General features: G+C 39.3%; 10 protein-coding genes and 1 pseudogene across 11 annotated transcripts; 2 read left to right on the forward strand and 9 right to left on the reverse strand.

The window, feature by feature from the left end:
- Window positions 1-3,448: 3,448 nt before the first annotated feature.
- On the reverse strand, window positions 3,449-10,313 carry LOC135679102 (putative wall-associated receptor kinase-like 16). The gene is made up of 4 exons (XM_065192522.1): window positions 9,993-10,313; window positions 8,100-8,124; window positions 6,548-6,580; window positions 3,449-4,653 (listed from the first exon to the last, which is right to left on the reverse strand). Exons 1-4 carry the CDS (start codon window positions 10,311-10,313, stop codon window positions 3,449-3,451), a joined length of 1,584 nt encoding a protein of 527 aa, XP_065048594.1.
- A 1,006-nt stretch (window positions 10,314-11,319) lies between these two features.
- On the reverse strand, window positions 11,320-14,948 carry LOC135680536 (putative wall-associated receptor kinase-like 16). Its single transcript, XM_065194530.1, has 3 exons — window positions 14,030-14,948; window positions 13,773-13,937; window positions 11,320-12,656 (listed from the first exon to the last, which is right to left on the reverse strand). The coding sequence occupies exons 1-3, from the start codon at window positions 14,922-14,924 to the stop codon at window positions 11,455-11,457; spliced, it is 2,262 nt and encodes a 753-aa protein (XP_065050602.1). The 5' UTR covers window positions 14,925-14,948; the 3' UTR covers window positions 11,320-11,454.
- An 8,864-nt stretch (window positions 14,949-23,812) lies between these two features.
- LOC135680543 (probable methyltransferase At1g29790) lies at window positions 23,813-25,426 on the forward strand. The gene has a single exon (XM_065194538.1). The coding sequence runs from the start codon at window positions 23,968-23,970 to the stop codon at window positions 25,246-25,248; it is 1,281 nt and encodes a 426-aa protein (XP_065050610.1). The 5' UTR covers window positions 23,813-23,967; the 3' UTR covers window positions 25,249-25,426.
- A 299-nt stretch (window positions 25,427-25,725) lies between these two features.
- LOC135672327 (auxin response factor 11-like) lies at window positions 25,726-39,635 on the reverse strand. The gene is made up of 15 exons (XM_065180788.1): window positions 39,216-39,635; window positions 36,225-39,076; window positions 35,953-36,065; window positions 35,312-35,410; window positions 35,165-35,221; window positions 34,429-34,581; window positions 34,275-34,359; window positions 33,928-34,018; window positions 31,619-31,783; window positions 31,400-31,519; window positions 29,587-29,662; window positions 29,355-29,490; window positions 27,603-28,498; window positions 27,317-27,507; window positions 25,726-26,042 (listed from the first exon to the last, which is right to left on the reverse strand). Exons 2-15 carry the CDS (start codon window positions 36,325-36,327, stop codon window positions 25,931-25,933), a joined length of 2,397 nt encoding a protein of 798 aa, XP_065036860.1. The 5' UTR covers window positions 36,328-39,076; window positions 39,216-39,635; the 3' UTR covers window positions 25,726-25,930.
- Window positions 39,636-42,193: 2,558 nt separating this feature from the next.
- On the forward strand, window positions 42,194-62,233 carry LOC103995277 (auxin response factor 11-like; annotated as a pseudogene).
- Window positions 62,234-68,131: 5,898 nt separating this feature from the next.
- LOC135672313 (pentatricopeptide repeat-containing protein At5g57250, mitochondrial-like) lies at window positions 68,132-71,793 on the reverse strand. Its single transcript, XM_065180774.1, has one exon. The coding sequence runs from the start codon at window positions 71,661-71,663 to the stop codon at window positions 68,415-68,417; it is 3,249 nt and encodes a 1,082-aa protein (XP_065036846.1). The 5' UTR covers window positions 71,664-71,793; the 3' UTR covers window positions 68,132-68,414.
- A 744-nt stretch (window positions 71,794-72,537) lies between these two features.
- On the reverse strand, window positions 72,538-86,684 carry LOC135586871 (auxin response factor 11-like). The gene is made up of 14 exons (XM_065180780.1): window positions 83,694-86,684; window positions 83,422-83,534; window positions 82,740-82,838; window positions 82,591-82,647; window positions 81,850-82,002; window positions 81,696-81,780; window positions 81,345-81,435; window positions 79,640-79,804; window positions 79,420-79,539; window positions 77,524-77,599; window positions 77,291-77,426; window positions 74,778-76,435; window positions 74,493-74,683; window positions 72,538-73,183 (listed from the first exon to the last, which is right to left on the reverse strand). Exons 1-14 carry the CDS (start codon window positions 83,791-83,793, stop codon window positions 73,084-73,086), a joined length of 3,144 nt encoding a protein of 1,047 aa, XP_065036852.1. The 5' UTR covers window positions 83,794-86,684; the 3' UTR covers window positions 72,538-73,083.
- Window positions 86,685-87,317: 633 nt separating this feature from the next.
- LOC135584541 (metacaspase-1-like) lies at window positions 87,318-107,452 on the reverse strand. The gene is made up of 8 exons (XM_065180811.1): window positions 106,098-107,452; window positions 102,267-102,341; window positions 99,504-100,715; window positions 98,070-98,400; window positions 95,900-96,020; window positions 94,956-95,162; window positions 91,028-94,844; window positions 87,318-88,699 (listed from the first exon to the last, which is right to left on the reverse strand). Exons 3-7 carry the CDS (start codon window positions 99,847-99,849, stop codon window positions 94,785-94,787), a joined length of 1,065 nt encoding a protein of 354 aa, XP_065036883.1. The 5' UTR covers window positions 99,850-100,715; window positions 102,267-102,341; window positions 106,098-107,452; the 3' UTR covers window positions 87,318-88,699; window positions 91,028-94,784.
- LOC135679108 (pentatricopeptide repeat-containing protein At5g57250, mitochondrial-like) lies at window positions 102,972-106,983 on the reverse strand. The gene is made up of 5 exons (XM_065192531.1): window positions 106,457-106,983; window positions 106,098-106,410; window positions 103,678-104,005; window positions 103,557-103,574; window positions 102,972-103,456 (listed from the first exon to the last, which is right to left on the reverse strand). The coding sequence occupies exons 1-5, from the start codon at window positions 106,981-106,983 to the stop codon at window positions 102,972-102,974; spliced, it is 1,671 nt and encodes a 556-aa protein (XP_065048603.1).
- A 1,147-nt stretch (window positions 107,453-108,599) lies between the features above and the next one.
- Window positions 108,600-113,620, reverse strand: LOC135672340 (metacaspase-1-like). The gene is made up of 5 exons (XM_065180801.1): window positions 113,089-113,620; window positions 112,193-112,523; window positions 109,852-109,972; window positions 108,879-109,085; window positions 108,600-108,780 (listed from the first exon to the last, which is right to left on the reverse strand). The coding sequence occupies exons 1-5, from the start codon at window positions 113,471-113,473 to the stop codon at window positions 108,721-108,723; spliced, it is 1,104 nt and encodes a 367-aa protein (XP_065036873.1). The 5' UTR covers window positions 113,474-113,620; the 3' UTR covers window positions 108,600-108,720.
- A 3,841-nt stretch (window positions 113,621-117,461) lies between these two features.
- LOC103993010 (tubulin-folding cofactor A) lies at window positions 117,462-121,643 on the reverse strand. 2 transcript variants are annotated; one of them, XM_009412954.3, is made up of 4 exons: window positions 121,454-121,643; window positions 120,083-120,241; window positions 117,851-117,937; window positions 117,462-117,777 (listed from the first exon to the last, which is right to left on the reverse strand). In XM_009412954.3, the coding sequence occupies exons 2-4, from the start codon at window positions 120,233-120,235 to the stop codon at window positions 117,679-117,681; spliced, it is 339 nt and encodes a 112-aa protein (XP_009411229.1). In that variant the 5' UTR covers window positions 120,236-120,241; window positions 121,454-121,643; the 3' UTR covers window positions 117,462-117,678. The 2 variants fall into 2 exon arrangements, with proteins under 2 accessions (XP_009411229.1, XP_009411221.1); XM_009412946.3 differs by having other exon boundaries at window positions 121,459-121,621.
- Between the last annotated feature and the right edge of the window lie 3,366 nt (window positions 121,644-125,009).

A 125,009-nucleotide genomic window follows, 5' to 3' on the forward strand; every position in this document is an offset into this window, starting at 1 on the left:
GATTTATGTGAAAAATCACTCCAACGTGAAGGATAAAAATCATGAGGCAAACTAGAGAAAATTTATTATAAAAATAATGAATATATAAATCTCAAAGTCTCTTGCCCAAAGGTCAAGCAACAATCATAAGAGAATAATTGAGATATGAGATTATGTCACTTTGCATAATATCCAAAATCTCCTCAAGTAATCACAATAAGAATTTACTGCATATCTGATATAACTTGAGAAGAGAACACTACTTGATGATTGAGAATAGTCTCTCTACGTTGTCATTGTCTTCTTCCCTTTTCTTCTCTTGTTTTTCTATCATTTTCTCCTTTTATTGAATTACGTTACTACTGTAATTTTCTGCCCCTATTGCTATAGTTTTCTCTCTCTGTTGCTATAGTTTTCTATCTCCTTTTCATAATCATCACACCCCTCTTATTAGATCTAGGTTTACGTTAAAAGAGAAGTGGACTATGGGCTATTAAAGCCCACTATAGGCTAAGCTCATAGGATGTTAGTCCAATAACCTCTCCTTTGAGCTCATAAGGGAGATTGTCTCATGACTCCTCAACGTAAAATCATGTCGATCAACCGTCGACACATCTCCTGCCTTTTTTTCGATAAGGTCTTTGTCAACATGTTTGCTCCATTATCATCTGTATGAATTTTCTGAAGTTGCAACTACTTCTCTTCAAGTACATTTCGAATCTAGATATCTATATGCTTTGACTTACAAATAAATGGCGCTTTGGCTGTCACAATATACCACATAGTTTTTCTGTTTCAGCCCCAATTCTTGTAAAAATTATTTCATCCATAACATTTCTTTGTAAACCTCTATAGCAGCAATGTATTCTGCCTCTGTGGTGAAGAGACCAATACACCTTTGTAATTTGGATTGTCATGACATAGATCCCCCTATAAAAGTAAATACAAAACTTGATGTGGATTTCCTTGTATCTATATCTCTTGCATAACTGCATTTGTGTAACATGTTAACATAGATCGTCCACCTTCAAAGCTTAAACAAACTTTATAGTATCTATATCTCTTGCCATAATTATATTTGTGTAACATGTTAACATAGGTCGTCCACCTCCAAAACTTAAACAAACTTTATAGCACCTTATGAGATATCTAAAGATCCACTTCACTATTGCCCAGTGCTCATTGTTTAGATTTACAAGAAATCTGCTAGTAACACTACTGCATATGCGATGTCCGACCTCGTACATACCATTGCGTACATTAAACTTCCAACTGCTAAAGCTTAAGAAACATTTTGCATATTCTCCTTCTCCTCATCACTTGACGGACTCTGTTCTTAGCACAACTTGAAGTGACCTGAAAGAGGAGAACCAATTGGCTTTGCATTGCTCATACTAAACCTTTCTAATATCTTCTCAATATATTTCTCGATAACCAAATCTTCTTATTTTTTCTATCACGGGAAATTTGCATGCCTAGAATTTGCTTTGCTGACTCCATATCTTTCATTGCAAAAGATTTACTCGGTTTCATCTTTAACCTGTCAATTATAGATATATATTTTCCAAGGATAAATATGTTATCAATATAAAGTAAGAGAATAATAAAATCCTCACAAAACCATTTGATGTACACACAATGATCTGAAGCCGTTCTTTAATGAAGGAAAGCTATCCTCACATCCAACTACTCAACCTCCAAGTCTATACTAGCAGCAATACCAAAAGTAACACGAATAGAAGACATTTTAACAACAGGAGAAAAAATCTCTTCAAAGTCAATACATTTCCTTTAATCAAAGTATTTCACAACAAATTTAGCTTTGTACCTTATCTTTCACATCCATCTCTTCCTGCATAGTAATTAACTATTTTTTCTGTTCACTTTCAACTGCTTTATGATAACTCTCTGATTCACTTACATCAGTAAGCATCATATACTCATTTGTATAGTATCTTTTGGAATGTTGACGTTATCTAAACTGTGGTTCCGTGAGAAGTTGCTCTCTAGCTTCTTCTTGCTCAATATGTCCTACAGGTATATTAACATCGGACTCTCCACTATCTTCCTGCACATCTCTCCCATCACCCTGATATATTGGAGCAGTAATTGGGTCAAAATATGCTAATCCTTCTACATAAGTCTTGGTTGGTGCCTCATTCAAATCCTCTAGGGTTTGATTCTCAAAGAAGACTACATCTCTGCTTCAAATCACTTTCTGCTTTTCTGGATACTAAAACCTGTAACCAAACTGATCATGTGAGTAACAAAAAAAAATATATTATTTTATCTTACCATCTAACTTAGACCTCTCATTGTTTATAACGTGTGCAAATGCACGACAACCAAACACTCTCAAATGCTTGTAGGAAATATCTTTTCCTAACCATATATGCTCTGCAACATCATCATCTAGGGTTGCACAAGGTGACAAGTTGATCGCATCAACTGTAGTCCTCAAAGCCTCATCCCAAAGCCTCTGATATTTTTCATGATGTTGCAATTCATCATCTCTGCAACAACATTATGCTGAGGTGTATCATGAACTGTCATTTTATTGTGGATGTCATGCGACCTGTAATAATCATTAAACAATTCAGTGTACTCACCACCATTATCTGATCTTGTACATTTCAATTACCTTTTTATCTTCCTTTCAACTTTAGCATGAAACTCTTTGATGACATTAATAGTTATTTATACCTGATATTTGGTTTTTATAGCATAGGCCCAAACTTTTCTAGAATAGTTATTTATAAAAGTAGCAAAATAAAGTGCACCACTGATACCAAGAACATTAATAGATCAATAATGGGTTTTTATCCTCAAATGATCATATATATCTATGTAAACAAGGTCTAAAACATGCATTTTTCTAGATAAAGCATGACTAAAAAAGGAAACTCTATGTTGTTTACCAACCAAACAATCAATACAAAGGTTTAAACGTGTACCTCTGAGGCCTAACAATATCTCTCTCAGAAAGAGCTTACAGCCCCTTCTCGCTCATGTGTTCTAGTCACTTATGCCACAACTCAATGCTGAAGTCATATTAAACGGGTGGCAATTAATGTATATTTGTTCATACTAATGCTTAAATAGATCAGATTGACATAGATAAAGAACATGGACCGTATATACCATTTTAATCTCAATTATTAGACTAGATAATGATATCTCATGGCGACAACAAGGTCAGCCGATCATGTAACATTTCCTGAATGATAAAAGCTCCACAATCAATGCAAAATGTTTGAAATGATAATATTTATTTGGATAATCTTATTCTTACACACAACATATTCCAGCAAGGAAATGGCAGAGATTACCTGTAGTTATTAATAAATATTCTTCGCCATTATACACTGGCACAAACACAGACGATCACAAGTATACATAACAGCAGCATCAATTCAAGATTGCATCAAGAAGCCTCAAAAACCAGAGAATTTGGGCATGCACCAGATCATCATCTTCCATGTTCGATGTCCAATGCCAATCTTTTCTCTGGATTATAGCTAGTAGTGGTTTCAATTCCATGACAATATGTCTCATGGTCAACCAATGGTTGACTGAGCAAGCTCTCACTCTCCTCAGTATTCTGCGGCACCCACGGGTGCTGCTTGAGTTTTCTCAACCTGTCAAGCTCTTCCGTCACTTGCTTCATCGTTGGCCTTTCTTCTCCCAAGAACTTCAAGCATTGCTTTGCGAGCTCGCTCATTTCTTGAATCAATTCCGTATCCCCTTCATTTCTCACCTGATCATCCAAGATCTCCATAAGTCGGTTCTCCTTCGTCGCCATAATAAAACATGATGCGAGGCTCCTCTCATCTTCAGATGCTTCAAAACAAACTGGCTTCTTGCGAGTCATCAGCTCCAGAAGCACTATGCTGAAGCTATAAACATCACTTTTCTCTGTCAACTGGCAGGTTTGGAGGTACTCTGGGTCCAAGTAACCACAAGTCCCTTGCACCAAGGTAGCAAACTGATCCTCATCTTTTGGAACCAGCTTCGAAGCTCCAAAATCAGAAACTTTTGCTGTATAGTTTTCATCTAAAAGGATGTTGGAAGACTTCACGTCGCCATGAATGATGGGAGGCGAAGCTGATGAATGCAAGTAGGCCAGAGCTTCGGCAGACTCATGAGCGATCCTCAAGCGAGTGGCCAAGGAAAAGGGAGATGCCCTGTTGTTGTCGTGAATCAGCTGGAACAAGGTCCCGTTCGACACAAACTCATAAACCAGCATGGGAACCTCCACTTCCAAGCAACAACCCAAGAGCTTAACTATGTTCTTGTGGTTGATCTGCGACAGAATAAGCAGCTCTTTTCCAAATTCATTCTTTTGGCTCTCATCAATGATCTTGGGTTTCTTGATGGCAACGACACGACTGTCTTCCGAGTCTCCTTTGTAAACGGTACCATGTCCTCCTCTGCCAAGGACTCGATTCTTATCATACTTCTCCGTAGCTTTTTCTAATTCTTCTTCGACAAATATCTTAAATGCAAGTCCTTGTTCTCTAAAATATCTTTCTTTAGCCTTGATCTCTTCCAATAATATCCAACCTCCATGTTCTCTAAAATATCTTTCCTTAATCTTGATGAATTTTCTTCTTTGAAGAATCACATAGATACACATGCCGGATATTAGTAGGAAGATCAAGCCACCGCCAGTACCTGTATCACAGATTCAGGCCAATTAAAACCAGGAAGAGAAACAAAAATTACCTTTTATGCACATTATCTGGTTTAATGGTGCTTATTATTATTGCTTTTCTTCTGCGCAAGCATTATGCTAAGCTACAAAACTAGAATACTTGAAGTCCATGCAGATACAAGAATCACAGACCTGCAACTTTTAGCAGGTATAAACACACAAGTTGGATTTCCCTGGGGGAGAAGAAACACATGAAGTCTTCAAGACTTTCTTGCTTTCTCAATCACGATGATGCCAAAGGTCTGAACTCATTGTTGAAGTTGAAAAATAAAAAATAAAAATTAAGGAACTTCAAGAAGAGGGATAAATAAGGAGATTTATTAATCACAAAAGTTCTTTGAGGTTCTGCAACCGGAGTCGGTTCCATCTATGCTGATAAAAGCAGTACTGGCAAATCTGAATTTAACATATTATTGATCTTTCGCAAGTAAATACGATCAAAAATTCATCAGCTACTTGGAGATGATACAAGACAACAGAATATAAGATTGAACCAGGCTATTCTTTTTAGTCCTCTCTATAACATACACCTAGTCTATAGTGCAGACAGATTAAAAGGATTCGAAGCAATAAATAAAATTCATGACGTTTTGACCGTCACAATGTACCACATAGTTTTTCTGTTTCAGTCCTAATTCTTGTAAGAATTCTTTCATCCATAACATTTCTTTGCAAACCTCTGTAGCAACAATATATTCTGCCTCTATGGTAGAGAGAGCAATATATCTTTGTAATTTGGATTGCCATGATACAGCTTCCCCTGCAAAAATAAGTATAAAACCTAATGTAGATTTCTTTGTATCTATATATTTTGCTATAACTACATTTGTGTAACTTGTCAACACAGATGGTCCACCTCTAAAGCTTAAACAAACTTCATAGCTCATTCTGAGATATCTAAAGATCCACTTCACTACAGCCCAATGCTCTTTGTTTGGATTTGCAAGAAATCTGCTAGTAACACCCACTGCATATGTGATGTCCAACCTTATATATATCATCGCGTATATTAAACTTCCAACTGCTAAAGCATAAGTAACATTTTGCATATTCTCCTTCTCCTCATCACTTGACGGACTCTATTCTAAGCACAACTTAAAATGACCTGAAAGAGGAGAACCAATTGACTTTGCATTGCTTATACTGAACCTTTCTAATACATTCTCGATGTATTTCTTCTGTGATAACCAAATATTCTTATTTTTTCTGTCATGGGAAATTTGTATACCCAGTATTTCATCTTCAACTTGTCAATTATAGATATATCTTTCCCAAGGATAAGCATGTCATCAACATAAAGCAAGAGAATAATAAAATCCTCACAAAACTATTTGATGTACACACAATAATCCGAATCAGTTCTTTTATATCAATTTTCAGTCATAAATGATTTAAACTTTATGTACAGTTGTCTTGGAGCTTGCTTCAACACATACAAGCTCCTTTTCAACTTGTAGACAAAATTTTCTTTACCTTTGACTTTGAAGCATTCTGGTTTCTCCATATAAATTTCCTCTAAATCACCAAGAAGGAAAGTTATCTTCACATCCAACTACTCAATCTCCAAGTCTAGGCTAGCAGCAAAACCAAGAGCAACATGAATAGAAGACATTTTAACAACATGAGAAAAAATCTCTTCAAAGTCAATACGTTTCCTTTGATCAAAGTCATTCACAATCAATCTAGCTTTATACCTTGGTTGAGAACAATACTCTTGAGTTTTTAACTTGAAAACTCACTTATTCTTCAAGGCCTTCATTCCCTTTGGTAGTTGCACCAAATCATAAGTGTGGTTCTTTTGCAGAGCATCCATATCTTCTTGCATATCAACTAACTACTTTTTTTTTTACTTACTTTCAACTGCTTTCTGGTAATTCTCTGGTTCACCTGTATCAGTAAGCATCACACACTCACACACTCACACACTCATTTGTAGAGTATCTTCTGGAAGGTTAATGTTATCTAGAAGATCTTCTCAACTATGGTTCCACGGGAAGTTGCTCTCTAGCTTCTTCTTGCTCAACATGTTTTACAAGTAGATCAACATCGGGCTTTCCACTATCTTTCTGCACATCTCCCCCATCACCCTGAGGTATTGGAGGAGTAATTGGGTTAAAATATGCTAATCCTCCTACATAAGTCTTGGCTGGTACTTCCTTCAAATCCTCTAGGGTTTGATCCTCAAAGAAGATCACATCTCTGCTTCTAAACAATTTTTGCTTTTCTGGATCTCAAAACCTATAATCAAACTAATCATGTAAGTAGCTAAGAAAAATATATTATTTTGTTTTACCATCTAGCTTGGACCTCTCATTATTTAGAATGTGTGCAAATACACGATAACAAAACACTCTCGAATGCATTTAGGAAACATCTTTCCCTAACCATACATGCTTTGCATCATCACCATCTAGGGTAGTACAATGTGACAAGTTGATCGCATCAACTGTAATCCTCAAAGCCTCATCCCAAAAATTTTTAGGTAGCTTGACCTATAAAAGTATACATATGATATTTTCCATGATGTTGCGATTCATCCTCTCTGTAATAGCATTATGCTGAGGTGTACCAGGAACTGTCATCTCATGTTGGATGTCATGTGACATGCAATAATCATTAAACAATTCTATGTACTCACCACCATTATCTGATCTTATGCATTTCAATTGTCTTTTTGTCTCCCTTTCAACTCTAGCATGAAACTTTTGAAGACATTAATAACATGATCTTTGGTCTTCATAATATAGGTACAAACTTTCCTAGAATAGTTATCTATAAATGTAACAAAATAAAGTGCACCATTGATGCCAGGAACATTAATAGATCCACCATGAGTTTTTATCCTCAAAGGATCATATACATCTTTGTAAACACGGTCTAAGACATGTATTTTTCTAGACAAAGCAGAACTAGCAAAGGAAACTCTATGTTATTTACCAACGAAATAATTAATACAAGGGTTCAAACGTGTACTTCTGAGGTCTGATAATACCTCTCTCTTAGAAAGAGTTTGCAGCCCCTTCTCGCTCATGTGACCTAGTCGCCTATGGCATAACTCCATGCTGAAGTCTTTCTCTGTAGCATTTAACTACTTACTATAAGCTTTGGCCTACAATTTATACAAAGGATGATATTTCTTCCCACTAGCCACAATAAGAGAACCCTTATTGAGCTTCTATTGTCCTTTATGAAATCTACTATCATAGTCTTCATCATCTAGTCTTCCAACTAAAATTAAATTCAGCCTTAAGTCAACCACATGCCTCGCATGGTTGGTCTTTATGTAGATATCACCCATGTCAATGATGTCTGTCGTGTCATAGTTGCTCATCTTTGATAACACTAAAATTTTCAGACCTGTAGGTAGCAAAAAACTCCCTCCGTGGTGTAGCATAATAAGAAGCACCTATGTCAATCACCCACTCAAGATCCTGACACACATAAGAAAAAACATCATCAGAAAGAGACAAAATCAAATAATCACCACCATATACTGTAGCTATAGTATTATCTTTTGACTCTATATACTTCACTTCTTTTTCCTTTTTTCTTGCTCTTTTTAGGTTGCTTGTATTGGTTCTTGTAATATCCTTTCTCGCTACAGTTATAGCAAACAATATATTTTCTTAATCTTGACTTGCTTCTACCCATGCGTGAACTGCTTCTATCCTTGGACTTTGATCTTCCTCTATTATCTGAGATAAGTGCCTCTGAATCATTCTGAGATGTTGCTGAATTCTTTCTTCTCAACTCCTCATTCAGCAAACTATTTGTTACTTGACTTATGGTGACAACACCATCTAACGTAGAATTACTAAGGGAAACCACTAGCGTCTCCCAACTTTCTGGTAAAGAACTGAGAAGTAACAATGCTTGCAACTTATAATCAAGATATATTTTTATAGATGATAACTAGTTAGTGATACTCGTATTTCAATCAAATGCTCAGCATTTGATTTATATTTTAGGTTTACAAGTTTTCTGATCAAGAAAGCTTTGTTACTAGTTGTTTTTCTATCATAAAGACCTTCCAACATTTTTCAAAGAGAGTATGCAGAACTTTCGGTAGAAACATGATAAAAGACACTGTCATCGAGCCACTATAGAATAAACCCGATTGTTTTTCAGTCTAACCTCTTCCACTCATCATCTATCATAGTTGTGGGTTTTGCACTATCCCCTTGCAAATGTCTATACAAATCTTTACAATACAAGAGATCTTTCATTCTTGGTTTCTATATCATCCAATTGTTTCCATTCAAGCTAATCATACGAGAAACATTACCGGCCTCCATATTCGAACACAAAAAATAAATCACCAAAACCCTACTCTAATACAAGTTGATGGGATAGAAAGAAAACTTTGTATACGAATAAATACAAGCAGGCCGTAACATGCAGCGAAATTAAATAGAATCACAATCAAATAAGACAGCAAGATTTACGTAGAAAACCCCTCTAACGTGAAGGGTAAAAATCACGGGCAAACCAAAGAAAATTAGTATAAAAATAATGAATGTACAAATCTCAAAGTCTCTTGCCGAAAACTCAAGCAACAATCATAAAAAAATAACTAAGATACAAGGATTATGTCACTTTGCATAATATTCAAAATCTTCCCAAGTAATCATAGCAATAGCAAGAATATACTACAGATCTAATCTAACATGAGATGATAACACTGTCTGGATGATTGAGAACAATATTTGTATCTTGTCCTTGTCTTTTTTTTTCTTTCGCTCAATCATTTTTCTATCTTTCTCTTTTTAAATCATGTTGTCGCTGTAGTATTCAGAGACCAGGAATTGCAATCCACGGAATTGTTGCTTACGTTGCAACACTGCCACTATATTTCGTTGAGCATGCGTGTCTGGCCTAGTGGTAATGAGATATCGGTGATCTCGACGTTGAACACAAAAAGTTTCTCGAGTCCAATCATCCTTTGTGCTGCAATTTAGTGAGAAGTCTTCCCTTAAACAGTTAGGACCGATACCAAAAGGGTAGGGGACGCCAATCTCGCCGCATCACGTTGGGCAGCCAGGCAGTGGACCTGCTGCAGATGCCACTGCACCGACCAGCGGTAGCATCAACAGCTGGAACAAGTTATTTTCACAACTGCTTATTTAACAGCAACCTGACAATTGAAGCAATTCTTCCATCCAACAATGTACTAACACTTCCATCGAACAACGGCAGCAAGAACTTGCACGTCCAGGGAGAGCGCTTCCTACACGCATAAGAGGGGAGAATCGAGGGTCAGTTGTCACATGGGTTGTGGATCGGTGGGCAGTAGCAGTACCTGGAAGGAAGCGAGGGGGACGGAAGAGGAGGAGGGCGGCGAGAGGCTGGAGAAGGCATTTCGAAGGGAGGGGAGGAAGCCAGTGGTGGCGGCTAAGTTTTCCTCCTCTTCCTGCCCTCCGTGGTCGGCGGAAGAGGACGCGCCCATCTCCTGTTTGTTCGTTAGCCTGTCTGTCTGTCGTGTTCTCGCTTGATCGGTGGAGAGGAGGAGACCAGCAGACCTCACAAGGCGTTGTTGGACTCTTGAAGCTCCCAAGGGACGGGCGGGCACAAACGAACGCAAGGATGCAGAGGCCGATGTTGTCGTCCTCGAGATGCCCATGCGATGCCTCTACACGCGTCATGAAGCGGGATTCGACCGCGGCGACGAACCCACCATTGCAACAACCAACGCTACCCGGGAATTAAACCGGCTCCATCGTGGGGTTCAGTAAACCTCGAATGGAGTCGGACCGGCTCAATCTCTCCCACACCTCCCTTAATTTACATCTATTTGTTGCTGTAAAAATTGAGACGGTATTTATTTTACTTATTATGAAAAGTATAAAAAATAATGATTGGTTAATCAACCCAAAAATAAACTAATATATATCATAAAGATATTATTATTTAGTCGGATGTGTGTGTGATAACGATAAAAATTATTGGAGACTATCGTTATTATAATAAAAAAAAATTTTAAACCAAAAATAATTTGTAAAATAATTTATTAATGCTCAGAATAGGATATTATCGACTATAAAAGAGGATCTGATGATATGGGTTTCATATTTTAGTTTTTATTTTATTTTTATTTATTTATATATTCATCATATTCCATCTTATATAATTTAGTCATCAAAGGAAACAAAGTAAAAAAATATTTCTAATATTAATCTTTGTTATAGGAATGAGACTATGGAAAGAGGTTTACATCTTCGAAATTTCATATGGATGATCAAAAGCTACCAACTATAATAAAAATAAATTAATTATTTTTTTATGCTGATGGACTTCTATAAACTTATGAAAGCATGTCTAAGAGCCGATCACAAAATAATATAGTATTTTCATATTAAATGGATGAAAATTAATGTATGTTTGTCCGTGCAAATACTTAAATAGATCTGGTTGACATAGATATAGAACATAGACTGTTTATACCATTCTACTCTCAATTATTAGGTGAGATAATAATGTCTCAGACATTGTGACAACAAGGTCATCCAATCATCCAACATTTCCTGAATGATAAAAGCTCCACAATCAATGCAAAATGTTTGAAATAATATTTATTTAGATAACCCTGTTCTTACATACAACATAATCCAGCAAGGAAATGGGCAGAGATTACCTGTAGTTATTAATCACCATTATACACAGGCACAAACACACACGATCACAAGTATACATAGCAGCAGTATCAATTCAAGATTGCATCAAGAAGCCCCGAAAACCAGAGAGTTTGGGCATGCACCAGATCATCATCTTCCATGTTCGATGTCCAATGCCAATCTTTTCTCTGGATTATAGCTAGTAGTGGTTTCAATTCCATGACAATATGTCTCATGGTCAACCAATGGTTGACTGAGCAAGCTCTCACTCTCCTCAGTATTCTGCGGCACCCACGGGTGCTGCTTGAGTTTTCTCAACCTGTCAAGCTCTTCCGTCACTTGCTTCATCGTTGGCCTTTCTTCTCCCAAGAACTTCAAGCATTGCTTTGCGAGCTCGCTCATTTCTTGAATCAATTCCGTATCCCCTTCATTTCTCACCTGATCATCCAAGATCTCCATAAGTCGGTTCTCCTTCGTCGCCATAATAAAACATGATGCGAGGCTCCTCTCATCTTCAGATGCTTCAAAACAAACTGGCTTCTTGCGAGTCATCAGCTCCAGAAGCACTATGCTGAAGCTATAAACATCACTTTTCTCTGTCAACTGGCAGGTTTGGAGGTACTCTGGGTCCAAGTAACCACAAGTCCCTTGCACCAAGGTAGCAAACTGATCCTCATCTTTTGGAACCAGCTTCGAAGCTCCAAAATCAGAAACTTTTGCTGTATAGTTTTCATCTAAAAGGATGTTGGAAGACTTCACGTCGCCATGAATGATGGGAGGCGAAGCTGATGAATGCAAGTAGGCCAGAGCTTCGGCAGACTCATGAGCGATCCTCAAGCGAGTGGCCAAGGAAAAGGGAGATGCCCTGTTGTTGTCGTGAATCAGCTGGAACAAGGTCCCGTTCGACACAAACTCATAAACCAGCATGGGAACCTCCACTTCCAAGCAACAACCCAAGAGCTTAACTATGTTCTTGTGGTTGATCTGCGACAGAATAAGCAGCTCTTTTCCAAATTCATTCTTTTGGCTCTCATCAATGATCTTGGGTTTCTTGATGGCAACGACACGACTGTCTTCCGAGTCTCCTTTGTAAACGGTACCATGTCCTCCTCTGCCAAGGACTCGATTCTTATCATACTTCTCCGTAGCTTTTTCTAATTCTTCTTCGACAAATATCTTAAATGCAAGTCCTTGTTCTCTAAAATATCTTTCTTTAGCCTTGATCTCTTCCAATAATATCCAACCTCCATGTTCTCTAAAATATCTTTCCTTAATCTTGATGAATTTTCTTCTTTGAAGAATCACATAGATACACATGCCGGATATTAGTAGGAAGATCAAGCCGCTGCAACCTGGATCTCATAAAATTTCAGGTCAGTTAAAACCAGGAAGAAAAACAAAAATTATATTTTTTATGCACATTATTTTGGTTTTATGGTTACCGATAACAATAAGCATTTCTGCATTTCTGCTGCTATTATCCTTGATGTTTTTTTTTCTCTGTTTCGTTTGCAGTTTCTACGGTAATACCATGAAAGGATTATTTTTAATTATATAACTAGAATAAATGCAGTCAATACGAGAACTGTAGATAACTCATCATATTAAATATAATATTAAAGAACATTATTTCCCTTAACTTTTAATAGGTTTAAGCACATACTTACCTAAAGTAGAAAATAACTAATTATATATTATCTCATATAATTAGTTACTTTTAATATTCTAATTCTTATATTTTTAAAAATTATATTTCACTTACAAAAGTGAAATATTTAATTTTATTTCTTCACATATTGTTGACTCTGCTGACATAAATACCACACGTACTTAGTGGTAAACTAAAATTAGACACAGTTAGTATGTATTCAGTATTAAACACTATGATATTTTCGTTAGTAGAGAGTTGATGACATGAGGAGAAACAAAGTTAAATATTTTATTTTCATAAGTATATAAATTCTAATATAATTTTTAAAAGTACAAGTATCAAGATATTAAACATAGCTAATTATAAAAATTAATATGTAATTAGTCCGAAAAAAAGGTACAACCTTCAAGTCTGTACTCATTGTTGAAGTTGAAAAATAAAAAATAAAAATTAAGGACCTTCAAGAAGAAGAGGGATAAATAAGGAGATTTATTAATCACAAAAGTTCTTTGAGGTTCTGCAACCGGAGTCGGTTCCATCTATGCTGATAAAAGCAGTACTGGCAAATCTGAATTTAACATATTATTGATCTTTCGCAAGTAAATACGATCGAAAATTCATCAGCTACTTGGAGATGATACAAGACAACAGAATATAAGATTGAACCAGGCTATTCTTGTTAGTCCTCTCTATAAGATACATCTAGTCTATAGTACAGACAGATTAAAAGGATTTGAAGCAATAAATAAAATTAATGAACAGAAAGGACATTTCTAATACTTGGCATCAAAAGTCACGGTGGAAAAAAGACTCTTACCTATAGCCACCTTCGCTGATGATGGAAGTTTCTGGTGTTGGGTGCATGTTCCATTGAAGGCATCACCATATGTACCTCGCGGGCAGAAACAATTGTAGCTACCGGGCAGGTTCTGGCAGATGCCATGGCAAGGATTTTGATCTTTATCAGAGCATTCGTCGATGTCTGCAATTAAAGCATATTCAGCAGTATCAGAAACAAAATCATGAAAACTTAAAAGGCAAGCAGATCCCAGAACGAGACGAGACTTAACAGACCTTGGCAGCCATGAGCGACATAAGGATTGCCATGGTAGCCACTCGAACAGTTACAAAGATACCCAGGACCATTGGAAGAGTTCAAACACTTGCTGTGCTCGCTGATGCAAGCGTAGGAGGTTATGTTGCGCTGTGCTACCTCGCACGTCTCGTTTCCGATCGCCCAATCCATCACCAAAGGTGCCGTGCCGTTTCTGTTGTGCCAGAATTTGGTCGTTGTGATGTAAGATGTTAGGAACTCAAACTGATTCGCCTCCAACAATACGGCATAGCTGCAGTCACTGAAGTTCCAGGTGCTCGAGCTGTTGAAATTTGAATCAAACCAGACCTCATAGTATGCGAGGTCCTTGGGAATGGAGGTTTGGCAGCAGCCAATGCCGGAGCATGATGAGCTGTTGTCCAAACTCACCTCGTTTTGACACGCAGACACGCAACCGCTCCGGTAGCTGCCGTTCCCTTTCAAACCCCCGAAGTTCAAACCCCCGATGTAGGCGAGGGTGTCGCAGCCGATTACAGTGAACTTGTTGTGGACGTCGGAGAATCTGTATGGTGTGCCGACGAAATTCAGATACCAGAAAGAGGAGTCCATAGACTTGGTGCTATCGTTGTAACACCGCCACGATATTTCATTGAGCATGCGTGCCTGGCCTAGTGGCAATGAGATATTGGTGATCTCGACGTTGGACAAAAACAGTTTCTCGTGGCCATCCATTTTGTTGCAATCTAGTGAGAAGCCTTCCATCGAACAGTTAGGATCGATGCCAAAAGGGTAGGGGACGTCAACCTCGCCGCATCTCCTTCGGCAGCCAGGCGGTGCAGCTGCTGCAGATGCCGCTGCACCCACTAGCGGCAGCATCAACAGCTGGAACAAGCGATACCCCAACAGCACACTCATCTCTCGATTTGCACACTGGCAGAGAGGTACTCTCAGATAAAAGCTTGGACAAATGATATGTTATGGAAACACCAAAGCCTAAAATATGAAGCTTCCTCTTGACTGACCGATGAGGTGCAAGAAAGCTGACCTTTTCCCAGTCAATCGTTTATTTAAAAAAAAAATTATTTGATTGGATCACTGTATAATTTTTCTGCAAAACAATTGACTCACAACTTGGATCCATATAAGGATGAACCTTGATTGCATCATCAACAGGTGGCCTTAGTGACCACACACCCATCTTTCGCTGCGATCGACGTCACATGCTGCAAAGTCGGGAATGCATAGCGACGTCAGACTATTAATAGGATGATTCGACCCTTCAGAACGAGCAAAGAAAAGTCTATGGACTGCTATCGAGCATCTTCCTCCAGTGGATTTTCATGGACCTGTTCAATATTTTATGGGGCAAGAAGAACTAGCGGTTGGTGGATCCGTGGATGACACCGGTTGAGATGGAGATGGTGTAAGCGACTTATCTATCACACCTGTTCATGATCGTTAAACGTTAGCTTCTTTGCCAATTAATTATCCTTTGTTCCAATAAGAATACAGAGAAAAAAAGACATGGATAAGAAATGACGCTCTTTGTCTGGACACAGAGATGTCGCAATTGGAGTTAGTTGGCTGTTCTAGATTATTTATACCATTCTACTCTGAATTATTCGATTAGATAATGATTTCTGAGACATAGTGACCAGAAGATCATCCGATCATCTAACATTTCCTGAATGATAAAAGCTCCACAACCAATGCAAAATGTTTAAAATGATAATATTTAGATAACCATTTTCTTACGTACAACATAACCCAGCAAGGAAATGGCAGAGATTGCCTATAGGCGAGGGCGTCGCAGCCGATTACAGTGAACTTGTCGTGGACGTCGGAGAATCTGTATGGTGTTTTGGCAGATACCATACATAGCTGTCTCTGGAATTGTTGCTTACGTTCTAACGCTACCATGATATTTCATTGACCATGCGGACCTGCCCCAGTGGCAGTGAGATGTTGACGATCTCGACATTGAACACAAAAAGCTTCTCGAGGCCATCATCTGTTGTGCTGCAATCTAGTGGAAAGCCGCATCTTGATCGGCAGCCATGCAGTGAACCTGCAGCAGATGCCGCTGCACCTGTCAGCGACAGCATTAGCAGCAGCTGGTACACTGACAGCGCCTCCATTTTGGTTCTGCCCAAGGCTGTGTCTTGCTTCTGCAAATAGACTAACATAGGTTTCTTCTCGATTTGCACATTAGAAGAGAATGCAGTCTCAGGATAAAGGTCTAAAAATTCTGAAGAAATAATGTCAGAGGAACACCAAACCCTCTTATAAAGCTTCCACTTCAGTGACCGATGAGGTGCAAGGAACATAACTCCTCCCTAGTTGCTCGGTAAAAATTGAGTTTGAATGTTGGGCTTGTGAACGATGGATGACCAATTCCTCTCAAGTATATTTGATTCCCATGTTGCAATTGGTGTTCTTGGTTATTCAACCAATGACTAATCAGCTGATAGGTCTTTTCATGACAACATTCTTTCGTAGTACAAGAAGAACTAGTGATTGATGGATGATGATGCTAGTTGAGATGGACCTGGAGAAGGAAAATTGTGTCTGGCAATCTGTCATTGTTTTCTTCTTCCACAAAGGATTTGTTAGTGATTGATGGCTGATTCGGTCCTTGAAAATAACTGTTAAAGACTTGTGATGGTCAAAGATTTTTTTATTCTCACTTCAATTTAATAATTGTTTTTAAAGTTACGATAGCCATCTATGGCTATTACAAGTGGAGATCATATCATTTGTCAGCTACAGAGCATCCTCTCCCTCGGTATATTTTCAAGGAAACGTTAAATTCCAACATTGTAATTGGCGTTCTTGGTTTTTCTGCACAAACTTCAAAAGAAAAACCAATGATTGATGTATGATGGTCGAGATGGACATGGCGAATGCAAAGTGCAAATTCTTCAAAACCGGATCTTATGCATTCAGCTTCTTTCATAAGTAATGTCAATTGCATATGTTCATCCATGTCGTTTCCACCTTGCATGTTTGTATGGTGATTTGTTACCCTTTTTATTATTATATATATATTGGAGATTTTATATTTGTTATCATAACATACACATCCTTCACATATGTATTTATCCACGTATGTCACTTTAATATGACACAGTACCTTTAATTTGCTTTTGGTCATTCTTACTATTATTGTGAATAAAATAGGATACGCCTTCACTTCTCAAGTATATTTTCCTCACTTGCTATATCCGGATGATGTCCTAATTGTTTGTTCGGTTAAATCTTGTAGAAACCTAATTGATAAGACCCTAAAATCTTATCGTAAAATAAAGGGATGATAATGATCACTTCGAGGGGATCGGCCTCCTTGATCACTTCGAGGGGATCGGCCCTCCTTGATCGCTTTGAGGGGATCGGCCTCCTAGGATTTATCCACATAGTGGAATAACATTTGATTGATTGATTCATTGATTGTAAAAAAAAGGGTTACATCACTATTTATAGAGTTCCACCTAGAGTCCGCCAGGACTTAGACTCTTAATAATAAATAAATATTAAATAAATCTCTACTTGATTCTAACTGGACCAAACCGACTCAATAAACAACTGAACTAAACAGACTCAATAAACATTATTCAAAGGCTCAGAAAAAGGGTCCTAACAGTTCCTCCCTCTTCAAATCAGCCTTGTCCTCAAGACTGAGCAACATCAATCTCGGGGAGCTTCTCTTTCAGCACTTCAGTCATAGGCTATCTGCAACGCATCACAACCCGTTAATCAAGTAACTATAGTCTCCACTTTTTGACAGTGTAAGCAACAGGTTGGTCTTTCAATGTAGTAATCTTTGCAAGAAACTCTTGGCCTTTACTATCACAAGTTAAAATCCATCCATCAGCGATCTTTACTTCGAATATGTCACAGCCTTCAATGTGGTGGGCTAATTGGGCTGCAACTTTCTTGTCCATAAAATTATTAGTGCTACCTGTATCAATCAAAATAGTGTTAGGCTGATACTTCAAAGTTCCTCCGATTTTCATTGGTTGTGGGTTAGTGTAGCCAGCCAATGCATGTACTGTATGTGTGATGGCTTCAATATCTTCATCAGTTTTCACACCTTCATGATCGAAGTCCAACTCTTTTCCTTTCGGTTCCTCTCCAATTGGCTCAATCATCAGAAGTTGCCCTTGTTTACATCGATGCTCCATACTCCACTTTTCATCATAGTACAAACCCTTTGTTGATCTTTCCTTGAGTTCTTCTTGGGTTAGTCTTTGGGCGTCACGGCTTTGGTTGGGAAGAGATGGGGTGTGCTGCTTGTTGATCACCTGTTTATTGACATCTCTGTTTTGACAACATTCCATGCTGATTTTTTCCTCATGCAGGCTTGCAAATGAAATTGCAGCTATCATGGTGCGGGGTTGACGAGCCTTAACTTCATACCGAATCTCCGGATTAAGCCCTTCAATAAATGTATCCAGAAGTTGTCGTTCCGACCAATCTCTAGCTTGATTTGATAATCTTTCAAACCTGCTATGATATTCCAACACTGTAGAAGTCTGATGAATTTTAGTGAGCTGCCCATCAACATTCTCGTATTCAGATGGCCTAAAGTGAATAACAAGTCTTCTCTTAAATTGCTCCCATGAGGAGACTCCGTGGCAAGTTTCATACCAATCATACCATTGGATTGCATCTCCCTCTAGTTGAAGTGAGGCTATTTCTACCTTGGATTCTTCTTGAGTTTTATGAAAACGGAAAAATATTTCTGCCCTAGAGATCCAATTGGTCGGATCTTCATATTCCCATCTTGGAAATTCTACCTTCATGTGTAAGTAGTTTGTGTCACAGTCTTGGGGTCCTTTTCTTGTATTTCCAGATATGTGCAACGTAGAACTTGAGCCCCTATCTTGTTGAAATTTACTAAAGCTCTCCAATAGGCTCTTCTTAAAATCATTAAGTATTTCTTGCAGTCGGTTCTCAATTCTGATTTCCAATGCTTCCATTTGTGCTTTCACCGAGTTATCGGTGGCCATTGCGAAAGACTGCAAATCTGTAATATCAACTCCTGTTCTGTTTCTGGTATCGGGACTAGGGCATCAATCACTGCCCTACTCGGTGCTGCTGTTGTGACGCAATCGGTGGTAGCACTACGGGAATGAAAGGTTGCTGCGAGGATGCGGGGATGTAGCTGTGTTCGTTGCGTGGGAGGCAACGATGCTTGCTGTGGTCGCTGCGTGGAGGGATCGCTACTGCTGGGGACTGGGAGGCAGCAATGGTGGTGCGGTTGGGGGCAGTGTCGCCAAGGGCCTGTCGCTGCGGTGGTTGCGACGGCACGGATGGAAGGTAGTATTGCTCTGTCTCTACTGCACTACGGAAGGAGGCGTTGGTGACGTCGAGGGATTGCGGTTGAGAACACGACGGTGTCGTTGAAGTGGCCGAGGTTGAGAAGAGGAGTCGGTGCGTGCGTTGCCGAGGATGAAGCGGCCGCACAAGAGCTTGCTGCGTGTGCTGTTGGAGTGCGGCTGCGGTGGTGTTGCCGAGGTTCCGAGGTTGAGGCTGCAGTGGAAAATAGGAATGACGGTGGCAGGCTGGGCGGGGAGCGGCGTCGTCGCTGGCTGGGCAGCAGCGGCGACGGTGGTGGCAACCGGCGTGCGGCAACCGGCGGCTGCGGCTGCGACCCAAGGGGGGGGGCACGGCTAGGGTTGCGGCTGGCAGGCGGGCAGCGGTGATCGAGCGGTCGGGAAGCAGCGGCGGCGGTAGAGGCAACCGGCGCATGCAGCAGCAGAGGGACCGGCGGCTGCTCTGTTTCTATCGCACCACAGAAACAGCGACACCGACAGATCGCGCGGCCGAAGCTGCAACCAAGGGAAGGCAGCGATGGCGGTGCGGCTAGGGCAGCGTCGCCGACGGTAGAAGCGGCGATGGGTGGTCCGTTGGCTGGGAAATGGCGGCCGCGGCCCTTCTCGCTCAAGCGAGATGCGGGCAGCGAGGAGGCGAGGTCGCTGGCCGGGGGGGCAGAGGCGGTAGTGGTGGCTGCTGGCTGGTCAGCAGCGGCAGCGGTGGTGGTCCATCGGCCGAGAAGCAGCAGCGGCGGGTGGGCTGGCCGGAAGCAGGGGAGCGTGGCTGCGGCTTCGTCTTCCTCTCTTCTTTTGTTTTTCCTAAAATAAAGGGATGATAATGATCACTTCGAGGGGATCGGCCTCCTTGATCGCTTCAAGGGGATCGATCTCCTAGGGTTTATCCACAGAGTGGAATAACATTTGATTGATTGATTCATTGATTGTCAAAAGAAAGGGTTACATCACTATTTATAAAGTTCCACCTAGAGTTCATCACGACTTAGACTCTTAATAATAAATAAATATTAAATAAATCTCTACTTGATTTTAACTAAATCAAACCGACTCAATAAATAACTGAACTAAACATACTCAATAAATATTATTCAAAGGCTCAGAAAAAGGGTCCTAACACTAATATGATTGTATCATGATTTACATACTTCTATTACTAATCAAAATAGGATGACAGAATCAAAATAGGTTAGAACATTCAGTGGTTGAGAACGATTTCACATACCTTTGAAGGAGATCGAGGAGCTTGGATGCCCTCCCGAACACACTACACTACGGCAGACAATTCGTCAATCCTGGTGTCGTCATCGAGACCCATGCTGAAAGCTTCCGAGCGCAAACACCCTTATTAGGGGGAGACCTGCCCACCAAGCCATTGTCATTGACATCGGAGCACGATCATCGGCTCTAAGGAAGAAACGCCAGATTAGGGCTACGTCGACATTACCCCAAGAAGCGGGGAATTGCACAGATGCAAATGACACATCAGGTTGGGTACTTCTTACACATCATACTAGGGCTATGATTCACGATCGATTCAGTGAGGGATTGTAAGAGCCCTCGATTGGTAAGCAACAGTGATGCCCTGAGGAAAGCAAGGGGGGTAAGGCGGCGTGGAGGAACGGGACATTGCCAGTGGAAGCTCAAGGAAGTGTCTCTTTCTCCCCCTTGTCGGAATCCTAGAAGAGTTGTTGCCAAGCGTTAGGGTTACACATCTCTGACGGAATGAATGACTTCAGGCGAGTGTACCATTCCTGTGTTAGACATCTCAAACTATAAGCATCTGAGGTGCTATATAGAGACATCCAAGTTTGGAAAGTCACAATGTGTTCTATAGGGTCAACACCACCATTGAACACTTCTAGAGTTGGTAGTCAAAAGCTTGTTGGAATAGGTTCTTCCTAGATCTTCTGGATGAAGGGCGATCGACCTACATCTCCTCCAAATATTGGTTCATTTAGTGAAGTTGAGCATGAAGGGAGTTTTCCATTGAGTATGTTGATTGAAACTCAAACTTGAGTATGGTAGACTGGGGGTGGTGTGGCTTACTGAATTCTATAGTTGGGGTTCGAAATGCCCCCTTGGTTGGCAGTTGAACAGGCATCAAGTGCTCTTAGTGTGTCAGCACCACGTGGGTCGAGGAGCCTCGATGGGTTCTAGAGGAACTAAGGACTACAATTGGCTGATGGTGCCACTGGTTGTGCTAGCTAGGGCAAGAGTTGAGCGATGACCTGTATTATCCTCATTAATATTTGTACATGTTATGTAAGATTTAAGAACACCTCGATAGGAATGAGCAAGTCATTCGGGGTCATCTCTAAGGATGATAGACCTAGGTATTAAACAAATGTCAGTACATCATCAGTGTTTCCATCGAGTCCTCCTTATAGTACCAAATGTTAAGAAAAAATGTCATTGACGTCTTAGTCAGCCTGACCTGATTCCATTCTTTATGTGCAAGAAATACCGAAGTGTAATCGAGATACCGCCAAGGTAGAAATATCATGTACCTTAGTTTGCCTCAACGAAGTCCGAGATTGAGAATAAGTTTCTTGACATGATCTCTCTAATGCCCAAGTTAATATCACGAGATGGTAAGTAAGGCCGAAAGAGGTCAAAAGTAATATAAAAAAAACTTGGTAACAACATCGTAATTGAGCTTTTTATACTTGGTGGTGGAATATTCTATAGAGAGGCAAACTTAGTAACCGTCTCTTACAATATTCCTCTAGACTTTTATCTACGTAGGGGCAAAAGGGGGAGTTAGTTTATAATTATCTGTTTTGGATTTATATCTATGTGGGCATGGGTGCAGATCATATCCCCCTTTGTGTCAGTTTGCAATCACACGGAGGCCATGTGTTGGATCAAAATAGGTTAACGATATCTTTCCTATCATATATCCCTATGTAATGAGCGTAAATTAACTCAACTTCTCACTTACTTTTAACAAACTCTTCCAACTCCTTTCATGCAATCTCTTTTTCTTTCTTCCCCTTTTGTTCTCCTATCGTCGACTCATCTTTCATCATCGATGATGGCAAAATAATAAAAAAAAGATAGATAATCAAATGGGACTATTAGAAGATCAAAGATGAGAAAAAAAAAATTTTTGTATGTTTATTAAAATAATTTAATATTTTTAAAACTTAAAACATCGAGAAGATATCATCTTCTAAGTCAATTTGCATCCTAGAAGATATCATATTCTAACCTAATAAGATTGTGCAAAATTGTATTTTATTATTTTTTAATGATTATACAGAGTAACGGGTTGTGAATAGCAATCTCCAATAATTATACTAGAACAAAATTTTCGTTACTTATATATATATATATATATATATATATATATATATATATATATATATATATATATATATATATATATATATATATATATATATATATTCCTCGTCTAAATTGCTTAGACATCTATTAGGGAAAGTTCATGGTAGAAGAAAAGACTTGCCTATAATCACCTTCACTGTCAAGCGAGGTATGTGGTCTGGGGTGCGCGTTCCGTCGAGAGGATCGCCGTGTGTGCCCTCCGGGCAGCAAGAGATGTAGCCACCGAGCGTGTTCCGGCGGATGCATGCCATGGCAGGGATATCGATCTTTATCAGCACACTCGTCGATGTCTGCAATCTAGCAGCATTAGATCCAATCATGAAAAGCCCAAGAGAAGCACTAATCGGAGAAGAGACGACGGGAACGGAGAGCAGACCTTGGCATCCATCAGCGACATAGGGACTGCCTTGACAGCCGGTGGAACACTTACAACGATACCCAGGACCATTGGAAGAGTTCAAAACACTCACAGTGCTCACTGACGCAGGCACAAGACATCGGCAGGTTGCGGTGTACTACTTCGCAGGTCTCGTTTCCGATCTCAGAAAGAGAAGACTGGAGCAGGAACTGCAGCCTGGCTTCCATGAAGAAGAGAGAGAGTGAGAGAGAGAGAGAGAGAGAGAGAGGTTTTACCACAGTACATCTAATGCTGTCAATACAAAGATGAATCGTTGAGAAATGTTCAGATAAAAGGAACCGATTTGATCCGAAGAGAGAAATATATGGGTGTGTGTTGCAGTGCTTCCATGAATCCCAAGGTGATGGTGGTGGCACGCGAACGCACTGCCAACATTAACGGCGCAGTGGACGACAGCTCTCCCCATCGCCCTTGTGATTCCTTTTCCGTAACGTTACGTTCTCTGCTGAGTCAAAAGGCGTCTCCTATTAGCTTTATGAACCCGAACAGTCCCGAACACTGATACGGAGGCATAATCTTCTTTCCGACTTCCAATCACCACACGGGTAAAATAGTGGGTATGTAAAATGAGTGTATGCGTTAAGTTGTTATTTAAAGCGCTCTTAAGGAACACATTAGATTCGGCGGTGTGTATAATATGGTTTATTTTACGTGGTTACTGAAGTTAATGAAACCCAAGAACGAGAGAGAGAGAGAGAGAGAGGGTAACGGAAACCGACAACGATCGCCGCTTCCCCCCTCAAACCCCGCGGCTGAGACAGTGCGGGTAGTGGTGGCTACTGTGTGCGTGTGAACGAGAGAAGAAGCCAACGGCAGCAGCAGCCAGAAGGAGTCGCTGCCTCACCACTGCCTGTCGGCGATGGGCTCCGTCTCGCTCAATATTCGTGACGGCACCGCCCGCTTCCGTCGCGCCACCCTCTGCTCCTCCGCTGTTCACCTTCTGATGCTTGCCTCTGTCCTTACTACGAACCTCTTCGCCCTCTATGCCTTCACCTCCGCCCCCTCCCCCTCCGCCGTCCCTGCTTTCTTCCGCCACCACCCTGGCGTTGGCGGCGGCCGTGGCAACGTCTCCGTCATATCTGATCACGTCTCACTTATCGTCCGCGAGATCGAGGCCTCGGAGCGCCGCCTCCACATGATCGAGCGCGAGCTCGCCGGGTACGACACTCTCGACACCTCCAAGTCCTCCCTCCCCTCCGAGCTCAAGCTCTTCCTCGCCCACCACCCCCTTCCCCTCGGCCGTGACGCCCGCTCTGGAATCACCGACATGGTCGCTTCCGTCGCCGACTCCTGCGCCCGCTCCCCTGCCGCCGAGCTCCTCTCCCGCTACATGTCCTACAGGCCCGCCGCTCCATGCCCCACCGACGACTTCCTCCTTCCCCAGAAACTCGTCGCGAAGGCGTGTGAGCCCCTTCCCCGCCGCCGCTGCCTCTCCCGCCCCGCAGCCTCCTCTGCCGCCATTCCTCGACTCTCCTTCGCCCAGTCCCTCTGGAACCCGGGCGCCAAGATCCCCGGCGCCGGCATTTACGGCATCGACAAGCAAATGTGGGTGAAACCCAGGAGTAAAAACGACTTCTTGATCGACGATGTCCTGGCTCTGTGCAGTGGCGGGATCCGGATCGGGTTCGACATCGGAGGTGGAGCTGCAAACTTCGCCGCCAGGATGGCCGAGAGGAACGTCACCGTGGTGACGTCCACCCTCGAGATAGGCGGAAAGCCGATGAATGAGTTCGTGGCGGCTCGGGGCCTCTTCCCGCTGCTCCTCTCGCCGGCTCAGAGATTTCCCTTCTACGACTCGGTGTTCGATCTGGTGCACGCGATCAACGCGTTGGACGAGGGCGGCGCCCCGTCGCTGGGGCAGGCGAGCCGCACCGAGGCGCTCGAGTTCTTCATGTTCGACATCGATCGGGTTCTCAGGGCCGGCGGCGTGTTCTGGCTCGACAACGACCTCTGCACCGACGACGACAGAAAGCGCACGGTCACAAGACTACTAGAGAGACTTGGGTACAAGAAACTGAAATGGGTGGTGGGCGAGAAGGCCGACGCGAGCTCATCGGGGAAGACGCAGATACGTCTCTCGGCCGTGCTGCAGAAGCCAGCGAGAAGTCGAACTGCGTCGCATTCGCCGGAGAACAGTTGATGGGTCGATTCTTTAGATTCATGCCGACCCAATTCGTCGGCCCGTGATTGCATCCAACAGGTTTGGTCGTTTGCTGTATTCAAAATAAGAGAAACATGGGGCTAATTATGAGTGTAAAGTCACTAATTAGGTTCACTAGGAATGTGATGCAAAGAAAGAAGTAACTATTCTATGCTTACAGGAGCAAATCTGCACTGCATTGTCTTCAATTCAGCTTGTGTATCAATCATTAGTTAATCATTGATTAACCATTTTGCTGGATTTGGAAGACTGTAGCTCAACTTCATATGCTGTAGACATGTCAAAGGGCAGATAGCTGTAGGAGTTGGTAACATCCAGAAACACCAATTTTGAAGCAAACATGGGAATAAATAAACGAATGGAATCCTTAAGTTACATGAACATTCTTACTTGGCAGCATTGTTCCATTTAGTGACTTCCTTTTCTTTTCTTCGGTAAGAAATAACAGTAGGGAACCACTGCTTACGCTAAAACCCACACCAATTAAACCCATTCAATAAGCATAACCTTTTCTCACTTGAACGAAAAAGAGCAAATAATATACAAGATGGATGGGAGAGAAAAAAATACAAATAGTTCATTGGGAAACATTAGATGTCTTTGCTTCATTCTCCGAGTTGCATGGTTATCACGAGCAATGTCTCGAGAGGTGCCTTTCCTTCTACTTGATGGTACATGCAAAACCATCCATCAGCTGCATGCCTTCCTGGCTCATCTGCTGCACTTCATAAGGTGATAGAATTCTGATGCATTTGACACAGTTTATGAACTCCCTACGGGTGCAGAGAAGCAATCAACTGCTAGCAATTAGAGAGACATGATATTGCTTGAACTATATCATTCCTTGAGTGGATATTTTATGAGCAAGACATGGAGTAATGAAAGACTTGACGGTCAACCGATTAAAACACCAATGAGATTATCATTTTCAGATTGGCTTTGGCACCGTATAAAACGATGCTTGAAATGTACTTCTCGGCAATGATACCAAGATACTCAAATTGTGGTATAAAATGGCTGTCCTAATAACACTATCAATAACTATGTTCAGAGAGAGCGACAGACAGAGAGGAAGTAGAAAATTATAATGGCAATGGACTAAAGATGTGCAAGGAACCATTATGACTATGTACCCTAAAGATGCCACTATAATTTTCTCCACTTCCAGTATTTTCCTCCTTTCTTGGTGCATAGACAACAACAAGGATTCTTGGGGCCATCCAAGCAAATGCAGACGCCACTAGCCATGCATCTCTGGCACAACAAGGCTGCACTTACCATAGTTCAGCGCCCTGGAGAGGACCTTTATCCCATCAGAGGACAACCAAGATGGTTTAGGACGCTATCGACCATGACATGGCAGGAAATTTCCTTTCTGTTTTTGCTGAAATCATGCAATCAACCATGACTCCCCAGCTTCATAGCTCGGGGAGGAAGACTAGTTCATTCTGGCAGCTTCACCATACAAGAAGCATGACTTGGTGCAACAAACGCAACCAAATTGAATAGTCGAACTTGCATTGGTGATTCAGTCATCAGCACAATATTCTTGAATTGGCATGCGATGCTTATATAAACAAGGGTCCTTAAGGAACAGAATTTGACATGGCTCGTCAGTGCACACCCTTATTTTTACTCTTAAAATGGAAAGGAATCCAAAGACAAAAAATAACTGTGTAAGTAAATCAATAAGCCAATGTGGGTAGGGTAGCTCAGTCAAATTTGTCTGGGAAGAAAGATAAGTTGATCTAGAAAGCTAACCACTAGGTTGAGTGACCGAGTAAACATTTGAAACCAAAAGCTCTATGATTCACATGATGGTACTCTCAAGTTTCCATAATTGTGGGTTTGCACCACAAGACTAAATTTGGATGGAAAAAAGAATATAGCGAAAACCAAATCACCATTATATACAAATTACAAAGATCTGAAGAAAAATAATAATATTAAAACATATTTCAGAAAAGAAGAATCTTATTGGGCCTATTGGGTTATTAATGAATCAAAGCAATTGCATGGAAAAAAGGAAAGGAAAGTCAACACTTACTCCCAAGGATCATCCCCAACCAGAAGAACATCATTTTCGTAATCTATATAAACAAGCTTCCATTCTAAACCACGTGGATCATCCAGTTGTCCCTCTAATCCAAACATGCAGGCAACTGCAGATCTCAATTCATAATAATTACTAAAGCGTGTTACATCAATTGATCTTCCAACAGATCCTACTTTTTGAACCTGTTCAACAAAGATGTCATCACTTTATTAGTAAAAAAGATAATTTTTTTTGTTTATTCTTGAAGTATTTCCAATATTCGAAACTAGTACTCCACCTTAGTGTATGTTCTTAAAGGTTGTTGACATGCTTGCTTCCGGGAACCTCGGTATAAGCTGCAATCATTCGTAGCGATGATGGCAGATGATGTACCTGCAGAGCTGTCAGGGACGTCTTGTAGCGAGAATACTGAGTCTGTCATTCTTGTTGAAGTAATGTGAAACCTGGAAGATCCTATTGGACTGAGGCCGTCCATGGCTGCACCTGGAACATGGCACATATCCATGCTTTCAATGCTAGGGTCAAAATGGAGATTGCCAATTGTCTTACCCTGGTTGTTACTCTCCTCGAACAAGTCCATTATCCCATATGAGTTAGAGACACCCTGCAACACAGTGCAGTCTCCTTGAACATCTAAGTCGTGAACCTCAGATGAAAGGATGCCTTGGACAAGCAGCTCATCACCTAGGGAGTTTAATTGTGTGCCAAAATATTCTTGAATATCTGTTGTGATGCACTGGGGTGTTCCATAATCCGAAATGCAAGAGAGCTGAAATGTCTCTGTGGGCTCAAAATTGTTGGAATTTGCCATCGAAGATAAATCTGCAGAGGAAGTTGCAGCATTTTCAGCTGTAGAGAAATGTTGTTTCTGCTGCATTGCTGCTGTGGTGACTACTTCCCGCTGAGTAGAACTTCCCATTGTATGCAGTGCTGGCATAATTACTGAGAAACTTCTTGAGAGTTCACAGCTTCTAACATTCTGCAAAATACCGGCATATATGGACTGGTGATGTCCAAGCAGGCCATCACAATCAGGATTATAAGGCTTGTTAAGAAGCCTCGAAAAATTTTCTGACCCAAAACCAGCGAGGAAGTGCTGTGTGTCGACATTTCCATCTTCAGTTGGATTTGTAAATGGGTTCAAATTTACAAACTGATTGTTTATTGCAGGACCTGCAACACATAAGCAAAATAATCAGGATGTTACAAACCGAACAGTATGACATTATGAAAAGAATCACATATTTGACCCATCAAAGCATTAACTTGCACATGTACCCTCGGGAACAATATTTATTTGCAGCTGTCCCCTTGAGGTCATAGTCTACTGACTGCTGTAATCCCAATATAAGTTTAGGCTACTGTCAAACCAATCCTCAGAGCACATACATACCTTTTATTTTGTTGACTTTATCATTAGCTACACAATCTAACTGTGGTTGGTTAATGAAATTTTAGTGGAGTGCATTTTGCATGATAACAACCACATTTTGACATTGTCAGATTCTTTGCTAACCAGAAATGTCACTGGTGCAAATAAATTACACTTCATGATGCAATGATTGTTGAAACGGTACTATAGCGAACGCAGGAAAATTAGGAACATAACTAATCGGAAACATTTCCACGGCACACATCAAACTAGTATCTTCTATTCCAGTAAATCTTAGGGCTAAAGGCTTCCTGGTCCTTTCTAGCTAGGTGTCCGCAGAAAAAGGAAAAGTTATATTGTGCTATATTTTGAAATAAAATATTTGACAAAAATTTTAGTGCATTATTAAACAAAATAAAATTCCTAGGAACCAAAATATGGGCTGGATAGATCACATTATATATCTCAAGGCGAAAAAGTGTTTGCAATGAGAATAGAATTTCACAAACAAGTTCTACATCAATCTTTGGTTCCCACCTGTGCTACGATTAGAAAATCACATAGAAATCAACGTGATAGCAATTTTCTTTGTCACTGAAGGTTACAAACAAGAAAAGCCACAAAGAGTTCTCTTCCAAGCAATATGAAAACACTCACCTACATATCCAGGAAGACATTGTCTTTTTAAACTTGAAGTTACATTAGGAAATGCAAAAATACTTTCTGGGGTTTCAATTTCCCATAAGCTGACCCTATCAGGTCTTTCTCCATAACCATGTTCATACCATTCCACCTGGAAACACAAAATTAGTGCAAAAGGAGAAGTCAATCAATTTCAATCATCAACATTGATCTTTTTTTGTAAATGCATGAGCAAAATCTGACTCACTTGCAGGTTTCGCCACCTTGAATTAGGCCATCTGACAGGATCATAATCACTGATACCTACAATTGTGCCCATGTATCTACAAGAACAAGCAACACATTTCAGGATGTTAATTCCTATTAAAAAAAAGGTCCATAAATGGTACATAATGAGTTTACTGAATTTGTAGAACTTAAGCACCAAAGAAAATAATTATTGTCGAGCACATTTAGGCAGCATGATGAAAACTCGTGTTTATACATACCCATACTTCTAAGCATATAGACATATCACTTGAAATTTTCCCCATGGTCATCGAGGCAAAGCAGTAGGAAAATAGCTAAGCATATCATTACCTATAAGCTTGTTCAGAAAACTATAATTTCCTAATTAAACGAATGTATCAACTTTCCACTAAAGAAAATTATTTAAGATTTCTTCCAAACTTAATCTATAAACTTTCCACCAAACGAAGGGCATCGTCTATAATGGTAAATTAGGTTCTGTTGGGTGGAGAAGTGGCAGCTTTGAAAAGAAGGCATATGCCTCAAAAAGAAGACAGCCTGAGAATGGCCATGTGCTAAAACCAAAGAAGCTATATTTATTTATATCTTGTGCTTCTGCATATTAAGCAAAATTAACTAACGCAATTTGGAAGCAATAATAAAGATAGCATATACAGTTAATTGGATTTCTTGTCCTGGAGAGAATTCTTATGAGTCAAATCAATGGACATATTGCATCATAATAAACTACGTATAGCACTGCAATAGTGATTGACAAATAATGAGCACCTAAGGGCAGTGGAAATAGAAGTTCGATTTTGGTCTACTTAGGTGTGAGTAAAAATATATCACTGGCAGTCTGAACCAATAGGTCAAACTAAGCCTTTTCTGAAGATTTAGAAATTCCTAATTTTCATCATAACAAATTCAGTGGCAAAAGAATAAAAGAGATTCATCAGAGAAAACAATGAACCATGGGATTCATTACAGAAATCATCAAGGCCTAAAATAACAGTCTGGTGCTACTACCAATCAGCAGCCGGACCAGTATGGTTCCGATATGTATCGACATACTGATGCTTGGCATGTGTTTGTCTGACATGGACCAGAGAGAAGTAGGGAGATAAAGAGGGCAGGGAGAAAACGAGGTGAAGAGGAGGGAGGAAGAAAGGTTTGGTTGAAGAGGAAGAGGCTTACCAGAGGTCAAGCAGGAGGCAGCAACCCTTACAAGGTGGAGCAGGTAATGACAATGGGGCAAGATGGAGGAGGCAATGGTGGTGATGCAATGGCAAAAAGGAAGTGGCAAAGGAAGGGAACAGAGAGAGAACATGAAAGAAAGAACATATATGAGGAGGCAAAGAAATGAAGAAAAAAAAAGAAGAAAAAAATATATCTTGAAATTGAACGTAGGTGATCATGGAGTAGGTCTATCACTCAGTACACCCTGTTTTAACTTTAAAATCTGGTTGGTATGCTTGGTATGGTAATTATACCAGGTAGAATGAAACAATACTAAACAATAATATTGGTTCATGATTGAATCAATAAATACTATGCACAGTTTGGTACACCCGCTACAATGGTATGAACTAGAAATGGTTGGTTCCATACCAGTTTATAATTGGACGGGTAATAACTGACCTGTACCAACCATTATGTCTGATTTTAAATAACTTGAAATTATTACATACATGACTATTACGGTTGATACTCGAAATCACAAACTAATGAATATTTATGCTTTGATCCCATAGAACAATTGCTATACTTGAACTGACAACAACAACTACCATATCAACAGCAAGACACCAAAGTGATGATAGGAAAACAACCTGCGTTTACTTGACTCCTCAGTTTCAAACATCATGCCAAATCTCATCCCAATTGATACCTGGGTATATGCAGCTTTATGATACTTGGTCATAGGAATTATAAACTCAGAAGGACATGCTCTGAGGAAAAAACAAAGAAATATTAATAAACAAGAATCAAGAACAAAAATAGCTCAAAGTTTTAAAACATGGTGATCAAACAAGAGCAAAACAATGTACCTAGGATTATAGAGCACAGTGAATGGGCTCTTACTTGCCGCAGCATGAGCTGCTGCAGCAAGGACACCAATATGCATACTGTCAGCGGAAAGTACAGATGATGTTAGGGCTGTTAGTTTACGGTTGGCACATCTAACACCCAAGAGTAGCTGCGAGTTCTCATCCCTGCATGCACTACACATTTCATTAGTTTCTGGTGATGATTTTTTTTTTCCAAAAGTTAAAATGCTCGAACTAGCCCCACACAGCAATTCAAAGTGTGCATGTATATACATCAAGTAAAACCAAAAATCTTCAACTATTAAAATAGCAATTCCTAACATATGACCTTCTACATAAGCATAAACTTCCAATATATTCCAATTAAATGAATTTGCTATACATTATTCATGTGTCAAGCTGCCCAAGGCTTGATTGTGCTCCGACTAGCATAATGACGATAATAAAAAATATCTGATGCCTACATTCTGGTTTCACATAATAACAAGCATCTAATAAAGGAAGCATGGGAATGCCTGCTTCCTTGTTCCCCGTACTTGAGCACTAATAAGAAATTCTGAAAAGAACAGAGTAAATCATTTCGGATTTTTCTTCTCACAAATTGATGACTTTTCGTAGGGGAGACATTTTTTTTCCAACCCATCCAACAGACCTGAACCAACCTAGATGAGGGACAAACAAACAGATCTGAGAACAGCTCCATTGTTTCAGATGTATGTTCCAACAAATACAACCCTCACTCTAAGACCAGATTGGCTCCACCTTCAGGCATTTGATCGAAGCAGATCATAATTGCTTGGTCACTGTTAGATTTGGTTGAATGGATCGAGGTCTCACTCAGATCAAATCTTTGTGCTTTCTTAATTTTATAAAAAATGTGGACCAGTAGGTATGCTTTGCATTCTGAGTCAATAATCAGGATGAGACCAGGTTGGTGCAGATTCATTTAGAAGAGATTAGTACAAAATTGTAAGTTGACTTCATATGATATATAAAATGAAAATCCAAATCAAACCAGGTTTGTGGGAATAAATGAAACTAACAGGAGATGCCGTTGTTATAAAGTTACACAATTTTCAGTAGGTTTCCTTTCTGGTACAACAATTGTTCATAAGACTCCTCTATAATTGTTTGATGGCATGGATTAGCTTATAATGGATCTGCAAACCCTTTATTCCTTAAGTTGTGCATCAAGAATATCAGAAAGCCTTCTATAGGGTATATAACACACTGATTAGAAATGGACATTTTGGAGTTCACATGCACAAGAGACTGGGAAGTGGGAACAACTATAGTAAATTTGCTATCAGCCTAGAAGAGCTAACTGTTGATAAAGAAATCTCTACCAGACTTCAAAGAAGGTTTTGCAACACTATGGATGGATAAACCAGCAAGCCTTATTCTAGAGAAATGCCTCAAATCATTAGGAGACAGGGACCTACATTGCTTGATCTCAAACTTACAATAAGAGTTAGTCAAGATTGGGTGACATGGACACAGAAATCATCTTCAAAAACCTATGCAGTCAGAAAAGTGTTCATAGATCCACCTTAAGCAGGTCGTGCCATCAAATAACTACCAACAAGCCTTACATTAATTATATTAGCAAACTACTAAAACATTTCAAACTAAAACCAGCATCTCAACAGTTCATCTGTTTCCAACAAGGTAAGGTTTGAGTTGACTAAAAGAAGAATATATAAAAAAAATCAGAATTTATTCAACCTACAACACTGACCATGATTCATATCTGGGCTCTTGGATGTGGCAGTTCTATGGTATGTTTGATATTGTCCTGACTAAGGCACATACCTAACTCAAGTTTTGATTTTTTTGCCAACCTGAACTCGTCAATAATTTGTTACTTTCACACTCATAGTAATTGAAATTTCAGCGATACTATTGGAAGGAAGAAAATTTTAACAAGACATCACCAAAACAGCATAATCATAGGAAGTCCTTGGGAAAATATTTTTTGAACCCTCACGTTGTCTTAAAAACCAGCACATATCATGTTAGTTTCCAATTGTTCGTATAAGAATAGAATAGATAAACTTTGAAATGACCAAGATAATTATTCTGTAAGAACTTCGGAGAATAACTCTATATATCTTATGAACCTGGACACTGGCTATGAGAAATCTACACTATATATCTTCTATGATCTTGTAGAATACAACATTTAAAGCACTGAAAGAACAATCATTCAATAATTTCCAAGTTTCTAGGATTTGAAAAGCCAATACCAAGATCATATTGTAATATAATTACAATCAGAAACATATTTTCCTCATGTTCTGCCATTTTACCTGAGAAACAAAACAGAATCACCAGCTTTAAGCTTTTTTGCACCCACAAACAGACTCCATCCAGTGGTCAAAAGATGTCTCTTCGGGTGTCCTGGAAAGAAGAGGAAAGCATTCTGTTACTTACAACATTTGTATCGATATAAATAAATGCAAAATGGTGGAACTCTATATTGGCAGAAAATGCTTATTTGTGAGCACAAGAGTATGGGACATAACAATGCAGGATATTTCTGCTTAAACCATTTGTTGAATTTCCAGGAAATCATCTAAGATGAGAAAGTTGGAACTAGCTAGCAAGTATAAAACCATGGATGTAATGGTAACTCAAAATATGCCTATCCTCCCACCACGATAGATGTGTCGAAATGTCCACAAGTTATCGTGCAAATCCCTGATGATAAGTTCCTGATTTGGAGGTTGCATTGAATAATCCTGGGAAATATAAGCAAGTTTAAAGGCATGTCCAATAGAAAGTCAGCAGAAAATTAATCGACTCCTCACCAAATGTGGAAATAGCTTTTCAGCAGCCCTTCGAGGTACTGAGAATCCACCATGTTTGCTAGTATCACTTACAGTTAAAATCTTACAGAAGAACTCAGTTGGGTGCTTACATCTAGTATGACCTAGATCTGGAATAGGAAAGACATCATTTTCCTGAAAGGAAAAGAGAAAGATAAGAATCACAATACTATTACGAATCCTCCCTTGAACTAATAGCTCAAATAGTACATTTTAATTTTCACTATAATGCCATCATATCTTCATCATAGTGTTGCATGAAGTGGTGCATTGCAAATGCAAGCTTCTAAGTCACTGTGAAGCACTCAGGTCTTATCCACCTAGTAAACATCTTCTCTCAACTCCAAGTCCTGGAGAACAATATTAGGAACCAACAAATGCACACTTTTTTGCTGCACTCTTATAATTTAACCTTCTCAAACTCAAATGAGTGGTAATCGAATTCTCCCACAAGAAAAGAGAAGCGTCATTATAACTAACAAGATTAACTTGCACACAGACGTAGAATTACAATATGTTATGACTCAATCTCCAACATCTAAGGGAAAAACATCAATTCACAAGAAAACTAGCATGACTTTGGTTTCTCTGTCTTTTATAAAGCAACATAAAAGCTGTCTAGGGATGATCAATGATTATTATAAGAGAAATCTGATTCCAAGAATGTAAACATAAGTATCAAAATATGTAATTCAAAGAAGCAAAATGAAAATCTTACAGAAGTTACTGGCTGAAGGGTCATCAGAGCATATATTTCATCCGTCTCCTTGTCAGCCTACGAATATGTGCCAATTAGAAAAAGCAAGTATTCAGAAATATTTTAAATAAAGAAATAGTAGAAACCAACATCACCTACTATACTCACATGTAGTGTAACATTGCGAACTTGGCACATAAATTGAGATGGGAGATATGTGTAGGCAGGAATCTGTGAGTTTGCTATTTTTCTAGTTGAAGAAGTCACCTGACCAGAAGCCAGAAGATAATTAACAAACCAAAGAATGATATTTTGGCTCAGAAATGATGGCTTCAAGCAAACTTGACAACATCCATCCCATAAATAAAAAAATAGCCAAATATAACCAATAAAAATTAGTTTGGATATGTAATGTCTAAATGTGAGTTGCATTTAATCCAGCCTAACATATGTGATTATCAATGGCGTTCCGATCATAATAGGAATCAAAATTTTGAAACTTTTAACATGCAGAAGAAGCCATTCTACCAAAATTTTAGTCTTTCATTCTTAACCCAGATCCCTCAAGTGTTAATCTAGGCTTGTTAGAAACTTTCTGGACAGAGAAAAAACTGTTTGTCAAATCACAACAAATATCAATAAGACAAGAAATTTGAAGTCTGTTTTTCTATTAACAAATGCTTGTGCAAATTTTTGAATGTCATTTTGCTGCCGAAGATTCCGAGCTAGGTGATCTCCAGGAAAGATGATATAAAGACAAGACAAGAATCCGTATCCACAATACATGAGATGATCAGAAAGAAAAGAACCAGTTCAATGTGTCCCTGTGGAAAATAGTATACTAGGCTTCCAGGTTGAGGCAATGATACAAGTGGTCCAGCACAGGCATGCCAAAGCTCAGAATTTAACACCTTTCTTGCACCTACAAATAAAAGTAAGCTGAATATTTTCTTCAATTCAACAACAAGTGAATGAACAAACAAAAAAAATCTTAAGTAAATGAGCATACTTCCACCAAATATTACATTTATGCAAAATGAGCATTATACAGGAAGGTGTAATGAAGAAGAAAATCACTCACTTGGCTTGCTTGGAACTTCACCCAAGAGCTTCATTTCATCTAGCAGTGCTGCAGCGTTTATTAGACCGCAGACTCGGACATTTGTTTGAACGGAAGACATCATCAACCAGCAATCTTAGAAGATTAACTTGTATTGAGACAAAACTGAAGACAGAATGCTGAACAACAGCCTCTCCCCGCAACATAAGAGGAACCTCCACACTGCACTCTTCATCCCGTGAACCAAAAACCTCCCTTAAACACCCTACCACAAAGTCAGTGGTGTCACGTTCCAAACACCAGAAGCAACAGCCCATTGAACATACTTTAACAGCATTAGCATTCGGAGGACACCACTTCAGCAGCATCCACTTTACATCTTCAAGCACAGAACATCCTTTAACGCTCGTCTGAGCAGAGAAAGACAAGTTGCGGTAATTGTCCATACAGAACATACTTTAATGCTCGTCTTTATGCAAAACCTTTATCTCCGTAATGTGTACCTTGTGTCTTGCACTTGAAGTGTCTTCTGTTGTCATTGATTATGCACATGTTTTACATCTGTTTTGCTTGATTTGACTGACATTGAGAAACATCTTTGACGGTTTATCGATTTCTTTGACATTGGTGTGTGAGATTTTTCTTTCATCAATATGGCATTTCTTTCTCTAGCATGCATCAAAGAAGACTACACCATTGCATTGACCCATTAACATAACGAGCTAGGACCCATTAACTTTTTCTACTTGTTGTGATAGACTTCAACTGCTGGAAGAATCTCATATCTTAGGAAACAAGGATACAACAATTCCAGGTGACAAGTACGAACTGGCTTAACAAGTACAGGTTTCTATTTAAAAATTACAATGAAAATGTATATGCCCTAAAGTTTAAAATGGGCTTAAATGTCATCGAAGCAAGATAGTCTACAATACTCATCTTTGCACCAAAGCAGATGTGCCAAGAAAAGCACAATTATCTTTTGCAAAATTTTTTTTAAAAAAAAAGCTGCTTTATTCACCACTTAAAGTGATTATCAATCTGATGCCAATAATGGTTGAAAAAGAATCGAGATTATGGAAGTGATGAACATACATACATACACAGCCACAAGCATTTCTTTGAACAAATTCTTCCTTTGTTATAAACTAATGGTAAACATTCTGTCTGATTCATGGAATTATCTACTAGCTCTCTGGGCATTCCGATCTATGATCGCAACTCATGATTCAGTTCATAGGCACCAGTCCCATGTCTTTTTCCCTTCCTTTTGATATGCAACATCTTAATATTCATTCACCATTGTCCTAGCTAAGTCCACCAATCAAGAGGCTATCCTTCACAAATCCAACAGAGGAAGAAGATTGACAAGCTCTAATCATTCATGTTAGGGGTGCTAATTCAACTATAATTTCCCCTTTTTTTGAAATAATGAACCGGGTATCGGCATAGCGAATTACCTGGGTAATTGATATTTATCTGGTAGATCCACAACCAATCCAGAGTTTAAGCTCTAGACAAACTGCACGTTTACAACTACGTCCACTAACATGCTTCGTATAGATGACTTCAATTTCTAGGAAAGACCTCAGAAACAGAAGCTTATATAAGGGATTATGCTCACAATGATTATGGCTGGAACCAAACGAACCAAATTGAGAGAGACCGATTGATCGACTGTTGTTGTGAATGGTGATAGGAAAGATCATAGTAGTACCTGTTAGCATGATGACGTTGGATTTTGGGAAGCTGTAGCAATTGATGAGGAGGTACTTCATACACTTGGCATCATTTATACACCCCATAAGCTCGTTTGGCGTGTTCCGATCCGTGACCCCGCAAATCACCGCTTTCTTTCGCTCACTGACACCCGGCTTCGGCGGCGGGGCTATCTTTCGCTCACCACCCTATCTTTCGCTCACCACCACCCGGCTTCGGTGGTGGCGATAGCCCCGCCATCCCGATCCATGACCCTGCAAATCACCGCTTTCTTTAGCTCACCGCCACCCGGCTTCGGCGGCGGCGAAAGCCCCAACGATGGCGACGGGTGCGGGAGGGAGCCAGGAGGGAGAAGGGGATGAGAAGCCTCCGGAGGCGCTGGGACGCCCCAAGAATTGGACACGTAGGAGATGGACTTGCAGATGGTGCATCGCACGGACGACACCCCCGGCGGTAGCTGCAGCGGGGTGTGGCAGTGGGAACAATTAATCAGCATTATCGTCAGATGGATCTGATTGAGAAGGCAGAGGCTCGGATGGCCCGTCGGCGGCGAAGATGGGAATGGAGGAGACGGAGGAGAACGGACTGGCAGAGTTGACGTGGATTGGTGAATTCAAACACCCGCGCCTTCGTCCTGTTCTGACATCATGGTCTTCTTAAGATTGCACCGCTCTAAGTCTTAAGTCACAATATCTCCATGATGGAATAGTAAAAAACTGAGTAGCAAGTATTCTGACATCATGGTCCACACAATGATATCTCAATCTGACCGCAACCAGAAATGAAGCATTGAGTTCTTCACTTCAGGACAAGGTATAGGTTAGAGATGTAAAAAAAACAACAACACGCTGCATTGTATATAAGTTCAAATATCAAACCATAAAAATATTCACTCTAAGTCATTCTTCAATTTTAAGTTAAAAACTCTTCTAAAAATGAAAAGTTTTAAAGGCATCATAAACGTCCTTTGTATCACTGTGGACGGAGCCTTTTTGGCGTCGTTTTCTACGAATAAGGACAACAAGCGTTTTGAAATATGAGCAAAACGAGAGAAAAGAGTCACGGCAGCGTTGGGGCGAAGCCTGGTGGGGGAGAACAAGCGTTTTGAAATAAGGACAACGAGCGTTTTGAAATAAGGACAACGCACATCCGTCCTGCATCCAGAACCACGAACATCACAATCAATCTATCCAGAGCGCATCAAGTAAGATCTCAAGTAAACAATCCTTCAGAATTTAACGTGGATGGGTCGAAGGAAACCGAATGACAAAGGGGAAAGGATGCGGCACTCACTACAACCAGATGCCACGAAGCGAATGTCGACGCCGACGAGCGGGCGAAGCCTGGTGGGGGAGACGAGGTTCGCAGCATTGGGGCCCCCCATCCGGCCCAGCATGTCCCAGTTGGTACCCCCGCAGTATAGGACCTCCCCAGCGGCGGGCGCCACGGCAGCGGTCTCCCCCTCCTCCGGCTTGGTGTCCGCGCCGGTTGCTGACATCTCGACGACGGGGCGGCGGAGGAGTTTAGGGTTTCGCTCTGCCCTAAGAAAATAATAAGAGGAAAAGAAAGGGAAAAATAAACGAAAGACGCGAGCACGGGAGAGAGCGAGCGAGATGGAGGGATTCGGGGGCGGCGGCTTTTAATGTTTTGGCGCGGAAGGTAAGGATTGAACCCGTTCGTTATCTTTTGCTCTCCCTCTCTCTCCTCAAGTGCCTCGCGCTTTTGATATACGACGCGGGATTGGATTTCTTGTGGGGCATATTTAAATGAAAAGAAAAAGAAAAGTACGAGACGGGACAACGACGGGTCGGGCAAGCTGGTTCGGCTTCGGTGCTTCGGGTAAGACACGGATCAGGGATGGACGTCCCTTTCCATTCGACGATTGTGTGTGACCGCGTTGTCCAGCAAATAACTGTCAGCCATCGCATCGTTGACGACTCGGCTGAGACAGGTGACTGTCGGGAGTCGGATAGAGATGCCTATCACGATCAAGGCAGCAAACACGGCTAACGAGGTCTAGACGACAAGGCCCCTCTTTCCCCCGTCATCGTCTCGCCTTTGGGACCGCGTCCGCCAGCTTACAAACACATTTGCCCGCCGCTTCGTTGCTGGCTCGGACGTGACAGATGATCCGGAGCACTCAGGGAGGGATGCCTCCACAACAAGACAGCAAACACAGCATAAACCTCATTCGATAAATTTATATTCGATAAGTTTTACACTCAAAACATTCGTCTAATCTTCTTAGATATGCTTATCAAAGATCATAACCTTATATTTATAGTTTTATCATTGCAAAAAGAAAAGTGCATCTATTTAAGTAAATAAAAAAATTAATAATAAGATGGGAATGGAGGAGACAAGAGGGAAGAGTGTGATGATATGTCATCTGTGATGAAAATCTATCACCTTTCAAGATGAAAATCTTGATAGAATGATTATTCTACGCTACAAAAAGATTCTTCTAATATAGATAACTGCAATAAGTGCGCTGGGGAGACGTATATCTTATTTTTATGATAATTTAAAAAAAAAACTTTTTTTGAAAGGTATTATTATTTTATAATATTTTTTATAATTTTATAAATATCCCTCGTGAGGATATGCATATCGTTTTCACTCCGTTATGATTATCTTTATCTTGTTACATTCATTGTATCATATCTATGCAATCGAATCCACCCCATCATGAGGGTTCACTGCCTTCGCCACATCGATTGTGAATCGAGCATGGGGGTGGTGATAGGCTTTTACTTTATGCACTTTATCATCACATGCTTCCTCTTCATCGGTTTTGCCCCTCATAATCACTAGATCAAAAGATAAACAACTTGAGAGGAGTCATGGTTGATGAGAACAACAATCTACCTTCAATATCACTCGAGTGGATAAAATACACCTACCTATTTGCTAGTCAATTAGGCAAGGGTGTGAGTGATGCGAACAAGGGGGAGGAGGCCATGGGAGCTACGACAAAAAAATACTTAGCAACAACCACGAGAAATAGATCTTCCATTGTATAGGAGGTGACGGCGCTCAAGAGGGTATAAACAGCCCTCACAAACCTAAGTACAAAATATAATATTAATTAACACAACAGATGTCTCCTCTCACAAGATTACTATCCGTGACATCATTCACATGGGTGAAAATAATAAGCGATAGATGATGATAAGGGACATTAATGAGATTAAAAAAAAGATTTCATAAAAAAATAAAATATCTTATCAAGAAAAAAAATAAAGTTTTAAAAAATATTATAAAAGTAAGATATACTTTTTTCTAGAAATAAAGATGATTGAAAGTTTAACTTGAAAATACTAAAGCAGTTTCTTATAATTTAATTGATTAATTTATCGTATTAGATGTATTTTGGACTTGAATATATCTCCTTTAACACATTCTTTCGAGTTTGTCTAGTAGTGCCTGTGAAATATCCTAATTAGCCCTATATTATAGATGGATAAGATTAATATTAACTTATAAGAATTTAATGAGTATATTACAATTAACTTCAGCTTAAATATTTTAGTTAACGATTAGGGTCAAATAAAATTTATAGCCAATCAGACCCAAATCCTAACATTTTTGTATTAGAGCAAAACATAATATTTAGGAGCTCGAATAGGAAATAACTATCTAGGGATGAAATTAGAGAACTCTTCAATTTGATCTATAGTCTCATATAAGTGGACAAAATTAAGATTCGCTTATAAGATTTTGATGGTTTATGTTAAAATGAAATTAATAGACCAATTAACCTATCAAACTCGAGTCATGATAATCTAAGTATAATATCGTTTTATCCTCACAATTAGGTGTTTGAGGACAAGACAAGATCATAATCTTATATTTATAATTTATCATTGCAAAAAAAAAAGGTACATCTACTTAAGTAAATAACAAAAGGCTAATAATACTTAAAAATCTATTTTATTTATAACGAAAGGAAAAAAAATTCAGAAAAGTCAATCATTCCTAAAAACAAATAAATATATGATATTCACAAAAATCCAAAAATTCATTATATTTTCAGATATTTTAAGAATTTACAAATGATATATACACATTCATATATTATTAATTAGTTTTACTTAAGTTAATGACACTAATGACCTTTTGTTAGTATATACTTTTACATATTTATCCTTCTACCTTTCAATTTTAGCATATAACATCTTTGCCAACTCAATACAAATATAAGTAACTCGGGAGGGTTTGTATGTAATTTTGCATACTCGGTTATATCACATCGACCCGCATCGTAGTTGGGCTTTCCATCCCACCCGTGGCCTCGAGATCCTCTTCGGCCGCGTCGTACGTGGTCGCGAGGAGATCACCAAACTCGAGGGAGATCATCGATCCTCGAGATCCTCATCAATGACGCTCAGTGGTTCCGGTGGATCTGGCGTCGTCGGTGAGGCATCTCTACCCCTCCCCTCGTTCTCCATCCCGTTTCTTTTGACCTAGGTTGGGGGCTTCAGGTCGATCTATGCATAAATCTTTCGCTGCATGCTGATTCACAAGGGGTTTCGCTACCCCGGGCCTAAAAGTTCGTTCTCGATTGTTATAATTTGGGAGGATTGAATTGATTCTGATTGATACCATGGAGGGATAAGAATTCGGTCGATATCCGTTGATAGGACGTCATCTGTGATATGTATCGGGCTGTGGACAATCTTTGTTCTCTTAACAGCGATTCTGTCGGTAGCGTGACTTGATGTTACTGATTGGATAGCCTGTGATACTTTTGTCATGGACTTTCAAGAGGATCGCTAAGATCGCTATGCCATGAGAATTGATAAAGATGATACAAGCGTTATTCTTAGGAGGGATCATCGTCTTTGATGTTCCATCTATTGGTATCAGAATTCCTCTGTGATTCCTATAGAAGATATCACCTTGTCAACCTTAATGCAGTTAACTATATATTTTTATGGCAACAAGTAAATTCCGATCACCTTTTCTCAAATGGAGAATTGGCTGCTCAGAGAAAGAGACCTAAAGTGGTGACATCAAGATTTACTAAAGATCTCTTGTTAAGTTATCAGACCATGCTTCGATAAGATCCAATTGAAATATGCTTTTAGAGGATGAAAGCATCAGAAATTCTTTCTTTGCACATTGCAAAGCTGATGTTTATCATCTTAGCTCAAACAATATAAAACCTGTATGTTGCATGAAGAGACAAGTTTGATATATGCATCTATTGTGACCTCCAAATGTGTAAACATGCATGACCATACATCTGTACATGATGTGGTGTAAGTGATGGGCTTGTTTAATGGCTTGTTTCTAGCTTAAGGGCACTAGTAGTTGCACATATCATGGATATTTGAAGGAGCCAAGGCAAAACAGGTTTGTTTATGCCTAGGCACTTGCCTATGGGTTCCTGGCCACTGTACATAATGAGAATGGAAGTCCCTACTGCATCAGAAGTCAATTGTGAAGCTGAAAACATAGCAAGAGGACCTCTAGATGTCATCTGTTTAATGAGCACCTGATTGAAAATGGATGATGATCTCAAAGAAGATTGTATTGATCAAGATAATCTTTTAAATAAAGTTTTCAGCAAGGAAATGCTATAAAGCAAGGGAGAGCTTCTTCGAGGAATATCTCATGAATTCAGTCTGGTAGTAGGAGGTTGGTTTTTGGTGTTGCAGCTTTTCTAGGTTGCCATTGATCTAATTGTGGTGAGATTTCCCTGATCCGACAAAGATGTTGGGATTGTGGCAGGTTTTCAAAGACATCTAAATCCGACTTGACTCTACCGTCTGCTTTAAGTTCATGTACCTTGAGATCCCAAGTCTAGTATTACTTGGTATCTAGTTTCCTAGTATTCACACATGTTTCCTTTCCTTCCACTTGCTTGCTCTACCCCACCTCCCGTTCCTCTCTTTCTTATTGCTCATCGTCATCCAACGCACTGTCACGGACTTAACTAGTTTTGCCTAAGTCGTGCGGCACCCTTGCGTGTCCGTCCGCAAAGGTCAGCTTCCCCGAAGTCTCTCATATCCTTTAGGACCCACGAAAGAGAGAACGGGTTAGAGAAAACGCCTCAATCGGGATTCACAAGCAAACATATCCGAAAAACACTTCATCGACAATGCAAATTACAAACAGACTTGATAAGCTCTGAACAATTGCACAACAAAGGGTAAAATGGTCCATTATAGATCGAAAATCTATCGCACGTGTCCACATGACATAACCTTTATTTACAAGCCTAAAGAGGCCACCAACCCAATTAAAATGAGACTATTAAGCCTTCGACCGTCCCTCTACATGCTGTACAAAGCATAAACATACCAAAAGACACGGACATACATAAGCATTACATCAAACATCCTGTTTAGAAGTTTGTCCGTGACATTCTCCCCCACTTATTCTTTCGGCGTCCTCGTTGAAGCCTTTGTCGACACTGCAACTCTTCGCCTTTGCTGAGTCTTCAATCTTCTACTCCAGCTACAATGCGCCTCTTGGCTCCTAGCTACTCTCCGCTGCTGTTTTTGAGTAGTCGAACCTTTGATCCGCCATGCAGCTTCAACTCACCAATGACTCTGACTCTGGTGTGGGGTTGGCTGAGTTGTGTTGATCATTGTTGATTCCTGCGGATCCCCCAGATGAAGGAAAAGACCATCCTTACTGCGCCAGTCTCTCAAATTCCTCATGTTGCTTGAATTGGGTGGATGCTTGTTAGAGCTTTAACGAGCATCGTCTCGCAAACTTCTGAAGTTTTGGGTCCTTCCTCCACAAAATTTGCTTATTGACTCTTCTTTCACTTAGTTGTCACATCCAAGTAGGTTCGCATCACTTCCACTTTCGATTGACATTTCGTTGGGAAATGAAGCGGACAATCTACTCTCAGTAACACTGATCATCGTAGGTGAGGATTTGACAACTATTGTCTTCCATTATCTTCAAAGGGTCTTTGAACATATGCAGAGCTCCTCTGCTAGATAGATAAGAGAATTGGGGTACTCGGTTTTGCCCATTCTCTTAAGAGTTGAGAAGGCAAAGGTTACTTGACTTCGCTCGCCTCCTCGAGGTTGTACTCCATGCATCGAGCTGGTTACTGGCCTTCGCCTGCTCTTTGCTCACACTTCTGAAGCACTTGAAGTGTTTGCACTCCTTGCGTTGAGTTAGTTACTGTGATTCACCTTCTCAATGCCATCGAACTTCTGGAATACAGGAAGTTTTCACCTCAACTTGGAGTAATTCTCTCATAGGTTTGGTCGCCTCTGGGATTGTACCGTCTTCTCCATCAACCTTGTCGCATATTCCACTGAGTAGCAAAGGTACATCACCGCGTACTGCCTGCTTCGTTCCTTGGTTATGCACTCTTGCATGACCCGAAGTCCTTCACTTTCGGCTATCTTGATGAGAAGCTCATGGACATCGGTCTTACGAAGTTCCTCGGTCTTTGCCCTTCAGCCTTGTCTCGGTACTTGGAGATTTCCTCTGCATGCTCCACCTCCTCGGCCCCTTTCATGACAAAGCGCTCTCCCTCCATGAGAGTAAGGGATCAATGACTTTCACGGAAGTCTCGCCTCTACGGTACCATGGCGTTGCCATGCCCATGCACTACTATCCGTCGCCTCGCATCTGCATCCATTTTCTTCACAATCAGTAGATATGCCTCTGTGGCACTCCTCTGAGTCCACCTCCATTCTAACTGATGCTTGATTTTGGGTAGCTAAGTCCCTTTGGACTCGTCGTCGCTTCCTCGCCCCTTTTCGACCCACTGCTTCAACACCTCTGTGTTCTCCAAGCAGCTCTCCTTTGGTCGATGGAAAGACAGACTGCAACTCCCATGCATGGCCTTTACCATCGCATTATAGGGTCTGCACCGATTCTGTTCTCCTTAGCTTCCTTGATAGCAACGTTCGCTTACTCGACCTTGTCCTCTGACTTGTCGAACTCCCTTAAGCGAATATGAGCTCTAGAGTAGTCCAACTCTCCAACTGCTTCGATCATACCTCTGCATGATCAAGTCCCTCCCATGGAACTCACTGGTACTTGCATTCGAACTTTTCCCTTGGTGGAACACAGCCCCCATATGCTGATGACTAAGGTTTTCATCCGATGCAAAATTCGATGCACGCACGGAAGACCCGCCTCTGCGGTACCATGGCCTTCACTCCTTGAATCCATAGCCCTTCTTGTCGTTGTGTTGTTCACCGAAGTGGAGCTTCTAGTAGCTCCCGATCATACCTTCGTATGATCTAGTCCCTCACGGGACTATGTTGTGTGTATCGCATTGCCACGAACTGTTCCACCACGATCCGCTGCACCATGTCGCCTCCTGGTGACATCTCTATTGCATTCTGATCCTTGTGGGATAAACTCAAATTGTGAACCCTCCATGTGTGGCCTCTACCAATACATCACAGGGTCTCTTCCTCCTTCGATTTTGTTCGCTCCTTTGGCAACCGACCTTCATCCACCCACTCTTGGGTCACACCTAGATGAAGCACCGCTCTAGGACAGTCCGTCGCCTAGTAGTTCCCGAAGTCCCTCGACTTCGCTGCAATTAGTGCACCATTGTCTGGATCCTAGGCCTCTGCCCCTACCAACACAATCTCTGTTGCGCACCGCTTCCTTCATGACAACTTGAATGGCAACACTGTGACATATTCTTCAAGAGTACCCACCTCTGAGTCCTCTTGCCCCATGCTAAGGCCTTCTGAACCCAATTTCGCCTCCGCAAATTGAGTCGCCTTAGTTCCTCCATCAAATGCTTCTCCGAGATAAGGTGCATGTGCCCAGAAGCTCCTTTCGTCTTTGGCACCATGCAAGATGAGTCCACTCCGTCAGAATGAAGGACCCATGGAACAACATGATCCTACTCTTGCCTCTGCAAGAGTTCATGTCCTTGACCTCTGTCTAACGAAAGCACTGTGCCTCTACTCCATGTTCCAACTTCTATGTTGGCTCCCTTCATACGGCTTGGGTACTTTGCCAAGTTACACCCAAGTTGCTCCGCTCCTCGTTTTTGCATTGAGTCGATGGTGGCCCTCGCGTCCACCATTCCACGGGTCAGCCCTCTCTTGAGTCCGATCTCCAAATCGACTCCAAGTGTGCCTTCATTTGTGTTGCTTTGGGACGCTCCCCCACTTGATCTCGCAATGCATCCACCAATGCATTCTCTCAAGAGAGATCATGCGATGACTCCTCATCGCTTGCTCGGTCCATTGAGCTTCGTGGAGTTGTTGTTTGTTGAGGTACTCCTCCTCAACATGTGCGGTCTGTCCCACATGATTCTCCCTCTGGAGAGCTAGGACTTATCCCTCTTGGATAACTGTCCCGTTGGAGCAACATCTCTCTTCGTTTCGGAGACCACCATCCCCTTGGACTACTCTGATCTGCTGAACAAACTGTGCATTGTTCTGCCTCCTACAAACGCACTTGCTAGATTGCGACTCCACGTCAATACAGCCCCCGTTGCACCACTCAAGGCTTAGCAACATGCTGAACTCGTTGCACACTTCAGCCTCCTACGGACGTATCCTTCACATACCAAAGAGAAAGTTTCAATGCTCCATGGCGTTGAGTTTTGGTCGCCTTAGGATGGCCGCGAACATTCCATCGTCCGCATACAAGCCCATGCATGAGTACCGAATTCTCTGAGTTAGCAATTCCCCTCACCTCTGTGAGCTTTGCACAACTCTTTCGATCGCTGAGCAACTCATTCCACCATGCATGGTCTCATCCTTTACCAAGCGCCTCGCTTGCCTTGAGCACCATCAAGTATAGTTGTCAACGTTGAGCCATAGCTCAAACTCAGCCATCCCAACCTTTGTGCGCTTCACATTCTTCCAAGCTTGTATGTTCTCGTGGTGCCTCTTGCGCGAAGGGTTGGCCATTCCTCTGAATGCCAATCTCAGATGCCTGCTCCTCCGAGCGACTCCTTTTCCCTACATCTCCATGCCCGTTTTCCCCCAAACGGTCGCGCGTGTGCTGATTGCCCTCAACGCAGCCCCGCTAGGTCCCCCACGTTTGCATGATAAGTGTTTCTAAGAGTGCTAGTTCCGCTCTGATACCATCTGTCACGGACTTAGCTGGTTTTGCCTAAGTCATGCGACACCCTTACGTGTCCGTCCGCAAAGGTCAGCCTCCCCGAAGTCTCCCATGTCCCTTAGGACCCACGAAAGAGAGAACGGGTTAGAGAAAACGCCTCAATCGAGATCCACAAGCAAACATCTCCGAAAAACACTTCATAGACAATGCAAATTACAAACAGGCTTGACAAGCTCTGAACAGTTGCACAACAAAGGATAAAATGGTCTATTATAGACCGAAAATCTCTCGCACGTGTCCACATGACACAACCTTTATTTACAAGCCTAAAGAGGCCACCAACCCAACTAAAATGGGACTATTAAGCCTTCGGTCGCCCCTCTACATGCTATACAAAGCATGAATATACCAAAAGACACGGACATACATAAGCATTACATCAAACATCCTGTTTAGAAGTTTGTCCGTGACAACACGTCGCTTTCGCCCTGTTATGGTTGCCTTCACCTTGTAATCTTCGTCATGTCATATCCGTGCAATCGGATCCGCTCCACCACGAGGGTTCATAGGAGTTAAGCTTACAATCATCTATATTTCTAGAAAAAAATATTTTTTTACTTTTATGATAATTTTTTTATTTTTTTCTCGAATGGTATTATTATTTTTTTATTCTCATAAATATCTCTCATCATCATCTATCGCTTGTCGCTTTCACCCATATAATCGTAATAGGTTCTTCTTCACCCATGTGAATGACATCACAGGTAGTAGAACAAATGAGTCTAAGTGATCTTGTGAGAGGAGGCACCTATTATTTGTGTTAATTAATATTATATTTTTTACTTAGGTTCAAAAGGACTGCCGGCAACCTCTTGAGCACCACCACCTCCTCTACTATGGAAGATCTCTCTCCTATGGTTGTTGCTAAGCAGCTTTTTGTCATAGCTCCCATGGCCTCCTCCTTCCCCCTATTTATCAGCTCGCGCCCTTGCCCAATTGACCAGCAATAGTTAGGTGTACTCTATCCACTTAGCTAGTTGTACTCTATCCGCTCAGGTGACATGGAGGATAGATTGTTGTTCTTATCATCAATAACTCTTCTCGAGTTGACAACAAGGGGCATACCCGATCTATGTAATGATGAAGCCCAATAACTCTCATTTATAGAATTACAAAAAAGATACCATAAAAAAAGGAATACCTTTTGAAAAAAAATAAAAAAGGTTTTTTTTTTCAAAAAATATTGTAAAAGTAAGATATACTTTTTCTAAAAATATAGATGATTGGAAGTTTAACACTTACGGAAATACTAATGCAGTTTCTTATAATATAATTAATTAATTTATTATACTAGATGTATTTAGGTATTGAATATATCTCTCCAGCACACTTATCCGAGTTACCTAGCAGTGCCCGAGTATAATACCCTATCTCTTGGGCCCTTTGTGCAATGATCACATAGGACAAGTGGGTTTTGGACAGGACGAAGGTGCGGGTGTTTGAATTTACCAAAGAAATAAGAAACTGAAAGCCAATACACGTCAACTCTGCCACTCCGTTTCGTCAGCTTCTTCTTCTCCTCCTCCATCCTCCGTCACCTCCATTCCCATCTTCTCCGCGGACGGGCCATCCGAGCCTCAGCCTTCTCGATCCGATCCGTCTGCCTCATCATGTTCGGGCTGTATGCGACGATGATGCTGATTAATTGTTCCCACTGCCACACCCCGCTGCAGCTCCCATCGGGGGCGTCGTCCGTGCGATGCACCATCTGCAAGTCCATCTCCTACGTGTCCGATTCTTGGGGCGTACCCACGCCACCAGGGGCTTCCCATCCCCTTCCGCCTCCTGGCTCCCTCCCGCCTCCCGCACCCGCCGCCGATGCTGGGTGGTGGTGGGCGAAAGAAAGCGGTGAGGTCACGGATCGGAACACGTGAAACGAGCTTATGGGGTGTATAAATGATGCCAACTGCATGAAGTACCTCCTCATCAATCGCTACAGCTTCCCAAAATCCAACGTCATCATGCTAACAGGTACTACTTTGATCTTTCCTATCACCATTCGCAACTACAGTCGATCGATCGGTCTCTCTCAATTTGGTTCGTTTGGTTCCAGCCATAGTCATTGTGAGCATAATCCCTCGTATAAGCTTCTGTTTCAGAGTTCTTTCCTGGAAATTGATGTCATCTATGCGAAGCATGTTAGTGGACGTAGTTGCAAACGTGCAGTTTATCTAGAGCTTAAACTCTGGATTGGTTGTGGATCTACCAGATAAATATCAATTACCCAGGTAATTCGCTATGCAGATACCCGGTTCATTATTTCAAAAAAAGGGGAAATTATAGTTGAATTAGCACCCCTAACATGAATGATTAGAGCTTGTCAATCTTCTTCCTCAGTTGGATTTGTCAAGGAAAGCCTCTTGATTGGTGGAGTTAGCTAGGACAATGGTGAATGAATATTAAGATGCTGCATCTCAAAAGGGAGGGAAAAAGACACGGGACTGGTGCCTATGGAACTGAATCATGATTTGCAATCTATGATCAGAATGCTCAGAGAACTAGTAGATAATTCCATGAATCAGAATGCTTACCATTAGTTTATAACAAAGGAAGAATTTGTTCAAAGAAATATACTTATGGCCGTGTATGTATGTTCATCACTTCCATAATCTTGATTCTTTTTCAACCATTATGGCATCAGATTGATAATTATGTGCACCAAAGCAATCCATAATCACTTTAAGTGGTGAATAAAGCAGCTCTGTTTTTTTTTTTCTTTTAATTTTATGAAAGATAATTGTGTTTTTCTTGGCACATCTGCTTTGATGCAAAGATGAGTACTGTAGACTATCTTGCTTCGATGACATTTAAGACCATTTTAAACTTTAGGGCATATACATTTTCATTGTATTTGTTAAATAGAAACCTGTACTTGATAAGCCAGTTCCTACTTGTCACCTGGAATTGTTGTATCCTTGTTTCTCAAGATATGAGATTCTTTAAGCAATTGAAGTCTATCACAACAAGTAGAAAAAGTTAATGGGTCCTAGTTCATTATGTTAATCGGTCAATGCATAGGTGTAGTCTTCTTTTATGCATGCTAGAGAAAGAAATGCCATATTGATGGAAGAAAAATGCCACACACCAATGTCAAAGAAATCGATAAACCTTCAGAAGATGTTTCTCAATGTCAGTCAAATCAAGCAAAACAGATGTAAAACATGTGCATAATCAATGACAACAGAAGACACTTCAAGTGCAAGAGAGAAGGTACACAGTACAGAGAAAAAGGTTTTGCATAAAGACGAGCGTTAAAGTATGTTCTGTATGGACAATTACCGCAGCTCGTCTTTCTCTGCTCCAACGAGCGTTAAAATATGTTCTGTGCTTGAAGATGTAAAGTGGATGCTGCTGAAGTGGTGTCCTCCGAATGCTAATGCTGTTAAAATATGTTCATTGGACTGTTGCTTCTGGTGTTTGGAACGTGACACCACTTACTTTATGGTAGGATGTTTAAGGGAGGTTTTTGGTTCACGGGATGAAGGGTGCAGCGTGGAGGTTCCTCTTCTGTTGCAGGGAGAGGCTTTTGTTCACCATTCTGTCTTCAGTTTTGTCTCAATACAAGTTAATCTTCTAAGATTGCTGGTTGAAGATGTCTTCCATTCAAACAAATGTCCGAGTCTCCGGTCTAAAAAACGCTGCAGCACTGTTAGATGAAATGAAGCTCTTGGGTGACGTTCCAAGCAAGCCAAGTGAGTGATTTTCTTCTTGATTACACCTTCATGTATAATGCTCATTTTGCGTAACTGTAATATTTGGTGGAAGTATGCTCATTTACTTAAGATTTTTTTTGTTTGTTCATTCACTTGTTGTTGAATTGAAGAAAATATCCAGCTTACTATTATGTGTAGGTGCAAGAAAGGTGTTAAATTCTGAGTTTTGGCATGCCTGTGCTGGACCACTTGTATCATTGCCTCAACCTGGCAGCCTACTAAACTATTTCCCACAGGGATACAGGGAACAGGTTCTTTTCTTTCTGATCATCTCATGTATTGTGGATACGGATTCTTGTCTTGTCTTTATATCATCTTTCCTGGAGATCACATAGCTCGAAATCTTCGGCAGCAAAATGACATTGAAAAATTTGCACAAGCATTTGTTAATAGAAAAACAGACTTCAAATTTCTTGTCTTATTGATTTTAGTTGTGATTTGACCAACAGTCTTTTCTCTGTCCAGAAATTTTCTAACAAACCTAGATTGACACTTGAGTGATCTGGGTTAAGAACTAAAGACTTCAAATTTTGGTAGAATGGCTTCTTCTGCATGATAAAACTTTCGAAACTTTGATTCCTATTATTATTCGAATGCCATTGATAATCACATATGTTAGGCAGGATTAAATGCAACTCACATTTAGACATTACATATCCATACTAATTTTCATCAGATATATTTGGATGTTTTTTGATTTATGGGATGGTGGACATTGTAAAGTTTGCTTTAAGCCATCATTTCTGAGCCAGAAAAAGATATTGATCAAGTTATTGTTGCAAAAATTTAAATCTATTCATTCTTTGGTTTGTTAATTATCTTCAGGCTTCTGGTCAGGTGACTGCTTCAACTAGAAAAATAGCAAACTCGCAGATTTCTGCCTACACAGATCTCCCATCTCAATTGATGTGCCAAGTTCACAATGTTACACTACATGTGAGTATGGTAGGTGATGTTGGCTTTCTACTATTTCTTTATTTAAAATATTTATGAATACTTGCCTTTTTCTGATTGGCACATATTCCTAGGCTGACAAGGAGACGGATGAAATATATGCTCAGATGACCCTTCAGCCAGTAAGTTCTGTAAGATTCTCATCTTGCTTCGTTGAATTACATATTTTGATACCCATGTTTCCATTCCAGGAATTAGATTTCTCTTATAATAATCGTTGATCTTGCCTAGACAGCTTTTATTTTTCTTTATAAAAGACATGCCAGTTTCTTTGCTAACTGATTTTTTTCCCTTAGCTTTTTGAGATTCAGTCACAACATATTGTAATTCTACATCTTTGTGCAAGTTAATCTTGTTAGTTAAAATGAGGCTTCTCTTTTCTTGTGGGAGAATTCAATTACAACTCATTTTAGTTTGAGAAGGTGAAACTATAAGAGTGCAGCAAAAAAGTGTGCATTTGTTGGTTCCTAATATTGTCCTCCAAGACTTGGAGTTGAGAGAAGATGTTCACTAGGTGGCTAAGACCTGAGTGCTTTACAGTGACTTAGAAGCTTGCATTTGCAATCCAGCACTTCATGCAACACTATCATGAAGATATGATGGCATTATAGTGAAAATTAAAATGTACTTTTTGAGCTATTAGTTCAAGAGTGGATTCCTACTAGTATTTTGATTCTTATCTTTCTCTTTTCCTTTCGGGAAAATGATGTCTTTCCTATTCCAGATCTAGGTCATATTATATGTAAGCACCCAACTGAGTTCTTCTGTAAGATTTTAATTGTAAGTGATACTAGCACACATGGTGGATTCTCAGTACCTCGAAGGGCTGCCGAAAAGCTATTTCCACAGTTGGTGAGGAGTTGGTTAATTTTCTGCCGACTTTCTATTGGACATGCCTTTAAACTTGCTTATATTTCCCAGGATTATTCAATGCAACCTCCAAATCAGAACTTATTGTCAGGGATTTGCACGATAACTTGTGGACATTTCGACACATCTATCGTGGTAGGAGTATAGGCATATAATTATAGACACGATAACTTTCTTACGAAAGTTGCAAGTAACAGAGTGCTTTCCTCTTCTTTCCAGGATAGCCGAAGAGACATCTTTTGACCACTGGATGGAGTCTGTTTGTGAGTGCAAAAAGGCTTAAAGCTGGTGATTCTGTTTTGTTTATGAGGTAAAATGGCAGAACATGAGGAAATATGTTTCTGATTGTAATTATATTACAATATGATCTTGGGATTGGCTTTTCAAAACCTAGAAACTTGGAAATTATTGAATGATTGTTCTTTCATTGCTTTAATTGTTGTATTCTACAAGATCATAGAAGATATAGTGTAGATTTCTCATAGCCAGTGTCCAGGTTCATAAAATATATAGAGTTATTCTCTGATATTCTTAAAGGATAATTTTCTTGGTCTGTTCAAGTTTATCTGTTCTACTTTTATACAAACAATTGGAAACTAACTGGATATATGCTGATTTAAAGACATCATGAGGGTTCAAAAAATAATTTCCCATGGACTTCCTATGATTATGCTCTTGCGGAGATGCCTTGTGAAAATTTTTTTCCTTCCAATAGTATCGCTGAAATTTCAAATACCATGACTGTGAAAGTAACAAATTATTGACGAGTTGAGGTTGGCTAAAATGAAAACGTGTGTTAGGTTTGGGCCACAGTTGGACAATATCAAACATACCATATAACCGCCAGATCCTATAACCCAGATACGAATCATGGACATTATAGTAGGTTGAATAAATTCTGATTTTATTTATATAATCTTCTCTTAGTAAACTCAAACCTGACCTTGTTGGAAACAGATGAACTGTTGAGATGCTGGTTTTAGTTTGAAACATTTTAATAGTTTGCAAATATAATAGTTATAAGGCTTGTCGGGAGTTATTTGATGGCACGACCTGCTTAAGGTGGATCTATAAACGCTTTTCTGACTGCATAGGTTTTCAAAGATGATTTCTGTGTCCATGTCACCCAATCTCGACTGACTCTTGTTGCAAGTTTGAGATTTCTGTGCATGTGAACTCCAAAATGTCCATTGCTAATCAGTGTGTTATATACCCTATAGAAGGCTTTCTGACATTCTTGATGCACAATTTAAGGAATAAAGGGTTTGCAGATCCATTATAAGCTAATCCGTGCCATCAAACAATTATAGAGGAGTCTTATGAACAATTTTTGTACTGGGAAGGCAACCTACTGAAAATTGTTGAACTTTATGACAAGGGCATCTCCTGTTAGTTTCATTTATTCCGACAAACTTGGTTTGACTTGGATTTTCATTTTATATATCATATGAAGATAACTTATAATTTTGTACTAATCTCTTCTAAATGAATCTGCACCAACCTGGTCTCATCCTGATTATTGACTGAGAATGCAAAGCATACCTACTAGTCCACATTTTTGATAAAAATAAAAAAGCACGAAGATTTGATCTGAGTGAGTCCTTGATCCAGTCAACCAAATCTAATAGTGACCAAGCAATTATGATCTGCTTCGATCAAATGCCTAAAGTTGGAACCAATCTGGTCTTAGAGTGAGGGAAGTTTTTGTTGGAACATACATCTCAAACAATGGAGCTATTCTCAGATCTGTTTGTTTGTCCCTCATCTAGGCTGGTTCAGGTCTGTTGGATGGGTTGGATAAAAAATGTTACCCCTATGAAAAGTCATCAATTTATTAGAAGACAAATCCGAAATGATTTACTCTGTTCCTTTCAGACTTATTAGAGCTCAAGTATGGGGAACAAGGAAGCAGACATTCCCATGTTTCCTTTATTAGATGCTTGTTATTATGTCAAACCAGAAAGCAGACATTCCCATGTTTCCTTTATTAGATGCTTGTTATTATGTGAAACCAGAAATTAGGCTTCAGATATTTTTTTATTATCGTCGTTATGCTAGTCGGAGCACAATCAAGCCTTGGGCAGCTTGACACATGAATAATGTATTGAAAATTTATTTAATTGCAATATACTGGAAGTTTATGCTTATGTAGAAGGTAGTATGTTATGAATTACTATTTGAATAGCTGAAGATTTTTGGTTTTACTTGATGTATATACACGCACATTATGAATTGATGTGTGGGGCTAGTTTGAGTATTTTATCTTTTGGTAAAAAAAAAGATCATCACCAGAAACTAATGACATGTGTAGTGCATACAGGGATGAGAAGTCACAGCTACTCTTGGGTGTTAGACGTGCCAACCGTAAACAAACAGCCCTAACATCATCTGTACTTTCCACTGACAGTATGCATATTGGTGTCCTTGCTGTGGCAGCTCATGCTGTGGCAAGTAGGAGTCCATTCACTGTGTACTATAATCCTAGGTACATTGTTTTGCTCTTGTTTGATCACCATATTTTAAAACTTTGAGCTATTTTTGTTCTTGATTCTTATTTATTAATATTTCTTTTTTTTTTCTCAGAGCATGTTCTTCTGAGTTTATAATTCCTTTAACCAAGTATCATAAAGCTACCTATACCCAGTTATCAATTGGGATGAGATTTGGCATGATGTTTGAAACTGAGTCAAGTAAACGCAGGTTGTTTTCCTATCATCACTTCGTGGTCAAGTTTTCCTATCATCATTGTGTATTCTTACTGTTTATATGGTAGTTGTCAGTACAAGCATAGCAATTGTTCTATGGGATCAATGCATAAATATTTATTTATTTGTGATTTTGAGTATGTAACAGTAATAGTCATGCATGTAATAATTTCTAGTTATTTAAAATCAGGCATAATGGTTGGTACAGGTTGGTTATCACCCGTCCAATTATAAACTGGTATGTGGACCAACCAATTCTAGTTCATACCATTGTAATGGGTGTACCAAACTGTGCATAGTATTTATTGATTCGACCATGAACCACCAGTTACTGTTTAGTATAGTTTCATACAACCTAGTTTGATTACCATACCAAGCTTACCAACCAGATTTTAGAGTCAAAACATGGTGTCCTGAGTGATAAATCTACTCCATGATCACCTATGTTCAGTTTCAAGATCTACTTTTTTTTTTTTCCTTTCTTTGCCTTCTCATATATGTTCTCTCTCTCTCTCTCTCTCTCTCTCTCTCTCTCTCTCTCTCTCTGTGGCTCTTTCTCTCGTGTTCTCTCTCTGTTCCTTTCCTTCGCCACTTCCTTCTCGCCATGGCATCACCACCACTGCCTCCTCCATCTTGCCCCATTGTCATTACCTTCTCCACCTCCTGCTTGACCTCTGGTGAGCCTCTTCCTCTTCAGCCAAACCTTCCTTCCTCCCCCCTCTTCACCTTGTATACCCTTGCCCTCTTATGTTCCTATTTCTCTCTGGTCCAGGCCATACAAACACATACCAAGTATCAGTATGTCAATACATATTGGATCCATACTGGTCCGGCTGCCGATTGGTAGTAACACCCAACCGTGATTTTAGGCCTCGATAATTTCCATTATGAATCCCATGGTTCATTGTTTTCTCTGATGGATCTCTTTTTTTCTTTTGCTACTGAAATTGTTATGATGAGAATTATGAATTTCTAAATCTTCAGGAAAGGATTACTTTGACCTATTGGTTCAGACTGCCAGTGATATATTTTTACTCACACCTAAGTAGACCAAAATCTTACTTCTATTTCCATGGTCCTAAGGTGCTCATTATTTATCAATCACTACTGCAGTGTTATACGGAGTTTATTATGATGCAATATGTCCATTGATTTGACTCATAAGAATTCTCTCCAGGACAAGAAATCCAATTAACTGTACATGCTATCTTTATTATTGCTTCCAAATTGCATTAGTTAATTTTGCTTAATATGCAGAAGCACAAGATATAAATAAATATAGCTTCTTTGGTTTTAGCACATGGCCATTCTCAGGCTCTCTTCTTTTTGAGGCATATGCCTTCTTTTCAAAGCTGCCACTTCTCCACCCAACAGAACCTAATTTACCATTATAGACGATGCCCTTCGTTTGGTGGAAAGTTTATAGATTAAGTTTGGAAGAAATCTTAAATAATTTTCTTTAGTGGAAAGTTTATACATTTGTTTAATTAGGCAATTATACTTTTCTGAACAAGCTTATAGGTAATGATATGCTTAGCTATTTTCCTACTGCTTTGCCTCGATGACCATGGGGAAAATTTCAAGTGATATGTCTATATGCTTAGAAGTATGGGTATGTATAAACTCGAATTTTGTACATCTGTATGTGTTTATATTCCAACAGAGTAATGTATCTAATATCTATGTGAATTTTCATCATGCTGCCTAAATGTGCTCGACAATAATTATTTTCTTTGGTGCTTAAGTTCTACAAATTCAGTAAACTCATTATGTAGCATTTATGGACCTTTTTTTTAATAGGAATTAACATCCTGAAATGTGTTGCTTGTTCTTGTAGATACATGGGCACAATTGTAGGTATCAGTGATTATGATCCTGTCAGATGGCCTAATTCACGGTGGCAAAACCTGCAAGTGAGTCAGCTTTTGCTCATGCATTTACAAAAAAAGATCAATGTTGATGATTGAAATTGATTGACTTCTCCTTTTGCTCTAATTTTGTGTTTCCAGGTGGAATGGTATGAACATGGTTATGGAGAAAGACCTGATACGGTCAGCTTATGGGAAATTGAAACCCCAGAAAGTCTTTTTGCATTTCCTAATGCAACTTCAAGTTTAAAAAGACAATGCCTTCCTGGATATGTAGGTGAGTGTTTTCATATTGCTTGGAAGAGAACTCTTTGTGGCTTTTCTTGTTTGTAACCTTCAGTGACAAAGAAAATTGCTATCACGTTGATTTCTATGTGATTTTCTAATTGTAGCACAGGTGGGAACCAAAGATTGATGTAGAACTTGTTTGTGAAATTCTATTCTCATTGCAAACACTTTTTCGCCCTGAGATATATAATGTGATCTATCCTGCCCATATTTTGGTTCCTAGGAATTTTATCTTGTTTAATAATGCACTAAAATTTTTGTCAAATATTTTATTTGAAAATACAGCACAATATAACTTTTCCTTTTTCTGCGGACACCTAGCTAGAAAGGACCAGGAAGCCTTAGCCCTAAGATTTACTGGAATATAAGATACTAGTTTGATGTGTGCTGCGGAAATATTTCCGATTAGTTATGTTCCTAATTTTCCTACATTCGCTATAATACCATTTCAACAATCATTGTATCATGAAGTGTAATTTATTTGCACCAGTGACATTTCTGGTTAGCAAAGAATCTGACAATGTCAAAATGTGGTTGTTATCATGCAAAATGCACTCCACTAAAATTTCATTAACCAATCATAGTTAGATTGCGTAGCTAATGATAAAGTCAACAAAATAAAAGGTATGTATGTGCTCTGAGGATTGGTTTGACAATAGCCTAAACTTATATTGGGATTACAGCAGTCAGTAGACTATGACCTCAAGGGGACAGCTGCAAATAAATATTGTTCCCGAGGGTACATGTGCAAGTTAATGCTTTGAAGGGTCAAATATGTGATTCTTTTCATAATGTCATACAGTTTGGTTTGTAACATCCTGATTATTTTGCTTATGTGTTGCAGGTCCTGCAATAAACAATCAGTTTGTAAATTTGAAGCCATTTACAAATCCAACTGAAGATGGAAATGTCGACACACAGCACTTCTTCGCTTGTTTTGGGTCAGAAAATTTTTCGAGGCTTCTTAACAAGCCTTGTAATCCTAATTGTGATGGCCTGCTTGGACATCACCAGTCCATATATGCCGGTATTTTGCAGAATGTTAGAAGCCGTGAACTCTCAAGAAGTTTCTCAGTAATTATGCCAGTACTGCATACAATCGGAAGTTCTACTCAGCAGGAAGTAGTCACCACAGCAGCAATGCAGCAGAAACAACATTTCTCTACAGCTGAAAATGCTGCAACTTCCTCTGCAGATTTATCTTCGATGGCAAATCCCAACAATTTTTAGCCCACAGAGACATTTCAGCTCTCTTGCTTTTCGGATTCTGGAACACCCCAGTGCATCACAACAGATATTCAAGAATATTTTGGCACACAATTAAACTCTCTAGGTGATGAGCTGCTTGTCCAAGGCATCCTTTCATCTGAGGTTCACGACTTGGATGTTCAAGGAGACTGCACTGTGTTGCAGGGTGTATCTAACTCATATGGGATAATGGACTTGTTCGAGGAGAGTAACAACCAGGGTGAGACAATTGGCAATCTCCATCTTGACCTTATCAATGAAAGCTTGGATATGGGCCATGTTCCAGGTGCAGCCATGGACGGCCTCAGTCCAATAGGATCTTCCTGGTTTCAAATTCCTTCAGTGATGCCAGTTTGTAATTTCACTTCAAATCAGGAATCATTGTCTCACATTACTTCAACAAGAATGACAGACTCAGTATTCTCGCTACAAGACGTCCCTGACAGCTCTGCAGGCACATCATCTGCCAGAATAGCTACAAATGATTGCAGCTTATACCGAGGTTCCAGGAAGCAAGCATGTTGACAACCTTTAAGAACATGCACTAAGGTGGAATACTAGTTTCGAATATTGGAATTACTTCAAGAATAAACAAAACAAATTATCTTTTTTACTAATAAAGTGATGACATCTTTGTTGAACAGGTTCAAAAAGTAGGATCTGTTGGAAGATCAATTGATGTAACACGCTTTAGTAATTATTATGAATTGAGATCTGCAGTTGCCTGCATGTTTGGATTAGAGGGACAACTGGATGATCCACATGGTTCAGAATGGAAGCTTGTTTATATAGATTACAAAAATGATGTTCTTCTGGTTGGGGATGATCCTTGGGAGTAAGTGCCGACTTTCCTTTCCTTTTTTCCATGCAATTGCTTAGATTCATTAATAACCCAATGGGCCCAATAAGATTCTTCTTTTCTGAAATATGTTTTAAGAATATATTATTTTTCTTCATATCTTTGTAATTTGTATATAAAGGTGATTTGGTTTTCACTATTTCTTTTTTCCATCTAAATTTAGTATTGTGGTGCAAACCCACAATAAAGGAAACTTGAGAGTACCATCATGTGAATCTTAGAGCTTTTGGTTTCAAATGTTTACTCGGTCACTTAACCAAGTGGTTAGGTTTCTAGATCAAGTTATCTTTCTTCCTAGACAAATTTGACTGAGCTACCCTACCCACATTGGCTTATTGATTTACTGACACAGTTATTTTTTGTCTTTGGATTCCTTTCCATTTTAAGAGTAAATAAGGGTGTGCACTGACGAGCCATGTCAAATTTTGTACCTTAAGGACCCTTGTTTACATAAACATCGCATGCCAATTCAAGAATATTGTGCTGATTACTGAATCACCAATGCAAGTTCGACTATTCAATTTGGTTGATTTTGTTGCACCAAGTCATGCTTCTTGGATGGTGAAGCTGCAAGAATGAACTAGTCTTCCTCCCCGAGCCATGAAGCTGGGGAGTCATGGTTGATTGCATGATTTCAGCAAAACAGAAAGGAAATTTCCTGCCTAGTCATGGTCGATAGCATCCTAACCATCTTGGTTGTCCTCTGACGGGATAAAGGTCCTCTCCATGTCGCTGAACTCTGATAAGTGCAGCCTCGTTGTGCCAGAGATGCATGGCTAGTGGTGTCTGCATTTGCTGGGATGGCCCCAAGAATCCTTGTCGTGGTCTAAGCACGAAGAAAGGAAGAAAATACTGGAAGCGGACAAAATTATAATGGCATCTTTAGGGTACATAGAAATAATGGTTCGTTGCACATCTTTAGTTCATTGCCATTTTAATTTTCTACTTCCTCTCTCTCTCTCTCTCTCTCTCTCTCTCTCTCTCTCTTAATATAGTTATTGATAGTGTTATTAGGACAGCCATTTTATACCACAATTTGAGTATCTTGGTATCATTGCCGAGAAATGTGCTAGAGAATAGATGTTTTTGATCTGTGTTTCTTAGGTGTTAAGTTTACATATAATCATAGTTTCTTTAGTACATTTCAAGTATCATTTTGTACGGTCTATCTGCCAAAGCCAATCTGAAAATGATCATCTCATTGGTGTTTTTAATCGGTTGACCGTCAAGTCTATCATGATTCCATGTCTTGTTCATAAAATATCCACCCAAGAAATGATTTAGTTCGAGCTATATCATGTCTCTCTAATTGCTAACAATTGAGTGCTTCTCTGCACCTGTCGGGAGTTCATAAACTGTGTCAAATGCATCAGAATTCTATCACCTTCTGAAGTGCAATGAGCCGGGAAGGCATGCAACTGATGGATGGTTTTGCATGAACCATCAAGTAGAATCAAAGACATCTCTCAAGACATTGCTCGCGATGACCATGCAGCTCGGAGAATGAAGCAAATACATCTAATGTTTCCCAGTGAACTATTTGTATTTTTATCTCTCCCCTCCATCTTGTATATTATTTGCTCTTTTTCTTTCAAGTGAGAAAAGGTTATGCTTATTAGAAGCTTCATGTAATGAAGCATAAATCTCGCGATCACTTGAAGCCCATGATGGATATTGTATGGAACATAAAACCTAAAGGGTTTAATTGGTGTGGGTTTTAGTGTAAGCAGTGGTTCCCTACTGTTAGTTCTTTCCAAAGAAAAGAAAGGAAGCCACTAAATGGAACAATGCTGTCAAGTTTGAATGTTCATGTAACTTAAGGATTCCATTCCCATGTTTGCTGCAAAATTGATGTTTACGATGGGTGTTAACACTTTCTGGATGTTATCAACTCCTACTGCTATCTGCCCTTTGACATGTCTATAGCATATGAAATTGAGCTACAGTCTTCAATATCCAGTAAAATGATTAATCAATGATTAACCAATAATTGATACACAAGCTGAAGACACTGTAGTGCAGATTTGCTGCTGTAAGCATAGAATAGTTTCTTCTTTCTTGGCATTACCTTCCTACTGAACGAAATTAGTGACTGTACACTGGTAATTAACCACATGTTTCACTTATTTTGAATACGGTAAACGACCAAACCTGTTCGATGAAATGACTGGCCGACGAATTGGGTCGGCATGAATCTAAAGAATCGACCCATCACCTGTTCTCCAGCGAATGCGACGCAAATCAACTTCTCTCTGGCTTCTGCAGCACGGCCGAGAGACGTATCTGCGTTTTCCCCTATGAGCTTGCGTCGGCTTCTCTTCCACCACCTGATAGGGAATATTTTTAACTGGACGTCACAAAGGAGCCAAAAAAAAAAAAAAAGGCTGACTCACCCTCCACGGGGCAATAATGTAGAGATGGTTATAATTTGTCGGCCCCCATGAATTACAGTTCACGAGTAGTCGTTTGGGTTAGCCCGGTCGGTCCTCGTGGACAACAGTCCACGGGAGACTGTTCGAGCTGTCATGAGAGGCTCTTTGTCGTCCCTGTGGATAAGACGCTAAAGGAGAGGCATTGAGATTTTTATAGAAGATTCCCTCGATCAATCAAGTATAAAGTCAACCCCCGACGCTGGCCCAAGGGTTGGACCTTTCTTTAAAAAAACTTCATTTACACTATATACCACTCGAAAGCTAACTTGGGTATCGGAGGGTTCAGGTTAGGAAACTCTCTCCGACGCTAACCTTTGTGCAGGAGCCCATCTCGGAGGGTTCAGGTTAGGAAACTCTCTTCGACGCTGACCTTTGTGCAGGAGCCCATCGAGAAGCTGGATTCCACATCTACCCAACCTCGGGACCACCTTGGGTACTCGAAAGCCACCTAAAAATCACTTCGAAGCCACCTTGGATACCTCGGTGCCTCATCAATGACCTTGTAGGATTGTCACAAGGATTCCTTGGACGACCCCGCGTCTTAGGGTCAAGACTAGACCATGCTGACTCATTGTCGATGGTACTCTCCCTACAACATTTTGGTGCTAGAAGGAAGGCCTTAATGTTGTAGGAATGTTCGCCCGTAAACTCTCTCAGTAACGCTCTAGTGAGGAAGCCCTGCACCCAACCCATGATACATTCACACAAGACGGGCAACCGTCCTCCTTTCCTTAGGTGAATGCATCCACCTCAACTCGGAAACTGGGGTATTACTGGTGCTTGTTCAATGACCCAGAACTTTCACCTTCGAGGATGAACGTTAGGCACTCGGTTGTCCTTGCTGAAGCATTCTTGAGCCTCACACATTAGGTGCAGGTTCTCACAGGGATGATGAAGGCCATCGCACCGCTTTTACCCCAATTGGCCTAACATACTATGCAGCTATCATAATTGCGATTGATGTCTTAACCACTACTAGCACCAGCACTTGTCGGGGTTCCCTCAACCGACTCAACACCGGCAGCCCAGGATTGCCTTCGACCGCCCAAACTGCCAATAGGGGCACCTCACTTCCCTACAGTGGAGTTCAACGCACTATCGCACCAAGGCCCAACGTCACTTGAATCGAAGACTCAATTGACATATTCAATAGGCAACTCCCTAAGGGCCTAACTACGATAAATGGATTAGCGCTTGGACAAGATGTGTCGGGAGTTTTAATAGCTCAAAGGGGAAGGTGCAGACGACCCCACCTCGGATTGTGATGGTGACAAACTTCATTGCCTCCACCACACTGGTTGTGAACTAAGCATGGGGATGGTGATAGACTTTTTCTTCTTGGGCTTCATCATCGCATACTTCTACTTCATCGAATACGCCCCTCATTGTCACTAGATCAGAAGAGAAGACCAAGTTGAGAAGAGGCATGGATGATGAGAGTAACAACCTACCCTTCATATCACCTAAGTGGACAGAATATACCTAGATATTGCTAGTCATTTAGGCATGGGCGTAAAATGATGTCGACAAGTAGGAGGAAGGAGGAGGCCATGGGAGCTATGACGAAAAGGTACTTAGCAACGACCATGGGGGAGAGATCTTCCCGGAGGTAATGATGCTCAAGAGGGTGTGAACAACCCTCCATAACTTAAGTAAAAAAATATAATATTAATTAACACAAATAATAGGTGCCTCCTCTTATAAGATTACTGGGGACCCACTTGTTCTACTATATGTGATGTCATTCATATGGGTGAAGAACATATTACGATTACATGGGTAAAAACGACAAGCGATAGATATTGATAAAGGACATTTATAAGATTACAAAAGAGGATATCATAAAAAAATAAATATCTTTCGAGAAAAAAATAAATAAGTTTTTTAAAAATATCGTAAAAGTAAAATATACTTTTTCGAAAAATATAAACGATGGAAAGTTGAACTCCTATGAAAATAATATGTGCAGCTTCTATAATTTATAATTTTATTTATTTATTTATTTATTCTACTACATGTTTTTAATTCTTGAATACATCTCCTCAGGACACTCATATCTGGGCCGTATTATAATACCCCATATCTGGGCCGTATGTTTTTGAACAGGACGAAGGCGGGTGTTTGAATTTACCTGCAAATAAGAAACAGAAAGCCAATCCACGTCAACTCTGCCAGTCCGTTTCGTCTGTTTCTTCTGCTCCTCCCTCCTCCGTCTCCTCCATTCCCATCTTCTCCGCCGACGGGCCATCGGAGCCTCTGCCTTCTCGATCAGATCCGTCTGACGATGATGCTGATTGATTGTTCCCACTGCCACACCCCGCTGCAGCTCCCGCCGGGGGCGTCGTCCGTGCGATGCACCATCTGCAAGTCCATCTCCTACGTGTCCTATTCTTGGGGCGTCCCCGCGCCTCCGGGGGTTTCTCATCTCCTTCCACCTCGTGGCTCCCTCCCAAAACTTTGATTCTTCTGCTTGTTAAAAGTTTCAAAACTTTGATTCCTATTATGAACGGAACGCCATTGATAATCACATATGCTATGCAGGATTAAATGCAACTCACATTTAGACATTACATATCCATACTATTTTTTATTGGATAGATTTGGCTATTTTGTGATTTATGGGATGGTCGACGTTGTCTAGTTTGCTTTAAGCCATCATTTCTGAGCCAGAAAAAGATACTGATCTAGTTATTGTTGCAAAAATTTAAATCTTTTCATTTTTTGGTTTGTTAATTATCTTCTGGATTCCTGCCTACACAGATCTCCCATCTCAATTGATTGGCACATATTCCCAGGCTGACAAGGAGACAGATGAAATATATGCTCAGATGACCCTTCAGCCAGCAACTTGTGTAAGACTTTCATATTGCTTCGCTGAATTACATATTTTGATATTTATGTTTCCATTTCTGGGAATCAGATTTCTCTCCTAATAATCATTGATCTTGCCTAGACAGCTTTTATGTTGCTTTATAAAAGACATGCTAGTTTCCTTGCGAATTGATGTTTTTCCTACAGATTTTGGAGATTGAGTCACAACATATTGTAATTCTACGTCTGTGTGCAAGTTAATCTTGTTAGTTATAATGAGGCTTCTCTTTTCTTGTGGGAGAATTCGATTACCACTCATTTTGGTTCCCAATATTGTTCTGCAATACTTGGGAGTTGAGAGAAGATGTTTACTAGGTGGATAAGACCTAGTAAATTCCAACTTTTACTAGGTGGATAAGATGTTTATACTTACTTGCTAGCTAATTCCAACTTTCTCATCTTAGATGATTTCCTGGAAATTCAACAAATGGTTTAAGCAGGGATATCCTGCATTGTTATGTCCCATACTCTTGTGCTCACAAATAAGCAATTTCTGCCAATATAAAGCTCCACCATGTTGCATTTATTTATATCGATACAAATGTTGTAAGTAACAGAGTGCGTTCCTCTTCTTTCCAGGACAGCCGAAGAGACTATTTTGACCACTGGATGGAGTCTGTTTGTGGGTGCAAAAAAGCTTAAAGCTGGTGATTCTGTTTTGTTTATCAGGTAAAATGGCAGAACATTAGGAAGATATGTTTCTGATAGTAATTATATTACAATATGATCTTGGTATTGGCTTTTCAAAACCTAGAAACTTGGAAATTATTGAATGATTGTTCTTTCATTGCTTTAATTGTTGTATTCTACAAGATCATAGAAGATATATAGTGTAGATTTCTCATAGCCAGTGTCCAGGTTCATAAAATATATAGAGTTATTCTCTGAAATTCTTAAAGGATAATTTTCTTGGTCCGTTCAAAGTTTATCTGTTCTATTCTTATACGAACAATTGGAAAGTAACAGGATATGTGCTGGTTTTTAAGACATCATGAGGGTTCAAAAAATATTTTCTCAAGGACTTCCTATGATTATGCTGTTGCGGAGATGCCTTGTTAAAATTTTCTTCGAAATTTCAAATATCATGAGTGTGAAAGTAACAAATTATTGATAAGTTCAAATGGGCAAAAATAAAAACTTGAGTTAAGTATGGGCCACAGTCAAACAATATCAAACATATCATATAACTGGCAAATCTTATAACCCATATATCAACTATGGATATTGAAGTAGGTTATGCCCCTCGTTGTTACATATCATATAACTGGCAAATCTTATAACCCATATATCAACTATGGATATTGTAGTAGGTTATGCCTCTCGTTGTTGCTAGATTAAAAGAGACGAGCAACTTGAGAGGAATCGTGGATGATGAGAACAATAACCTACTCTCCATGTCACTTGAGTAGACAAAGTATACCTAACAGTTATTATCAATTGGGCAAAGACACGAGTAATGGCGACAAGTAAAGAGGAGGAGGCCATAGGAGTTATGATGGAAAGGTGCTTGGCGAGGCCATGGGAGTTATGATGGAAAGGTGCTTGGCGTTGACCATGGGGGAGAGATCTTCCCGAGGAGAGTGAGCAACTCTCTTGAACCTAAGTAAAAAATATATAGTATTAATTAACACAAACACCCTGAGTTCCGTATTCTTTAATTAGTATATGAATCCGAAGGATTTAAAATGCTCCCACCAAAGGTGTGAGCAGATCGTAAGTTCTTTAGGGTGTTAAACTATTATTCTCTTTAGGACCACACCACCAGGTAGGCCACAAACAACAAGTCTTCTATGCCCTTGGGGTCGTTTATATGGATATGTAATGTCTAAATGAGAGTTGCATTTAATCCTAATGAGCATATGTAATCTAACAGTATTCCAATCATAATAGGAATAAAAATTTTGAAACTTTTTATAGATTAGAAGAATCATTCTATCGAGATTTTCAACTTGGAAGGTGCTGACTAGTTTGGATGATATAGACCATGACATATTATCACACTTATCCCTTGTAAAAAAACAAAAAAAAAATCATCTTACGTCTTAACAAAAACTTGTTCAAATTTTTAAATATCATTTTCCTGCCAAAGATTCTGAGCTAGGTTATCTTTAGGAAAAATAATACAAAGATGTATCCACAGTATATGAGAATATCAGAAAGATAAGAACCTGTTCACTGTGTCCCTGTGGAAAATAGTGCAGGAAAGGCATGCCAAAGCTCAGAATTGAACACCTTTCTTGCACCTACAAATAATAGCAAGCTGAATATTTTCTTCAATTCAACAACAAGTGAATAAACAAACAAAAAAAATGTGAGGTAAATGAGCATACATCTAGCAGACATTACAGTTATGTAAAATGAGCATTATACAATAAAGTGTTATGTCAACAGAAAAGGATGATCACTGTGTCATATGAGATTTACAACAGGATATTTGACAAACAGTTATTGACACTATACCTGATAAATTCTCTCAATCTCTTAGTAAACTCTCTACTCAAAGAGTTGCAAATACCTGATTTGAACCTCTTTTAATATATAGTTTCAGCTTACAATACCAGTAAGTTAAAACATTATCCAGTCCCTTGCAAAACTCTTTACTCTTCAAAGAGTTGGGATGGACGGATTGAAGACTTTCTCTGGATTTTGAAGAATCGTTCTGGCTGCTTCATTGGCCTTCTGTAGGTCCCCTCGTTGACACAACAATGAAATGATGGAATAGTAGGTTGCAAAGTCATAGACTAGTGGTTTTCGTGTCAAATATTCATTAATCTCCTTGTCACTATCTCCGTCCACCTTCTCTCTAAATCCATCCTTTATATTCGTCCCATGAACATCTGCAAACAGCAGATGCTGAGCACCTCTTCCATCTATCTTGTTTTCTGTATCTATGACAGCTGAACCGTGCAGCTCCTTTAGTTTCAGAAACACCCTACCACTGTTAGACCTTGTGGAAGATATAGACAAATAATTAATTTCATTTAGAACAAGTATGACTTCCTTGATTCTTCCTTGCTCGCATGCAAGAGATAGGAGACTATCTAAGGACTCTACATGAAGCTCATTTCCAGAATTATTTATCAGATCTACAATTTCTGCACGCTTCAGCATAACCCTTAAAATGCTCCTTGCTTCCTCCATCCTTCCTTTTGCAAAGAGTCCCTCAACGAGATTCATGAAACCCAAGAAATCTGGAAAGTATCCTCTGGTTTTGTTTTCAGTAAAGAAACCTAGGGCACCTTCAATGTCGCCTCTTTGACAAAATCCATTTAGGATAGCAGCAATTGTATAATCATCTGGACTCAAACAATTCTTTTCCAAATCTGAGAGGAGATCCAAGGCTTCTTCAACCAATCCACAGCTGCAATACCCAGTTATCAGTTTGTTAAAAACTGGTGTATTTGGGATAATACCCTTGCTGATCATCCTTTTAAATAATTGGCTTGCATCATCCAGGAAACCTTCTCTAGATAATGCACCTATAAGAGTAGAATAAGTAACAACTGTAGGAGGCACAGAAAGGTTCTCCAAAGAATCAAAGACTCTGAATGCTTCAGTTAGACACCCTTGCTGGCACAAACCATTGATTACAGAATTGTAGATGACAACATTAGGGTATATCCCTTTCTTTTTCATGCTTCCACAGAGATCTAGAGCTCTTTCGAGATAACCCGACTTGCAAAGTCCATCCACCACAAGAGAGTAAACAAATACATCGACAGGAACTCCATTTTCTTCAGATTGCAATAAAAACTGGTAAGCATCTTCAACTCTGCCTTCCTTAATAAGAGTGTCAATGACCGTGGTCAAGGCACCGACTGAAATACACTTAATATTTAGAAAACGAATAGCTTTCTCCACATTTTTCTTGCTAAGGTAAAGGAACATGGCATTTGTCATCTGAGGTTCAAAAGTTCCATATATCTTGATGAATTCACTTATTACAAGTTCAGCGATTTGTTTATCTCCAATTCGTAAAAGGCTTTTCAGAAGTACATTGTATGATTTGCTCATAACTGCCAGGAATCTAATTCTCAACAGAATATATACATCCAATGCAGCCGAAAAACATCCCTTTGTGCATAAAAATACAATAGCCTCATTGCATATCAAAACGAGAAGCTCAGGTTCTAATTTCTCCATTCTGTGAATAAATCTCAACACTGCTTCACCATCACCTTTTCCAAAAATAGCTCGAATTAGCATCCTACAAGTAATTAAATCAGGGGATAGGTTTCTCTCAACAAGGTCTTCAAAAACTTCCATAGCTATTTCTGACATGTATTGTCTGCATAGTCCTCTGATAATACAATTATGGGTAGAAGCACTAGCAAATAATGAATCTCTCTGACACTCGTCAAACACCATAAGTGCCTTTTCAATCAATCCTACCTTACAGTAGCCATCAATCACAGTACAATAAGTAATTGAATTTGCAGACAAGCCCATCTCAGGTAATTCATCAAACAGCTTACAACCATCTTGAATCATACCTGCCATAAACAAAGCCTTGATAAGAACATTGCAAGTAACAATGTCAGGAACAATGCCAGATTCATCCAATCTCCTCTTGACCTCCAAGATGCCTGCCACATCCATTTCCTTCACGTATCCATGTAACAATGTCGCGTAGGTGAAATTATCACCAGCAAAGCCCTTTGAGATCTCATTTGCCTTGCTTGCTTGGCCAGCTTTACATAGGGAATTGATCAATGTGTTATATGTCACGGTTCCTACTTTAATCTCTTTCTTCTCCAATTCCTCAAGCAAACTAAAAACTCTATCCAAATCTCCCTTCCTACATAATCCATCAATCAATACAGAATATGCAAACTCGTCCGCAACAAATCCCAACTCTTCCACTTTCCTCAAGGCATGAAATGCTTCCTCCAACTTGTTCCTTCTGCAGAAACCACGAATTACAGCTGTGAAAGTCACCACATTGGCATGCGCACCTTTGCTCTCCATTTCCTCGAGAAAACCAATCACTTTCTCTACACTTCCTTCTTTACACAACCCATCAATGATGCTAGTATAGCTAACTACATCTGGAGTAATTCCCTTGTCCACCATGTGTTTGTGCTTCCGAAGACCTTCCATCAGGTCACCTCTCTTCAGATACCCATCAATCAAGCAGCTATACAGAACGGCATCGAGCGCCATTCCCTGGTCTTCCATATTCCGAACCAGATCGCATGCCTCGTTGATTCTACCTTCTCTGCACAGTGCATCGACCACAGTCGTAACGGTGACGAGATTAGGCAGAAAGCCATCGACTTTCCTTGCTCTTTCGTAAAACTCCAGACCAAGCGCCGGCTCCCCGATCCTCGAGAACCCGGAGATAATGGAACTACAAACGAAATTGTCGGTCAAGATACGGTCTTTCTTATCAGCTGCGGCCTCCAACACCTCGACTGCTCTATCCAACCTACCCAGAGAACAGAATGCCGTAACCACCGAGCGGAAGGAGGCGAGGGAGGGGAAGACGCCACGGTTCCGGACGCACTCTTGCAGGAGACAGAGGGCTCCGTCCGGATTTCGTTCGGCGACGCAGAGACGACGGATGAGCGACTCGACAAGGGATCTCCTGAAACCGAAGTCTAGAGGAGCGCGGGAGATGAAGCGACCGGCGTCGTGGAAGCGGCGGGATCGAACGAGGGCGCGGGCGACGAGGGAGTGGGTGCGGGGGTCCACGGGGAGCGAGTTGGAGGTGATCTGGGAGAAGAGACAGAGGACGAGGCGGGGCTTGCGAGCTTCGAAGAGGAGGAAGGAGAGGAGGAGATTAAAGGAGCGGACGGAGGGAGCGGTGAGGCCCGCCTTGATTCGGCGCTGCGGGGTGGAAAGCTGGAGCATGGGATTGTGTTTGTTCGAAGGTAATGGGTGTGATAGAACGAACAGTGGCCAATTGACTTCATAGAAAGTAGCGGTGTTATGTGGGCTTAAGCCCAGTCAAATGGCCCATACACTCGGCCTCGTAATCCCACGAGCTCAAATAAAATCCTCAAAAGAAGATTGATTACTCGTGCATTAAATATCTCATAAATATTTTTTTATATATAAAAATAATAATTTAAGTAATTGATGTAATTTCTCTTGCAAGCTTTTTTTTTTTTTTTTTCTCATTTATGCCCACTTAAATTTTATTTTTTTTTCTATGTGAATCCAACCAAACTTTACACATTATTTGTGCTTTATGCATTATTTTTGTTGGAAGAGAGAAGACACTCAAACTTTATACAAACCCTTTTCACGCCTACCTCTGTCTGGGCGATGGTGGGGTCCAGATCGGGTTTGATGTCGGAGGTGGAGCTGCTAACCGCGCCACTCGGGTGGCCGTCAGGAACGTCACCTCGAGATCGGCCGAAAGCTGAAGCAAGAGTTCGTGGCGGCTCGGGGCCTCTACCCGCTGCACCTCTCGCCGGCTCAGAGATTTCCCTTCCAACGACTCGGTGTTCGATCTGGTGCACGCGATCAACGCATTGGACGAGGGCGGCGCCCCGTCGCTGGGGCAGACGAGCCGCACCATCGAGGCGCTTGAGTTCTTCATGTCGGCCGGTCATTTCATCAAACAGGTTTGCTCGTTTACTGTATTCCAAATAAGTGAAACATGGGACTAATTATGTGTGTATAGTCACTAATTACGTTCATTAGGAAGGTGATGCAAAGAAAGAAGTAACTATTCTATGCTCACAGCAGTAAATCTGCATTGCATTGTCTTCAATTCAGCTTGTGTATCAATCATTGGTTAATCATTGATTAACCATTTTGCTGGATTTGGAAGACTGTAGCTCAACTTCATATGCTGTAGACATGTCAAAGGGCAGATAGCTGTAGGAGTTGGTAACATCCAGAAACACCAATTTTGCAGCAAACATGGGAATGGAATCCTTAAGTTACATGAACATTCATACTTGACAGCATTGTTCCATTTAGTGACATCCTTTCTTTTTTTTGGCAAGAAATAACAGTAGGGAACCACTGCTACACTAAAACCCACACCAATTAAACCGTTTAGGTTTTACATTCCATACAATAGCCATCATTTATGGGCTTCAAGTGATCGCGAGATAAATGCTTCATTACATGAAGCTTTCCAATAAGCATAACCTTTTCTCGCTTGAACGAAAAAGAGCAAATAATATACAAGATGGACGGGAGAGAAAAAAATACAAATAGTTCATTGGGAAACATTAGATGTCTTTGCTTCATTCTCCGAGCTGCATGGTCATCACGAGCAATGTCTTGAGAGATGTCTTTGCTTCTACTTGATGGTTCATGCAAAACCATCCATCAGTTGCATGCCTTCCTGGCTCATCTGCTGCACTTCAGAAGGTGATAGAATTCTGATGCATTTGACACAGCTTATGAACTCCCTACGGGTGCAGAGAAGCAATCAACTGTTAGCAATTAGAGAGACATGATATAGCTTGAACTAAATCATTCCTTGGGTGGATATTTTATGAACAGGACATGGAGCCATGATAGACTTGACGGTCAACCGATTAAAAACCCCAATGAGAATATTGATTTCAGATTGGCTTTGGCAGATAGACCATACAAAATGATGCTTGAAATATACTTACGAAACTATGATTATATGTAAACTGAACACTCAAGAAACACACAACAAAAACATCTATTCTCTAGCACATTTCTCGGCAACGATATCAAGATACTCAAATTGTGGTATAAAATGGCTGTCCAAAGAACACTATCAATAACTATGTTAAGAGAGAGAGACAGAGAGACAGAGAGAGAGGAAGTAGAAAATTATACTGGCAATGGACTAAAGATGTGCAAGGAACCATTATGTCTATGTATCCTAAAGATGCCATTATAATTTTCTCCATTTCCAGTATTTTCTTCCTTTCTTGGTGGTTAGAGCACAAGAAGGATTCTTGGGGCCATCCCAGCAAAAGCAGACACCACAAGCCATGCATCTCTGGCACAAAGCTGCACTTATAAGAGTTCAGCGACCTGGAGAGGACCTTTATCCCGTCAGAGGACAACCAAGATGGTTAGGATGCTATCGACCATGACTAGACAGGAAATTTCCTTTCTGTTTTTGCTGAAATCATGCAATCAACCATGACTCCCCAGCTTCATAGCTCGGGGAGGAAGACTAGTTCATTATTGCAACTTAACCATCCAAGAAGCATGCACGACTTGGTGCAACAAAAGCAACTAAATTGAATAGTCAAACTTGCATTGGTCATTCAGTAATCAGGACAATATTCTTGAATTGGTATGCGAAATTTATGTAAACGAGGATCCTTAAGGTACAAAATTTGACATAGCTCTATGTCCTTATTTACTCTTAACATGGAAAGGAATCCAAAGCCAATGTGGGTAGGGTAGCTCAGTCAAATTTGTCTGGGAAGAAAGATAACCCGAGTAAACATTTGAAACCTAAAGCTCTATGATCCACATGATGGTACTCTCAAATTTCCTTAATTGTGGGTTTGCACCACAATACTAAATTTAGATAAAATAGGTGCACAAATGATGAGAAAAAGGTCTATAGTGAAAAGCCAAATCACCTTTATATACAAATTACAAAGATCTGAAGAAAAAGAATATTATTAAAACATATTTCAGAAAAGATGAATCTTATTGGGCTTATTGGGATATTAATGAATCTAAGCAATTGCATGAAGAAGGGAAAGGAAAGTCGACACTTACTCCCATGGATCATCCCCAACCAGAAGAACATCATTTTCATAATCTACATAAACAAGCTTCCATTCTGAACCTCGTGGATCATCCAGTTGTCCCTCTAATCCAAACATGCAGGCAACTGCAGATCTCAATTCACAATAATTGCTAAAGCGTGTTACATCAATTGATCTTCCAACAGATCCTACTTTTTGAACCTGTTCAACATAGATGGCATCACTTATTAGTAAAAAAGATAATTTACTTTGCTTATTCTTGAAGAAGTTCCAATATTCGAAACTAGTATTCCACCTTAGTGTATGTTCTTAAAGGTTGTTGACATGCTGGCTTCCTGGAACCTCGGTATAAGCTGTAATCATTTGTAGCTATGCTGGCAGATGATGTACCTGCAGAGCTGTCAGGGACATCTTGTAGCGAGAACACTGAGTCTGTCATTCTTTTTGAAGTAATGTGAGACATTGATTCCTGATTTGTAGTGAAATTACAAACAGGCATCACTGAAGGAATTTGAAACCTGGAAGATCCTATTGGACTGAGGCCGTTTATGGCCACACCTGGAACATGACCCATATCCATGCTTTCATTGCTAGGGTCGAAACGGAGATTGCTAATTGTCTCACCCTGGTTGTTGCTCTCCTCGGACAAGTCCATTACCCCATATGAGTTAGATACACCCTGCAACACAGTGCAGTCTCCTTGAACATCTAAGTTGTGAACCTCAGATGAAAGGATGCCTTGGACAAGCAGCTCATCATCTAGCGAGTTTAATTGTGTGCCTAAAAATTCTTGAATATCTGTTGTGATGCGCTGGGGTGTTCCTGAATCCGAAATGCAAGAGAGCTGAAATGTCTCTGTGGGCTCAAAATTGTTGGGATTTGCCATAGAAGATATATCTGCAGAGGAAGTTGTAGCATTTTCGGCTGCAGAGAGATAAAAGGAATCCAGCTTACTGTTAATATAGGGAAATTCTGGAGTCTTTGATGAACCCATAAAGGATTGAAGGCATGAATGCTGCGTCATCCAATCATCATTATCCAAGATAGGATGCGAGCAGTCCTGATGTGGAAGTAAGTAATTTAGATTGCACATGTCCAATGATTGTGCTGCATGTAACCCAGGAGACTGTGTTCTAGATGGATCATTCTGCTGCTGAACAAGTTTGTGATCACTCTGTTCCTTCACTTGTAGGGCTGGATTGGCAGATATCTGAGCTGCAAGATTCACACGATCAAATGGGCATGTACTTGTAGAACTTTCACCATTTTGATGTTTTGACAATTGGTCCATGTGTTCCGCCAGCATGTCATGGGAAATTGTTTTGATCATATCATCCGATTGACTATCCAAATCTCCAGGAAATGCCACAGAAGCCACCTCTGACTGCTGAGGAATGGATTCATGCAATGATGCATCTTCACTCCCCTGCAGGTTGATTCCATTCTCACCTCGTGCATTATGATCTTGAAAATTTTGTTCATGCTCTGCTGGACGTGCTTCCTCACAATCTGATACTTGGGACTTCACTTGTGTCCCTGATACGAAATCTAATTTAATGCCCTGGGTGGGCACCAAATAAAGCCTATGTTCTTGTGATACAACATTTTGTAAAGGATCCATACCTTGCTGTGGAGAGAAATGTTGTTTCTGCTGCATTGCTGCTGTGGTGACTACTTCCTGCCGAGTAGAACTTCCCACTGTATGCAGTGCTGGCATAGTTACTGAGAAGCTTCTTGAGAGTTCACTATTTCTAACATTCTGCAAAATACTGGCATATATGGACTGGTGATGTGCAAGCAGGCCATCACGATTAGGATTACAAGGCTTGTTAAGAAGCCTTAAAAGATTTTCTGACCCAAGGCCGGCGAAGAAGTGCTGTGTGTCGACATTGCCATCTTCAGTTGGCTTTGGAAATGGTTTCAAATTTACAAAATGATTGTTTATTGCAGGACCTGCAACACATAAGCAATATAATCAAGATGTTACAATCCAAAGTGTATGACATTATGAAAAGAATCACAAATCTGACCCTTCAAAGCATTAATTTGCACATGCACACTGGGAAACAATATTTATTTGCAGCTGTCCCCTTAAGGTCATGGTCTACTGACTGCTGTAATCCTAATATAAGTTTAGGCTACTGTCAAACCAATCCTCAAAGCACATACATACCTTTTATTTTGTTGACTTTATCATTAGCTATTGAATCTAACTTTGGTTGGTTAATGAAATTTTAGTGGAGTGCATTTTGCATGATAACAACCACACTTTGACATTGTCAGAATCTTTGCTAACCAGGAATGGCACTGGTGCAAATAAATTACACTTCATGATAAAATGATTGTTGAAATGGTATTATAGCAAATGTAGGAAAATTAGGAACATAACTAAATGGAAACATTTCCACAGCATACATCAGACTGGTATCTTATATTCCAGTAAATCTTAGGGCTAAGGGTTCCTGGTATTTCTAGCCAGGTGTCCACAGAAAAAGGAAAAGTTATATTGTGCTGCATTTTCAAATATAATATTTGACAAAAATTTTAGTTCATTATTAAACAAGATAAAATTCCTAGGAACCAAAATATGGGCAGGATATATCACATTATATATCTCAAGGAGAAATTTTTTTTGCAATGAGAATAAAATTTCACAAACAAGTTCTACATCAATCTTTGGTTCCCACCTGTGCTACGATTAGAAAATCACATAAGAAATCAATGTGATAGCAGTTTTTTTTGTCACTGATGGTTACAAACAAGAAAAGCCGCAAAGAGTTATCTTCCAAGCAATATGAAAATACTCACCTACATATCCAGGAAGACATTGTCTTTTTAAACTTGAAGTTACATTAGGAAATGCAAAAAGACTTTCTGGGGTTTCAATTTCCCATAAGCTGACCCTATCAGGTCGTTCTCCATAACCATGTTCATCCCATTCCACCTGGAAACACAAAATTAGCACAAAAGGAGAAGTCAATCATTTTCGATCATCAACATTGATCTTTTTATTGTACATGCATGAGCAAAAGCTGACTCACTTGAAGGTTTCGCCACCTTGAATTAGGCCATCTTACAGGATCATAATCACTGATACCTACAATTGTGCCCATGTATCTACAAGAACAAGCAACACATTTTAGGATGTTAAATCCTATTAAAAAGAAGGTCCATAGATGCTACATAATGAGTTTACTGAATTTGTAGATCTTAAGCAACAAAGAAAATAATTATCATCCGGCACATTTGGGCAGCATGATGCAAATTCACAAAGATATTAGATACATTACTATGTTGGAATACAAACACATACAGATGTGCCAAATTCATGTTTATACATCACATACTTCTAAGCATGTAGACACATCACTTGAAAATTTCCCCATGGTCATTGAGGCAAACCACTAGGAAAATAGCTAAGCTTATCATTACCAATAAGATTGTTCAGAAAACCATAATTGCCTAATTAAATGAATCTATAAACTTTCCACCAAAGAAAATTATTTAAGATTTCTTCCAAACTTAATCTATAAACTTTCCACCAAAGGAAGGGCATCATCTATAATGGTAAGCTAGGTTCTGTTGGGTGGAGAAGTGGCAGCTTTGAAAAGAAGGCATATGCCTCAAGAAGAAGAGCCCCTGAGAATGGCCATGTGCTAAAAGCCTAAAACCAAAGAAGCTATATTTATTTATATCTCGTGTTTCTTCATATTAAGCAAAATAAACTAATGCAGTTTGGTTGTAATAATAAAGATAACATGTCCAGCTAATTGGATTTCTTGTCCTGGAGAGAATTCTTATGATTCAAATCAGTGGAGGTATTGCATCATAATAAACTACGTATAACACTGCAGTAATGATTGACAAATAATGAGCACCTAAGGACCGTGGAAATAGAAGTTAGATTTTGGCCTACTTAGGTGTGAGTAAAAATACATCATTGGCAGTCTGAACCAATAGGTCAAAGTAAGCCTTTTCTGACGATTTAGAAATTCCTAGTTTTCATCATGAAAAATTCAGTAGCAAAAGAAGAAAAGAGATCCATAAGAGAAAACAATGAACCATGGGATTCATAACGGAAATCACGGTCAGGTGCTACTACCAATCGGCAGCTGGACCAGTATGGTTCTGATATGTATCGACATACTGATACTTGGTATGTGTTTGTATGGCCTGGACCAGAGAGAAATAGGAAGATAAGAGGGAAAGGGGAAAACAAGGTGAAGAAGAGGGAGGAAGAAAGGTTTGGCTGAAAAGGAAGAGGCTTACCAGAGGTCAAGCAGGAGGCAGCAACCCTTACAAGGTGGAGAAGGTAATGACAATGGGGCAAGATGGAGGAGGCAGTGGTGGTGATGCAATGGCGAGAAGGAAGTGGCGAAAGAAGGGAACAGAGAGAGAGAGAGAGAGAGAGAGAGAGAGAACATATATGAGGAGGCAAAGAAAGGGAAAAAAAAAAGAAGAAAATAGATCTTGATATTGAACATAGGTGATCATGGAGTAGGTCTATCACTCAGTACACCATGTTTAAACTCTAAAATCTGGTTGTTTTGCTTGGTATGGTAATCATACCAGGTAGTATGAAACAAAACTAAACAATAACTGGTGGTTCATGGTCGAATCAATAAATACTATGCATAGTTTGGTACACCAGTTACAATGGTATGAACTAGAAATGGTTGGTCCACATACCAGTTTATAATTGGACGGTTAATAACCAACCTGTATCAACAATTATCCCTGATTTTAAATAACTTTAAATTATTACATACATGACTAGTACTGTTACATACTCGAAATCACAAATAAATAAATATTTATGCTTTGATCCCATAGAACAATTGCTATGCTTCAACTGACAACAACTACCATACCAACAGTAAGAATACAAAGTGATGATAGGAATATTTAAGACTACAAAGTGATGATAGGAAAACAACCTGCGTTTACTTGACTCCTCAGTTTCAAACATCATGCCAAATCTCATCCCAATTGATACCTGGGTATACGCAGCTTTATGATACTTGGTTAAAGGAATTATAAACTCAGAAGGACATGCTCTGAGAAAAAAACAAAAGAAATATTAATAAATAAGAATCAAGAACAAAAATAGCTCAAAGTTTTAAAACATGGTGATCAAACAAGAGAAAAACAATGTACCTAGGATTATAGTACACGGTGAATGGGCTCCTATTTGCTGCAGCATGAGCTGCTGCAGCGAGGACACCAATATGCATACTGTCAGTGGAAAGTACAGATGATGTTAGGGCTGTTTGTTTACGGTTGGCACGTCTAACACCCAAGAGTAGCTGTGACTTCTCATCCCTGTATGCACTACACATTTCATTAGTTTCTAGTGATGATCTTTTTTTACCGAAAGATAAAATACTCAAACTAGCCCCACCCCCATACAGCAATTCATAATGTGCAGGTATATACATCAAGTAAAACCAAAAATCTTCAGCTATTCAAATAGCAATTCCTAACATACTACCTTCTACATAAGCACAAACTTCCAATATATTGCAATTAAATAAATTTTCAATACATTATTCATGTGTCAACCTGCCCAAGGCTTGATTGTGTTCCGACTAGCATAACAACGATTATAAAAAAATATCTGAAGCCTACTTTCTGGTTTCACATAATAACAAGCATCTAATAAAGGAAACATGGGAATGTCTGCTTCCTTGTTCCCCATACTTGAGCTCTAATAACAGTCTGAAAGGAACAGAGTAAATCATTTCGAATTTGTCTTCTCATAAATTGATGACTTTTCATAGGGGTGACCTTTTTTCTCCAACCCATCCAACATACCTGAACCAACCTAGATGAGGGACAAACAAACAGATCCGAAAACAGCCCCATTGTTTGAGATGTAAGTTCCAGCAAAAACTTCCCTCACTCTAAGACCAGATTAGCTTCAACTTTAGTCATTTGATCGAAGCAGATCATAATTGCTTGGTCACTATTAGATTAGGTTGAATGAATCAAGGTCTCGCTCAGATCAAATCTTCATTCTTTTTTATTTTTATCAAAAATGTGGACTAGTAGGTATGCTTTGCATTCTCAGTCAATAATCAGGATGAGACCAGTTTGGTGCACATTTAGAAGAGATTAGTAAAAAATTGTAAGTTATCTTCATATGATATATAAAATGAAAATCCAAGTCAAACAATTTTCAGTAGGTTTCCTTTTCAGTACAACAATTGTTCATAAGACTCTATAATTGTTTGATATCATGGATTAGCTTATACTGGATCTGCAAACCCTTTATTCCTTAAATTGTGCATCAAGAATGTCAGAAAGCCTTCTGTAGGGTATATAACACACTGATTAGAAATGGACATTTTGTCTAACTCTAGCCCATACCTAACTCAAGTTTTGATTTTTGCCAACCTGAACTCGTCAATAATTTGTTACTTTCACACTCATGGTATATGAAATTTCAGCGATACTATTGGAAGGACGAAAATTTTCACGAGGCATCTTCGCAAGAGCATAATCATGGGAAGTCCTTGGGAATTTTTTGTTTTAACCCTCATGATGTCTTTCAATCAGACTATATCCAGTTAGTTTCCAATTTGTTTGTATAAAAAAAAAAAGAACAGATAAACATGAACAGACCAAGAAAATTATCCTTTAAGAATTTCAGAGAATAACTATGTATTCTGTGAACCTGGACACTGGCTATAAGAAATCTACACTATATCTTCTATGATCTTGTAGAATACAACAATTAAAGCAATGAAAGAACAATCATTCAATAATTTCCAAGTTTCTAGGTTTTGAAAAGCCAATCCGAAGATCAAATTGCAATATAAGTACAATCAGAAACATATTTCCTCATGTTCTGCCATTTTACCTGATAAACAAAACAGAATCACCAGCTTTAAGCCTTTTTGCACCCACAAACAGACTCCATCCAGTGGTCAAAAGATGTCTCTTCGGCTGTCCTGGAAAGAAGAGGAAAGCACTCTGTTACTTACAACACTTGTATCGGTATAAATAAAAGTAACATGGTGGAACTCTACATTTGCAGAAAATGCTTATTTGTGAGCACAAGAGTATGGGACAAAACAATGCAGGATATCCCTACTTAAACCATTTGTTGAATTTCTAGGAAATCATCTAAGATGAGAAAGTTGGAATTTGCTAGAAAGTAATTATAACAACATGGTTGTAATGGTAAACCAAAATATGCCTATACTCCTACCACGATAGATGTGTCGAAATGTCCACAAGTTATCGTGCAAATCCCTGACAATAAGTTCCTGATTTGGAGGTTGCATTGAATAATCCTGGGAAATATAAGCAAGTTTAAAGGCATGTCCAATAGAAAGTCAGCAGAAAATTAACCAACTCCTCACCAACTGTGGAAATAGCTTTTCAGCAGCCCTTCGAGGTACTGAGAATCCACCATGTGTGCTAGTATCACTTGCAGTTAAAATCTTACAGAAGAACTCAGTTGGGTGCTTACATCTAGTATGACCTAGATCTGGAATAGGAAAGACATCATTTTCCTGAAAGGAAAAGAGAAAGATAAGAATCACAATACTAGTAGGAATCCTCTCTTGAACTAATAGCTCAAAAAGTACATTTTGATTTTCACTATAATTCCATCATAGTTTCATGATAGTGTTGCATGAGCCATGAAGTGCTGGATTGCAAATGCAAGCTTCTAGGTCACTGTAAAGCACTCAGGTCTTATCCACCTAGTGAACATCTTCTCTCAACTCAAGTCTTGGAGAACAATATTAGGAATCGACAAATGCACACTTTTTTGTTGCACTCTTATAGTTTCACCTTCTCAAACTAAAATGAGTTGTAATTGAATTCTCCCACAAGAAAAGAGAAGCCTCATTTTAACTAACAAGATTAACTTGCACACAGACATAGAATTACAATATGTTGTGACTGAATCTCCAAAAGCTAAGGGAAAACATCAATTAGCAAAGTAACTAGCTAACTTTGGTTTCTTTGTCTTTTATAAAGCGACATAAAAGCTGTCTAGACAACATCAATGATTATTATGTGAGAAATCTGATTCCCAGAAATGGAAACATAAATATCAAAATATGTAATTCAACGAAGCAAGATGAAAATCTTACAGAAGTTACTGGCTGAAGGGTCATCTGAGCATATATTTCATCCGTCTCCTTGTCAGCCTAGGAATATGTGCCAATCAGAAAAAGGCAAGTATTCATAAATATTTTAAATAAAGAAATCGTAGAAAACCAACATCACCTACTATACTCACATGTAGTGTAACATTGTGAACTTGGCACATCAATTGAGATGGGAGATCTGTGTAGGCAGGAATCTGTGAGTTTGCTATTTTTCTAGTTGAAGCAGTCACCTGACAAGAAACCAGAAGATAATTAACAAACCAAGGAATGAAAATATTTAAATTTTTGCAACAATAACTTGATCAATATCTTTTTCTGGCTCAGAAATTATGGCTAAAAGGAAACCTGGCAACGTCGACCATCCCATAAATCACAACATATCCAAATCTACCCAATAAAAATTTGTATGGATATGTAATGTTTAAATGTGAGTTGCATTTAATCCTGCCCAACATATTTGATTTTCGATGGCGTTCCAATCATAATATGAATAAAAGTTTTGAAACTTTTATCGTGCAGAAGAAGCCATTCTATCAAAATTTTAGTCTTTCATTCTTAACCCAGATCACTCAAGTGTTAATCTAGGTTTGTTAGAAACTTTCTGGACAGATAAGACTGTTGGTCAAATCACAATTAAAATCAATAAGACGAGAAATTTGAAGTCTGTTTTTCTATTAACAAATGCTTGTGCAAATTTTTTAATGTCATTTTGCTGCCGAAGATTCCGAGCTAGGTGATCTTCAGGAAAGATGATATAAAGACAAGACAAGAATCTGTATCCACAATACATGAGATGATCAGAAAGAAAAGAACCTGTTCACTGTGTCCCTGTGGAAAATAGTATACTAGGCTGCCAGGTTGAGGCAATGATACAAGTGGTCCAGCACAGGCATGCCAAAGCTCAGAATTTAACACCTTTCTTGCACCTACAAATAATAGTAAGCTGAATATTTTCTTCAATTCAATAACAAGTGAATGAACAAACAAAAAAAATCTTAAGTAAATGAGCAAACTTCCACCGAATATTACAGTTATGCAAAATTAGCATTATACAAGAAGGTGCAATGAAGAAGCAAATCACTCACTTGGCTTGCTTGGAACTTCACCCAAGAGCTTCATTTCATCTAGCAGTGCTGCAGCGGTGTTTAGACCGGCGGCTCGGACATTTGCTTGAACGGAAGACATCTTTAACCAGCAATCTTAGAAGATTAACTTCTTGAATTGAGACAAAACTGAAGGCAGAATGCTCAACAACAGCCTCTCCCCGCAACAGAAGAGGAACCTCCACGCTGCGCTCTTCATCCCGTGAACCAAAAACCTCCCTTAAAACACCCTAACACGAAGTCAGTGGTGTCACATTCCAAACACCAGAAGCAATGGCCCATTGAACATACTTCAACAGCATTAGCATTCGGAGGACACCACTTTAGCATCATCCACTTTACATCTTCAAGCACAGAACCGCTCTTTTCTCGGAAAGAAGCATCTCCCGAGCATCAGCGATATCCGTCCCGGCAGGATGAAACATACAGCATCAAAATCCCATCTTTAAGCTGAAACTCTCATCTTTACTCCAGAAGCACGGACTTCTGAGCACAGAAGCGTGCGTCCGGCCAGCAGAAAACGAAATGAAATCGAACAAGCGTTAGGTCCGAAGAAGCCGAAGTAGCAAGATACCAAATTGTCCAAGTTCACTGAGAAGGAATCAATCGATTGCAGACGCAGTGGTAAGCACCAAGACCTGTAACTTGTTTGCAGTGGGCCGGCTTATAAAGCTGCGGCGAGAGATAGAGATATATAAGAGGGAGGGAGCGACGTGGGCCTCCAATGGTCGCCGTCGGTGGGGGGAGGAAGGGGAGGAGGAAGAGAGGAGGGCCACCCGCTGCTGTAAGAAAAGGTCGAAATTTTTGTTGGCAGCCAAAGAAGCACGCGAAACTATAGCAGCATTGCAATGAGTAGTCGAATTCAGTGCACTCCTTTTTATCTTTTTATTCCCTCTTTTCGCCATAAAGATACCGACCTTTCGTCGATGGAAGACGCCATGATTCACCTCTCTCTCTCTCTTCAAATACCCTTGGCTAATCCTATTCTACCATCCATTGATAATCGTCGTCGATCTCTTTTCCTTAATCCCATTCCTACGTCATGCGTTTTCCTTCTTTATCTTGTTTTCTTTACGAAGCAAAGCGGCTTCTTTAACTCATGGTCTGCTCTGCTGAGTGTTGTGGCAGCTTTAGGAAGGGGAGCAGAGAAAGACGAGCACTACACGGAATCAGGGGAACTGTCGCAGAGTCGTTGCAGCAGCGGCAGCAAGAGAGAGACAGAGCACAGTTCTAATCAAAGGAATGAACAGGGAGGGCTGCTCATTCGTCCATACTCTGTCCTAAAGATGAGCAAATATATCATCACCTCACCTAATGCACTTAAGCAAGAAGATGGGATAAGCTTTGTGCGAGAATCTAAGCATCCTCGGAGGTCCACTACAATGGGGATTACAGCGACCTAGGTTGACTGAATCCCCAGTCAAATCTAGAGAGAGTTCTGCTACGCAAGGAGAGCAATTGATTTGTGTAGAAAAGCATCTAGCTTTGACCGCGCAATTAGTGCACGCGTGGTTCTTCAATGTCTCGACAGAGATCAAGATCACTCTTCACGCTCCAGCCATTAGGAGCGGCAATGGGAAGTCTCGTCACGTACGTTTCGGGGGGTTGTTCGAGGGAGGAGTGACTCCACCCTTGATGCAAAGCCTAACGAAGCCATCGACGGCCGCGGGTCCACCCAGCGGCCAGGGGAGGGGGAACGCTGCGATGCTGCTCGCTCCACACGCGACAGGCCCTCCTTTGGTGACGTCACGCTCGGACGCCAAAGACAAACGGGGAAAGGAGAGAGAAAGACAGAAGGAGAGAGTACTGCTCTGCTCCTCTCTGTCTCTCTATCTCTCTCTCCTCGCCACCACCATCTCTGTTTCTCTCATCATGGCCTCCCAAAAACGTCACCAAAAGCAGCAATTTGGGAGCGAGAAAAGGCCGGCACCGCTCTGCTCTTTTGGAGTGGGTGCGTGAGAGAGAGAGAGAGAGAGAGAGAGAGAGAGAGAGAGACAGGGGGCGGAGTCCAAAACGTGGGATGGAATGAAGAGATCTAGCTAGGGTAGGGAGAAGCTAGCTAGCTATGCGGCACTTTTTGACTACGTCTCGTCCTTTTTGTCATGGGACCTGCGCTTTTGTCCCATGCATGCATGCATGCGTCGGCATCCGCCATCGACGATGATGCCAGCGGACGGCACCGATCGCGGCTCGGCGATCGAAGTGCACGCGCAAGCGGTGGTGTGCGTGGTGGACCGCTGGTGGTGGTGGTGGAAAGGAGAGGGGGGATTGGAGGACAATAGATTAGGCCCCGACCTGTCGCCCCCGCTTCCTGCAACACACTGCGTTGGAACTCAAAATTTTCCTTAGAGAAAGAAAGCTTTACAGTCTTGAGTTCCAGGTTGCAGTGATTCCATCCCCCAAAACTACACAGATTTCACAGGGGAATCAGAAGATTAAATGCTCTCATTCTTCTTTATCCTCGCAGGTTGCCTACCTTCTTGCTCAAACAACATATCATTTCCTCCTCTATTCTAACTCCTCATGTCATCTTCACCAAGGTTGATGGTGATTGAGAAAGCTGTGTGAAATCTACCAAGACCAATACAATGTCTGCACTCTATAATGCTGATGTTGGTAATGATCGACAGGCAACAGAACAAGAACAGACTATGACCCATTATTTACTGTCCTCTCTCTCTCTCTCTCTCTCTCTCTCTCTGTTCTACACCTTAACTGAAGCCAGCACATAATCCCACTGCAGAGGTCAGCTTTCTAAATGGTGGGAACTAAATACTATCATGTCTTACGCACCAAAGAACTTCATGGAATCGACTAAGAGAAGCGCATATGGGATGATAGTGTGATAAGAACAAGAAACGAAGAGGCATTCGAAGCAGATTCAATGCAGCTATAAAGGATACTGAGATACCAATTAAGAAGCTACGAAAGGGCAACATAAACATTTTGATCATCAAGTGCTGCAGCAAACATTAAAATAACAGCAGATAGAAAGGACTTACTGACCACAATGAAATGAGATCGTTGTCATTCTGTAGCGTGTCCAACAGCAGCAAGTGACATATGATCTTGTCAAGAAGCTGCTCACCTTATGACTCGTGCACGAAGCAACAAAGGCCATTCCTCGAGTGTGGCGCAAATGGCTCTTCTTGTGCTGTTGAGTTCTTCATGGGAATTAAAGGATACAGTCGAATACTTTCATGAATGAAATCCAAAACCCAAAACTTCAAAAGAGCAAAGAATCAAGAACAATAATGGCATATAAAAGACTCTGATAGACTGCAAAGTAGAAGGGACAACTAAGATTGCAAAATCACTTCAACCAAAACTCTTGTAACAGTATGGGAAACATAAAAAAGAAAGAGGAAATCAAAGTAAATCTTCTTTAATATCATTCTCTGTTCTTGGCCTTATCTTTTACCTGAGTAGGATTCCGGATAGTTTCTGGAATGAAAAAGCCTCTGGGTCCTTGATCATCAAACAAGCAAGAACTCATTATATTTTATTTTTTCCATTGAAATGTCCATTTTAAGCACTAATGTAAGTCAAATATTTTCTGAAACAGTGCAATTACTGGGAAAAGATCAGTGACAAAATAATTCATCATATCTAATGCATGGTACTTTTCACTTTTCAGAACTAAAAAGTTCAACTACATCAAATTTGACAATCAGCTGAGTTTTTAAGGTCTTACTGACTGACTTACTAAGACTGAAAACCAAAGAAAAGTTTAGAATGTGGCCTGATAGTAGTAATAAGACACTGCAAATCAGAATGTTACAGGATTAGGTTGGGTTTCAAATGGAAGCTATAGTTCCCAACTGCCTTAGTATGCATTTTCTTTTTGGTTGATCCATTGGAACATACAAAACCAATGAGATTGGAACATACTTAAACATTATCCAGTCCCTCACAAAATTCACTCAGAGTTGTGATGGAGTGATAGGAGACTTTCTGTAGATTTCAAAGAATTGTTCTTGCTGCTTCGTTAGCCTTCTGCAGGTCCCCTCGCTGACATAACAATGGAATGATGGAATGGTAGGTTGCAAAGTCATAGCCTAGTGGTTTTCCCATGAAACATTCATTAATATCCTTGTCACTATCTCCATCTTTTATATAGTCCTATGAACATCAGCTACCAGTAGACGATGAACACCTCTCCCATCTAATCTTGTTTTCTGTATCTGAAACACCTGAACCATGCAGCTCCTTTAGTTTCAGAAACACTCTACCAATGTTAGATCTTGAGGAAGATATAGACAAATAACCAATTTCATTAAGAACAAGTATGACTTCCTTGATTCTTCCTTGCTCACATGCAAGAGATATGAGACTGACTCCACATGAAACTCATCTCCAGCATTATTTATCAGATCTACAGTTTCAGCACACTTTAGCATGTCCCTCAAAATGCTCCTTGCTTCCTCCATCCTTCCTTTTGCAAAGAAGTCCCACCATGAGATTCATGAAACCCAAGAAATCTGGAAAACATCCTCTGCTTTTGTAGTCAATAAAGAAAACTAGGGCACCTTGACAAAACTCATTTAGGATAGTAGCAATTGTATACCCATCTGAATTCAAACAATTCTTTTCCAAATTTGAGATGAGATCCAAGGCTTCTTCAACCAATCCATAGCTGCTATGCCAACTTATCAGTTTGTTATAAACTGATAATACCCTTAATGATCATCCTTTTAAATAATTGGCATGAATCATCCAGGAAACCTTCCGTAGACAAAGCACCAACAACTGTTGAATGCTTCATTTAGACATCCTTGCTGGCACAAACCATTGATTACGGAATTGTAGATGACAACATTAGGGTAAATCCCTTTCTTTTTCATGCTTCCACAGAGATGTAGAGCTCTTTCGAGATAACCTGACTTGAAAAGTCCATCCACCACAAGAGAGTAAACAAATATATCCACAGGAACTCCATTTTCTTCAGATTGAAATAAAAACTGCTAAGCATCTTCAACTCTACCGTCCTTAAAAATGTCAAAGACTGTGGTCAAGGCACCGACCAAAATGATCCTTTTGCACTTAACACTTGAAAATCAATAGCTTTCTCCACATTTTAAAACGTGGAGATCGAACAAAAGCAAAACAATGTACCTAGGATTATAGTACACAGTGAATGGGTTCCTGTTTGCTGCAGCATGAGCTTGCTGCAACAAGGACACCAATTTGCATACTGTCAGTGGAAAGTACAGATGATGTTAGGGCTGTTTGTTTACAGTTGGCACACCTAACACCCAAGAGAATCTGTGATTTCTCATCCCTGTATGCACTACATATTTCATTAGTTTCTGGTGATGATTTTTTTTTTTCCCAAAAGATAGAATACTAAAACTGGCCCCAGACAGCAATCCAGGATGTGCATGTATATACATCAAGTAAAACCAAAAAATCTACAATTATTCAAATAGCAATTCCAAACGTACTACCTTCTTTATAAGTATAAACTTCCAATATTTTCCGCTAAATGAATTTTCTATACATTATTCATGTGTCAACCTGCCCAAGGTTTGTTTGTGTTGCTACCAGCATAACAATGAGTATGAAAAGATATCTGATGCCTACTTTCTGGTTCCACAAAATAACAAGCATCTAATGAAGGAAACATGGGATATCTGCCTCTTTGTTCCCTGTACTTAAGCTCTAATAACAAAGGCAGAAAGTGAACAAAGAAAATCCTTTCAGTAATTTTTGGTTCTCATAATTGATGATTTTTCATTCGGGTGACAATTTTTTCCTGACCCATTCAACAAATCTCAACCAACCTGGATTACGGACAGGCAAATGGATCTGAGAACGGCTATATTGTTTGAGATATATGTACTAACAAAAACTTCTCTCACTTTAAGACCAGGTTGGCTCCAAGTTCAGGCATTCAATCAAAGCAGATCATAATTGCTTGGTCAATATTAGATTTGGTCGCTTGGTCACTAGTAGATTTGGTTGAACAGAGCAAGGCCCAACTCAGATCAAATCTTGGTGCTTTTTCATTTTATCAAAAATGTGGACTAGTGGGTTTGCTTTGCATTCTCAATCAAAAATCAGGATAACAAGGTTGAAGCAAGTTCATTTAATAGAGACTAGTTAAAATTTGTAAGTTATCTCGATGTGATACTTACAATGAAAATTCAAGACAAACCAGTTTTGTGGGAATACATGATACTAGCAAGAGTTTGCCTTGTTATAAAGTTCAACAATTTTTAGTAGGTTTCTTTTCCAATACAGAAATTGTTCACAATACTCCTTGTGACTAGTTCGAAAGCATGCATTAGCTTATAATGGATCTGCAAACCCTTTATTCCTTAAGTTGTGCATCAAGATTGTCAGAAAGCCTTCTACAGGGTATATAACACACTGATTAGGAATGGACATTTTGGAGATCACATGCACAAGAGGAGATTGGGAACTACCATTGTAAGTTTGCTATCAGACTCAAAGACCTAGGTGTTAATAAAGAAATCTCTACCAGACTTCAAACTCAAAGAAGGATTTGCAACACATGGATGGATAAACCAGCAAGCCTTATTCTAGAGATAAACCAGCAAGCATTATTCTAGAGAAATGCTTTAAATCATAAGGAGACAAGGACCTGCATTGCTTGATCTCAAACTTGCAACAAAAGTTGGAAGAGATTGGGTGACATGGAAACAGAAATATTTAGAAACCTATGCAGTCAAATAACTCGCAACAAGACCTACATCTATTTCATTAGCAAACTACCAAAATGTTTCAAACTAAAACCAGCATCTCACCAGTTCCTTTGCTTCCAACAAGGTCAGGTTTCAGTTCACTGAAAGAAGAATAAATAAATAAAATCAGAACTAATTCAAACTACAATGGCCACAATTAATATCTGGGTTCCTGGATCTGGCTGTTATATAGTATGTTTGATATTGTCCGACTCTTGCCCATACCTAACTCAAGTCTTGATTTTTGCCAACCTTAACTCATCACTAATTTGTTACTTTCACACTCTTGTGGTATTTGATATTTCAGTGATACTATTGGAATGAAGAAAATTTTTACAAGAGATATCCACGAGCAAAATCATGGTAAGCCCTTGGCAAAATAGTTTCTGAACCCTCACAATGTCTTTAAAAGAAGCACAAATCCTGTTAGTGGCTATGGCAGATCTACACTATATCTTCTATGATCTTGTAGAATACATCAATTTAAGCAATGAAAGAACAATCCTTCAATAATTTCCAAGTTTCTAGGTTTAGAAAAGTCAATTCCAAGATCAAATTGTAATATAATTGCAATCAGAAACATATTTTCCTCGTGTTCTACCATTTTACCTGATAAACAATACAGAATCACCAGCTTAAAGCCTTTTCGCACCCACAAACAGACTCCATCCAGAGGACAAAAGATGCCTCTTTGTCAGTCCTCGAAAGAAGAGAAAAGCACTCTGTTACTTGCAACATTTGTATCGGTATAAATCAAAACAAAATGATGAAACTCTATGTCAGCAGGAAATGCTTATTTGTGAGCACAAGAGCATGGCACATAACAATGAAGGATGTCCCTGCTTAACCATTTGTTGAATTCCATGAAAATCATCAAAGATGAGACACTTATAATTTTCCAGACCTTAGAATTTCCATGAAAAACATCAAAAGATGAGACGGTGACTCTCCATGCATGGTGACACTTTCGAAGAGAGCTTCGACGGACACATATACTCTCAGTTAAGCAAGTGATGAAGGAATCGAAGCGGAAAGACTTGACTCATCCCACAACAATGTAGCCGGAGTCAGAAGACCTTAGCATGGGGCAATGGTCCATTGAGACTGACGCTCTTGAAGAATATACCAACTTAACAACAACTCAGTCACCGAAGCCCTTTCCATAAGAATAAAAAGTGGAATGGAAGTTTGAATTCAGTGATTGAGTCAAAAATCTAGTAGACCATCCACGTTGGACATCATTTTTGGAGTGAGAAAATCTTCAGAGCTTATCTTTGCTTGACATTCACGATTGCTCGCTCGATGCTTTTGAGTGGTGAGATCGGGCGAGCAATCGTGAATGTCAAGCAAATGGCCAAACAATCAATGTTGGCGAGACCCTCCGACAAGCAAATGGTGATGATCACACTGAAAAGTTATATTTAGATTGGCAAAGGATCAAAAGAGAAATGCTTTCTATCAAGGTTTGCCGTACCGGACTGTACCGCCCGGTACGGGCGGTACGTACCGGTCCGACAGGCTAGCGGTACGTGGACCGCCCTGTATCGGTCCGCCCGTGCTTGGTACACCTGGCTATACCGCTCGGTACACCTGAGTATACCGCTCGGTACACCTGGGTGTACCGAGCGGTATACCGTACCGTACCGGTACCGAGCCCGGGTCGAAACGCCGGTACGGTACGGTACGGCGAACCTTGCTTTCTATGTCACCAGGTGTGCAAATGCAACTGATTAGTAGAGGCACGGCATTGCGAGGACCTCGAGACCATCCAAAAAGAACTTGGTCGAGAAAGCATCGAATAGAAAGCCATAAACATTAGAGGATGAGGCACGGTACCACAATGGTGAGTCTTCCGAGTGTTGACCAAACTTATGCTCTAGAGGGAAGAGCATAATTCTCGTTGCAAATGGAGCATGTGTGATCCTAAAGGTGTGGCTAAATTTGTTTGATAAAGGTTCTACAAGATCTTAATTTAGCTCAAGCTTGAGCAACACTTCTAGTACTCAGAAATGCGACGGCAAAAAGTGGACAAAATCAAGTAACTAACTCAAAGCAAAGAGTACGACCCGAGGAATTTAGATGAAGCAATCAGAGTAACCCAATTCTCCTCACCTACATAGTGGACCTTTGTATCAAATAGAAGTCCCTTTAAAGTGCTCAGAATTCAGCAACCATAAACTCTTCATCATTGGGTTATTGGCTACATTGAAGGTGGTATGTCCATGCACTATCCTCTCGTCGAGTTACCACAAAAATGGAGATAGTGCGAACCTATTTCGAGAAGATGGTGATGGGACAGAAGATGCAAGGGCCAAACATCACGAGAGTAGCATAGACGCTTCAAGTTCTGTAATATTATGCTAACTCCAACCAGTCAAGCTCTTGCAGGGTAACACCTCAAGGGGACTTGAACGCAAGCATGACGGCTCTTCTTTTGCTGACTAAAAAATCCAAAGGATTCAGTGAAAAGTGTTCCAACCCAGCCAACTGAACCACCTTGGCGGCAAGTTGCAACAAAGTGGGAGGATCAAAGTCGACCACTTAACAATAGAAGCTGAGAACCACATTGCGGCTAAGTATAATCAATTTGCAACATACAAGAAGGCTTTGATGAGAGCGTTGAAGAAATAAATAGGGGAGAATGTCATGGAGCAATGCAGTCAAGGTATTCGACATGTCATTTCAATTCTTGTTTTCCATTGCTTTTTGGAGTTTTTGAGTGTTTTTCATAAGCAGAAAGTACTATCGTCAAACCAGTTTTGATCTGTTATCAGTGTTTTTTGTTTTTTGTTTCTGATTCTATCTTACAAAACCGGGTTTATGATAGTACTTTCATAAGCAGAAAGTACTATCACCGGGTATAATAGGACCTATGTTATATGTCTGAGGGTTGGTGCAACACCATTAGTGTGTCTGTTTTTTGTTCAATGAAAGTGCTAGGTGCACATTGGACCTGCATCTGGCTTCAGAACTCCCTTTATATGTGATTGCTCGAGCATAGGATTGTGTTTGTTCAAAGAGGAAGAAGGTCATGAGCGTGGTAGAAGGTTTGGCAATCCCCTTCGTGGTACATAGCAGTGTTATATGTGCTTTATCAACCCAGTGCAGCCCAATCAAATGGCACAAATACCTTGGCCTTGCAAGCCCGCAAGCTCAAATAAAATCCTCAGAGAAGATTACTCGTGCATTAAATATCACATCAAATCTTTTTATAGAGCAACAATTAATGAAAGCATAATTTCTACAGGCAAGCTTTTCCTCAATTTATTCCCACTAAAATTTGTTATTTTCGATGTGAATTCTTTTAAACAACACTTTATACATTATTTAAGTATAATGTGTAAATTGGCTTTATTATAAGCAAAATTTTGTTATAAGCAGCTAACAATCCCCATAATAGTGGCTTTTTTCTCATGAATGCTCCCTTTTTGTAATGTTGTATCACACAGCATCAACCTCCCTTGAATAATGACATTAAAGCTAGTTGACATTTGCTAATGGGTTTTATATTTATAAAGCATGTAGACATTGGCATGCAATTTCTGATGATAACCCCACTCAATCGGAGATGACCAATAACTCTAGTTCATTGTGTTAATGGGTCCATGCATAGGTGTAGTCTTCTTTTATGCATGCTATAGAAAGAAATGGCATATTGATGGAAGAAAAATCCTATACATCAATGTCAAAGAAATTGATAAACCCTAAGAAGTTGTACATCAATGTCTGTCAAATCAAGCAATACAGAAGTTCGCTAATCCCAACCATTTGAGCCTTATTGATTTGCATTAAAATGAGGTGAGATTGAGATTGTCGGTCGAAGTGGATGATTCCTTTTATTGCATTCAAAATTTTGTTATAAGCATCTAACAGTCTCCATGATAGCAGATTGTTTTCTCATGAATACTCCTTTTTTTTATGATTCCTTTTATTGCACTCAAAACTTTGTTGTAAGCATCTAACAATCTCCATAATAGTGGCTTGTTTTCTCATGAATACACCCTTTTTGGTATCTTGCATCACATAGAATCAAACCACCATAAAGAATGATATTAAAGCTGGCAGGCATTTGCTAGTGGGTTTTGAATTTATAAAGCATGTTACAACCCAACTCAATATAAGATGACCAATAATACTAGTTCATTATGTTAATGGGTCCATGAATAGGAGTATTCTTCTTTTATGCATGCTATAGAAAGAAATGTTATATTGATGGAAGAAAAATCCTATACACCAATGTCACAGAAATCGATAAACCCTCAGAAGATGTTTCTCAACGTCAGTCAAATCAAGCAAAACAGATGTAAAGCATGTGCATAATCAATGACAACAGAAGACACTTCAAGTGCAAAAGTGAAAATACACATTACAGATAAAACGGTTTTGCATAAACATCGAACATTGTGTTTGATGTCAGCTGTGGCTCCTGCAGATCCAACGCAACAAAACTTGAGTTAGGAAAGTTTTGCCTAAAATCTCCATTTCTCAGATCTAATGCTTAATTTATGATGTGTGTATCACGGTAACAAGAACATACCTGTCTCAGTGTGCCAGGCCTGCTACCTCCAGTCAACAACATAGTGATGAATGAAGTGACAGGGCCTCCGGAATTTAAATCGACGGTTTTTCTTATGGTGGATCGCATCGAATTCAGTATGCTACCATATGTTGTCCCATGTCCTTGCTCAATGGCTTGGATGAAACAGTAAGTCATGGCACCTGTTGAGGTAATCCCTGATAGAGCCTGCAAATGTGGTACACAAGTAAATATTAGTATAGATTTGGTTTCATCACAGAACCATTGCCTATGCAGAATGATACGTTGACAAATTCAAGAGAACTTGGAGAATCAAAATCTGAGTGTGGCAAAAAGCTTTTTCACTCCTTGGTTTGTCTCCTCGATTGAATTTTATACTTGTCAGTTCATTGCTAAGGATTTCTTAAAATAGACAAGATTGACACTTTTAATTAGAATTATAAGAGACAATGATAGAAATAGATTACCAGTTTCATGTTAGATAGTGCCAGCCATAAAACCTAAGAACTGCAACCAGAGCAATAGGTTAAAGATAACTGCTTATCCAAGACAGAATCAACCAAGCACTGAGTTATATGGTGTCTGTCCTAAAATATAGTTTCTGACCGAAGAGTTATTTACTGATGGTAATCATTAATTCCAGGGATTGTTTCTAGAGAAGGGCTACTATCTATATAATTCAACCCAGCGTTCAAAGACATAATCAGGTTCTTTGGCATACTAATCAAATGGAACGTCCAGCCAACTAATTTCCTTCTCAAAAATTAACTAGTAATTGCACTCAATAAGATGCCAGAAGACATTGACAATTTATGTTAGAAACATCCTGGTTTAAAAAAATCATTTGGATATGGCACTGATTTGAGCTCTCACTAAGGATTTTCTGGCTTTGAAACCCATGTTTAACCCAAGTATTGACTATGTTGCAAGAAACGAGAGTTTACCGTGGTTTGTACAGAAGTTTGATTGTCATCACAACCACTGAATGCGATGACTTCTCCACCACTAGTACCTTTCCAAGCACCATTTCTTGGGCGATGATCTTCCCATGCATAGTGCCCACTCCTAAACCAGTGAAGAAAATTAGCTATCATATCACTGAGAGAAAAATTACAAGAGACAATTTGTTTTTATTGTTGTACCATTGAGTAAACAGTAGCCAATTACCATCATCACTAGGATGCAACCTGGTCTACTGCCACAGGCAAAATAAATATACATCATGGTGCTGGAGTGATTACTGTCATATAATGATGAAAAGAATAAGTTGATTAAGAATTTTTCAAGATAAAAAATGATGTAAACCTGATGCAGATTGCATCATAATCATTACATATCTTCTTTATTAATCACATATTATTTAATAATCTCTCATATTTTCTTTTCTTAAGTTCTATGTTCTCAAACATTTTGAATCACAGATAGAAAAATACTAAAAATAGCATCAAATGTTTTCATCGATACACATGTTACAGGAGAGGAGATAGTGTTCAAGATATTGCTCAAATACACAAATCCAAAGTGTGTAATCAGATATGACAAGCAAATATGATAAGAAAAGAAGCCACAAATAAAACTATTGAATTTCCTTGGTTATGTTGAGCGTTCATCTCTCGCCAAAAAGGGGGGAAAAGGCAACTGAAGTAGATATCGGCTAAATCCTATCACCAACACCCAACATTCTACCAGCATGATTATAAAGAAAAAGTTCCGAGCAGTCAACATTTTGAATTATTTGGCCAACATGATTCAGTAGTTTAAAATGCTTCCAGGAAAATATGAAATCCTTGATCCCAAAGAAATGAAGATTTTCCTTGATTGGGTCCCACAGTAATGTCATTACATGGAAATTTTTGTCTTAAATTATTAGATTGGGAAAACAAATCATGGACAGCTCGACTCTGCAGAATAGGGGTGACTCAGACAACATGCTTCATCTGACAATGCAAAACCATTAAAATTAGACTAGCACTTATTTTCCAGAACAGTTTGGCCCCACCCTTCCAATACAATATCTGGTTCCAGGATTTAGGGCTGCAGTATATCCATAAATCAGACTTCTCTGAGTTATTAATCTCAAGATACCAGGATCCAGCAAAAAGGGATCAAAATTTTGGACATGACCTGGAATTCTAAACTGCAAATGTTTAGTGGAAATAGACTGAGAAAAATAAAAAATATATATATGATGGAGGCATCTACAAAATTCTATGAAGCACGAGTTCAGGACACACAAATGACATGATGTGGATATGCCAACGCTTCAAATCACGTAGGATATGATGTGCAGTCAACATGGTAAGAAAAGGTATTTTAATTACAACATAATGTGCATCAAATCTTCACTTGTTTAGAGTATTCAAATATTTAGTCAGAAGTAATGATAGATAAATGCATATATATATTTTAAACGGGCATCCCAACAATAATACAATTTTCCAAAACTGAAGAATAGGTACCAACGGCTTGTACTGAAAGACCATCATTTCATCATTAACTACAATTTGATGCTCAATACAAACAACATGAGGCAATGTATCTAATCATATATTCACCTTGTCCATCATTGAAAGATCAATATTCAAAAAACATAGTGTTCCTTGACATACGCATGAAATGTGACCCGACTATCCTAGAAGCATTTATTTTGTAAATAATCTAAACTATCACAGACTTCAAGAAATTATCCTGCACATATTTGAGAAGTATCTGATGAGAATAATATCCTGTAGAAATTTAATATAAAAAGTTAGTGTTTCATAAAATAGAGATCATCAATTTACTGCCACTTCTCTGCTCTTGTTTCTATTTCTAGCATTGAGAAGACCAGGGTGGATATTGATGGATTTATTTAGAAAAACATGGTTGACTGGGGAAAGAAATGAAGAAATCATGAGTTTTAGTTGAATATGATAGATCAGTGAAGAGATAGTAACAGAAATAGCACATAATTCTCATGGCTCATGGGAAAAATAATAAAGTTCTTTGAAGGAAATGCAAGACAACAAATAGTACTGGTGCAGAAACTAAGAAAAATAAAAATAAAAAGAAGCTTTTTTCTTGGAAGCAAAAATATAATCAAGAGTCATGCCAACCTTAATATACATCACTGACCTGTTCATTCTGCAAAGGTAAGGTAGATCTAGCATGGTGCCACTGTGACAAGCATCTATAATAGCGAGAAGCTTAACTCCACGAGAAAGCGGCCTGACCATGGTTGCATTAATTTCATTATCGACAATCATTCCTTGTGTTCTAAAGTCCAGAGGACAAAGGGTTTCATCATAACCATCTGCTTCTTCCCCGCTGTAGTCTCTTCGTTGTGAACCATGGCCAGAGTAGAAGAATACCAAAGAGTCACCTGGTTGACAACCTTGTACGAGCCAATACATTGCCATTCTTATATTATGTTTGGTTGGTATCTTGTATGGATCTCTTTCGTCCTCTGCAAATCAGCTTCCAAATTAAAAGAGGTTAGAAAAGTCGAAGATGTAGGATGCAAACTGAGGATCATGGATAGCCAAACTCAATGTCTGACTGAAAAAATGAACTGGACTTTTTCTACTTATGTGAATAGACTTTCAAATTTCAATTGCTCAAAGAATCTCATATCTTAGGAAACAAGGATACAACAATTCCAGGTGACAAGTAGGCACTGGCTTATCAAGTACAGGTTTCTATTTTACAAATACAATGAAAATGTATATGCCCTAAAGTTTAAAATTGGCTTAAATGTCATCGAAGCAAGATAGTCTACAATACTCATCTTTGCATCAAAGCAGATGTGCCAAGAAAAACACAATTATCTTTTGCAAAATTAAAAAATAAAACAGAGCTGCTTTATTCACCACTTAAGGTGATTATGGATTTCTTTGCTGCACATAATTATCAATCTGATGCCATAATGGTTGAAAAAGAATCAAGATTATGGAAGTGTAGATGGACATACATGCACAGCTATAAGTATTTCTTTGAATAAATTCTTCCTTTGTTAGAAATTAATGGTAAACACTCTGAGTCATGGAATTATGTACTAGTTCTCCGAGCACTCCAATCATAGAAAGCAGCTCATGATTCAGTTCCATAGGCACCAGTTCCGTTTCTTTTTCCTCCCTTTTGATATGCAACAACTTAATATTCATTTACCATTGTCCTAGCTAACTCCATCAATCAAGTGGCTATCCTTGACAAATCCAACTGAGAAGAAGATTGACAAGCTCTAATCATTCATGTTATGGGTGCTAATTCAACTATAATTTCCCTTTTTATTTTAATAATGAACCAGGTAGGTATTCTGCAGAGCGAATTACCTGGGTAATTGATATTTATCTGCTAGATCCACAACCAATCCAGAGTTGAAGCTCTAGAAGAACTGCACGTTTGCAACGTATAGATGATTTCAAATTCTACGAAAGAACTAAGAAACAGAAGCTTATATAAGGGATTATGCTCACAATGATTATGGCTGGAACCAAACAAACCAAATTGAGAGAGACCCGATTGATTGACTGTTGTTGTGAATGGTGATAGGAAAGATCATAGTAGTACCTGTTAGCATGATGATGTTGGATTCCGGGAAGCTGAAGCGATTGATGAGGAGGTACTTCATGCACTTGGCACCATTTATACTCCCCATAAGCTCATTTCGTGTGTTCCGATATGTGACCCCACAAATCACCGCTTTCTTTCGCCCACCACCACCTGGCATCGGTGGCAGCGCTAGCCCCCAAGATGGTGACGGGTGTGGGAGGGAATGAGAAGCCCCCAGAGGCATGGGGACACCCCAAAAATCAGAAACGTAAGTGATGGACTTGCAGATGGTGCATCGCATGGACGACATGCCCGACGGGAGTTGTAGCAGGGTGTGGCAGTGGGAACAATTAATCAACATCATCGTTGCATACGGATCGAAGATGATGAGGCAAACGGATCTGATCAAGAATGTAGAGGCTCAAATGGCCCGTCAATGGAGAAGATGGGAATGGAGGAGAGAGAGGAGGGAGGAGGAGAAGCTGACGAAACGGAGTAGCAGAGTTGACATCTATTGGCTTTCTCTTTCTTATATCCTGATAAATTCAAACACACATGCCTTAGATCTTGTCCAAAATCCCTCTTGTCCTACATGATTATTTCATAAAAATATACTGTGGGGCCTAGAGATGGGGTATTATACTCAGACACCACTAGGTAACTTGGATGAGTGTCTTGGGGAGATGTATTCAAGACCTAAATACAACTAGTAGAATAAATTAATTAATTAAATTATAAGAAGCTGCATATAGTATTTCCATAGGAGTTAAACTTCCAATCGTCTATATTTCTAGAAAAAGTATATATTGCTTTTAGGACAGTTTTCTATAAAAGCTTCTCCTTATGTGATTTTCCCGATAGGTACTTTTTATTTGGATGGTATCTTTTTTCTAATCCCATAAATATCCCTCATCATCATCTATCGCTTGCCACTCATCGTTTTTGTCCCTTCGTGGCCACCTCCACCTTGCTACTTTCATCGTGCTGCATCTAGGTGGCCACCTTCACCCCGCCATGAGGCCTCACTGTCTCTGCCCCAATTGGTAGTGAACTAGGCATGGAGAATGGCAATATACTACTTCTTGGGCTCCACCATCGCTCGCTCACTCTCCACTAGTTATGCTCCTCTGTCATGAACTTAACTGGTTTTGCGTAAGTTGTGCGACACCCTTGCGTGTCCGTCCGTAAAAGGTTAGCCTCCCCGAAACCTTTTATGGTCCCTTAAAGAACCTACAAAAGAGAAGATAGGTTAGAGAATGTGTTTAACTCGAGATCCACAAACAGTCATTTCAGCAGACACTTGATATGCAATATAAATTACAAGCATAGACTTTGAAAGCTCTAAACAGTCGCGCGACAAAGGGTCCTAGGTGGTCCGCCATGGCCAAATATCCCCACAAGTGCCACATGACACTATTGTGGAATAAGGTGACAAACCAACCCTAGACACTACTCCAAGGCCCCATCCAGCCATATACCACCCGAGTATCTCCTAGGTGTCGTACTGGCTGATACTCCGCACTACTTTGTGGAGCTAGAAAACCCCCAAAATGATTGCTTAGATAGCCTGTTTCATGATAGTTTTGCCTCTATACGATGACTGCACACAACCTGTATTTACAAGCCTAAAACAATTACAAAAGCCAATCAAACTAGGGCTGCCAAACCTATTGCAAGCCCTCTGTATGTTATGCAAAGCATGAACACAAACCGAAATACATAGACATATATGAGTATTACATCAAACACCCCCTTTATAGTTTTGTTCGTGACACCTTGTCGTCGCTAGATCAGGAGAGAAGAGCAAGTTGAGATAAGTTATAGGGATGATAAGAACAATAACCTAACCTCCACATCACCTAAGTGGGCAGGAACACCCAGCTATCGCTAGTTGACTAAACAAGGGCATGAGCAACATTAACAAGGGTGAGGAGGCCATGAGAGCTATATGGAAGAGATGTTTAGCATTGATCACAGAGGACAGATTTTCCATCATGGAGGTGGTGGCGATGCTCAAGGGGGTGTGGACAACCCTCGCAAGCCTCTATAAAAAATATAGTATTAATTAACACAAGCATTATTTGACTCCCCTCACAAGATCACTGGGACCCACTTGTTCTACTATATGTGACATCATTTACATAGGTGGAGAGCCTACTATAGTTAAGATATCCAAGCTCCATGTTTTTTTATAACCATCTGAATCCATTGGGTCCCACTAAACATAGCAGAGCTATCGAATTAATAGACGATTTTGATGAAGTCTTTAACATGCTCCCACCAAAGGTGTGATTAGAGCAGATCCCAAGTTCTTTAAGGTTTTAAACTATTATTCCTTTTAGGACCACATCAATTGGTTGGCTATGAAGAATTGTAATTGGCTACTTATGCTATGGCCCTAGGTCTAATTCTGGGGCTGGCTTATATGGATATGTAATGTCTAAATGTGAGTTGCATTTAATCCTAATGAGCATATCTAATCTAATAGCATTCCAATTATGATGGGAATAAAAATTTTGAAACTTTTTATAGCATAGATGAATCATTCTATGAAGATTTTCATCTTGGAAGGTGCTGATTAGTGTGGATGGTAAAGACCTTGACATATTATCACACTTTGTAAAAAAAATTCATCATACGTCTTAACAAAAACTTGTGTAAATTTTTTAATGCCATTTTGCTGCTGAAGATTCAGACCTAGGTGATCTCTAGGAAAAATAATACAAAGACAAGACAAGAATCTGTATCCACAATATATGAGAATATCAGAAAGATAAGAACCTGTTCACTGTGTCCCTGTGGAAAATAGTCCAGCAAAGGCATGCCAAAGCTCGGAATTTAACACCTTCCTTGCACCTACAAAAATAGCAAGGTGAATATTTTCTTCAATTCAACAACAGGTGAATAAACAAACAAAAACAAATGTGAGGTAAATGAGCATACTTCTAGCAGACATTACAGTTATGCAAAATGAACATTATACAAGAAAGTGTTAATGACAACAGAAAAGGATGATCACAGAGTTATATGAGACTGACAACCAGATATTTTACAAACAGTTATTGACACTATAACTTGTAAATTCTTTCAATCTCCTAGAAAACTCTCTACTCAAAGAGTTGCAAAAACCTGATCTAAACCACTTTTAATATATAGTTTCAGCTTACAATACCAGCAAGTTAAACATTATACATTCCCTTACAAAACTCTTTACTCTTCAAAGAGTTGGGATGGACAGATTGAAGACTTTCTCTGGATTTTGAAGAATTGTTCTGGCTGCTTCATTAGCCTTCTGCAGGTCCCCTCATTGACACAACAATGAAATGATGGAATAGTAGGTTGCAAAGTCATAGCCTAGTGGTTTTTCCATCAAATATTCATTAATTTCCTTGTCACTATCTTCATCCACCTTCACAATAAATCCGCCCTTTATATTAGTCCCATGAACATCTGCTACCAGCAGACGATGAACGCCTCTTCCATCTATCATTTTTCTATATCTAAAACACCTGAACCATGCAGCTCCTTTAGTTTCAGAAACACTCTACCACTGTTAGACCTTGTGGAAGATATGGACAAATAACTAATTTCATTTAGAACAAGTATGACTTCCTTGATTCTTCTTTGCTCACATGCAAGAGATAGGAGACTATCTAAGGACTCTACATGAAGCTCATCTCCAGCATTATTTATCAGATCTACAATTTCTGCACAATTCAGAATGTCCCTTAAAATGCTCCTTGCTTCCTCCATCATTCCTTCAGCAAGGAGTCCATCTACGAGATTCATGAAACCCAAGAAATCTGAGAAGTATCCTCTCGTTTTGGTCGCAGTAAAAAAACCTAGGGCACCTTCAATGTCCCTTCTTTGACAAAACCCATTTAGGATAGCCGCAATTGTATAATCATCTGGATTAACAATTCTTTTCCAAATCTGAGAGGAGATCCAAGGCTTCTTCAACCAATCTGCAGCTGCAATACCCACTTATCAGTTTGTTAAAAACTGATGTATTTGGTATAATACCCTTAATGATCATCCTTTTAAATAATTGGCTTGCGTCATCCAGGAAACCTTCTCTAGATAATGCACCTATAAGAGTAGAATAAGTCACAATTGTAGGAGGCATAGAAAAGGTTCTCCAAAGAATAAAAAATTCTGAATGCTTCAGTTAGACATCCTTGCTGGCACAAACCATTGATTACAGAATTGTAGATGACAACATTAGGGTATATCCCCTTTCTTTTCATGCTTCCACAGAGATCTAGAGCTCTTTCGAGATAACCTGACTTGCAAAGTCCATCCACCACAAGAGAGTAAACAAATGCATCCACAGGAACTCCATTTTTTTCAGATTGCAATAAACACTGGTAAGCATCTTCAATTCTAGGTTCCTTCTTAAAAGTGTCAATGACCGTGGTCAAGGCACTGACTGAAATGATCCTTTTGCATTTAACATTTAGAAAATGAATAGCTTTGTCCACATTTTTCTTGCTAAGGTAAAGGAACATGGCATTTGTCATCTGAGGTTCAAAAGTTCCATATATCTTGATGAATTCACTCATTACAAGTTCGGAGATTTGTTTATCTCCGGTTCGTAAAAGGCTTTTCAGAAGTACATTGTATGATTTGCTTATTGTTGAATCTCGGATTTTAATGATGAAACCAATTGATAGTGTTTATCTGATCTGCGTTTTGAGTGATGCAGGAAGCTTCGATCAGGGAGAGACAATTAAAAGCAGGAAGAATCAAGTTGGGCCGGAGTGGAACATGTCAGAAGATTGGACGTTGAGCCAGAGAATCGGTCGACGTATCGGCAGAAGGCTTCGGGCCATAAGTTCGGGTATCGGGCCAAGAAAAGCGAAAATTGCGCCAAGGAAATCGGAGTTGCGAAGGTCCATTGGCCGATTGGGCAATAAGTCGCAAAAGAGAACAATACGCCGAAGAATCGGACTAAGCGTCGATGAACCAATAACATGTCGGACAACATAATTCATGCTTTGTAATAATTGTCTAAATCGAAGTAGATTTTATTTGTGCAGGATTAACTACGATAGTGATCAAGGCATAAAGCAAAATGAAGTCCCGGAATCAAGAACGAGACTTCGTTGGGAGTTCGAGAGTTCGTCGGAAGTCCGGACGTTCATCGGAAGTTTTGCCGAAATTGACCGAGAAGTCCAGGAGCTTGCCGAAGAAGCTCATCGAAACTCGCTAAGAAGATCGTCGTGAAGTCCAGGAGCTTGCCGGGAGTCCGCTGGAACATTGCAGAAAGATCGTCGGAAGTTCGCTGGAAGATCGCCGGAAGAAACCTAGACTTACGGACTTATTTAGCTTAGTAAAATGTCTTAAAATTCATAGTTAGCATATAATTAGGTTGGGATTGGATCAACCCAATTAGGGGCCACTTGGGCCCATGTATGGACTGTGTTGGGTCAAGTGAAAGGCTCAAACAATGACCCAACAAGTGAAACCGTCGTGGTACAGTCTCTGAAACTGTGTCAGGTGATGGTATCGCCTAGTGTCAGTGTCAATGCTATAGGCGGTGGTACCGCCCAACATAGGCGATGGTACCGCTAGTACCCAGAGGACCTGGGATGAGACATTTTTAGGCTCCAAGTTTGAATCAACTTGAGGCCTATAAATACCTCTCTCATCCCTAGTTAAGATACACAAGCACATAGAGTTTAAAAGTGAGAAAACGCTGTAGTAATCACTTGAAAAACCCCCTCCTCTAATTCTAAGTTTAGAATTTTGTTTAGGGAGAAGTGTGTGTTTTTAAAGGTTGTCTCCTAAACCTGTGAAAAAGAGAAGAAGGGTGTAAAAGGGTAGTTGATCTTCGCCCATTGAAGGAAGATCGTTAGTGGATGTCGGTGGCCTCGACGGAAGGGGAATCGGTGGAGTGGATGTAGGTCGCAACGACCGAACCACTATAAATTCGGTTTACATTTCTGTTTTGTTATTTACCTTAACTGCAAACTACCTTACTTGCTTTACATCCACTACACTCTTCCGTATGCTTTCAAGTTAACATCTTCCGAAACGGATTTAATTGCAACGAGATTTTGAACCGACGTAATTTTATCCGCTGCACTAATTCACCCCCCCTCTTAGTGTCGACTCGTTCCTAACACTCATAACTGCTGGGAATCTTATTCTCAAAAGAATATATACATCCAATGCAGCCGGAAAAACATCCCTTTGTGCATAAAAGTACAAGAGCATCATTAAATATCAAAATGAGAAGCTCAGGTTCTAATTTCTCCATTCTGTGAATAAATCTCAACACTGCTTCACCATCACCTTTTCCAAAAATAGCTCGAATTAGTATCCTACAAGTAATTAAATCGGGGGATAGGTTTATTTCAACAAGGTCTTCAAAAACTGCTGGAGCTATTTCTGATATATTTTGTCTACATAGTCCTCTGATAATACAATTATGAGTAGAAGCACTAGCGAATAAGGAATCTCTCCGATACTCGTCAAACACTATAAGTGCCCTTTCAATCAATCCTGCCTTACAGTAGCCATCAATCACAGTACAATAAGTAATTGAATTTGCAGACAAGCCCATCTTAGGTAATTCATCAAACAGCTTACAACTATTTTGAATCATACCTGCCATAAACAAAGCCTTGATAAGGACATTGCAACTTTGCAAGTAACAATGTCAGGAACAATGCTAGATTCATCCAATCTCCTCTTGACCTCCAAGATGCCTACCACATCCATTTCCTTCAGGTATCCATGTAACAATGTCGCATAGGTGAAATTATCACCGGTAAAGCCCTTTGAGATCTCATTTGCCTTGCTTGCTTGGCCAGCTTTACACAGGGAATTGATCAATGTGTTATATGTCACTGTTCCAACTTTAATCTCTTTCTTCTCCGATTCCTCAAGCAAAGTAAAAAATCTATCCAAGTCTCCCTTCCTACATAATCCGTCAAAGTAAAAAATCAACCGCAACAAAACCCAACTCTTCCACTTTCCTCAAGGCACAAAATGCTTCCTCCAACTTGTTCCTCCGGCAGAAACCATGAATTACAGCTGTGTAAGTCACCACATTGGCATGCGCACCTTTGCTCTCCATTTCCTCCAGAAAACCGATCACTTTCTCTACATTTCCTTCTTTACACAACCCATCAATGATGATAGTATAACCAATTACATCTGGAGTAATTCCCTTATCCACCATGAGTTTGTGCTTCCGAAGACCTTCCATCAGGTCACCTCTCTTCAGATACCCATCAATCAAGCAGCTATACAGAACGGCATCGAGCGCCATTCCCTGGCCTTCCATATTCCGAACCAGATCGCAGGCCTCGTTGATTCTATCTTCCCTGCACAGTGCATCGACCACAGTCGTAACGGTGACGAGATTAGGAAGAAAGACTTTCCTTGCTCTTTCGAAAAAGTCCAGACCAAGCGCCGGCTCCCTGATCCTCGAGAACCCGGAGATAATGGAACGACAAACGAAATTGTCGGTCAAGATATGGTCTTTCATATCAGCTGCGGCCTCCAAGACCTCGACTGTTCTATCCAACCTACCCAGATAACAGAATGGCACAACCACCGAGCGGAAGGAGCCGGGGGAGGGAAAGACACCACGGTTCCGGACGCACTCTTGCAGGAAACAGAGGGCTCCGTCCGGATTTCGTTCGGCGACGCAGATATGACGGATGAGGGATTCGACAAGGGATCTCCTGGGTGCAAAACCGAAGTCTAGAGGAGCGCGGGAGATGAAGCGACATGCGTCGTGGAAGCGGCGGGATCGAACGAGGGCGGGCGCGGTGCTGGCGACGAGGGAGTGGGTGTGGGGGGTCCACGGGGAGCGAGTTGGAGGTGATCTGGGAGAAGAGACGGAGGACGAGGCGGGGCTTGCGAGCTTCGAAGAGGAGGAAGGAGAGGAGGAGATTAAAGGAGCGGACGGAGGGAGTGGTGAGGCCCGCCTTGATCATGCGTGCAAAGCTGAAGCATGGGCGTAATAGAACAGTGGGCAACCGCCTTCATAGAACGTAGTGGGTGTTATGTGAGCTTTAGCCCAGTCGAATGGCCCACATACTTAGCCTTGTAAGCCGATGAGCTCAAATAAAATCCTCAAAAAGCTTTCTCGAGCATTAAATATCTCATAAATTTCTTTTAATAATTTTTTTTAATATTTTATCGTAAGATCGTCTTCATTATTTATTTTTTTATTAAAAAAATAAATGATGCAAAATAATTTCTCCAATGAGCCATTTTTTTCCGTTTATACCCACTTAATTTTTTTTATTTTCTTTACGAATACCCGTGAACAAAACTTTACGAATTATTCGTGCTTTATACATTATTTGTGTTAGAAGGAGAAGACTTTTAGAAGGAGAACATACCAAAAAGTTGATTCAAGACTTAAACGTAATTAAGTAATTTTCGTCAAACGTAATTACTTTATGCATCCACTCGATAAATTTTAAAGAATTTATACTTTTTCTCTCATCCTCTTTAAAATTCTTAAGTAGCATTCTCTCTAAGTACCATAGAGTTCAAACGTAAGGAGTACAAAGTATGTCTTACATCTTGTTCTCCGCAAAATCTATATATACATATAATATTTGTAACCAAACCAAATCCAAATTCTTAATATTTTTCTTTTACAATGACTCCTCCTACTAGGATTGCTTATCCTTGGACATTAGATTCAAAATTCTTAAAATACTTACTAATCCCAGCCATTTGAGCCTTATTGATTTACATTAAAATGAGGTTAGATGGAGATCCTCAGTCGAAGTGGTTGATTCCTTTTGATGCCCTCAAAACTTTGTTATGAGCAGCTAACAATCTCTATAATAATTGTTTGTTTTCTCATGAATTCTCCCTTTTTTTTTGGTATCTTGCATCACACAGCATCAAACCCCCATAAAGAATGATATTAAAGCTGGCTGGCATTTGCTAGTGGGTTTTGAATTTATACAGCATATGGACACTGGCATGCACATACAATATCAGACTATAACCCAACTCAATTTGAGATGAACAATAATCCTAGTTCATTATGTTAATGAGTCCATGCATAGGTGTAGTCTTCTTTTATGCATGCTATCAAAAGAAATGTCATATTTATAGAAGAAAAATCCTACACACTGATGTCAAAGAAATCGATAAACCCTCATAAGATGTTTCTCAATGTCAGTCAAATGAAGCAAAACATGTGCAAAATCAATGACAACAGAAGACACTTCAAGTGCAAGAGAGAAGATACACATTACAGAGAAAATGGTTTTGTATAAACATCGAACATTTCATTGGATGTCAGCTGCGGCTCCTGCAACAAAACTTGAGTTAGGAAAGTTTTGCCTAAAATCTGCATTTGTCAGATCTCATGCTTCATTTGTGATGTGTGTTGCAGTAACAAGAACATACCTGTCTCAGTGTGCCAGGCATGCTACCTCCAGTCAACAACATGGTGATGAGTGAAGTGACAGGCCCTCCGGAAATTGCATCGCCAGTGCTTCTTATGGTGGATCTCATCGAATTCAGTATGCTACCATAAGTTGTCCCATGTCCTCGCTCAATGGCTTGGATGAAACAGTAAGTCATGGCACCAGTAGAGGTAATCCCTGACAGAGCCTGCAAATGTGGTACACAAGGAAATATTAGTACAGATTTGGTTTCATCACAAAACCATTGCCTATGCAGAATGATGCACCAATAAATTCAAGAGACTGTAGAATCAAAATATGAATATGGGAAAAAACTTTTTCACTTCTCAGTTTGTCTCCTCTATTGAATTTAATCTTGGTCAGTTCATTGCTAAAGATTTCTTAAAGTAGACAAGGTTGACATTTTTAATTAGAAGTACAAGAAACAACCTGATAAAAAGATTAACAGTTGCAAGTTACATGGTTCTAGCGACAAAACTCAAAAACTGCAACCGAAGCAAATAAGTAAACAATAACTGCTTCTCTGAGACAGAATCAACTGAGCACTGAGTTTGCATGGTATCAGTTCTAAAATGTAGTATCTGACTGAAGGGTCATTTACTGCTAGTAATCTCTAATTTCAGGGATTATTTTTAGAGAAGGGCTCTTACCTATATTATTTTTAGAGAAGGGCTCTTAATATATAATTCAACCCAGCTTTCAAAGACAAAATCAGGCTTTTTGGCATACTAATCAAATGGAAGGTCCAGCCAACTAATTCCTTCTGAAAAATCAACTAGTTATTGCACTCAAGTAAGATTCCAAAATATATTGACAATTTAGGTTGGAAACATACTGGTTTAAAAAATTCATTTGGATTTGGCACTTATTAAAGCTCTCACTAAGGATTTACTGGCTTTGAAACCCATGCTTAACCTAATTATTGACTACAGATGCAAGCAATGAAAGTTTACTGAGGTATCTGCAGAAGTTTGATCATCATCGCAACCACTGAATGAGATGACTTCTCCACCACTAGTGCCTTTCCAAGCACCATTTCTTGGGCGATGATCTTCCCATGAATACTGCCCACTCCTAAACCAGTGAAGAAAATTAGCTAACATATCACTGAGACAAAAATTCACAAGGGCTAAATGTTTTTTGTTTGTTGGGCAAATTATAGCCAATTACCATCATCACTAGGATGTAACCTGTTCCACTGCCACATGCAAAATAAAAATGCATCATGGCAACATATAATGAAGAGAAGAATAAGTTGACTGAGAATTTTTCAAGTTGGAAAATGATGTAGACTTGACGCTGATTGTGACATAATCATTACATATCTTCTTTAATAATCTCTCCTTTTTTTCTTTCTTAGGTTCTATGTTCTCAGGCATTTTGAAGCACAGATAGAATAATACTAAAATTGGCATCATATGTTTTCATCCATACACATGCTACAGAAGAGAGGAGATGGTGTTCTAGATATTGCTCAAATATACAAAGCCAAAATGTGCAATTAGATATGACAAGCAATTACGATAAGAGAAGAAACCACAGATAAACCTATTGAGTCTCCTTAGTTATGTTGAGCATTCATCTCTCACCAAAAATGGGGGAAAGGAAGCTAAAATAGATATCAGATATTGCTCAAATATACAAAGCCAAAATGTGTAATTAGATATGACAAGCTATTATGATAAGAGAAAACCACAGATAAAACTATTGAACCTCCTTAGTTATGTTGAGCATTCATCTCTCACCAAAAATGGGGGAAAGGCAGCTAAAATGGATATCAGCTAAATCCTACCACCAACACCCAACAATCTACCGGTATGATTATAAAGAAAAAGTTCCAAGAAGCCAACATTTTGAATTATTTGGTCGACATGATTTAGTAGTTTATATGCTTCCAGGAAAATATGAAATCCTTGAACCCAAAGAAACCTTGATTGAGTCCCAAAGTAATATCATTATATGGAAATTGTTATCTTAATTTATTAGATTGGAAAAACAAATCACCAACAGCTCGACCATAATAGAGGTGACTCAAACAACATGCTGCATCTGATAATGCGAAGCCATTATAATTAGACAAGCACTTATTTTTCCAAAACAGTTTGGCCCCACCCTTCCAATATAATATCCAGGTCCAGGATTTAGGATATGCAGTACACCTATAAATCAGACTTATCTGAGTTATAAAACTCAAGATACCAAGATTCAGCATTCAGCATAAAGGGATCAAAATTTTGGACATGGCCTGAATTCTAAACTGCATATGTTTAAGGGAAATAGACTTAGAAAAATAAAACAAATATATGATGGAGGCATCTATGAAATTCTATGAAGCACTGCTTCAGGACACTCATTTGACATGATGTGGATATGCCATTGCATCAAATCCTGTAGGTTATGATATGCAGTAAATATGGCAATAGAAGGTATCTTAATTACAATATAATGTGTGGAAAATCTTCACATTTGTTTAGAGTATTCAAATATCTAGTCATAAGTCATGATAAGTCAATACATATCTATTAACGGACATCCTGACAAATAACATAATTTTTGAAAACTGAAGAAAATGTAACAAGGACCTGTAATGACAAAACCATCAATTAATCATTAACTACAATTTGATGCTCAATGCAAACTACATGAAGCAATATATTTAATCGTATATTCATCTTGTCCATCATTAAAAGATCAATGTTCAGAAAAAACATAGTGTTCTTTGATTTATGCATGAAATGTGACCCAACTATCCTAGAAGCATTTATTTTGTAAATAATTCAAAACAACACATTGTCCCTTGACGTACGCATCCTAGAAGCATTTATTTTGTAAATAGTCTAAACTATCATAGACTTCAAGAAATTATCCCACATGTATTTGAGAATGATCTGATGAGAACAATATATTGCAGAAATACAATATAAAAGGTTTAGAGTTTTTTCACAGAATAAACTATAATAATCATCAATTCACTGCCACTTCTCTGCTCTTGTTTCTATTTCTAACAATGAGAAGGCTAGAGTGAATACTGATGGATTTATTTAAAAAAGAAACATGGCTGACTGTGGAAAAGAAATGATATCATAAGTTTTAGTTTAATATGATAGATCGATGTAGAGATAGTAACAGAGATAACACATAATTCTCATGACTCATGGGAAAAATAGTGAAGTCCTTTCAAGGAAATGCAGTACAACAAATATCACTGGCACAGAAACTAGGAAATAAAAGAAAAAGAAGTTTTTTTCTACAAACAAAAATATAATCATGACAACCTTAATATACATCACTGACCTGTTCATTCTGCAAAGGTAAGATAGATCTAGCATAGTGCCACTGTGACAAGCATCTATAATAGCATGAAGCTTAACTCCACGAGGAAGCGGCCTGACCATGGTTGCATTAATTTCATTATCGACGATCATTCCTTGTGTTTCAAAGTCCACAGGACAAAGAGTTTCATCATAGCCGTCTGCTTCTTCTCCGCTGTAGTCTCTTTGTTGTGAACCATGGCCAGAGTAGTGGAATACCAAAGAGTCACCTGGTTGACAACCTCGTACGAGCCAATACATTGCCATTCTTATATTATGTTTGGTTGGAATCTTGTATGGATCTCTTTCGTCCTCTGCAAATCAGCTTCCAAATTATAAGAGGTTAGAAAAGTCGAAGATGTAGGATGCAAACTCGACATCATAGATACTCAAACCCAAAGTCTGACTGAAAAAATGAACTATACTTTTAGTTGTGAACAAACTTTCAATTGTTCAAAAAAATCTCACATCTTGGGGGAAAAAAAAAGATACATCAATTCCATGTAACAAGTAAGCACTGGATTATCAAGTACAAGTATATGCCCTGAAATTTAACATGGGCTTAAATGTCAACTATAGTTTTCCTTTTTTTGTTTTGGAATAATGACCGGGTGTTCTATAGTGAATTACTTGGGTAATTGATATGTAATGTCTGCTAGATCCACAATTAATCCAGAGTTTAAGTTCTAGAGAAATTGCATGTTTGCCGCTATGTCTACAAACATGCTTCATATAGTTGACTTCAATTTCTAGGATAGAAATAAGAAATATAGACGGAGCTTATATTAGTGATTGGAACCAAACCAACCAAATTCTGAGAGATCTACGGTTGTCGTTAATGATGGCCTGAAAGAGGAGAAAAGATCATGGTAGTAGTACCAGTTAGCATGATGATGCTGGACTCGGGGAAGCCGAAGCGATTGATGAGGAGGTACTTCATGCACTTGGCATCATTTATGCACCCCTTCAGCTCGCTCCGCGTGTTCCGATACGTGATCCCGCAAATCACCGCTTTCTTCCGCCGACCGCCGCCCGGCATCGGCGGCGGCGCTAGCCCCCAGGACGGCGGCAGGAGCGGGGCGGGGCCCGGAGGCGTAAGGGAATGAGGAGCCCCAGGAGGCATGTGGACGCTCCGGGGATCGGACACGTAGGTGATGGCCCTGCAGATGGCACATCGGATGGACGACGCCCCCGGCGGGAGCTGCAGCGGGGTGTGGCAGTGGGAACAATTAATCAGCATCATCGTTGCATACGGCCCGAACATGATGAGGCGGACGGATCTGATCGAGAAGAAAGAGGCTCGGAGGGAGCGCCCGTCGGTGGAGAAGATGGGAACGGAGGAGACGGAGGGAGGAGGAGAAGGAGATGACGGAACGCAGTGGCGGAGTTGACGCGACCCGTTGACGTCTATTGGCTGTCTCTTTTTTTATGTTCTGGAAAATACAAACACGCGCGCCTCGGATCCCGTCCAAAAACTCTGTCGTCCTACGCGATTCGAACACGGACACTGCGGGGCCCATAGATGGGGTATTGCCCTGCGGCACCATCAAGGTACAAACTGGGACGAGTGTATTGGGGAAATGTACCGGGGACCTAAATACATCTAGTACAATAAATAAATCAATTAAATTATAAAACCTTCATATATGGGCAATTTCTTATTTTTTTATTTTTTCTTCAATTAGTATTTTTTATTTATTTTATAAAATATTTTTTTCTTAAAAGATGAAATTACCGTTCGCTTCTTCCTTATCGATCGTTGTCTTTGTCCTGTCGTTAACTTTTTTCTGTCGAATCATATTCACTCCCATCATGCATATATCTGTTGAACATATATAAGAATAAGACGATGATAGGAGTCAGGATTGGGTTTGAGCCTAAAGTTAAATCCAACTAGTCAACATCTCCTTAACACTTATCATAGCGTCGATGATAGTCATGAGAACTTGTATTAGATCTTCAACGACGACGAAAAGAGCATGCGAGTGAGGAGGATAATAACCGTGATATAGAGCAAAGACAATGATTAATAAATAAAGAAGGGAGCGGATACGAGAACTATAAAACTTCGCGAATGACTGAGATAACAAACAACGATGAAAGGTAGAGATAGTAACTAACGAAATAAAGATAAAAGATGAGGGGTAATTATATCTTTTAAAAGATAAGAAACACTTTATATAAATAAATGAAAAAAGGATACTAATCAAAATAATAATAAATATTATTATATTGTGGCACCGCCTAGTTAAGTGCATCTAGTGAAATTAATTAATTAAAAATATAAGAAGCTTCATATATAGTGTTTCCTTAGGTGTTAAATTTCCATTCATATTTATTTCTAGAAAAGGTATATCTAAATTTGTATTCTCAATCCTATAAAAATTAATAGATTTTTGAATCTACTTAAATTGAATATCTATAGCAAAACTTTTATTTTGAGACGTAATTAGTTTGTAATTTAATATACAAATCAATTACTTCAACGAAGGTGGTGAGATGATGGTTTTATTTGAAAACATTTTTAATATGTATTTGTAGAAAATAATTTAATTGAATATATAATTATAAAATACTTTGAGTGTTTGATAAATAATAAATAAATATTATTTTTAAATATATATTATGATTTATTTCAAATTAAAAAAAAATTTACTTCAAAATGTTATCCGATTTGTTGTTTACATGAGGTTGTACACAATAGGTGTCTCTTCTTATAAGATCTGCTCTGTATGACGTCATATACGTAGGTGGAGAATTGTGTTCCCTGTCGCGATCAAGATATACGAGCTTCCGTATTCTTTGATTGGCATTTAAATCTGTCAAGTCGTCCCATCAAACATCGAATTAATGGACGGTTCTGATGAAGGATTTGAAATGCTCCCAGTAAAAGTGTGATTGGAGCGTATCCCATGTTCTTTAAGATTTGAAATTATTGTTCTTCTTAGGACCACTATCAATTTGCTATCAAATTGTCTCTATCGACACATAGATTAATGTAATATTATACCGGTGATAAATTTCAGTCCACTTGTGAACGGCATATACATCATAATAAAAATATTTTTTTAAGAAAATAAAATTTTGCTACTCGAGTTGAGGAAAAATTACATTTTTTTCAGATAATTGCCCTGTTAACGTAGAAGCACGTTTGACTATCAAACTCACGTTGTCGATGAAGAAAACGTTGACTTTATCATAATTATGCTGAAGACATATGTTGTAATGATACATAGATAGATCGATACGGTTAATGTCAATCTAAATGATAAAGTTATTTAGTCTCACGTTAGTTGAAGAGTATAAAAACCAAGGATTCATAAGTCTGTCGAGTCTTTCTTACCGTTAAAATTATTTTTTAGAGTTTACATATTCTGAAAAGATAAAACCATTATCCAAAGTGGATAATTCCTCGTAAGCTCATTTGGTCAAAGGGGGAATACTGTCTCCAAGTCTTGAATTGACTTCTTACGAGATCCTTTAATGATCAAATTAATAATTATAAATAAAAATAATATACGAAAAGTTTAATTTTATATAATACTTAATCTTGTAATTATCTAGAGGAGTCATGACAAAAAAAATTATCCTTAGAGGCTATGTTGATATGTCATATCCAATTGATCCTGAGTGATCGAAAATAATTATCATATTATTTGTCTCTTGTTATGCTTTAGTGTAAGGTATTGTATGCACAGGAACGCTATGTTTATCTTGGGACATCGACTATTATTGCTTGCATCAAATCAAATAGTGGTTAAGAGACATTTCGATCAGTTATGATGAGTTAGCTATTTTGATGCCTATGTATAGGATAGATACTTCGTACATCAAAAAATGTTTTACTTGATTAAGATATAACATATACTTTAATCTAATTTATATGAGTTGAATGAATGCGTCGAAATGTCTTGCCTGGTTATACAGCATCAAAGGTCTCGATACATCATACATTATGAATTATTTTGCTTAGGTAGGATATATCATGCGATTTGACATTTGTTTTCAGAAACGGATATGTTTGACCACAACATATGTTTGATATATCATGCGATCTGACATTTGTTTTCCGAAACAGTTGTTTTCCGAATGGATATGTTTGACATGCATCACACATTTGCTTAGGTAGGATATGTTGGATTAAGGAGATGTTTGACCACAACAATCGTTTAAAGCACTAAAAGTCGATTTGAATATATCAAATAGAACAGTTAAAAATGGGTCAATCTTATTCGATTAATCGATTTGTAATTTAATATGTATATATATATATATATATATATATGTATTTCAAATAAACCAATTCAATTTGGTTGAATCGAATCAGAATCTTAGTTCAATTAGGTTAATGCAATAAGATTTATGAAATGATAATATGAAAATTGAGTATTTGAATCACTAAAAGCTTAAAAAAATAAACTCAATTGTATTGATATTTTTTAAATTAAAATAAATTTGATTCATTTTAAATCGATTAATCAAATCAAAAAAATCTCATCGAATTAAAATTATGTATAATATTTTAAAATAAATTATCGATGAATTAATTCAGACCACGATTTGATAATGCTGAGAGATATCTTCTCAAAGAAAAAGGTGAATTCCGAAGTTTAGGCTAATTTTAAATTCCACTTTATTACCACTAGGATGTGCTTCATCCAAACCAAATTGCAGTCATCTCGTCACAACAATTCACCGGCTCCCGACAACGATTTGTCATCTCATCTACGCCGTACTCGTCGACAAACTACGGTGGGGTCGCGAGCTTTGACCGATTCGAATATGCGGCGTAGATGACGTGAAACTGTGCAGATGGCTGCGATCTGATGCAGGTGAACGAATCTTAAAGTTAGAAAAGAGACATTTTTAAGCTTATCCTTGAGGGTTGGTCAACCAACTTGCTCCAAATACGATCAGGTTGGGCAGCATTCTATGCGATCAAGTCGAGCTTCGGCCTTTGAGAATGACTCCAGATAAAGTCTGGCGGTCGCCTCGCACGAGTAGGGGTGAAGCTTTTGACTTTGGAGCGCATCGTGATTCGTATTAGATAGGACTTGATTGTCTGATGTATTATTCGCCATTGTCATCTGAAGTGTGATACGCATCGTAAGTGGGGAGTCGGATCCAACCTCGGGTGTATATTGCCCCCCGCATATTGTGTGATATGTAACGCAAGAGTGCACACAGTAAAATTTGCAAGCATGTGGCCTTCCTTTTGGTGCACAGAAATCAGCAGATTGTGATTGCTAAGATTCACCAAAAATGATAGATAGATAGATAGCTTTTGCACAAACATTCACACCCAAAGTTTTCATGGGCATCTTCCCAGCGGTGAACAGATTCCTGGGATGATCACAACACAAGCTCAAGTTTCAGAAAATGTAGAACTCGACAAGCAAAAGTTGTTTTGAGGCAATCAACACTAGACAATATCCGGAGTACAAGCACTTCTTTTTGTTGTTCTGACTTCTAAGCATCTGCTGCCTGAAAAAAAGCTTCAACATCTGCGATGATGGTATCAGCTTCCTCTATCTCCACCCCTTGCTGGTTTGATTCCTTTATCTCTGCCTGGAGTGTTAAAGAGGTTTAATCAACAAGACTAACATCACTATCTCATATTTCAAAATAAAGTTCAACGTACCAATATTCCTTTCAAATCAGCAAGGGAAGCTTCCAGTCGTTTGTGGCAATCAGGAATCATCATTCTAGACTCTGCCAAGACATTTTCCTGCTCATCGGAAACAATGCGTTAGTCAAGGATTTGATGCAAATGAGTCAGATCGAGTCAATCAGCATGTGTGTGAGATTGGTCTCATTCCGAGGTCAACTATGCAGTTCAAGTGTAAGGAAAAAACCATTTCTAACTGCTCCTTTCATAATAAACTCAACCATATATTTCACATCAAATTTAAAGTCCTGGGAAATGTAGCTCTATCAGTTGCAAGATCATCACGATCAAAGTACATAATATTTTCTACAGTTTAAGAGAGTTGGTAACCAGCATCGAAGTCTTTGTTTTAGCAATTGGATTTTAGTGTGGATTTTTTTCCCTTTAATGTCTAAATCGATCTTTCATTGCTCAAGTGCAGGATCACAGTCTTTTCAATGTTTAAGAAATTGTCCACACCAAATATCCTCTAAATCCTAAAATAGATCACAGCGAAATTAAGAAACCAGAAGTATACATCTATAAATTCAAAACTACAGGTTATTTTGGGAAACTAGAAAAATCCATCTATGGATGCAGTGCATCTAATTTCAGCACATTAAGAATTTTTTTATATATTTATTTTTGTAAATTTTAGATTTCATGAATTTAATATCCTTGTTGTAGTTTTTTTTAGTTTTAATTAGTAAGATAGGGTTTTTTTAGCTAGGTGTTTCAGTTGGGAATATTCTTGGGTATCTTTTATCTTGCAGAACAAGATATGTCAACCTAAAAACCTATAACATGACAATATGATTCATCTTCAATTAAATTTTCTTCTTCAAGGGATATCATTCAGGGGGCACATGCAGTCTTGTTTATTATTTCCGTCTCAAGTGATGTCAGAGTAGGAGATCGTTTGATCCGATTGGTGATAGTGATGAAAATTGGGTCTGTGCCATCTGGGATATTATTTGCACTGAGAAAGTAATGTTTCAGGCTGCAGAGTAGCACATGCATCCATTAGATTGAACCAAGCAGATGTCTGAGGAAATTATGAAAAAAGTTGGACATTTGTGTTGGAGCCAACAAATATCATTCTTGGCCAATATGTTGCAAGACCACTTTCTGGAAGACCATGTAAAGTTGCTATGCGGGAGAATTGGAAGAGGAAAATTAAACTTTCGATTATGCAATATAGACCACAATTGCCTGATGAAGACAATAGGATCCTCATCAATTTCACAAAAATATTGGGTGCATTCTACAAAGAAGAACCAATATAATAGCTGATAGTCACAGAACTTCCTATTTATATGTGGTTGACTATGGGGCATAGATCCGGTTGAGTAGGCTCCACAAAATATTCAGCAGAACTTCATGATATTAACAAGCATAATAAGTGATCTAAAAGGTAAGTTGGATAACAGGACTAATTTGCAGTTTAAGCTCATCCAGAATACATTGAAGGAGTTGACATACACTTGAAAATAAAAGATTTACTATAGAATCAATGTTCAAGTCTGAGTGTAAGTGAGAAAAAGAAACACTTAATAATCATTAAATAACAATGAAATCTGCACAACATAAAAGATTCATATATAAATACAAATCTAATTATCCACGCTTGTAATCATAGTAAAGTGATAGCATGCAAAGAAAGTCTAAGATACAATTGGAAAAGCATGTATATTGGAGAAAACCACATTTCAAAGATACAAAAAGTTTTCTATTGTCAGAAAGGAGAGTGTTGACTTGTGTATAAGCAAGAGATGAATGATTATCAGCACCATGGTTCGTCTTAGTGGTTTGTACCGATGTACCCACCAGTTGTCGATACGATATATCCTGAGCTGTACCGAGCCATACCAAGTGTACCGACACATGGTACATGGAGATATACCGATGTACCGCATGTACTAGTTTCCTATCGGACCAATACGTATCATCCATACCGAACGATACACCACAGTACGGCAAATCTTGATCAGCACTCTTATAAAAAATTTATAATAACTAGAGGCCGCAAACAATTGTATCGAATGATGAAGAAGAGAGTTGTAGCAAACACAAAGTGCTTGCTAACGTATAAGAAAGAGCCGAGTCACGAGTGATTCTCAACACTTTTAAAAATTCTATGATAACTACAGACTGCAAACCATTGTGTCAAAATGATGGAGAAGAGAAAGTTGTAAAAACACAAAAACATAAATTATAGCAAACTACCTGTTGCTTAAGATCATAAGGGTCAGCACCTTTTTCCTTCATATCAGCAGTTTTGGCAGCTTCTCTGTCAACTTCTTTCTCATAAGACTGAAGCTCCTTAAGGATGCGTTTGCAAGTTGCTGTCTTGATCTTCAGATTTCGAAGGGTAGCCATATCAAACTGCAAAAACAAATCCTTTTCTCAACTCTAATACTCAACTAAACGATTAATCAAGTCCTACAACATCTCTTTAAGATATACCATGTGAAAATCAATTCTCTCAACTCTAATACTCAACTAAATGGTTAATCAAGTCCTACAACATGTCTTTAAGATATACCATGTGAAAAACAATTTGAATAACAGATCTCTTAGCAAATACCAGAAGTAGAGTTCCTACAAGGAAAGCAACTACAAAGCTCTTCTTCGTTCAATTCCAGAATTAATTAAAATACAGTGTAAAAAATTAAGTCCATCAAACTAATGTCTGGATACTTGGAGAAGACCTTATTACCCATTACGAACTCTAGCCTCCCAGTCCTTCAATGCACTGACAACTATTTACTCTAAAAAATAATAATTGGATCAAAAATTAAAAAAGCAGCACTTATAATCATGGGAAATACTAAAAACCCAGTAATTTTAATCACTCACTTGAATCCTAAAGTACTACAACTGGAAGTGTCAAAAACCTATGGATAACCAATAGAGAATATAGACAATGAATATTAGATTTAAGTGAATATCAATATGCAAGTGACAACTGAAATCACTAACAAATGCCACTGATCAAATAAACATTTTAGTCAAAGACGGATAACTCTAGTTAGAAGCTATTGTTCACATAAGTCCCTCCATGTACTTTTCTCTAGTTCTGGTCAATTAAACCCAGTCTAACCCATGGAGAGACCCTTAGTAACCTAAGGTCCATTCCAAATCAACATGACTTGGCAATAAGAATACTAGTCAGGAGAGATGAAGGACATAGATGGTAGATATGCTTTGTTTACGAAAGAGAAAAATAATATCTTTAAAGGGAAAAAAATGCTCTACTAATTGACAGAGTTGAGAGACTATTGCACAAAATTCGGGAGACTTGAGGAACTAAGACAAAAAAAAAAAAACATGCATCAAACACTTCCTGATTCTAATCATCCAATGTAAAAATGTAAGTAAAAGTGAACAAGGAAAAAAAATCCCAACTTCCCCCCCAATGCCTCAGTCTCATTGCCACTACACAAACGGATCCGGAAGAAATCAAGAAACCAATAGCAAGGGATGAAGAAAAAGGCAACTTTCAGATCATACCATGACAAATATGTAATTGGACGAAGAGAGAGAGAGAGAGAGAGAGAGAGAGAGAGAGAGAGAGAGAGAGAGAGAGAGAGAGACTTCACTTCTTCGAAGGAGCGAGGCCGAGAAGGGTTGTGATCCGCAATGAGGTGACGATGGATCGAGGCAGAGTGGCGCCGGCAACCGCGGTTGGGGTAAAGAAAATGCCGGAGAACAATCAGAGCCTAGGGATTTGTTCTTTCGATACAGCTGTGTCTGTAAGCAAACCGAGCGGATAAACGAACCAAACCTTATCACGCCATTGGGCCGATCCGGTTCGTTTCTTTGTTGGTTAATCAAAACCAACGCGATTCTATCCGGTTCAGTTCCTTTCTTGGTCACAAAAAAGGAACCAGATGTCTAGTCGTTCCGGTCCCAAACCGTGGGATCCCTTCGCGATGGCCGCATCGGGCTCCTCCGCTCCTCTCCCTGCGTCTTCTGCCTCGCCATATCCCAGCGTTGCTAGGCTCGCCGACTCGCCTTGCTTTCCCCAGTACACCGCTTCCCTCAAATGTGAGTCTCCCTGTTCCCGTTGAATCTTCTACCTACTTGTATGCGCATATTTTATTGCACTATAGCCCGTCGCAGCTGTTGAATCTTGTTGTGCGCACGGCAATAGCCCTTGTCCCTGTACTCGAGTCTCTGAAGGTGGATGGAAACAATCTGGCAGATTTGAGCTGGTGCTTGCGAGAATTATGAGGTTCTTGTTTCGTTTGGATGATTGCCCTAAAACTGTATGTCGATGTGGACCCTGGCTTCCAAAATCTAGACGACTTGTGCTGATGCATAAGGAAAAACTTGGAATTTCTTCCATGGTGGAATCCCTGAGAAAACTTTAAGACTTATAACTCTTAGGTGCTACCCGTATTAGATTGTACCTTAAGTGTTAGGCCTAAATTTTCTTACATTACTCCATGCAACAAGCGTAGGCTAGTGCTTAGCTTCTGTAGAAGTTACTTGACAGTCATGTGATTCATCTGTTACTCAAAGATTGATACACCATTCTCCACTTTTTTTTTTTCTGAAGAAACAATCATTTGAACACAGTGGCATCTGAATAAAAGCCATATTCTACGATCATAACTTTAGTCCATTAAGGTTTTGAGGTATCTGAAACCCCTTATTCATTACCCTTGAGGATTATGAAACTATGGGACTAGCTTGTAGCCTTGGATGATATTCCTTTAATTGTAAAGTATATTGGTGGGAGGGTGTTGACATGAACAAGACATAATTTAGATTCGCAAACCTGATGACTATTTAAAAATTAGGATGCCAGAGACAAATATACATCTTTATAAATTTATATAATTCTGTATATAAGGATTTATTTAATAAAATTTAGATGATTTATGACTATCATGTATGTTATTTATGAATTATGATCACATAAAAAACAATTTACTCACAAGATCCTTTAAAGCATACACAATTTTCAGGAAATTATGTACATATTTAGTTAGGTAAAAATGCAAAATGCATTAGCTTCGTACTTAACATACCCAGGACATTGGTATACCTGTTCCACACATGTTCCATATATTTACGTAAATAATGTGATGATATAGGTTTATTTGCAGTTTCCAACAATTATCCAACATGGATATGACATTGGCTTGTCAATCATTTTAGGTGTCCGTGCTTCATAGTTTATTTTATATTTGTTGTTAACCTACTAAAACGTAAAAAAATAATAAAATACTATAAACTCCAACCAACTGACTAATAAAAAGCCTGCATAACTACCAATCAAGTTCTCAATTAAGCGTTCAAGATTTAAACTACAGCATATGAATCTTAAATTTGTCTAGGAAAGTTTTAAGTTCTGCATATTCTATGCATACACTCATTCTGTAGACCTCAACTGTAAGAGCAACGAGAGTCCAGGCTTCACAAGCTATGTGGTTTTTCTAGAGGCCTTATATTCCTTCCTGTTGGAGCGTTTGTTCATTTCCACCTCTTCCTCTTCCCAGATGGATTCAAGCTTTCTTTGCTTGGAGGAGACTTTCTCATTTAACCTTTCATTAATTTCACTGAATTGTTTATTCCAAAGACTAACTTCTACTACATCCTCGTCATTCTGACTTTTACAGGAAGATTGTAGCTTTTGATTCCACCTAAGTCTTGTTTACATGCAACTTTTGATTCCACTTTTACATGAAGATTGCTTTTTGCAAGGGTCAGTAACATCTATGTCCGATTTTCACTCTCATAAAATCAATTTCTTCAACCACAACCACACACCGATAATCTGCAAACAAAAGCACTTCTCTAGGTGCTCAAGGTTCATAAAAGTACAAATATAAAAGGTGGCAGCCATACAGAATGTTCTCAGTTAGAATTTTCTTCAAGCTCTTGATAAGGTACCATGTGGTAAAGGAAGTGTGTGGTTTTGGCTAGGAAAAGGCACATCCAAATGACATAAAAGATGATATCTCTTAATTTGCTGAGAACTATTAAAATCATTGGGAATGGTATGCCTTCAATGGAAGCAGTGGGGACAAGTAGTCCTTTTGACTGATACCTTAGTCAAGAGTGAACATGTAAAAGACCAGACTTATAGATGCGTCAAAAGAAAAAGGACTTTACTTTTTTGGGTTTCACAAGGTTACATCTGATAAACAGTATTATTATATTAGCTATTAATACAAACTTCTTATAGGAAGCATTTTATAACAATATGGAAGAAGTTTTTTAAATCTTTCTTTTGGCTATCTGCACTATCCTATCTCTACATTACCTTTTGTTTGGCCTCCATTTTTTACCTTGTTAATCATTGAGGTATTATTTTTAGGTCTCGAGGATAATTCTGACAAGAGCAAATGTCAGCAGGAATTTGACTATTATAAAGAGTGCAAAAAGAAAGAGGTTTGTCATTTCTTCTCTTTGTTCACACTTTTTTTTGGCATCAGTTGGAGAACCATGAATATCAGAAGCTGTTGGTATAAAGGCCATTTGTAGATTCCATCTCTTTCTCTTAAACCATCCATGAGAATTGTGGCAACAAAAAATGTCGTGAGGCAACTATGTAGATTAGGCATATTCTCATAGCTCAAGCCACTGATTAAAAATTTAACAAATTTCTAATTTTAACCCCTACAAGGTATCCATTTTTAATAATAAATTTGCTAGACATTTGAAGTAATTCTGAGGCCAAAATTTTAAAGAACAAATGTAGTTTCTTCGCTCATGTCATATGCAAAATGAATATAATTCAAAACTTTTGTTTTTTGACTTCTACAATGTCTTGCTTTTCTCTCTAAAGCAAATAACCAGCGATTTGGCATTTGTTCATCCTCTTTATTGATTGCAAACCAAGTAAATTCCCTAGTATGATCTTCGGTGTTTTTTGGATTTATGACAACTAAAGCAGCATCTTATATCTGACCTAACAAAACTACACAACCCAATTACAGTTCAAGAATTGGACAATTCCATCAATTGCGGGAGCAAGTGATGTGTGCTTTCATTTGGTTTATTTATTAATTGAACAGTTTTTGGTAAAGTTCCTTAGATTTAGGGAAGTATGGGATAGGCCTTCCGTGCAATGGGGTTTTAATAAGATTAACAATCCAACAAGCAGACAGTTCATTGAACATAATCATCAAACCTTTAT

Source organism: Musa acuminata, chromosome BXJ1-1, assembly GCF_036884655.1.
Source record: "Musa acuminata AAA Group cultivar baxijiao chromosome BXJ1-1, Cavendish_Baxijiao_AAA, whole genome shotgun sequence".
Classification (NCBI taxonomy): domain Eukaryota; kingdom Viridiplantae; phylum Streptophyta; class Magnoliopsida; order Zingiberales; family Musaceae; genus Musa; species Musa acuminata.

Coding starts and splice junctions, on each gene's coding strand:
- LOC135679102 (XM_065192522.1), bottom strand. CDS start 10,313: ATGGGCATCTCGAGGACGACAACATCGGCCTCTGCATCCTTGCGTTCG. Junction 8,125..9,992: donor TCCCCCTCGCTTCCTTCCAG/GTACTGCTACTG, acceptor TATGTGTGTCAG/GATCTTGAGTGGGTGATTGA. Junction 4,654..6,547: donor TTACCAGAAAGCAGTTGAAA/GTAAGTAAAAAA, acceptor TCTGTGATACAG/GTACTGGCGGTGGCTTGATC.
- LOC135680536 (XM_065194530.1), bottom strand. CDS start 14,924: ATGAGTGTGCTGTTGGGGTATCGCTTGTTCCAGCTGTTGATGCTGCCG. Junction 13,938..14,029: donor TGTCGCTCATGGCTGCCAAG/GTCTGTTAAGTC, acceptor CTTTAATTGCAG/ACATCGACGAATGCTCTGAT. Junction 12,657..13,772: donor ATCAGCGAAGGTGGCTATAG/GTAAGAGTCTTT, acceptor TATGAGATCCAG/GTTGCAGCGGCTTGATCTTC.
- LOC135680543 (XM_065194538.1), top strand. CDS start 23,968: ATGGGCTCCGTCTCGCTCAATATTCGTGACGGCACCGCCCGCTTCCGT.
- LOC135672327 (XM_065180788.1), bottom strand. CDS start 36,327: ATGATGTCTTCCGTTCAAACAAATGTCCGAGTCTGCGGTCTAATAAAC. Junction 31,784..33,927: donor GATTCTGTTTTGTTTCTCAG/GTAAAATGGCAG, acceptor TAGTGCATGCAG/GGATGAGAACTCGCAGCTAC. Junction 29,491..29,586: donor CAAGGTGGCGAAACCTGCAA/GTGAGTCAGATT, acceptor TTGTGTTTCCAG/GTGGAATGGTATGAACATGG.
- LOC135672313 (XM_065180774.1), bottom strand. CDS start 71,663: ATGCTCCAGCTTTCCACCCCGCAGCGCCGAATCAAGGCGGGCCTCACC.
- LOC135586871 (XM_065180780.1), bottom strand. CDS start 83,793: ATGTCTTCCGTTCAAGCAAATGTCCGAGCCGCCGGTCTAAACACCGCT. Junction 79,805..81,344: donor GATTCTGTTTTGTTTATCAG/GTAAAATGGCAG, acceptor TAGTGCATACAG/GGATGAGAAGTCACAGCTAC. Junction 74,684..74,777: donor CTTTAAGAACATACACTAAG/GTGGAATACTAG, acceptor TATGTTGAACAG/GTTCAAAAAGTAGGATCTGT.
- LOC135584541 (XM_065180811.1), bottom strand. CDS start 99,849: ATGATGTTGATTAATTGTTCCCACTGCCACACCCTGCTACAACTCCCG. Junction 95,163..95,899: donor AAACTTCTGTACAAACCACG/GTAAACTCTCGT, acceptor CCACATTTGCAG/GCTCTATCAGGGATTACCTC. Junction 94,845..94,955: donor GGCCTGGCACACTGAGACAG/GTATGTTCTTGT, acceptor TTGGATCTGCAG/GAGCCACAGCTGACATCAAA.
- LOC135679108 (XM_065192531.1), bottom strand. CDS start 106,983: ATGAAAGACCATATCTTGACCGACAATTTCGTTTGTCGTTCCATTATC. Junction 106,411..106,456: donor GCCTTGAGGAAAGTGGAAGA/GTTGGGTTTTGT, acceptor CGGATTATGTAG/GAAGGGAGACTTGGATAGAT. Junction 104,006..106,097: donor CAAGGCTTTGTTTATGGCAG/GTATGATTCAAA, acceptor TTTGAACCTCAG/ATGACAAATGCCATGTTCCT.
- LOC135672340 (XM_065180801.1), bottom strand. CDS start 113,473: ATGTTCGGGCCGTATGCAACGATGATGCTGATTAATTGTTCCCACTGC. Junction 109,086..109,851: donor AAACTTCTGCAGATACCTCA/GTAAACTTTCAT, acceptor CCACATTTGCAG/GCTCTGTCAGGGATTACCTC. Junction 108,781..108,878: donor TGCCTGGCACACTGAGACAG/GTATGTTCTTGT, acceptor GTTTTGTTGCAG/GAGCCGCAGCTGACATCCAA.
- LOC103993010 (XM_009412954.3), bottom strand. CDS start 120,235: ATGGCTACCCTTCGAAATCTGAAGATCAAGACAGCAACTTGCAAACGC. Junction 117,938..120,082: donor CTTATGATCTTAAGCAACAG/GTAGTTTGCTAT, acceptor TCCGATGAGCAG/GAAAATGTCTTGGCAGAGTC. Junction 117,778..117,850: donor CTGATTTGAAAGGAATATTG/GTACGTTGAACT, acceptor TTAACACTCCAG/GCAGAGATAAAGGAATCAAA.